Below are 135,758 nucleotides of genomic sequence, written 5' to 3' on the forward strand. Positions count from 1 at the left end.
TCGGGTATACCCCCCCGTATCGAATTTTTTCACCAAAAAATGATTTTTTTCGAAATTAAACTAAGTATACCAGCGTCTTATTTGGGTCACCTAGATTACGAAAACACCGGTTATAACGGGATCCGAGCAGAACTAAGGGAATGAAAGCACTTTGAAAATCCTGAAAAAGTCGTTTTCGACGTCCGTTTTTGAGGCCAAAAATGGGCATTAAAAATGCCGTATCTGGGCTATCGTAAAAGCTACGACTTTGCGGATAGTCTCGTTGTATTCAGAACGACGAAACTAAGACAAAAATGTTGGAATTTTCCCGATAGCTCCCATAGAAGCCGAGATATCGACCTTCAAAGTTTGGAATTTTCATTTTTCGGGTATACCCCCCCGTATCGAATTTTTTCACCAAAAATTGATTTTTTTCGAAATCAAACTAAGCATACCAGCGTCTTATTTGGGTCACCTAGATTACGAAAACACCGGGTTATAACAGGATCCGAGCAGAACTAAGGGAATGAGAGCACTTTGAAAATCCTGAAAAAGTTTCGGGTATACCCCTGTATCGAATTTTTTCACCAAAAATTGATTAGTTTCAAAATCAAACTAAGTATTCCAGCGTCTTATTTGGGTCACCTAGATTACGAAAACACCGGGTTATAACAGGATCCGAGCAGAACTAAGGGAATGAGAGCACTTTGAAAATCCTGAAAAAGTCGTTTTCGACGTCCGTTTTTGAGGCCAAAAATGGGCATCAAAAATGCCGTATCTCGGCTATCGTAAAAGCTACGACTTTGCGGATAGTCTCGTTGGATTCAGAACGACGAAACTAAGACAAAACCGTTGGAATTTTCCCGATAGCTCCCATAGAAGCCGAAATATCGACCTTCAAAGCTTGGAATTTTTCATTTTTCGGGTATACCCCCCCGTATCGAATTTTTTCACCAAAAATTGATTTTTTTCGAAATTAAACTAAGTATACCAGCGTCTTATTTGGGTCACCTAGATTACGAAAACACCGGGTTATAACGGGATCTGAGCAGAACTAAGGGAATGAAAGCACTTTGAAAATCCTAAAAAAGTCGTTTTTGACGTCCGTTTTTGAGGCCAAAAATGGGCATCAAAAATGCCGTATCTCGGCTATCGTAAAAGCTACGACTTTGCGGATAGTCTCGTTGGATTCAGAACGACGAAACTAAGACAAAACCGTTGGAATTTTCCCGATAGCTCCCATAGAAGCCGAAATATCGACCTTCAAAGTTTGGAATTTTTCATTTTTCGGGTATACCCCCCCGTATCGAATTTTTTCACCAAAAATTGATTTTTTTCGAAATTAAACTAAGTATACCAGCGTCTTATTTGGGTCACCTAGATTACGAAAACACCGGGTTATAACGGGATCCAAGCAGAACTAAGGAAATGAAAGCACTTTGAAAATCCTGAAAAAGTTTCGGGTATACCCCTGTATCGAATTTTTTCACCAAAAATTGATTTGTTTCAAAATCAAACTAAGTATACCAGCGTCTTATTTGGGTCACCTAGATTACGAAAACACCGGGTTATAACGGGATCCGAGCAGAACTAAGGGAATGAAAGCACTTTGAAAATCCTGAAAAAGTCGTTTTCGACGTCCGTTTTTGAGGCCAAAAATGGGCATCAAAAATGCCGTATCTCGGCTATCGTAAAAGCTACGACTTTGCGGATAGTCTCGTTGTATTCAGAACGACGAAACTAAGACAAAACCGTTGGAATTTTCCCGATAGCTCCCATAGAAGCCGAAATATCGGCCTTCAAAGTTTGGAATTTTTCATTTTTCGGGTATACCCCCCCGTATCGAATTTTTTCACCAAAAATTGATTTTTTTCGAAATCAAACTAAGCATACCAGCGTCTTATTTGGGTCACCTAGATTACGAAAACACCGGGTTATAACAGGATCCGAGCAGAACTAAGGGAATGAGAGCACTTTGAAAATCCTGAAAAAGTCGTTTTCGACGTCCGTTTTTGAGGCCAAAAATGGGCATCAAAAATGCCGTATCTCGGCTATCGTAAATACTACGACTTTGCGGATAGTCTCGTTGGATTCAGAACGACGAAACTAAGACAAAACCGTTGGAATTTTCCCGATAGCTCCCATAGAAGTCGAGATATCGACCTTCAAAGATTGGAATTTTTCATTTTTCGGGTATACCCCTCCGTATCGAATTTTTTCACCAAAAATTGATTTTTTTCGAAATCGAACTAAGCATACCAGCGTCTTATTTGGGTCACCTAGATTACGAAAACACCGGGTTATAACAGGATCCGAGCAGAACTAAGGGAATGAGAACACTTTGAAAATCCTGAAAAAGTTTCGGGTATACCCCTGTATCGAATTTTTTCACCAAAAATTGATTTGTTTCAAAATCAAACTAAGTATTCCAGCGTCTTATTTGGGTCACCTAGATTACGAAAACACCGGGTTATAACAGGATCCGAGCAGAACTAAGGGAATGAGAGCACTTTGAAAATCCTGAAAAAGTCGTTTTCGACGTCCGTTTTTGAGGCCAAAAATGGGCATCAAAAATGCCGTATCTCGGCTATCGTAAAAGCTACGACTTTGCGGATGGTCTCGTTAGATTCATGACGACAAAACTAAGACAAAACCGTTGGAATTTTCCCGATAGCTCCCATAGAAGCCGAGATATCGACCTTCAAAGTTTGGAATTTTTCATTTTTCGGGTATACCCCCCCGTATCGAATTTTTTCACCAAAAAATGATTTTTTTCGAAATTAAACTAAGTATACCAGCGTCTTATTTGGGTCACCTAGATTACGAAAACACCGGGTTATAACGGGATCCGAGCAGAACTAAGGGAATGAGAGCACTTTGAAAATCCTGAAAAAGTTTCAGGTATACCCCCGTATCGAATTTTTTCACCAAAAATTGATTTGTTTCAAAATCAAACTGAGTATTCCAGCGTCTTATTTGGGTCACCTAGATTACGAAAACACCGGGTTATAACAGGATCCGAGCAGAACTAAGGGAATGAGAGCACTTTGAAAATCCTGAAAAAGTCGTTTTCGACGTCCGTTTTTGAGGCCAAAAATGGGCATCAAAAATGCCGTATCTCGGCTATCGTAAAAGCTACGACTTTGCGGATAGTCTCGTTGGATTCAGAACGACGAAACTAAGACAAAACCGTTGGAATTTTCCCGATAGCTCCCATAGAAGCCGAGATATCGACCTTCAAAGTTTGGAATTTTTCATTTTTCGGGTATACCCCCCCGTATCGAATTTTTTCACCAAAAATTGATTTTTTTCGAAATCAAACTAAGTATACCAGCGTCTTATTTGGGTCACCTAGATTACGAAAACACCGGGTTCTCTCGTTGGATTCAGAACGACGAAACTAAGACAAAACCGTTGGAGTTTTCCCGATAGCTCCCATAGAAGCCGAGATATCGACTTTCAAAGTTTGGAATTTTTCATTATTATAATATTTAGGTATCATATTAAACTACTGCATTTGAAAAACTAATTGTTTCATATTTTTTCTTGTTTTCTTGAATTAAACTAGAAAAAGTGCAATGTAGTTTAATAATATACAATAAAACAATAATATATTAAATAAAACCTAAAATTTTCTATAAAATAAGCATACAGTAACAGCGAATAAAAAAAATATAATGGTTACGTACACAAATGCAGAAGAAAAAATATTACAATATATCTCAACAATCATTATAAAAATAAATCTATATAAAAACTATAGTATTTATATAACTGATCCTACCTGCGATTTTTCTTTTTCTTTTTCTAAAGTCATATAAAGCCAATGGCAACACAACTTTCTTCATCATCAGTAAGCATTTTCTGATCAAGACGTAAACTTCAACTAAAGATTGCGTAACTTAATTCTGCAATGTAGCGCAAATATCAATATTATGGCGCTATAATATTGATAGTCTAGGAGCCGCCTAACGATTAAGTTGCATCTGACGAAAGCGCGATTAGTGTGTACGATGGCAAAAAAAGTTTGGCATCTGTCATTACTGTCATGCGCATATGTCGTGTGCATTGTATCCCAAATTTAAATTGCGCCGTCGCAAATCGCTAAATTCCATAATCCACAGGTTGTTTTTTAGTTAGTCCGTGTTTATTTTTATTGAAGCTGGGACGGGATCTTGTCTGCGATATCCTGTTAGTGAATGTTTTCTTCAGTGGTGTGTTTCAATATTTATCTTAAATAATATTTCCGTAATAAAAGACATGGGTGTTGTGTTGCCCCCGTTGGAGTTTACCGAGTGTTTGAGTGATAGCCCCTATTTTAGGGAAAACTTACATAAACATGAACGAGAGCTGGAAAAGACTAACCAGCAGATAAAGAGGATTATTAAAGAAGTTAAAGACCTTTTGGCAGCCGAGAGACGTAAGAAAAATGTATTTTGTACTATGAAAGTAAAAATTGATGAATCTAAATGAGAATTAAAAAAAAGATTAGTCACTGAGTGAATTTTCAAAAATTAAAAAATAAAAAAACAAAATAATCTGGTTGTGTGTGATCTGGTCTTACTAAACACAACACACCCAGTAGAGTCCTACTGAGTTTTAAAGCACAAATTTATCAATATTAGGTATTTAGATTATGTTTTAGGTTTTCTTTGCCACTACATAATATATTTAATACATTAATCAAAGAAAATTATTTTATAGGGATCCCATGTTGGATTCTTGACTGTTAATATATAATAATAATTTATTTATTTATTTAATCACAGTATTAACAGCCAAAACCTACTTACAGATACCAACCTAAATACTAAGTAATATAAAGTATACTATTTTTTTTCCAAATATTTATAATTCACAATGGAGCATAGCTCTGTGTATGTATAAGGGTATCTATACTCTATTTCAGAAGTGTATAGAGCAATAAACTGGGGAATTCCGTTCTGTTTGGCTACATTTCGTGGTAGTTCATAGGCGCAGGTACTTATAATATTTATGAATTTAATTTTCATGGATTAAATGCCTTTATTTTGAAAGAGATTAAATACTAAATAAATACTTTTAATCCTTTTGTATAGGTACCTATCTTTTAACGCTTTGTAACATGCAAAAATGGGGTCAGGTAATATATACAGACTATAAATACTTTTAAATCATATTTTAAATGTTAGTAGTCACTGCTACGCTGTAGTGTAATCACAATATTATTATCCCAATATTTAAAAAATGGAGGTATTCAGTCCAACGAAAAGATGTACTAAAAATTCTACACTATCGCTGAGTGAAAAAGTTATTATTTTAAATGTACATGATTGCATAAAACATGATTACCCTAGTTTTACTGTGCAAGAAATTGTTGAAAAATGTTCTCGAATGAGTGGAATTGGAAAGTCCACCATTTTCAAATTGTTGTGGGAAAGAAAAGTAGCAGGTCAAGTGGAATCTCCCAAGCAAAAGCCAGGACGACCTACAAAAGTCCTTGATGAAAATGCTAAATGTATAATTTGAAGAAAAGTTCACTCTTTTTATTTTAAAAAGGAAATACCCACCCTAGACAAAATTTTAATGGAGCTTGGCCGAGATGACAGTATTCCGTTGATAAGTAGAAAACTTTTATGGAAAACTTTAAAAAATATGGATTTTGCCTTGGGAAAAGCATAACCGCAAAGCACTTTTACTGGAGAGCGACGAAATTGTTTGTTGGAGACGACAATACTTGAGAAGTATCAAGCGGTACCGCAGGGAGCAAAAGAAAGTTTTTTATCTTGATGAGACGTGGATTAACGAAGGTTATATAGTCCAAAAAATGTGGCAAGACAAAAATATAACCAGTGCTCACCAAGCTTTCATAGAAGGCCTGTCTACGGGTATTAAAGTACCTTCGGGAAAAGGAAAAAGACTTATAATCACCGCAATCAAGGCCTGCTAACCTTTGAGTCGACTCGCACAGGAGATTACCATGAAGACATGAACTCAGACGTTTTCGAGGACTATTTTGGTGAAATGATAAAATTTCTTCCGGCTAATTCGGTGGTGGTTATGGATAACGCAAGCTATCATTCACGGCGAATAGAGAAGACGCTAACTTCAAGTTGCAGAAAGCAAGAAATTATCGATTGGCTGACTGCAAAAGGTATTGCGTTTGAAGCAAATTTGATAAAAAAAGAACTGCTGGCAATAGCAAACTTACACAAAACTCGTTTCATGAAATACGCCGTGGAAGATATAGCCGAAAAATATAATATAACTGTACTGCACTTACCGCCATATCATTGGGAACTAAATCCTATAGAACTAATATGGGCGCAGGTAAAAGGATTTGTAGCAAGACAAAACACGACTTTTAAAATGAAAGATGTTAAGCTACTGTTTGATCAAGCCATTACGGAAGCGACACCAGAGAATTGGCGAAAAGCAGTCCAGCATGTAATTAAGCAAGAGGACAAAATGTGGGATCTTGACAACCTCATCGATCAGACAGTCGATCCTTTAATTATAATGTCAAGAGGTGATGACAGTTCGTCAGATGACGAAGAAGACTACAATCTATTATAATTTAAAATTGTTATACACTGTTCAAAAAGTGCCAGATCCAAAAGTGACATTTTTAACTGTTTTACTCTACATATTATGTTCAATAAATTTGTGAAAAAAATATATTATTCCATTTAAACAAAAGTAACTTTCTAAAATAAAATAGCATTTAAGTACATTAATTATAAGGTAAAAAACAAGTCCCAGTTGCACGCCTTTGGCGAACCGTTTTCAATGTTTATCAGTGGGTAACAATGGGCAAAACTCATAAATTGACCCAAAACCGGGTGGCACTACCTGCAATCAACGAAAAGAAAGAATTTTACATTGAAACTAATACCCAACTAAGGTAGTGGCATAAAATATTGGTGGATCACCAGGTACCACTTTTGCATACCTAATGAGGTTTTATTGCTCTACACACTTCTGAAATAGAGTATAATTACTTTAATATATATACAGTGGTGTCCAAAAAAAATAAGAGTGCCTGGTTCTAGTTGAATATTCCTAATAATATATTGTGCAACATAGAGAAAAAAGCTATAAGGATGTCATATTTGTACAACATATGCCATCAATGATAAAAAAAATAAATAAACATTATTCTTTGCCAGTTTAATTTTTATTTATAAATAAATATTTATTTCTTACAAGTTTTATGAAGGACAAAAAAATAGGAGTATTTTTCAAAAATGACCATAAAAAATTATAATTACAATGTACCGCGAAACAAACGACAGTATTAGATAAGCGAGTCGGTACTTTTTAAAATAACCTTTATTCTTGAGGATAGCTGCGGATCTTCATGGCATTGAATCAAATCAAATCAAATGATTTATTTCCATTAACATCATAACAATGTATAGGAATTGTCAATAAAAAACTACTCTTGGTCTGTTTTCAAACAAATCTCAAATTTAAGCAACACTATGAAACTATTGTAAACAAAGCATATAAGCTTCTTGGTTTTGTAATAAGAAATACAAAACATTTTAAAGAAATAAAATCAATAATAATTCTGTACAACTCACTGGTCAGACCGATCTTGGAGTATGCCTCAGTTATCTGGGCACCTAAAGCAATGGTGCATATTAATATGATTGATGTCTTATTTATTTACTACATAACTAACAACTTAAAATATAAGAACTGTTCTTTAATTAATCACCTATCATTTGCTGTTTCTAAAATCAATTTGAGAATAAGAAATAACAATATTTTCCAGTGTTCACCCTCAAGTTGTTCGCCATTTAATAGAATGATGCAAGAATGTAATAATTATATACAAAAATATGATATAGATCTCTTTAATATTAGTATTCGCCAAATTAAGACTGATTTTGTATCCTTATCTAATTAATCATTTACTTGTTAATCTGTTCTTTTTGTTTTTGATTTTTAATTGTAAGTAGGTGTATTTTGTTAAATGTTATTAGTTTTAGTGTAGGTTTAGTTTCATCATTATTATTGGTTTTCCTTTTTCTTTCTGCAAGCCAGTAAGCACTCCCACATATAATTACATTTCAAATGTGTTTGTAAGAGTATAAATAAATAAATAAACTATCTTAATAAAAATAGTATAAAATTACAAAGATATGAAAGGAAACAAATTTAACTTAATTTAGTCAATAAATCTACAGTTAAAGAACTCTGTCAATGAATAAAAAGGACAGTCAGCTAACATGGTCCTAAGAGCCCTCTTAAAAGTTGGAAAAGTCTTAGCTCTCTTTATTCTACATGGGAGATGATTAAAAATTTTGAGAGATGTAATTTCCGGACCATCCTGTACCTGCGACAACCGTGTAAAAGGGATGTATAATTTATCTGCATTTCGAGTTTCATAAAAATTAAGATCTCCAGATCTCATGTAGTTTGAAAGATTTTTATGTACTTGACATGCACACTCCAAGATATAAATGTTATAGTTGGGATTTTTTCTTTTTTAAAAGTACCACGGCAAGTTTCTCTGAAGGAAAGTCTAAACATCGTACATACAATGCCCTTTTGATTTATTAGCACTCTCCCAATACTGGAGGAATTACCCCAAGCTAATAAGGCATAGGATAGAGTGGAATGCACTGAGGCATAATAAAAGCTTTTAAGTGTATATGCATCCACATAGTCTTGAAGTTGCAAGATGGCATAATTGCTGCTGGACAATCTATTGCACACAGATTCCAACTGCGGATCCCATGATATATGTCTATCAATTACAATTCCCAAGAACTTGGTGGAGTGTTGTTGGATGAGGCTACTTGATGACTGCTCTCTAAGGAGTAAGCTCCAGTCCTGAATAGCTCGAATCAGAGTGAAAACAATAAAATTGGTTTTCAAACTATTCAAACAAAGACCATTTTTCTGGCACCACCCCGCAATATCAGCTATACACTTGGTGGCTTTTGAGTGGATAGACTGATAGTCAGTACCCGAGACAACTGCTGATGTATCGTCGGCAAAAAGTGTTATGTAGCTGTCATTAACCAGGAGAGGCAAGTCATTAATAAAAAATAAAAATAAAATGGGCCCAAGAACACTACCCTGTGGAACCCCAGTGATGACAGTTGCTCAATCAGATATGGTCACCTGACCACTAACTCTCAATCTAACAGCCTGGGTTCTACCTGTCAAATATGATTCAAGCCATTTATAAGCCGGACCTCTTATATCATAATGAAAAATCTTATTTTTAGTAGTAGTAGTAGTAGTAGTATTTTATTAATAATAATATACATACAATGCATTATTACAAGTCAAGTCACTTACTTACAAATAAGGATAAAAGATAAAATACAAATTAACAAGTTTTGCCCAAAAGCAGATAAAATATAACATCTAATCACAATATTTGCACTAAACTTAAAACACTTAACATACATTCTTATTAAGACAATATTAACATATAAGATTAAAATTAAAATTGGGATGAGAAGTACTCCTCAAATGAGTAGAATGCACCCCTCAAAAGATGCATTTTTATTTGTTTTTTAAACTGCGGAAGGCTAAGAGATTTAATGTTTGTTGGAAGACAATTATAAAATTTTGGTGCAAAGTATCTGGTTCCATTTCTTGATCTCTCAAGCCGGCTAAACTCAGGCACTAGCTCATTACAATTCCTAGTTTCATAATTATGAAAATGTAGGTGGGTTCTATAGTGATCCAGATTTTGGTGAACACGCAACAGGCACTGCATAATGTACACGGACGGCAAAGTAAATATTTTAAGCTTCCGAAAAGATTCCCTACAGTCATCTCGGTAACCCTGACCAGTCACAATACGAATACACTTTCTCTGCAGCCCAAATACTTTATCTATATGGCAGGAATGACCCCATGTCAGTATGGCATAAGTTAGCTGTGAGTGAAAACTACTATGATATGCTGTAAGTAAGACCTGCAAGGAAGTAATTCCCGCTAGATTTCTAAAGAGGAATAACAGACTGGACAGTTTACTAGACAGTTTGACTATATGTTGTTCCCAAGTCAATCCTGGATCAAGGTGAACACCAAGAAACTTAGCCTCACCTGAACAGCTTCCAAAAGCAGGATGCTCAGTCAATGTATTGTGCCGCAAAGTAAAATTAAGTGTTTGTGACTTTGAACTATTGAGAGAAAGAAGATTTGCCAAGAACCATTGAAAGAGGTTATTCTCGGGGGTCTGGAGATCTAAATTAATGATATTTAGATTTTTAATAGTAAAGCATGATTAATGGTATCAAATGCTCTAGTAAGATCAAAAAAGATACCAACAGATTTTAATTTCAATTCAAAATTATTCAATATATTTGTATAAAGAGATATTATAGCATCTGATGTAGAGAGTCCAGACCTGAATCCAAACTGATGACATGACAGTAAAGCAAAAGAATCTAAAAATGCAATAAGTCTTCTTTTAAAAGATTTTTCAAAGATCTTTAAGAATACAGAGAGGAGAGCAATAGGCCTATAGTTGCCCACTTCTGCGGTCTCCCCCTTTTTATGAAGAGGTATGACAACAGCTGATTTTAGCTCTTTAGGAAAATAGCCAAACTGAAATGATAAATTTAGAAGATAGGTATGTGGAGAGATAATATGCTCAGCACATGCTAGCAATAAGTAACAAGGTACCTCGTCTACACCGGATGACTTTTTCCTGGAGGAACATTTTATAATCTCAAGTGTTTCTCCTTCAGTGAGAGGGAATAGAAAAAGAGATTGGGATAAACTGTTGAAAGGCACATTCAAGGCATTCCCATGGGTGCCTGAAAATTATCTGTGATCTTTCGCACTGACTGTACAAAAAAATTATTAAATGTATTAGCAATATTGAGGTTCCACTAACTTTCATTCCATTATCAGTAACCAAATTAGGAACACACTTTGTTCCGTGATTTGAAAAGTTCGTGATTGAGTTAATAATTTCCCATGAGGCTCGAGTTATATTGTTAGAAGTAAGCAACTTTGTTGAATTATAGGCTTTTTTAGCATTTACGATATTTTCTCTATGTACCTTCAATCTCCTTCTATAGGATGTCAGTAACTCATGGTCATGAACGGTCTTTAGTTGAGAATGAAGTAGCCTCAATTGCTTGCCCTCATTAATTATCAATGGTGTTATCCACTGATGAGACTTTCTGTGATATGGCTTCGATTTGTTTACATAAGGAAAGCTCATATTAAATAAACTGGAAAATGTGTCAAAGAAGTAAGAAAATTTACTTTCAAAATCCAGAGTCTCAATAACTGACAGCCAATGCTCTTTGGCAACAAGTTGTTAAAATAGTGTATGTTTTCATCAGAAAAGGATCTAGAACTTATAAAAAATTTGCTTAGATCGTGACTGATTGGGTTTCCCAAGTCAAAACTCAGTATCTGAGCACAATGATCAGAAAACGCTACTTCAAAGGTTTCAGTTGAAAACAGTGCAGCGTTATAGTGAATATATTATCAATCAAGGTACAGGATGATCTCTGAGTTCTAGAAGGTTCAGAAAAAACTAGTTTAAGACCATATGAGCTAAATGCGTCCACAATATGTACTGCTTCTTTACATCTGGAAATAAAATCATAGTTAAAATCACCACATTAAAATATTAGGTTTATATAAAAGCTTTAACAATTTCTCAAAGTATTCAATAAAAGTTTTAAAATCAGAGCTAGGCAATCAATCAATCAACTTTTGGCATGTTTTAACTGGGATGGAATACCAAGCTTCCTGAACTTCCTTCGATAAATTTTCCTTATTTGTTGGTTTTTTACAAGCTAATCGGTTTTTCAACTTCTTCCAAAGGTTTTCAATAGGGTTAAGGTCAGGCAATTGTGATGGCCACTCCAGAACCGAAACCCTATTTTGTTTAACAATCCTTGCCGTATGTTTAGGGTCGTTATCTTGTTGATACACCCACCATATAGGCACGTTTTTTTCGGCATATGGTAGCATGACTCTATCCAAGATATCCAAATAAATTTCCCTTTTCATGGTTTCTTTAATTCAAAATATGGGACCTACTCCAATGAAGGAAAAACAGCCCCACAGTTTGATATTTCCACCTCTTTGTATAACTGTGCCTATTATGTGCCGATTATATTATTCATTCTTCCTTCTTCTAATGAATAATCTTCCATCTGAGCCGAATAAGTAGATTGTAGATTTGTCTCATCACTAAAAAGAATGTTGCACCAATTTCTTTGAAAATTCTTATTAAAATTATTCTTAATAAATGCCAGTCTTTATTTTATATTCATTCCTTTTGCTTAGAAATGGGACTTTTCTGGCTACTCGACCATATAATTGTTGGTCTTGTAAATGTCTTCTTATCGTCCTAGTGCTAATACTTAGGCTTAAGTTTCGTTTTATCGAGGTAGATGTGGAAAAAGGTTGTTTACTGACTACGCGTACAATAAACTTATCAGTCTTCCGTGTGGTTTTTCTTGGACGACCTCGATTTTCAGGAACATTTTCCATTTTATTTTGTCTTTTTAATTGCAAAATTAGATGCCTTTTTTCAATGGGGCTACATTGCTTTGCGCGACCTTCCTTTTCTAAGATAGTTATTATATAACTAACTTTTTTGTTAGTTATTATATTCACCTTCAATTCCCAAACATTAAGAATGAATATTAAGTTTTGTTTGGAAAGCTTTGTTGAAAATTTAAGATAAGAAAATATTGAATGATAACACTTTTGTTGCAATTTGTTTTGAGCAAATGGGTAATAGTCGCACTAGAAACTTCCCAAGGAGGCAATGTAAAATGAAGTAAATAGGAAACATATTTATGGAAAACATATTGATGCTTAAAAAAAAGCCAGCAATATAAATGATGAAAATCCGGTATTATATTCATACTAATAGTGCTGATGATTCAAGGTTATGACTTAAGTTGGTTTGTTAATCTTAATAAGGCACTTCCGTCCAGTCTCTCACATAATCTAAAATTATTAACAATTATGTTAATTTGGTTCCATCACGGTAAAATAGGTAGGCGCAGCTACTTAAACAAACTACATAAAAAATAGTTTTAACGAGAAAGTTTATGTACCTACTATGAGTCAGCAGAAACTATTATTATTATTATATTTAAATTTATGCTGTATGTCACAAATAGATTTTATTAGTTTGGTTACTAGAGCACAAACTATTAAACTCTCCATAAAACCTTTTCAATTTTCAAATACAGTCATTTTTAAAGTTTTCTTTGGCATGGCAATATTAAGAAATACAATATCCTTTTTTATTTAGGAGTTAAAAAGGGAAGTTTTGTAAGAATTGCGAATTACGTAAGTTCAATGCTTGGATTGAGTATTTTGGTTAACTAAAAATGGACTTGTTCGCACTGCATACCAATTGACCAAGAAAATGTTGACCACACCAAAAACGGCTTCGATGATACCGACGTCATAGCAGCCAATAAAAAGTACGTGTCAAAACACAATGGATAAATACTTATATATATAATAACATTCGAAATACATCACATTTTAAACTACTTTCTGCCTGTTATTGTTTTTAACGAGTCGTTCGACATAAATAGGGATATGCATGTACACGGATACACATTTAGGTCTGAAATGCGAATAGCATTGGAATATTATTTTTTAAGTAGTAGATCTCAAATGGTTAATTTGAATAACTTACAATCTGTTTTTGTAGAATTAAATTTGGGGTTCCTCAAGGATCAGTGCTGGGACCTCTGCTTTTTTTGATTCTACACTAATGACCTCGAGGACAGTGCTGATCTTATTCTCTTTGCCAACGATACAACTTTAATAAAAAAGGCATATTTAGATTTGGCTAATGTTAGCAATGCACCGGTTATCAATCTTGGGATAAAAATTGATTCCAAACTTTTATGGGATGCACATGTTGATTACATATGCCCTGGAATCGCATCTGTCGTTTTTGCACTTTGATGCAGAATGTGTCTCCTAAAGTTGCACTGTCTGCATATTTTGCATGTATCCATTCAAGAAACTCCTATGGGATTCTAGTTTGGGGGCATGCAACCAAAGTGAGACATATTTTCTCCCTTCAAAGAAAGGCCATTAGGGTCCTCGCCCTAAACCTGGACTATAGGGCGGAGTATAGAATGCATTTCTCAAGACTCAATATTTTAACTGTGCCCTGTTTATATATCTACTATTGTCAATATTAATAACTATGATACTTTTGAATATGTACATTCACATTTCACTATATAGAAATGACACCAATATTCATACAGAATTTCATAGAATTCATTGCATAAAAACGAGGGTATCTTTTTATGGCCCCTTGTTTTCTAATAAGTTACTTCAAGTGTTAAAAAAATATCTTGCCACTAAGAGTTTTTTTAGTATTGATGAATATATCAATAATAACTTTAGTGACCCTATCAATAATAACTTAAGTGACTGTGCACATTAGATTTAAGCTTGTGTAAGTATGCCTTTGCTTTTGGCCAATATGTAATTAACTGACTTGTGTAAGCTTTTATGTTATATTTTATAACATAAAATGTATAATTTATACCATAATTGGAGAATTTATACTTTTATACTAAAGTGTACCTACCTTGTGATCATATTTATGAACCTTTTATATTCTCTCATAAACGCGGAGTAAAAACTTTCCGGTGTTTCGATATCATGAATCTTATTAACAGAAATAGAGTGGTTTCTTTTTTACTATTGTTGAGATGTGTATGTGTTTATAAATATTTTTAACAACTACTTTACCGACAAACTTCTTACAGGCTGGTTCTTGAACAAAAAATAAGACAAAAATGTTATATGAATGTTTGTCCTAAACGTCTTACTTTCGGAACTGTAGGGAGTTTTTTTAAATAACTTTATGTAATAATGTATGTTTTAAATAACTTTAAATAACTTAATGAAGATATTTTTTTAAAAAATTTGCAGATGTTTTTTATGTATCAAGAGGGCATTTTTTGACGTACATGTAAGCGGTTTCTCGTATATATTTTTTAATCGGTTAGCATATGCTGATGACCTAAAGCTTTTCCATAGGATTGACTCTATAGCAGATTGTGGTCAACTGCAAGAGAACATCAATACTGTACACCATTGGTGCACTTTGAACCGGCTTAACCTTAATGTTTCTAAGTGTAATGTGGCCAGCTACTTTCAAATCAAAAGTCCAGTTGTCTTTAATTACTCAGTTAATGGAGAGTCTCTGGCAAGGTCTACCTGTTTTAAGGATCTTGGAGTCACCTTTGACCAAGAATTTTCTTTTATCCCTCACATTGAAGATACTGTTTCTAGAGCTACTCGCATGCTGGTCTTTATTATTAGAAATTGCAAACTATTTTCGAACACTGCCACTGCCAAAACTCTCTACTATGCATTTGTTGGATCCAGGCTGGACTACAGCTCCCTCATTTGGTCTCCCATTTACAACCAGCACATTCACCTATTAGAATCAGTCCAACGGCGATTCCTTAAATGTTTATGGTATTTAAGGATGATGGAGTCTATCCTCCAAGGGGTTTTGACCATAACCTGCTGCTCTCTAGATATACTGAACGGTCACTTGCGAAGAGGAGAGAAATGCATTCGGTGAAATTCTTGTTTAATTTACTTAACCATAAAATTGACTGCCCATCCCTTTTGCAAAGGATTTGCTTTCATATACCACGCCCAGGATCTAGACAGTGTCCAGCTTTTAACTTGGACACAGCCAGGTCCAACATTCTGTACCAGAGTCCTATTCACTTTATGTGTCAAAACTTTAACACTATTGCTGATTCTTGTGACATTCACCATGACAATTTGGCACTTATTTTGAGTCACCTGCGTATGGTCGGTGGGGGAGGCTAGGTTATTTAGTTTTTAGTTTGAATACATTTATTTACTCATTTTTTTTCTGCTCTTTTGATTTAAATTAATTCTTGATTCTTATCCTAATTTAGTGTTGATTTTTTATTATTTATTTTCTCAAACTCACTACTTTTTTTTATTATAGAGCAATTCTTTTATAGTTTAGTTGCATGAATCTAATACAGTTCATGCATTCGTACTTTATTATTAATAAAAAAATAGTACGCCGCTGCATTTTTCTGTATTAAATTTTATTTTTAAAGTCCCTGTTTAGTTTGAAGCAAATTTGTATTATTAGATATTTCTTAATTTTATGCATTGTTTTTGCGTAAATAAATAAAAAAAATTTTTTGAGAATGCTCACTTCAATATATGTTCTTTTAAAGTGATGTTTAAAATTTGAGCTTTTTAGGAACTCAAATGGCTGAGAAATAAACAATTTGATATCCCTGATTTTTAACAAAATAAATAATTTTTTTTCTGAAAAACCACTAAATATAGGTAACGTATGTAAATTTTTTATATTTTCCCAGATTTCTTATAAATTATTATACTTACAAATTTAATAACATTTACATAATAGTTTCAACCATAATAATGAAATTTTATTAATTTCCGAACCATTATATTTTTATTATCTAAAAACCTTTTTCTAAAAAAGAATAATATTAATATAATATATATCAAAGAAAATACACCATACTTACAAAACCTTTTTCATATTTTTCTTTATCAGCCAGCAAAATTAATAATTCATTTCTCCTACTCTTCTTTGGTTTAGCAGATGAAGAATTATTAACATTAGTAAATACATTAAAATTGATTGGCTGGACGATTTGTGGATGTAAAGAATCTAAACCAATATCTGGATCTGGATGAATACCAATATTTGGATGGATTTATTGACGCGCAGAAGTGAACGTTACTGTATTTAAAATTTTTGATTCGTCTGAATCTTCTAAATTTTCTATGGGTATACATTTTTTTGTTACTGTAAACTTACATATTTTTAATATGGTTTGGTGCACTGATGTTTTTAAAGCAGCCAGGCCAAATAACTTCTTTTATTTAAATATGTCAATAATCTGTTAATATACATATAAAATTTAAGGTTTTGGTAACAGCTTTATGGAGAGTAAGTAATTCATGTTGAGATATATGTTTTATATATTCACAAATTAATGCAGATTTATTTACATTATGAGTCTTCTCAACGTCTTCAAGTGTTTGACATAGGCATTTCAACAGGGAATCAACATTGTATCTAAAAATATATAGGGCCTTCCATTGATAATATTGATAAAATACAGGAAGGCTACTCATTTCTCATATCATCTTGCTTAACAATTTAAACCGACATTTTCTTGGGATAACGAACTATATTCTGGGTTCTGAAGTTCCGTGTTTGTTCTATAGTATGTTCAGATATCATTTTAAATAATAATTTATCATTCCAAGACCTCGTTATTTTTTCATCCGATTTTAAATAAAAAATTACAAGAAAAAAACAAAAATATGAGAGTCTTAGTGACGTAAGAAATATCCCGAAATTGTGATAACAGCTTATACTAGGAGCAAATGACAAGTAGAACCCTAAGGAAATGGACATTTCATTGGGATCAATATAGATTCTTTGTTAATAAACCAGTTTTATCAACGAAAAAATAAAACGACCCTTAATCAAGCAAGTCATTTAAGTACAGAGTAAAATTGATCGATTTCAATAAAAAGAGATATTTACAAAATGCAATTCTTTATTGCAATGCATATTTCAAGAGGAAACATGGTGTGCGTAATAATAAAAGATTGGTAAGCTGAAAAAACAAACGTAATTCTACTTGAACGGCCATCCCAATCCCCAGACTGTTAAATTATTAGGTTCCATACATATTTCCCACTGCCACTTAAAAATGCTTATTTAAAAATAGGAACCTCGACAAAAATAATTTTTTTAGCAAATAAATAGATATTCCTTTAATTCAGAATTAATGCACGAATTTGCAGAAATAAATGTAAAGGGTTCATATTTTTTTCATTCGATCTACCACTCCTACTACCAGGATAAATAAAAAATAAATGCTATGACTTAATCACATACTACTTTTTTCTAATCCTGAAACTTGGTTAAGTGAAGCGATTTAAATTACAAATTATGGCTGATGAATTTTTGTGATAGGAATTATGTTGAATTCAATTAGAATGGATGGTGTAGTTGAGTGCTGTGGTTATAATACAGATAATACAGTAGTAGCCTCATTATAGGTCCACGATTCATTAATCTCGTCTAATCAGTGCACATCAGATCTGGCCTCTATGATAGATTTATGAAATTTGATAATGTTGGATAATTTTTAATTAAAGTCTAAATAAGATTTACTAAAATAGTCCATGGTCTCTAAATTTTAATTTTATTTTGTATGATTTTAATAGTTTCATGATGTTTCAATGATGCTCAAAAACTCGGAATGCTTACTGCTACAATAATATTAGTTCTAGTTTTCAAACTCATAAATATAATTTTGTGATCTAGATAGATAAGTTATTATCATTAAATATTATATTAATATTAGACCTTTTGGTTCTTGTTAATAATTCTATACATTGATTTTACTCGCTTAAATAATAAATTAAGTTTAGGAACATTTAATTCCTTGCCTGTGTCTTAATTTCTGTTTTTAAATTTTAATTCTGTAGCACTTAGAATAAATTAAGTAACCTTACAAACTTTCGCCGATTCATTAGTTAGAGTTACATTTTCTACATATTCTTACTATTTTTTGATCAAATTATTCATGGAAAATAAAGTGTCTCATCAAAACCTCATTTGAGAAGTTAATATCTTCCATTTTAGACTTTTCAATTAAGCTGATTATAAAACACAATGTTAATATTTTAACTTAATACACTGGTGGCCAAAAGTAGATTGACAAATTCCATTTTTATAGATATATTTTATCTGAAGCAAAGGAAAAACCCGTTGAGCTTATTAGTGTTCAGAAATGTAAACAAAATAGTTTGAAGAAACAAATTCCATAGATTTTTATTGCTTGCACTTTCTCTCAATATTTTCTTTATCAAATTCCAATAATTTAGTTTGACTGCTAGGTGGCCAAAATTGGATTGACAAACAACATATTTATTCAGTCCCTGAGTTTTATGCCTTGGTTTCTGTTGATTTGACTTTCCTTACTATTAGTTTTGAAAATTATTCACAATGCCACGTGGTATAACTTTATCGATCGATATTAAGATGCAAATAATCGACGATTACCGGAAAGGGGTTAAACAGGCGGATATTGCTCGAAAATTTACTCTTTGGAGGGCAATAGTAAGTCAAATAATAAAAAAAATTAATCTCCGTGGAAGTGTTGTTCCTCTAAAAAAAACTGGCCGACCAAAGAAGACCACTAGTCGCGTTGACAAATTAATTTTGAAAAAAGCGAAACTTGACCCATTCGCAACTTCAAAAGAAATCAAGCTGGATTTGGAAGAAGAAGGTGTGGGTTCAGTTAGTTGTCGTACCATTAGAAGGAGACTTCAATATAGTGATTTAAAAACAAGACGCCCTGCAAAGAAACCACTACTAAGTTTAAGATTAAGTCGGATGCCAAAAGATACGTTAGGCGTCCTGTGAACCAAAAGTATGATCCCAAATATACGGTGTCCACAGTCAAGCACGGAGGTGGTTCCGCGATGGTGTGGGGGTGTTTTTCGGGCTATGGGATGGGGCCACTACACTTGATAGAAGGCACGATGGATCGTTTCATGTATAAAGACATACTGCAGGATGTTATGGTACCTTACGCTGATGAAGTTATGCCACTCAACCACTATTTTCAACATGATAACGATCCGAAACACGCATCCAAGGTCGTTAAGCAGTGGTTTACCCAAGAAAAAATTCATGTTATCAAATGGCCGTCACAGTCACCGGACCTAAATCCGGTGGTGGAAGTGAGAAGAAATAGAGGCTATATGCAACGCATTATTGAATAAAACTCTTTACATTTTCTATATACTTATTTTTATTTTAGTAAGCTTTGAATTTGTCAATTTAATTTTGGCCACTTGAAAATTGTTTAGTTTTTTAATTTTTTTTTATAAAATTGGGTATTATGAATAAATAGTTTAAATATAATTAAACATTATAAATAAGCTCCGTTGTATCATTTCGTAAACCGTGATATAAACAAATTTGAAAAATAAGTAGTTGTCAATCTACTTTTGGCCACCAGTGTATGTCACTGTCATTTATTAAACCAATCTGACATTTTCAAAGTGTGACAGATCAAATTCCATAACAAAAAATATATGTTATATTAAATTAAAGGTATTTTAACCATCCAATAGACTAGAAAGATATTAATTTAATTTTCGATGACCCTGTATAATGCTGATTAAATTAGGCTATGGGAAGTTAATGAAACATGCAAAATTTTCTTTTTTAATAAATTATATCTACCCTATTATACAAAATATTACACTATTTGTGTATTTAGAATATATTCTACAGGATTTTGCCTAGAATATTCAAACAGACAAGAAATAAATTAGTAAATATAATTGCTAATTAACAATGAAGTTCTCAAATCAAATAAGGCTAATTAATAAAGAATGCCGTACTATTAAAATACCGAAACATTCTGTTGAGGGTTTAGACTTTTTAAAAATTTTTCCACTATTACATTTTTTACGAAAACTAAATTACACAATTTTAATAGTGTGGCTACGTATGTATGTTTTTCTCAGTTTAGAACATTATCAGGTCTTAAATATATTTCACATTTAGGTGTTTTTAGTATAGGTAGAATTCTGCAAATAATCATAAAAACGAATTTTATTTAGGTCATTTTCAACAGAGTAAAATGGCAAACTAATTTACCTTTAATATAAAATCCTTATAAGTCTTTTATTTATTATGCAATACATAAATCTAATTAATTTTAAACATAAATGCAATTTTCAACCAACATATTTGCTAAATTTGTGAATAATCCATTTGAATTGTAGAATTTCTTACCAAAATCCTATTTAAAAGATTTTTACCTTCCCCAAATGCATAAGTAATCAAAAATCGCTGTTATACAATAGCTTTAACTTATTTTGCACTAAAAGTTCGAATAAAAAACCTAATTGAAAAAAAAAGTAAACCCGTTTGTTTGGACTTTTTAGTTTTTAATATTACGTCCTTATTTTTCTCTTTCAAATTTTTTTTATGGTATCGAATTAATGTGCCTTGCTTAAAAATTAAACTGCGTATTTATAAGTTAATAATTTCATTTTTAAAACATTTTTTTTGATACAATTTATTTAGTGTTCTCATTGGCAGACTTTAAATTTGAATTATTTACACATAAAAGCAGGCCGAATTTGATGCTGCCTGTTGTTAGGGCTGGAATCTCTACCACATTAGGGGTCGTTGACCCCCGGAAAAGATCGATAGAACAATAAGCCCTTCCAACATCTTGTGACTTTTTTTGTAAAGATTCTTTTCTGCTAATATTGTTAATATAAAAAAAGTTTTTTTTATATTGAAAATATTAATATACAAATTAATATTTTACATGTATTGTATAACTTTTAAATTTAGACATAGTGTATTTATATTTGTTACAATTATTACAATTCGAAAAGAGAATTTTTCACAAATACGATTTTATTGTTTCAGAACTTGGAGACGCCCAAAAATCGTTTGCCACTTGTCTCAGAACGTTCACGTTTGAGACTATAGGCGGCACCCAAACTGACGATGAGACCACTATATGCAACTCCCTAAAAACTTTCAGTGAATTAATATTGCAAGTGGAAGAGGAGCGTAAGAGAATGGTAGCTATACATTTTTGTGTCAATGAATTAGTTCAGTTTTCAATGTAGTTGTTGATAGTAAAATTATATTTGTTTTCATGCATTGCACAAAAGATTTGGGGATTAGATTTTCTTAAAAGTAAATTATGGTTTATCTACATAAGGTAATATATTCTAGCCATGATTAGGCATCTTTAGTTTATCTGATACAATATTTAGACCATTCGTTCAAGCCATAGGAAGGGGTAGTAGTTTTAAACCATAGTAATTTTTTCGGACAATATGCAATTTTTGATAAACGTTCGACCACTTTTATTACTTTTCAAAAAAAACTAGTATTTTTTTCGTCTTCAACCTAAAAATTATATTCCATATTTATTCTTAAGGCAGTTAGTATGACGCAAAATAAAATTCTATAAAGATATATTGGGCTATTATTGTGTTACAATAAATTAATTGGGTTTATTTATTTACCCTAAAAACTGCATTAACGAAGAACTAAATCATATTTAAAGAGATAAATTATTTTTCATAAAACGTCAATTAAAAGTTTTATATTCGTTTTCTCGATACGATGAACTCTTACCTGGTTAAATAGGTTGAACTGGCAACGTTGAAAGCTACTTTCTGTAATTTAAATGTGATAAGCATTGATGTCAAAATATCAAGGCTGTATTCTCTTTAAATGTTTCTATAAGAAGGCTTTAACTTTGTTGTTCGCCAAGTTAATATAACACGAAATTGATATTTTGTTATTACTCAGGCGTTTTTTAGCATGCAAAATGTGCAGGTCAATTTTTTACGAAAATAATATATCGTTAAATGTAACCAAATGAAATGTACTTTTTAGACTAAAATTTTACAGGGGAAAGATTTTACTTAAACATGTTGGAAAATGCGGTAGAACCACTGATCCTTGAGATTATTGAAAACAATCCTCATGAATTTGAGTTAGAAACAGTTTTTCAACAAGATGGGGCACCGCCTTACTTCTGCAGAAATGTTCGAGAATATTTGATTAATATACTTACCCTAATCTATCGATTGGTCGTCGAGTGGCCAGTCAGGTCGCCCGATCTTACACCTCTGGACTTTTTTTTAATGGGGCTACTTGCAACAAAAAGTCTATACGTCATCCAGCCAGAATCTATCTTCGATCTATATTCTATATTACGAACGATATACAGGGCGACAATTTAAAAATTACAATGCCTATATCGTCTTAAAATCGCTGAAAGGCATATCTACAATAGGAAGGGGGGAAACAAATTGATGTTCACCTTTTTCCTTCATCCTCAGCCACTCCAACCTCAATAAGTTTGCTTGTGATAGCTTAGCGTAAATCTTAAAATTATATTTTTCATTATTAGCTTATTAAATGTTTAAAAACTTCTAGCTTGAGTTTTTTTTTTAAAAATGAGTTTTCAAAAAATGTCGAAAATTGACAAAAAAATTTCTAAAAAAAGCGGTGTTTTAGATATCCGTACGTAAAGTATTTTTACTTGACGAGGCGAAACGTTGCTGTTATTAGAATTATTACATTTGATTTTTGTTTCGGTGTTATTCAATACATGGGAAGTTTTCTGGTCATTAAAAAACATTTATCTGCAAGAATGGTGTACAGCAAATGATTGTTATTTAAGATCAGTGTTTGTTAAGAACAAATAATCAGAGGCATCCGGAGAATAATATAAGTCACAAGTACATTCGCAAACTAGTGGCAAAATTTCAGGAAACTGGTACTAACACATATAAAAAAGGGATAAACTAGCATTACTGGACAAAGCAACGAAAATTCTACTTTATCGACTCGTCCTAAATTATATATATAAATTTAATCCCTATAAATTGCAAATCCTTCAAGAACTTAGTGACGATGACCACGATAGAAGAATTGAATTTTGTGAAAGTATAAGACAGCTAGAACTACTGCAGAACCTCAGTTCATCTTAAAAAATTTGGTTTAGTGATAAGCGCTCTTTCTATTTAAATGGAAACGTAAATAAGCAAAACTATTGTTAGTGAAATAAAGAGAATTATCGAATTATACCTTCAACAATACCTACACAAAGCTAAGGCTTTGGCTGGTATATTAGGATATGCAAGTATTGGTCCGTTATATCCAATTATCGATAATTCTCAAAATAGAAAATCATCATCATTTATCTTTAGAAGAAAATTGATTACATTTTCAATAGTTGGCGCACCTCCTCATTATGTAGTTCTTGTTAGGCAATACCTAGAAAATAATTATCTGAATCAATGGAGAAGACGAGGTCCTGTTGGCCTCTTAGATCGCCGGATCTATCACATCTGAAACTTAATATTTATATCGACTAAATATATGTTTTATAACTTCACCTGATTGTAAATTAAATATTATACACTATTTCACCTGTTAATTTCCAAATAAGTAACAGTATTTAAATTATACTTAAAAAAAGATGAGTTTCAACAATTAATGTTAAAAGTCGGCGACAAGAATCGGTATCTTTGCCAGTATTACTATAATAAGTTTTTTGCACAACTCAATAATTCGATCTCTTCTCTACATTATTCAATCCATAACAAAAAGACCCATAGTTTTAGATCTCGGCTGGTTGGCGGTCATTATTGGGCTGCATTGTATCATTATTAATTTACCTTTTTCGTAATTTTGTTTAATCAAACTTAAGACATAATTTGTCTTTTCTTATTGTCAAACTGAATAATAAATTCCAGGTTAGGGGACAGGTCCCACTTGTTACTACTATTTTTTAATTTGTTTGAATTATTTTACTTAATTAACCGTTTAAGTTAATTGGTATCGTTCTGGTTTTAACTTGTGACAACTCAAACTTGTTGTTGTAAGTTAATACATTGATTTCCACGTTACATAAAAAATTCCTTGAGTTCTTCATATGCACTTGACATTTGTTATCTGCATAGGTACTTACAAATTCTCTCCTTGTTACATTTTTCTCTTTTTTAATTATGTATACCGATTTAGTTATAGACCGAAGGTTTGATATTTCTTTGCACAAAATTAGAGCACAACTTAACATAATTTGCACTCTACCTTAATAGAAAGAGACTCGTCTTTAGCATCCTGTAATTTAACTTTGTGTTAAGAATATTTTGTTTATAATTTTTTTCACAAGTTTCTTCGTTGACAATTCAACAACTAATAACCGCATGATTCCTTATAAATATTATTTGTTGGTACATTATTCTCATCACTTATAACCACATAAACAGATAAACCACAAACGTTAACAGGTTAAGCAATGGTAATTATTTTAAGTCAAAAGCTTTAGCAATAGTTAGTTAGTAATAACTTTCCCTATTGTCATCTAAATCACTCTAAAACGGTGAATACTGCTAGTGAGAAATATATTTAGTCAGTCACAGAGTGCCTAACGAAAAGGTCGCACCTCTATTTGTGATTCTTCTGGTATTTTTAGGGAAAACGCTCGAAATTTGATTGCTTCCGATTGTAGATACTTCAGATATATGTTATTCTAAAGGCAAAAATAACATTTTTATTATATTAACTTTGTTATTCCTAAAACCGCTTCTAAAAAATTTGACATGACAACACCGCAGGCAAAAATTGATGTCATCTTGACAAACGGCTTTGTGTTTACATTCGGCATTTGCGAAGTTCAAGATTCAAGAATTCATAAACGGTAATATTTTTTATAATTTTAAGCATAATCTATTAATAATAAATATTTATCATGTAAATCTTTTTTGACGACGTCACTGGTAAAGGTTACTTGCGTCGGTGGAATCAACAATGCGATCGAGCGGCGTTGCCTTTTTCTCTAATATACGTGATCTATATTCATTTAAATTTGAATGTTGACTTCTTTATAGAGTATCTTATCATATTTTATGGAAAAAAAAATGCTTCATATTTTATTAAAGAGGAATAGTATTGTTTTGCGCCTGTCAAAATAAATGACAAATTTTTATGATATTATAAAGTGTTTTTTTTGCCATTTCTACATAAGCATTTGGCATCATTGCATCAGAGATGTTGCAAACAAACAAACTACCCATAGTACCCATTTATAAGATTATAAATATGCAATTTTATTGTTAATTTTAGGTGGATAATGCCAATTCGACTGTGCTAAAACCTCTCGAGGAGTTCCGAAAAAAATACATCGGAGGAGTAAAGAATGAAAAAAAGAAATTTGAGAAGCAAACCGCGAAATTTTGCCAAAATCAAGAGAGATATCTCAACAAAACGACGAAGAATCCCAATACATTGCAAGAGGTAAGCTTATTTCTTTCTAAAAATGAAGTTAAAATTTAATTTAAAATTAATTGAATAATAATTTAAGAAAATATCGCTACATGCAAAAATCCAATAGGATTATGATAAATCATTAAAAATGTATTAATCAAGAAAATGTTAAAAATTCACACCATTAATCTCATCAACAAGTAAAAAGAATTTTCTGTCTTCTTCGTATTGTTCATTTTCAACTATTACTGCTGTTGCTTGATGAATTACTTATTCTAATAATTCTCCATATATCTCATCTGCTAAATTCTCAGTTAAGGGAAAAGAAGCAACTAAATGTTGGTCATAACCACCTGCTCTAACATTTGGATTCTGAAGGTTGGGTATGTACCTCATAAGAAATTCTAGGATTACTATCAGGCCAATATCGGAACCATGTCATTTAAAGGAAAAGAGTATTTATCAGCAAAGCAATGTTAAATAAAATATTTGATTTATTAGTAATTTTGTGAATAAATAAATAATTTTGTGTGTAGAATCGCAATGATGATCGCGCTCTTATACTAGTCATGTTTTTTACGAAAAAATGTCATGAGCATTAAAAAAATCATTAAAGAACTACTTACTACATATAATTGAATCGTGAATTTCGAAAAGGACTTAATTCGGATTTTGATCAAATTTGACTTTTCCGCAAATTTTTCAGGTTCAATAGTAGGCAAACATTTTATGAAGTAAAAGGGCTCCTATCTGATTTTGTTCTTACAAATACGAACTCGTGGTTTTAAAACAAAATTTCGAAAAGGACTCATCTCGCTGAGATGGGTCCTTTTCGTAATGCGTTTAGTAAATGAAGCGAACCAAAAAGGGGATTTCTTATTTTTATAAGACGTGAATTTTGTTGGAGTATAGGCATCGTAAAGTTTGCTTGTTTTAGTCGCTTTACGACAGTTGCTTGGTGTACGTCAAGTTTGTCATTTGAATTAGTAAACAATCACATATTTTGGGTACTGTTTTGTTCAACGTTACTAGTTTTTTTCTAAACAATGAGTGAGTCTAGTAGTTCGGACGAGGCAGATACAGGAGTAGAGAAAAAGAAGCGAGGAGTAAGAAATAGTGAAATGTGTAAAAATGTAATTATCAAAAAAGCCAAAGTTAAGGGACTTGCGCACACAAACCACGTGGGTAAAAATAATCCTTGTAGGAAATCTGGGCCTAGTTGTAGGTAAGTGTATACCTATGTTCTATTACATAATTAAAAAATAATAGGAGATGTGGATAGAGGTAGATAAATAATGTTATTTATTTAGTAGGTAGATATTATATTTAATATATAATATAAAATGGATTTGTAAAAAAAATAGTTTTGAAGAAGTTTGATCTTTTCGATGATGCCAAAAAAGCAATATTGAATCGCATAAATGGTTTTAATACCAAAGATGAACAGGACATATTATATATTCAAGGATTGATGGAGGCGTTCCCTGTGAAGGATACTTCTAAACGTCAAGAATAAAAAATTAGTAAGCCAAAGAGTTACTCTTATAAGTATTTTATCGAAGCAGATGGAAATAGAAAAGAAGTATGTAAAGTCGCCTTTCTAAACTTGCATGGTGTTACCGACAAGAGAATAAAGAGAATTCGACTACTAAAATTGTAAATAAAAGCCCCCACGATATGCGAGGAAAATTTGCCGGTTCTAGAAGCAATGTTATGCCCGCAGAAACATGTGCTTTAATTTACAACTTTATCGAGTCAGTTCCTGTTAAAGAAATTTACTATTGAAATAACATTGTAAAAAATACTTATCATCTGTTTAGAATGTGACAATATTGCATGAGAGATTTTCGGCAAAATATCCAGAAAGCAAAGTAAATTATCAGTTTTTTTGAAATTATTTCAATGTAAATTTTGACTTGGCATTTGGTAGGCCACAAATTAATGTGTGCTCAAAATGTAAAGAAATTAGCGTTAAGCTGAAGAATCCCCATTTAAACGATAATCCCAAGAGGGTCGCCAGTGCGGAGCTAATCATACATAAGCGTCGGGCATCGAAGTTTTTTAATAAAGCCAAAGCTATTACAGAAAAATGTAACGAGAACGGCAGTACCATTTTCGGGTTGTCTTTCGATTATATGCAGAATCTACCACTGCCAGTACTTCCTGTCCAAGAAGTGTTCTATTACCGCCAACTTTGGGTATACGAATTCTGCGTACATAATATGAAAACGGGGCAGGCAACTTTGTATTCCTATCACGAGGGCCAAGCGTTGAAGGGACCAAAAGAAGTAGCTTCGTTTCTAAATGACTTTATATGTAAAAATATTCCTGAAAATATTACAGAATTACATTTATTCTGCGACGGATGTCCTGGGCAAAATAAAAATAATACCTTAATAAAATATCTTATCGCTTTGTCACTTACTCGCAATTTAAAAGTTTTTCTTTATTTTCCCCAAAGAGGTCATTCCTTTAATGGCTGTGATAGAGATTTTGCAAGCATAAAGCGTAAGATTGGAAGAGAAGATCGTTTACTTACTCACGAGCAGTATACGAATTTATATAATACTCAGTAGCACTAAAACAGACAATTTTTTTGTAAAAACGATAACTTATACCGATATCATTGATTTCAAGGCATGGTGCAAAGTACACTTTAAAGCAAAACCGTTATCAGAAAGATGCTATGGAAAAAAAGTTGCTAAAGAAAAGAAAGTATCTTTTCAAGTTTCAACTTTTTATGAATTTGACTTTAATCCAGAAAAGCCTGGAGAAGTTTTATGCCGCCCCTTCATTGACAGCGAAATTAATACTGAAACTTTTAGTTTTTCAAAAACTAAAGGTATTTGTGCTAATCTTCCTACTGTTGAAGACTTTCCATGCTACTCTAAATAACTTAAAAACAACTGACTTGAAAGAGTTGAGGCAGTATATACCTGCAGAATATGAAGACTTTTACGATAGTATTTTGAGCTGGCCGACTACTGACAGAAAAGCAGGAGCTGACATCAAACAAGACTTTTAGCAGAGTTACTTTTTATTTGTTATTATTTTCCAAATAAATTAACAAAAAAAAATTTTGATCTTTAAGGATTTTTTTTAGTTTTTTGTATCTTTCTTTAAAAAATAAAGTTGAAGTTTCTTTATTAATGTTCTTGTGATTATATAACCTCTCAAGTGGTGCTCAAATTTCGAAAACGGCTCATCTCGGAAAATTCTAAAGTCCATTTTCTTCATGTATACTTATTTGAAAAGAAACAAATTTGGCAAGGTTAAGATGTCAAACAAAGATTGTGAATATTAGGAAAAATCATATTTTCGTAGTTTAAATCTGTCAGAAACAATTCAGTTTTTAGCTTTTCCTGGAAAATTACGTTTTTGCGAGATAAGCCCTTTTCGAAAGTCACGATTCAATTAGATTTATATTAAAGTTTCTACATTAATTTCAGCCTAAAACAAAATCCACGTGTCTGTTTCATGATCGTTGCGCCACCCTGTATTTATGTGAATTAAATGAATATATATATATGAAACATAATCTCTATTGAAAGTCCAACACTGCTTATTATTACTGCTAAAATTAGACCAGAGTTTACTTTCGATGATGGTTTTATTTATCTTAGAAAGAGGTCTGTACTTTATTATCGTATCTGTGAAAAAAAGTATTTGAGATTTTTTTGCCAGTAAAGCGTCTTAACGTCTTGACGGTTTATTTTTTCTATAATTTATAAAAATAGATCAATCTAAATCGTATTTATCTGAAGTTCAGCTTGGAGTCTCGATTATCCTATGATTATGCATACGTACAATTAATTGTTCAGTACAATTTAATATTTTGGTATAACTCAGCTGGTTCAGATAATGTTATCTTAGCCCAAAAAAAATGTAATTAGGATTGAAAAATAACGAATCTCGTAGATCACACTTTCAAAGACTCAAAATATTGACAGTGCCATACTTGTACATTCTAAATGGAAAAACAAATTTAATGTCCTTTCAACAAAATACAGATTTTTATAGTGTTATGACAAGGCAATGTCAATAGTCTGAAAATTCCATCTCTCCCAACGTCATGTTTAAAAGATGTCCCTATATTAATTTCATCAATCGTATCGTATATTAATTTCATCAATCGTTTTCAATAAAGTATTTAAATCTAGACTTAAACAGTTCTTATGTGAAAATGCCCTTTATTTACTTGATAAATTTTACAACCACATAAAGCCGAGACTGTAAAATTAGGTGTATTAAGTCTATTTTTCTTTCGAATCTGTGTATATTTGTGTTACGCTTTTTGTTAATTTATGTTTGATTAACTTATATAATTAGGTCGTGTATTTATATTAAATACATTTTGTTATTAGGGGATAATTTTTGAGGCATTTGTTGTGTTATTTTCAACCCTGTAACCCCCAGCGCACCTGCGACCTAAAATTTTAAATGGCAACCCCTATTTCTTTTACCATTTTTATGTTCCTTAAAAAATTCTACATAAACTGCATTTATTTATTTTTTTCAAAATCGTGACTTAACCTCACAAATGAGTGAAATGTAATGTAATATCTAATTTTAAAATGGATTGCGTTTATCGGTTAAAAATACTTGTACCTACCAATACTATACATTTCAAATTGTTTTATTTATTTACATTTCGTCTTCGATATTGGCACTACAAAACATAAATCAATTTAACAAGATTCTCGCCTTGCTTATGTCTACTATCAAATGATAAGTAGGGACTTGTTCCTTATTTCCTGACTCCTAGTGTTCATTACTTATTTCACGTTCTTCTAGAATCCATGAAAGTTAATTTCATAAATAATAGTTTTCAATCATTAGTGTCGTCTCTTAAAATGGTTTATTCTATTGCTGAACGCGTAGTAATGATTTTCATTTATGGAGCTCAAAATCGTTGCTATCAAAAACGGCGGCCATATTCAACGAAAGGCATCTTGAAGGAAATGTTGGACACACGTACATCCGAGAGTTAAGTAGCTAAAGTTGAAGAAACAGGATCTGTTGGCAATAAGAAAAGGAATGAGGCCGCTCAGATTCAGGTTCTTGGTGAAGTTGCTAGGTCCCTTCGTAAAGTTGCAGATCAAACTAGTAGAAAAGTATTGAAGCTTCATAAATTTCTTTCATACAAACTCCTAATTACTCAAGAATTAGGGGATGATGACCCAGACCGACGTATTGAGTTTTGCCAAATTATGACGGACAAGATTAATATTCAGCCCCCGTTAATAAAGAATATCTGCTTCAGTGACTAAGGCACTTTTTCACAACAAACTTGTCGTTATTGGAGCTACTTCAATCCTCACATTGTCCCCTCTTCATCAATGGAGCTTTAAATGGTGAAATTTATTGATTGATTTATAAATGCTAGAATTATAGAACCTCTTATAGTTTATGAGGTGGAAAATCAAAGAGACGCCAATCAACATCTTGCTTTAGATGAAAATTTGTTGCACTTCTTACATTATACACGCCTAGTAAGCGAGTGCTTGGCTAATTATTACCCAGAGCAGTGGATTGGACCCATAGAATGGCCACCTAGGTCACCAGATCTGACACCGCTGGAGTTTTTCTTATGGGGTCACTTGAAATCCGTTGTTTTATTAATTTAATTAAAAAATAATTTAAAATCAACCAGATTCAATTCAACAATTACAACATAGAATTTTACAGGAATGAATTTCACCTGAACCTCTTTAAAACATCCGAGAACAGTTTGAATATCGGCTATACTTGTGCTTGGATTCTGAACAATTCATATATAAGTAGTAAAGGTTAGGGTTCCAGTATTCCATTATCATTATTATAATTTTTCAAGGAGTTGCATTATTTAAATATGCATTAAATACAATTCACTCATTTGTGAGGTCAGAATTTTGAAAAAAAAATTAAATGCAGTATATGTAGAATTTTATAAGAAACACGAAAATGGTAAAAGAAATAGAGGCTGCTATTTAAAATTTTAGGGGTAGGTGCACTGGGGGTCAGGGGCTTGAAAGTAACACGACAACACAAAAAGGCCTCAAACATTTTCCCTTTTGATACGTAAATTGACGTGTTTCGCCTAATTTTCATGCTATCATTGGTAGAGGAAATATTAAATGTTGTTCCTTTTGAAATTGTCACGCGGTATATCCGATATATTGTAACTTATTCTCATTTTTGATATTTGTTTCTAAAGGGCCTTTTTTAGCTGATATTTGCACTCTCATATACAATATATTTAAAAATACTATTTCTAAAAAAGAATATGAATTTATTATTATTTTTTAAATTTGCTATTTTATTGTAGATATTCATCGAATTACTTAACTTTAAAATGTATCGAAAACATTTAACGAACCCACAAAACACGAATCTCATGACATAAAAAACAAGGTTATATTGCACAGATATACTTTCTTCATCTGAGTCATAGTAGATATGGTGTCGACTACCTTTATTTTTCAATCCAGTGACTGCATTGAAATATTTGCGTAAAAAAATATAAAAGTATCAGTGATTATGTACTATAGGCTATCAATAAGTCCTATATATTTAGTGCGTCGCATAAGTAAGATCTGACACGTGGATTTTTTTTTTTATTTATTTTTGTGGTAGGTACTAATTTGACAAAATCCATTAATGGATTTGTATAAAAGGCAACCAAATATAGAAAATATGTATATGTGAAATTAAATAACTCACATTGACTGCAGGAGGGGATTTGCACAGGCTCCAATAGGTTTATGTATCATTCATTTAAAAATTCTCACCTTGTCCTAATTAATCTACCATAATATTTTATTTTTATTATTTGTTACCAAAGCTTTTAAGAAGTGGAAAAAAATACGTAAAAAATTTTATACCTCGTTCAAAGTGATCTTTAAACGAGGATAAATTGACGATTTATTGAAGTTAAATGAACTAAATTATTACGCAAGCCCGACTCGCAAACATTGCTCTAAAAAAATAATATTGAAGACGTAAGTATTTTACGAGTAAAAAAAAAAGTTTTCGTACCTTTATTTACATTTGTATTACCAATTCCATACCGAACTTGATAACGAGTTATCGGTACTTTAATTGTTCATTTAAATCCGCTCGCCTACACTCAATAATGTGCTTTGTGCGTCCTTTATCTTGATTGTAATACACTAGACTTGTAATAGAAAGAACATAAAACAATAGATATGAAATACATACCCTGGGCGCACAAAACATGGCTTTTCATACGGCGCTAATTACAAAATAGGAATTAGTAATATTTAAAAAATACCAATAGGTCGCTTAAATCACATTAAGCTTTAACTTTGAAAGCCATTTACAAATTTGGCATTATATATTTTTTAACAGACCAGGTTATACATCTTTTTTCTTTTCTAAAAAAAAAACTCTATTGATTTATTTTAATAAGCATGAGTTTAGTATTTTATTGACATTAGTAGGCGCTTTTACTATTCCCAGACAAAATATCATCGCATTTGGTGCACTGGAAGCGTAGTTATTGTGTTTGAAATTACAGAAAAAATTTTGTGTTAGGCACAAGATCTGTGACGATCAATAATTGAAGAGTGGTCGAGCTAAATGATCTAAGTGCCAATTTCACCCTAGGGCTTGCAAACGAAGTCCAAAGATGGGGCCACCTCTATGTCCGGCATCATATTCTTTGCTAATTGATCTAAGTTCCGGTATGCAGGTCGATATTCTTGGTTGGTTTGTCGTTAGATTCGATTGTTATATTGTCTGTGTATTTATATGTTTAAGTAATTACAATGAACTCTATTGCGTTTGGCGATAATACAAATACGAAATAAAGAAGAAAAAAACAGTGAAGCTAGATGGAGTGGAAAATCTTATGTTACACAAAAATCAAAGCTGCAAATACCTGGAAAAGCCGTTCCCAAAAATGAGGTTAGTATACGAGATTTTTAACGATATTTCGCTTGAAATTTTAGACCCAGGCCCAATAGTCAAATCTTTGTAGCCGATAGTTACATTACCCTGAGATTTTTTTAATTTCAGATCACCTGTAAATGTAAATTTAGCTGTAGGGATGTGATTGATATGAAAGTTAAGCTTTTCGATCTATACCATGGCCTTGAACTCAACGAGCAAGGCAGCTATCTCATGGGATTATTGCAAGTTTTACCAGTCAAAGTCGCCGCTATGGTACCTACGATGATTCAGCAGAAAGCAGACGACAATGTACCATAGCTTTTGCTGTTCCAGATGGGTAAGGTAACGTAAAAAGAGTATGTAAAAAAACGTTTTTGGAAATATTTGCTATCAATCCGCAAAAGATTACCACGCTTGTTAGGCGTAAAAAGGAGGGGCATACAACCTTCAAGGATAAACGAGGAGGTTGTAAAAAATTCAAGTACACTCTTCATGATAGACAGATGGTAAAAGACCACATCAACGGCTTTCCGAGGGACGAGAGCCACTACAGCCGTTCAAAAAGTAAAAAAGAATATCTCAGTCCGGACCTTAATGTCTATAAGCTATTCAACGCTTTTAAAATAAAACATCCTGGTTGCACTATAACATACAAATTCTATAGAAGAGTTTTTATAAAGGATTTTCCAAATCTTTCTTTTAGAAGACCTAGAGTTGATACGTGCAAGACTTGTGATTTACTTTTTTAAGAAGCAAGGACATAAACTTTAATGTATCAAGAAAAGCTAAAAACGAGCTGGAGTTGCATCATAGAAAAACAGATAAAGCTCTAAAGGTCATTCAAGAAGACAGTGCGAGTAGTACTCTTCCAGGTAGCGATACCTGTACCATTACCACGGATCTACAGAAAGTTTTTTTCCTACCAAAATTAACGCATGGTAGTATGTATTACAGCCGCCAGTTGTCATGCTACAATTTTGGAATACATGTGCAAGATACGTTAGATGGGATAATGTGCATCTGGACTGTCTGGCCGAGGTGGCAACCAAATGGCATCATGTCTTTTACAAGCCCTGAACACAGGTCAGCTTTCAACTTATAAGCGATGGAGTGACAACTGCGCAGGGCAATTAAAAAACCGAATGTTCATTTTCTTATACATTTTATTAGTAGCCAATGGACATTTTGACACCATCGACCATACATTTTTAGTTTCCGGCCATAGTTTTTCCTCTTCAGATAGAGATGTTGCCCTTATCGAGAAACAAGCAAAACGTTCTAAGCTTCAGACAGTAAACGATGTCAAAACGGCAATTGCGGCTGCTAGACCTTCCAGGCGAATGTACTTTTTTTGATTTTGATAAACTATCATCAAAACTTATAAATACAACTAAACTAGGCATTACACAAGCGTCGTGGTTACGTGTGACGAAAGAAGAACCCGGCATAGTATTGTACGAGAAAAATTTCAGTGACTTAATAGGATGGGAGAAGTGCCGTGTATTAAAAAAGGGTGTGACTGTGCAAAATTTAAAGTCGGTTGAGCTCTTAGCCTTGCCTGGTGTTGAGCGAATAAAGGAAAGTAAGAGAAAAGATCTTCGCGCAATGCTAAAGTACATTGATCAGGACAATAGGGCATTTATGGACCAGTATTTTAGATTTTTAATCATTTATTATTTTTGTGGACTTAGATCATTTCCGTTATTTCTTCACTTATTTTGCTTTACGAAGTTTCTTTGATGTCTTACCACAGAACATTTGTTTTAGTTTATCTGTGTTTATTAATAAAGCCAATTGTCCATAAAAAAAATTACATTTGTTTTATTTTCCTTATTTGTCAAGTTTTCTTTGATTTCTAGCAATTTTTAATTTTGGCACTTAGATCACTTAGCTCGACCACTCTTCAATTGCTCAGACATTCAACATTCGACAGATATCTTTAATGAGGTTAAGGCTAAAAACTCTTGTACAACATTTTTAATGGTGATAAAACATGTGTTTTTAGTATAATACATATATGATGGTTCAAATGAGATGTTTTCAATATTCAACCAAGCACCCAGCTTGGTTTTGGTTTTTTCATCCATTGCTTCCACCAGAGTAGAAGACACCGGACGACCAAATACCAAAAATGCACGTTAAATAAAAACAGTTTATCTACTAATTTACTCAAAATACGCCAATTTTTTTTTAGAATAATTCTCTCCTATAATTTAAAACCGCGACGAAAAGCAAAACAAAATAAAAGTGTAAAAATGATTTATTCTTCGTACGTGACTTGTAAGTATACTGTATTGTTTCGGTAGGATTTTAGGTCCTTTGGACACGGAAACAATGGAAATTAATTAGTAACACGATAGTTGATTAGTTTTAAAAAAACTAAGAATCTTTTTTTTAAATAGATCACGGCAAAACATCATTTTACTATGGAAACAAGTCGTTGACAAACTGTTTTTTCCCCGATATTTGCTCTACTTATCTCGATTACTGTAATTTATATATGTTCAAAAGTGATGAATTTTTAGCAAACAAACTCAATATATGTGAGTGTATTAAGTGGTTTACGGCTTTTATATTATCGGTAAATAACGATAGATTAACTGATAATTTAAATTTAATATCGATAATTTATTTTATTAAATCTACAAGAATATCATACATTTAACTGTATAACGAAATTGCAAGGTAAAATGCATCAAGGTCGACCATGTATTTCTATTGTTTTTTGTTGTTATGTCTGACTAATTATTTCCATCGAGGAACATTAATTGATATTTCATTTACGTGCGAGACCCTCTAATTAATCTCTTCAAATTACTAATCATAGTTTTGCAATACTCATTAAATACGTTACAACTGCTTATAGATCGCGTGTTCTTTTGATAACGGATAATTTACAGAAATATTAAAGATTATTCAACTAATGCTAGCTTTGTTAAACTTCACCAAAATTTGTTGTTTATATGTTGTTCCAAATATTGACGAAGGATAATCAATACTTTTTATACGACCAAATCGGTGCCATTTTTTTATTTCTATTTGTAATAAATTAAAAAAAAAAACCTTGACCCCCTTCGTGATATCTTCCATCGTTTTTTAGGTCAAAAAATTAAAATACCAAAACAAATATGTGTTTGTAGAATGAATGGTTTATATTTAAATCTTAAAACTCGAGTATTGTTTGTAAATGTAGCAACTATGAAATTTTTATAATTTTATTTTCTACTTTGCTTATTTCATATAATTTTTTGGTTAAATTAGTTTTCATGTAGTATTTATAGATAAATAATATGATAATATTTTAGTAATTGTGTTACAGTTTGGAGATTCCACATTTTTTTAGATTTTGTAAATATAGTAACAGCATCACGTGATACTCACATCAGTTTACATTTTCACAATAAGTCTGAATGGTAATTGCACTTTAAAATAATATCTAGTAAGTTATAAGTAATATTGATTAGAAATGGTTTAAATATCAACATAAAAAAATTGAGAATATCGAAGCTGCTTGCTTATATTATATTATATTTAACTAGCACTATCGGTTTTTATCATGTAATCTACATATATTTGGTTTCATTCTAGTCAATTATTAATTGTTTTCGAGTGACGTGGAGTAAGGCAAAATTATATTCATGGCAACGGATTCATCGAGAATATGGAATAAATCAAACTTCTTTTCGTTCAATTTGCAATATTTAAGGAGGGTTTGCGAAAATGGTTTAGTTGATGTATAATAGTCTTTTCAAACTGAATAGCTGCTGTGATTTTCCTTCTAATACGAGTATAAAAACTGTTAAAATTTTTTCAAGATAACATTTTTTCTAAGAGCACTATTAGAATTAAATAAATAGTTCGGAGTAATTTTTTTATATAATTTATTATAAAAAATTTGTATATTTTATACGTCCTGTTTCGTTAATTGAGTTTTTCTTCGTCTTTTTGGGATTTCTCCCTAAATATAGGGACTTAAAAAGAAATTTAAGCAGAATTTAAGTAAGCGTTTTTATAGGAATCAAATTACTCAAGTTTGCCGTAATTGAATCGATCTTTTCAATTTTTCGGTTTGGGACATCCCACTGGTCACCTCGAACTTGGAATCCCCTATTTATACTACGAGGGCGGGTCAATAAGTCCGTGACTTTTTGGATAAAAGACAGGTTTTTATATAAAAAGTTATTTTATTTTTCAACATAGTCTCCTTTGAGTTCTATACACTTAGTCCAACGTTTCTCCAATTTTTTTATCCCTTCGGAAAAATATGATTTGTTGAGGTCATCAAAATAGGCATTTGTTTGAGTGATGATTTCGTCGTTGGAGTCAAATCTCTTTCCGTCGAGCCATTTCTTTAAGTTTGGGAATAGGAAATAGTCACTGGGGGCTAAATCTGGAGAATAGGGCGGATGAGGAAGTAATTCGTAACCTAATTCATGGATTTTTGCCATGGAAACTGCACATGTGTGGACCCTTGCATTGTCCTGGTGGAAAAGAAGATCTTTTTTCTTTCAGTTCCTCATTGAATCTATCCAATAAGTTGGTATAATATTCTCCATTGATTGTTTTCCCCTTTTGAAGATAGTCAATGTGGATTATACCGCGTGCATCCCAAAAAACGGTCGCCATGACTTTATTGGCTGACAAACCCACCTTTGCCTTCTTGGGCGCCGATTCACCCCGAGAAATCCACTGTTTTGACTGCTGTTTGGTCTCCGGCGTGTTGTGGTGGATCCACGTTTCATCCACGGTGACGAAACGACGCAAAAATTCGTCCATATTGCGGTTGAATAACGCCAAACACTCCTAGGAAATTGTCACACGGTTGCGTTTGTGGTCGATTGTGAGCAAACGCGGCACCCATCTCGCGGAAAGCTTTCTCATACCCAAATGATCATTCAAAATTAAAACTACTGAACCATGTGAGATGCCTATGGCTTCCACAATCTCTTTCAGTTTCAATCTCCGATCGGCTAAAACCATATCGTGAATTTTTTCGATTGTTTTGGATGTAGAGACCTCGACTGGGTGTCCAGAACGTTCGGCATCTTCCGTGCTTGTACGGCCACATCGAAATTCAGTAAACCACTTCTTTACCATGGAAATGGATGGTGCAGAGTCCCCATAATATTTTTCAAGCTTAGCCTTGGTTTGAGTGATGGTTTTTTTCCGTAAAAAATAATGCTTAATGAGCACACGAAAGTCACTTTTTTCCATTTTCTTCTCAAAACGAGTGGTAGTCTGTTATCAACAGCTAACACAATATGTTTAATTTAGGGGCAATAATTTAAACCGAAATTAGCTACTGTGCATCAATCAGCCATAAAAATAATCGCTTGAAAAAGCTAATAATTTTTTTATTTTTCGTAAAACCACGGGTTACTCAATTATTGGCCACTTAACAGAAATAACTTTCTTTTATTTGTAGAACAATAACATCAACCGTTATATTATTTTGAATACTTTTATTCATTTGTACAAATATGTACAAAAATCGGTTTTAGGTAAAGTTCACGTGATTTTCTAGATCACTGATCTGTCTTGTGTATAATGTATTTCTCGCTCCTATAATAATGTTAATGCCAGGATGTTATTTTGTACGCTATTAGCTAAAATACACAATAGACTGAAAAGTGGGTGTATTCATCGCAATCTCAAATGTCAGGGTATCGGATGTCTAAGTACATGAAGAGGATTATTTAATTTTTGGTCGTTTTTAAACGCTTTAATATCTACTACGAAATTGTACATTTTAAATAGATAGTAGTAGTTTGATAATAGCAAATATGGTCCATCAATGCGTATATAAGGCAAAAAAGTTGACAATTTATTTAATACTATTATACAAGGTGTTTTTTAAATATTGAGACAAAATTCGGGAATATTTTTCTTGGTAGAGACTAAGCAATAAAGTGCCTATGCCCTAAACATCTCTTATCATGAATTATGGATTTTTGCTACTTTGTGTTATTTATTATTTGAGAGAAAGTTTTTCATTATTAAATTCCAATTTTCCAGTTTTGTAAAAAATTCAATAAAATAATTATAGAATTAATATTATTAATAATTTAGGAAATATAAGTTAATCAAATAATCAGACTATATTAGTTACTCCAATAGCGATTATCTAAGACGGTTTTATACATAAATTTAAAAGCTTTGTTAAAGGATATATTAAATGATCTTTTAATTGTTTTAGAGGAGGGAGATTCATTCCATATATGTCTCTAGAATGTTTATTTTTTAAATTACTTATAGCATCTCTAACTTGTATATACGTCACTTCACTAAAAGAAAAACCCCCCACAGGGACACCCGACAGGCAGGCCTGTTCCATAAATGATTCAGCAGTGTCCTCAGCTATACCTGAAAAAAATGTATTGAACTCGGATGCAGTAAGACCCACGGGCTGCTCACTATTCACCTTCTTTCTTTGGCCATTTACAATCTGCCAAGCAGCTTTCGTTCTATTATCAGCCTGTAGTATATATTGAGAGTTTGCCACCCTTTTTGCAGATATAATTTCTTCCCTATACCTTTTTCTAAAGATTTTGACCTGTTCTGCAAGTTCTAGACATTATTGCTATACAAGGAGTTTAAGAAATGCAAGGTTTCGCGCATTTGCTTTAAATGATCATTAAACCAAGAGACCTGACAATTTCCCACCACACTCTTCTTTTTTACTGAGAATGATGCATCCATTGCATTCACTAACAAACCAATAAAAAATGATGCTATTTCATTTACAGTATCAGGGGAGCATAGAAAACCCCAGTCAACGCTTTCCAAAATTTTGAACATGTTTTGGATACCCCTCTGTGTTATTGGTCTATGAAAAATTTGCTTTCTGTGAGTTGTTTTGATGTTTTATTAGTATGTATTCTAGTACAAACTGTCAGTTATTTTCGTAATAATTTAAGCAATTATGGTTTTAACGAATAAAGAAAAGCCAGATATGATTAAAAGTTATTATAAATGCCATTAAAATATCAAAGATGTATTTGCTGATGTATCCGGAGTGAGAGCAACGGGACCATACTTTATTTGAAACCTTGGATAAAAATCTTCTTAAGTTTGGTTCTTTAAATAAATCTAAAAGAAAGAAAACTTTCTTAATGAGGTATGGATTAGCGATTTATATGTACTTGCGCTACATAAAAAATACTTTGTAGGTAAATGTGAACTTAGAGAAATCTACACGGAATGTTTCCCAAAATATTATTGCTCTCGTACAAGTCGTTTAAAATTCATTTAGTTCAAAAACTGCATCGTGGCGATGCTGAAACACTGCTGTTTTTTTTTGTAACTGACCAGCACAAAAAGTTACTGATTACCCCAATTTTCTTGAGAATGTGATATGAACCGATTAAATTACATTTACAAACTGTGGCATTTTTAACAGAAATAATAAACCCATTTAGAGTCAAAATAATCCCCGACAATTTCGAGGAACTATTTTTTTCTTTCCAGTTTTTGAAGTCATTTTCATTGAAGTTTTATTCCTGGAATTTTCAAGTCATTTTCAAATAGTTTTTCTTTTAATTCGGGAATCTTTGAGATTTTTAACATTTTCCAGCTTTTCGAAATATTTTTATAATTTTCCAGGCAATTGGAATAGAATATCGTTTTATTCCGGTACTTTGATGTCATTTTTCGTGTCTTCCAAACATTTCAAATAATTTTTCTTTTAATAAGTTTTTGTTTTCGTTTCGTTCATTTTTTTTAATTCCCGAAATTTGTTTCATTGTTTTAATATTCCAAGCATTTGGAATAAAATCTCCTTTTGTTCTAGGATTTTAAGGGTCATTTTCCAGGTCTTCCCAAGTATTTCAAATTATTGTTCTTTTAATTTTTAAGGTTTTGGATAAGTTTTTCTTTTAAAATTTCAGATATATTAAAATTGTTAACATTTACTAGTTTTTCCGAGAATTCTGATATTATTCCAGATCTTTTGAATAAAATCTCAGTTGATTTTAGGAACTTGAGGTAATTTTCCATATTTTCAGTTTTTTTTGAGTAAATTAAAAAATGCCTTTTAGAAATCTGTGTAAACCTGACAACAGAGAATCGATGAATGTACTTGTAAACAAAACACTCCCCTTGCCCCTAAATACACGTTGAACTCAAACAAAGTTGTTTACTAATACTAGTCTGTCATCATTTGTTACAACTCAGCAACTTGTTAAACTTACACTGTATCGATCAAGGTTCAATATATATGTTTCCTTATTCTGAACGTCCTTAGAACGTTACTCGCATTTGTTAAATGCTTGTGCTCGAAAACCAAACCGTTAGGGATCCATGTTCATATAAACATTTCGTCTTTCATTGACCAAGGATTTGATGATTAAAGTCTATCTACATATTTAATACCCTGTATAGCGTTATTTAGGATCTAAAGACGAATTGGTACATCGAACTTAGACTAAAAAAAATTTATTTAAAATACATTGTTGTGAAACCGATCTTTGTTCACTACTACGTTTCAAATAGTCGAGAGTTTCCAATTCACAAGGTTACCTCACGCTTTCCTAGGCGTTACCTAGTATCATTTATTTCATTATGTAATGTTTGTTTTTTTTTTTGTTGATATACCAACAGTTTGAAGTCAGCTATGATAGATGGTGCTTCTGATCAATGAGAGCTGGTGTCTGTCTTTTCCTCACCCTATAACTTGTGAGTTTAAAAATTTTGTGAGTCCTGAATAAGATACTTCTTTCGATCAGCTACATGACAGATTAATGTTTGCTTTTGCCGTTCCTAAAAATAATAAAATATTAAAAATTTCTTCTGGTAATTTGTAGCAGCTGCCTTGCTACTTAACAGAGCTTAAGTAGAGCAGGTAAAGCTGTTTGTGTAGAAGGACTCTGTTGAAAAGTTTAAAAGAAATAAGCTCTGAATTATTGACAAGGAAACTCTTTTTCGAAAGAATATTAATGAGTCACTTTGATTTCACTTATTGGTTGTTCGCTCCTGTTCGTGATTCTTTGTGTTTTTTTTTTCATTTTTTTCTCTTTGGTATTCTGGTTATTCTGCCTGGAAGATCAGAAAGACGTATTGGCAGGTACCATCTTTGTACATAAAAACCAATGTCAAAAATACAACAATACTTTAAAATAACTAATAAATTAAATGAAGATATAATCAACAGACTCGCGTATCTAATGTACTAAGTCATTTTATAATGCCTGCATTTCTCTTTTATCAGCAAAAAAGGAGAAAGTGTACATAAAAGCCGTCGTCGCGTTCGAGTTGGTTTAATTGAATTGAGAAATATGTTTATTAATAATTCGTCTTATTACCGAGACCACTTTTGTTTTCCGTCAATATACAGGGTCATTCACGACATACGACACGGAATATCATGGCTAAACTATAGGGTAAAAATTTGAAAAAAATTGATTATCAGAGGCGTTCTGGAAGTATCTTTTAAAAATTATTTTCAATGCATACAGGGTGTTTCAAAGTGCAGAAACATATTAAAGTTGTGTTTTTTTTAATGGAACACCTTGCAATTAAAAACGCATAACTTTTAACTTCTTTTTACCCTGTAGTTTAGCTATAACATTCCGTGTCTACGTCGTGAATAACCCTGTATACATTTTTGTGGCTAAGGAAAAAAATCATAATTAATCTTATTGGGTATTCATAAGTATATACAAATGAATAATAAACTGCAGAAAAGTCTAATAAATAAATTTTATATTATACTATACATGAAAAGAAATAGAGTAAACGTTAGTTTGTTACCACAGTACTCGTACATGCATAATATTTGCAATGAAGAAGTTGCCTCCCGCCTTTGCCTTGACACCATCGCTAATCCCCAAAAAATTTCTGGACCAACGAAACAGTATGACGTCATTGTCTGTATCGACCCGTGACGTCATTAATTTCTGCATTTTGTTGAGCTATGTTGCCAAGAGACGTTTATTTTCTTCGCTTATAAATGAAAGCAAATATTTAGTTTGCTTTATTTATTTTCATAAAGAGGATGCCCGCTTTCGAGCATCGAGTTCACCAGCAGACATCAATCTTTGTATTGAGGTAAATGGTTAAAAAATTTTAACAGTTATTTAAATAATGCATAAAATAATAAGTATCGCATAATTACTATAAAATAAGAAACTGTTGGCAGAAGATGAATTTTAACAAAATAATAAAGAACGTGCACCAGTAGCACCGGACAAAAAAAAATATTCTTATTTGATTTATTATTTTATATACCTATATAATTTTAATGTAGTCATTTTCCATATTGGAGCGTTATTAAAAAAACAATCGTGGCTTAAAGTTACAAGAACCATTCACCCGCATTACGAGAACCCTCTTTTAAATACAGTTAGTATCCTATTTCTCTCTTTTTTATTAATTTAATATGTTTGATTACTTCAGAGTGGAAGAAGAATGCCCTAAAATAGAGATGAAAATGTATTTTCTATATAATATGTATATGTCTTATTATACTTAGTTTCCATATTTTTTTGATCGGGCGAAGATGTATTTGAACTCTAGTGGACGCTTTTCTGGGTTATACACATCCGTATGTGCTTAGAAAAAATAAAAATAATAATAGATTTAGTCAAGTGAATGGACAGACTGTGCTTATTTTATTTATTAATTTTAGGGAGAGATATACTTGTACAAATATAGTTTTAATATAACTGTTTATGAATTAAAAAATTTCTGCTTTAGAGGGCACAATTTGATTATAAGAAAGCCATTTATTATATTAAATAACCATAATTAAAAAGTAAATAGGTTTACTCTCATAGTAGTTAAGTTAATTAGATGAAAGATTAAAAGTTAGGACAATCCTTCATTAATTTGTTTTAGATTATATTACTTTTTGTTATACTTTTATTTTTGCAATATTGTAATATTTTTGTAAATTTGTGATATTTATATTTGATTCATTTTATTTTAGTATTAAAAAATATAATTTTATCAATTTTCAAATTTTGTTACAACAGTATTTACTAATAAACAAAAATAGAAACCATAAAGTTGATGGTATAATTAGACACATTATAGAAGAAAAATACTATTTCCAGGCGTTCCAAGCACAACTTAAAAAATGATACGATTATATATAAAATAGGTCGAAAAATCGAATTGTCATTTATATATCTTTATCTCAATTTAAGAATTAGAAGAGGAAGGGAATAAAATGATATTTTTCGGATATAATTAGACAAATTATTGGAGAAAAACAGAATTTCCAAAACTAGTCCTAAATAAGTTAAAAGTAAATCTGGCAACGTTTTTAAAATTGCGCAATCATCCCCTCGCCTTACCGCGTCCCTTAAGGTCCCGTTAATCCAGCCCCCCGTCCTACGCACAAATATTTCAAATGCCCTTTTGCCATTCTGTTGTTTTACCGACCTTTGGTTTCATTCATTCCAGCGAGCAACTGAAACAAACAATCAAGCTCCTTGAAATCAAGCTTGTGGTAGTAAAAGTTATCTTAGCTACTGTTACATATTTTTTATTTATTATAAAATCATGGTTTGGCGCCCTTTAAGTATTTTTTATGATCGGTAAGTTTTATTATTATTTATTGTGCAAATGAAACCTGCGGAGTGAAAAATTGTATAATTATTTAAGTGACACTTGTTCCTGGTTAATTTTTAGGTTACTGTTGATATATTTTTGATTGAATTATTAATAATTATATTTTTTTAAGGTATTAAAATATATATTTTTTTACAGGCTGATGCTTCGGTGGATATGGCAGAACGTCATTTTTATGCAGCCAGCATGGATTATGTGTATTTAATTCAAGAGGTGCATGAAAGGAAAAAGTTTGAGTTCGTGGAAAGCCTGTTGACTTTTGTTTATGCATATTTTACTTTCTATCATCAGGTAAGTTGTGGCTGTATTATTCGGCATTAGGTAAAGTTTAGTAGAATCACAGTAGAACCTAAAATACGAGATCCACTACGGTCGTATTTCTTCGTTTTCGTTAGTAATCTGCTGACCTAATTTCTTCTTAAAGTAAAATAAGGGCGCACAGAAACTGTCAAACAGTTTGACATTACATTAAGGGTTTATTACATAATTACTATTTTATTTATTTATTTATTTACTTAATAGTAATAACTAATAAATACTCTACCCGTTTTTAAGTTTTTTTTAATTTGAATTCAGAACTCATGAGAAACATCATCAAAAATTGTAATAGATGAACTACTTTCTACCAATTTTAATCACCACCATCGTCATCTCTATCTAATATAATGTTCCATGACATTTTCCAATACTATAGGGGTAATTTGATCGCATTCGTTAACTAAACGTTATTGCGAAGCTTCTGATGGTTCAGTTGGAGTAGGATAGATTTATGTATTTAAATGTTGCTATGAAAAGTTTAGATTAAAATTATTTAGATTAAAAGGTGTAAATAATAAACCTAGGCCTCTTTTATGCAATAATTCTGAAATTGTGCACACAGTCATTCGTTCGAAGCGAAGATCTTTTTATTGCTTTGCAAGATTGGTTATGACTTAGATGCAACAACAGGCTGCCTATAAAGCTGCTCGAGTAGATCTTATATATCGAAAGAATGAAGGGAAAGAGGATCTTATAATTAAATACGTGAAAGGTGTCCCTACCATAACGAAGGAAAAATTATATCAGAGAAATCAGGAAAACTAGAGAGTATCTTATTACTGGTTTATTATCAAAATGTGGGAGGGCCTCGTACTAAGCTAGAATCTTTAAAATTGGCCGTGAATAGTTCAACTTATGATATGATAGTATTAGTAGAGAGTAACTTAGGTAGTGCCTTTTTAGATAACGAATTGGAATGTGCTGATTACAATTTGTTTCGTGCTGACAGGTCTCGCTTAACTACTAGGAAATTAAGGCTAAAAATTCACATAACACAGGATAATGTTGAACAACCATTTATCTCATGTGACTATAAGGGTTTAGGATTCTTAATTGCTGGGCTATATATGCCACCACAAATACCATAATTATTTTATAGAATACATTGTGAATCAGTGGAGAACATGTTAAAAAAAAGCACATATCTTTGGTGACTATAATTTGCCAGAAGCTCATTGGAGTAAAGATGAATATGGCTTACAGGTTGAGTGTCCGGGAACGTCTAATGCAGTGTTATTAGCGCTTTGTTTTGGTTTTTTACAGCTATTTCAATGAAACAGTTTCACTAGTGAGAGAAACGTTTTTCTTGATCTTCTTTTTTCATGTACAAATTCAAACGACAGTAGTGCAAATGTCACTTTATTAGTGGATCCAATTTTGACTGACAGTATACATTATTATGGTTACGAATTCTCAGTAAATGTGTTATTTAAAAGAAAGGTCGGATAATCTTTCATTTTGTGATTTTTACTATACAACAAACTTAACAATTTTTTAGGTGGCGTTCGCTAGGAACAGGACCTCTCTTTTAGTGATATTGAGTCTAATCTGATTTTTTTTTTATGAGATATTGGGATTGGGAATTGCTGTCTTTGTCCCTCTTAAGAAGTTTTGTAGTAGCACAAGTGTTTTTCTGCATTGAGATACTTGTCTTCCAAAAAGAGAAAGTTGCATAAAAATATATTAGATCTGTGTTACATGTAGATTACCTTGAGTTTTGTAAGTTAAGATCTGAGTGTAAAAGAAAGAGAGTAGTTTGTTGGTCCCAATTTATGTTCAACGTTGATTGACAGTTTAAAAATGATCCTAAATATTTTTGAAACTATGTTCGAGATTTAAAATCTACTTCACTCTTTGTTTTACAATGAAGAATCTGCAGATGATGGACAATCCATTGTTTACTTGTTTAAAAGTTACTTTGAAACTGTCTATGTGAGGAGCAGTGATGGGAATTTTGGAATGATTGACAATGCATGAACAAGTAACCTTTCTCAAGATTTAAATTTTGCACCAATTTCGGTTCAGGACATTTTTAACGGGATTTGATGCTTACCTAATAGATATACTTTGGGTCTTGAGGGCATACCAAATGTGCTTCCCCAAAAGTGTATTTGCACAATTGTTAAGCCTCTTCACATTTTGTTCAATGTGTTATTGAAAACTTCTCCTGTAACTGAAATGGGAGTGAGGTCAGAAACTACAGAGGTATCTACATTGAGTCCTCTATTCCCAAACTCTTTGATAGCTTGGTAAGTGATCAATTGAGGTGGTTGTGCCTAAATTGAGTCAATATGCATCAGCATAGCTTTTTTTCTGATCGATCTACAGTCACCGATTTGTTCCTATATCAAAATAGGCTAATCAATGCCTTGGAGGATTTTAAACAGGTTTACTCAACTTTTACAGATTTTTCAAAGACATTCGATTGAGTTGATAATGGAGTTTTTTTGAATAGGTTGTTTGATTTGGGTTTTGGTGCTGCTACTCTTGATTGAATCGCTAGTTTTATTGTGGGTCATCAGCAAAGGGTGAAAATAGCTTCTTTTTTATCTGAAGCAATTTTTGTTGCCTCTGGGGTACCTCGTGTTCTTCAATTTTCTTAAATTTATTTTCAAATACTATCTTTAATTGCTTTCAGAACAGTTTTGCCTTGACTTTCGCTGATGATTTTAAAACTATGAAAACAATTCACTGTCAGGGGGATCAGACACTTTTGCAGGAAAGCTTGCTCATTGGTGTAAGGATAGTAAGCTTAGTCTGAATGTGTTGAAGTGCTGTTTTATTAGTTTTTCCAAGGAGGTCGGAAAACATACTGCTTCCTGTTTTATGGATGGGGAACACTTAAAATATGTAATCAAAGTATGAGATTTGGGAGTCATTTTTCAAGAGAACCTATCTTTCAATAAATATCTGACTGAAATTACAGTTAAATCATCAAAAATGCTTGGATTTGTTCTCAGGTATTGTAAGGATTTTTCATTGGATTCTATTAAGGGTATCTATGGCTTGCTGGTTTGTTCTAAACTAAAATACACCTCCATAGTTTGGTCACCTTGTCAGGCAGTACACAACTTATGCAAAACTTCAGGATCGGCTCCAACAACGCATAAATGTAAAAAAACAACGGAAGACATTTGCCGGATGTATTTTTTAAGAAATATACATTTTTGATAATGTAAAAATCAAATGGCTACTTTTTAACTTTCCATTTATATAGCAACTAAATATTTCTTCGATAATAAAATGACTTACGAATTATCTCCGTTTGACTGACTAAATTAGATAAATAAAAAATATAATTCTCCTACTCTTAGGGTCACGAAATAAAGAAAGACTTCGACCCATTTATGAAAGATCTCCAATCAAAAATTCAAAAGACTCGAGGCAATTTCGACGATTTTAGCGAAAAACTAAAAAAGCGGATGTCTGAGGTTCAAAAACAAGAAGGACCCTTGAGCACTTCCAAAGGTTGTAAGGAGGGTTATTTATTCTTACTGGAAAAAAGTAAATATTTTTTAGGGATTTAATCTTATATATGTTTTAAACAACCTATTTTTTAGAAGCCTTTGGGACCACTTGGACAAAGAACTATTGTAAATATGACAAGAATACTAAGGAATTTACAATGCTTCCTTATAATCAGCTTACCACTAAAACGGTACGTAAAATCTTGAATGTTTATTATTTATATAATGCTCTGTTATTCTATTAGCTTCCACAACCAGAAAAACTGGTTATTACCACCTGCATAAGGAGAAAATCTGAATCGATAGACAAGAGATTTTGTTTTGATATACAAGCAGACAGTAAGCCTGGAGTGGTTTATACGCTACAAGCTCTATCTGAGCAAGATCGGACTAGTTGGATGGATATTATGGATGGAAAGGAACCAGTAAGTATAATATTTTATTTAAATTATATAACTGTACATTTTAATGTTTGTAAGCGTTAATGTTTATACTACTTTAGACTTATACAGTACCCTCAAACAAAGTTACAAATACGATGGATGAAAACTATGTATTGGATGATGTGGGGATACAATTCGTAAAGAAATGTATTGAAGTATTAGAGAATAGAGGATTAGAAGAACAGGGAATTTATCGGTAAGCAATTTATAAAGCATTTTTTTAAAATATTTCAATAAATATAATTCTGAAAACTATATTTGATGTAGAAAGATTGCTATTCTTAGTTAGCTGGTTTCAAATATTGAAGCCGAATATTTGCAAAGAAAACTGTATTACATTAAATAATGCTTCAATTTCAACAAGTACTTTTGAGTATAAGAAATTTCTTTTGTCTACTTTTAATGCCCAATTTTTCCTGGATTTATTGTTGAGATATGTTACCACCCCACCCTTAATCAAACAACCTGTTATATTTGTGGCGTTTGTATTTGAATATTATTAATAAAGCCTTGACATAACCCAAAAAGTCAAAAATTGAAATAGTTATAAGCTACCCTCTTCCCTCCCTCCCTATGTTACTAATAAAATACCATTTGTACTGTTTTTGGGCTTATAGATTATTTCGTTTATTTTTAGGGTGGTTGGTGTTGCCTCAAAAGTTAATAAGTTGTTGGCAATGGGTTTGGATCGAAGAAAAAATGATAAATTAAATCTGGAAGATCCTCAAGAGTGGGAAACAAAAACCATAACAAGTGCACTGAAAACCTACTTAAGGAATCTTCCTGAGCCATTGATGTCCTATAAATATCATAATGATTTTATTAATGCAGTCAGTAAGTTATATATTATACATTATTTTTAATTTGGTAATGAATATTTCTTATTGAATAATTTTATTGAGCAACTAAATTAACTGTTTGTCCGACTTACTATTTAAACCAATAATTTTCATATCTTTCAGTTATTAATTAACAATCTAGTAAGTAATCAAGGCATTTGTTAAAGCTTTTAAAATGTCCTTAAACCATTGTTTCTTTAGGTGCATTACTGTATACTAATTTTAATTACTTTTTTTTAGAAAGGGATTCAAAGCAAAACAGGGTACATGAAGTTCATAAATTGTTATATAAAATCTCAAGAACTAATTTTGAAGTGTTAAAGATTTTAATAAAGCATTTAACCAAGTAAGTAAATTAATAGTTAACAAGATAATATTTTTTGCTTCTCTAAAGTCTTAGTATTTATTATTTACTTTTTTTTGAGACTTAATCTACAGATCGGTAGAAAATATAAACGAAACAGGGAATCATAACTGATTCGCTACTTTCTATATGATTACTGAAGAAAAGTAATTTAACCCTAGAAGTTTAAAATCTCTAGGATATAACCGTATAATTCTGAAACCTTAGTGAAAATAAAATAGGTTAAGCAGCTACAAAGATTCATCTTCTTATATTTAGCCACACCTTTAAAAAACGAATAATAAATAAATAAACTTCTTGATATCATATAATAGCAAAATTTAAACCTGTAATAAATTTAATATAAAAATTGTATTACTTGTAGCGTTGCAGAAAAAAGCGAAAAAAACCTCATGACTATCAGCAACCTAGGGGTATGCTTTGGACCAACTTTACTCCGTCCCGAAGAAGAAACCGTGGCCTCAATAATGGACCTAAAATTTTATAACATCGTAGTTGAAATCCTCATCGAAAACTACAATCGTCTCTTTTTTACGGAGCCATTGGTACCAAAATTCGGGCAGTTGCCGCCAAACAATCATTTGCCCACAGATTCGGGAGAAACGTATGCTGGGAATAAAGTTTATAGCGGGGGACAACCTGTGCGAGTTTCACCTAGCTACAGAAATCCTCCAGGCTATAATCCATCTGTACCATATAACATTGTAAGGATTATTTATTTTTTATTTTGATTCAAAATTTGTTTATAAGTTACTGGAGAGAAACTACTTTCCTAGTTTATGCAACGAATTCTTCACCCCATTATCTAAAGTGCCTATTTTTTTTAGAATTTATATAAAATTAATTTCTAGTATCTCTATGCTATGCTATAAGTTATTTCAAATACAGGGTTCCTTAAAGACATGCTAATATTTAGGCAGGTGATTCATTTTAGGAAAAAAATGTACTGTCTTAACTTTTAAGATGCACAGAATGGTTAAATTTAAAAAATTCATCTTTTTAATAATACCTGTGGTGTCCATGTGGGTTTTGCTTTCTCTTAAAATAAAAATAATTTTTATAATCCTCATTCCTCTTTATGGATCAAATTTATGGAAAAAAGCAATAATCAAACCTATTGCATAAAATTCAGAACCTTAAGAATACTAGGATTTAAAAGACCAATCAGTATATTGCCTGCAGTGTCCAAAGTGTTTGAAAAACATATTTATAACCAGATTTATAATTTTGTTGAAGCTTATTATTTAATTTCCGATTGCCAGTCAGAATTTAGAAAGAATTTTAGCACGTCAACATGCTTAGTTAAAATATTAAGTGACGTAAGAGTGAATGAAGAGCAAAATTAAGCGTAAAGTAAAGCTTTCGACACACTTAACCACGAAATGTTGTTGGCTAAACTAAGGTACAGTAATGGCGAAAAGTAGATAGACAAATGGTTTTTTAAAAAAATCAAAGGAAATAAAAATTCTATAATAAAGATATTTAAGTATTTTATGGGCAACATAAACATGTATAAAAATAATAAAACATTCTTTAGAAACATCACCTAATTTGGTAAATAATAAGAAATAACTAAATATACGCTGGACAAAAGTAGATAGACAAATTTAAAGAATAACCAATACTCTTTTTTTTCGAAGTATTTTTTTTTTAATTACAAAGTAAACCATCTACAATATTAGTATTTTGTAAAATACCCATTATTGTCTATTACAGCCTGACATCTGCGTCGCATTGTTTCAATAAGATTGTCTATGAGTTTAAAACCAATATTTTTTCATTTCTCTTGCAACCGTTCGAATAATTCACCTTTATTTGAATAGTTTGTATCCCTAATATCACGATCTACAATTTCCCATAAATTTTCGATGGGATTAAGATCGGGTGACTGGGATGGACATTTTAAAACTGGTGTTTTTTCTTCAAAAAATTGCTTCATAGTTTTGGAGAAATGCTTCAGGTCATTATCTTGCTGGAATTGGAATCTCAATGGTAAATTATCTTCGACATAGGGCAACATAACATCTCTGAGAATATCCCTGTACATAAACCTATATGTACATTATGCCCTCTATGCGATGTAACGGGCCCATTCCATAACCTGAGAAGCAACCCCAAACCATCACTGATCCACCTCCATGCTTAACTGTGGGTTTTGTGTACTTGGGATTCAAACGCTGGCCAGAAGGACGTCTAACACATTGAATTCCATCGGAATTAAACTTCGATTCGTCGCTCCAGCAAACACGTTTCCACTCATGCTTTGTCCAGTGTATATGCTGACGGGCTCCAATCGGGCTAAGCGATTCCTTTTTGAAAGCAATGGTTTTTTTGTTGGCCTACGTGCAAATAGATTCTCTTCTACCAACCTTCGTCTTACAGTCCTTCAGGACACATTACAAATCCCTAGAGCCTGTAATTCTATCTGAATTTGACGAGAAGTCATGAAAGGGTTATTCTGGCTAATTTGTTTTAATTTGCGTACAGCTCTAATGTCCATTTTTTTTGGTCGACCAGATTTATTTTTTGGCTCTAATGATCCTGTCCTTTCATATCTTTTGATAATTGCCTAAACAGCTTTTCTTTTAACATCAAATTTACAAGCAATATCAATTTGACGATCACCCGCGCGATATGTATTAATAATGCGTTGTCTTAAATCAAGAGAGAATCTAATTCCGCGTGGCATGTTGCACCCTGAGTTAAAGCTATATGCACCTATACTAATTTTATTTTATAAATATCTACACAAAAAAATAATTCCAAAATTGTTTTTGTCTATCTACTTTTGACCAGCTATATTTATATTATTGCTTTATCTGATAACAAGCAAAATATTTAACTGAAATTTATTGGTATCTTTTTATAGACCGCCTTACAAATAACAATAATTTAAAATCTAGGGCACCTGTGGGTAAATCTTTAAACAATTATATGAAAATAATACTTTGTCTATCTACTTTTGGCCACTACTGTATTTTGAAATCTCTGACTATGGTATTAACATCTTTAAAGAATATCTATATAATCGTGAAAGTTGTGTTATGACAGTCCAATCAAATCAAGGCGTACCTCAGGGTTCTATATTATCGCCCCTACTTTTTTCACTCTACGTGGCAAACATGTATAAAACTGTAAAACATTCTACATTACAGCAGTATGCTGACCACTCACAACTGAATATATTGTTTTCAGTTCGATTTAATGAATCTAGAAAACCACGCAAACACAAAAAATCACAACCCCAAATGTGTGAATGTTTTTTGATGTGTTCGAATAATAATTTATGGCAAAATTTGGAAAATCGTATAAATATTCATGTAAATAAAACTCCAGTTCCAATTGTCCTAGAGGCAAAAAATTTGGGTATCATACTTGACAATTCTCTCTCTTTTGAACCCCATGTAAAAAACGAAATTAAAAATTAAACAATTAAACATTTTGCTTTCTTTATAGTCTTAAATATTGGGCGTCACCCTCCTGGGTTCTTTTATCCTCTGTCGCTCTCCCGTTCTGGACTAATTTTCTTTACTATTATTATTATTATTATTCGTTTTCTTTTGATTTATTTTATATAAATTAATTATTTTTAAGGGTTATATCGTCTGTACCAACAGATTAACGGTTTTTATAATCGAGACTTAATCCTTTTTGTCAAAATTTTAATTAGATTTATAATTGTATTTTATAATTTTATATAGCGGGCAAATAAAGCATTTGAATTTGAATCTTTGAGCAACATGTTCTTTTGATTTTTCCTTGTCCGACACATGGTTTTTGTTTAAAAAAATTAAATTCGTTTTATTTTAGGATCAATTTTCTGAAAATCTGCTGCAAGAAATGTTTATGCAACGATACCTATATATTTGATAATTAATTTTTTTGTTTTGTTATAAAGAAAAAAAATAGTCTTTATCCTTAAATCATCAAATCAAATTTTTCAGACCGTCTCTTCTTATATAGACCAACAACCACTACCCATCAATTTGTATTCTTCTATACCCGAGCCAATATCGGATAGTATCATGTATGGCATGTCTAGAAGTGAGCATAGACCATCAAATCATCAGCGATTCAAGCAATATAATTCGTCCAGCATTAATTCACAATCAGAATCTAATATTCCACAAACTATTACCAGTCCGACCAATTTTAGGCAAAATCGATTAGGTAAGATACAAAAAAAATCTTACTTAAAATTTACTATTGTCTATCATAGGTGCTTTTTCTGGAGGAGACTCAAATGAAACGAGCAGTTCCAATGACTCATTATCTTCTACGTCGAGAGATGGCAATACTGTGATAAGCGGGATCCCAAAAAAACACGAAAGGGCCAATCTCTCGGTTGCTTATCCGAAGAGCTACAAGGCCCAAGGGAATGTGTAAGTTATTTATTTACTATTCGTAAAGTTTGTATGAGACACACTGTTTCGATTTATGAGCACCCTTAACACACTAATTTGTTCTGTTTCTTCTATATTTCTTGCATGCTCGACCCCTACTAACATAAACTAACAAAACTAGGACCCAAATATCCAAGAAGCCTGGCTTTATGACCGTATCTTCCAATGGCAGGTCTAGTCCAACTTTGACTAGAGTCCGGTATGTACAAATCTTTGATTGTTTTGGTTTTGTATCTTCTATTATCTTACGGTAAAGAGATTAGACGATTTCTTGCTTCTTTCGAGCGATCAATTAAGATCGGGGATGGAATATAAAATATTATATTAAATGTGGTTGGTTAGCCAGGTCAATCAAAAGACAAAAACTTTTTTGCCAGTTTTTGTTCAAATCGACTATCCAACGTGGTACAAAATAGGGTGCGATTTAAAAACTCTACCTTATCCGACAAAATGATATCCTAAGTTTAAAAAGCTTATATTTTAGTCATAATTTCTTACAATAATCAGGTTCCAAAAGATCGGCTAAATTTAAAGACTTAAAACACACGATAAACATAATATCGTGGGTATACTGCGAAAACTGACCAAGTCAAGCCATCATAGTTTGTAAATAAATCGATTTAAAGGTTTGCAGTTTTTTTCGGGATTTAGAGTTTATAGGTAAAGCAAAATATTCTTTCTTTTTTCTTTTTAATATTATAATATGGATTTCATAAATTAATTTAGTACTTAATATTGTTGTTACCTTTAGCAAATTTGAAAAAAATATTGACTTGGTCACTTTTGGATGTAGGAATTTCTCCATTTCGCAATGATGGTCAACAACAAATTAATTTCGTCTAGCAATAAAACACAAAAAAATGCTTTGTTTTAAATTTAGTGAAAAATATAAATTTAAGAACATTTAAAAGAAACATGTAATTCTTATTGAAGTAGAAAAATATAAAAAATAGAGCAATATTTAAAAAGAACTAGTTCGAATCAGAATCTGAAAACGCTGATGGCTCCGGAGCGACATCTTTTTTTCCACTATCTGATGGTATCGATTGGTACCATGGATGAAACTCGGAAGGAATTGCTCCCGTTCTACAAAGCTTTAAAAGGTCTTGCTTTTTGGCATTGGATATTGGAATTTCTTTGCTATATAGACGAGGTATTTCATTTATGATAACATCATTCGCTGTTCGTTTCATACGTCCTGTTACATTAAGTTTAATAAATTCCAAGTCGCTATAATTGTATTTAAATAGGACATACTGCGGCATATTTGTTTCATATCGCATGCACTTGATCTTCAACCAATTTACGCGATTACCGTTTTCATCTATAGTTCTATTCTTAAAAGTACGAGCAACTAGTGCCTTTAAGTCAAAGAAATCACTATACTTTAATTCATGAACGTTGTATGGTCCACTTGTTTTGTTTCGTCCACGATTGGAGCGAGCTAATCGAAAAATGTTACACCAATCATGCATGGTATATACTGGTATTTTTTTTTTGCATTCTCTATAGCACCGCGCACAAAAGTCTGCCTCCATGTATGAATGAACAGACTCTAAGAAATTATGTTGTATAACACTTAAGTTACTATTTTGTACAAAATGTACAATAAACATAAATAAGGCCGCAATAAACTGATTTCTATTTTGACCGCTGCAGGTATCAGAAAATAAACTTATTTCCGTAATATTTTGTGAAAAATTTTGTATGAATGTAAGCAGACATGTTCCTATTTCTAAACTACCTCGTTGGCCATTGATTTCGGTCCATGCATAACAGTAGGCTTTTTTTGTTATTGCTGCCTCATATATTGTGAAGTTATATGCACATAGTTTCCTGCTGTAATACATAAGTGAAACATCTGAAGACGGTATTTGGAAAACGCTTTGTAAATCAAATGTAACGCTTACAAAATTATCGTCGTTCAGAGCGCGTTCTTTATCTGAGTTTTTTGTTGCATTAGCTTCATCCCGCCTTTGAATGTGAGACTCATGATTTTCCTTTAAATCAGCTGATTTTGTAGCCTAGTAGTTGGTACCTAGTATTGTTATATCAGGCATTGATTTTTTTTAGGCTTGAAAAAGGATAAATTAAACTCTGTTCCGAATATCCGCCGGTAAGTTATTTGGGAGGCATACTCCTTTTGGGCATTTTTAGATTCTTCAGCGTACAAAGCGTACATTTTGGCTATTGATAAATTAGAATCTAAATACTTTCGTTTAGTTGTTGCTCTACAATAATGAGAGGCCATGGTTGGAAAACTTTGAATGTGAGCTTTTATTGCTTCAATGATTTCTGGTTTTGTCTTATTAGCTGATGTTCTTCGACCACGTTTGTCATCAGTAACAAATATGCCTGATTCATTTACCCCAGAAAAAGCTTTGTCTACTGGTCCATGACTAATACATAAAGTACGTAAAAAGAATGTTTTACAGACCCGAACTTTTGTGCCTTCCTTTAAAAAATAATAGAATCTGCTACTAGTTTTTTGAGCACCTGTTCCTGATCGAACTCTTCTACAAGCAGGTTCTTTACTTGTAACATAACAAAGAATAAAGTCTTTTTGTCTTTTGTAGTCAAGAGCCCAAAATTGTGAGCATAAATTGTTCCTCAACTCATCACTAAAATTTAAGGAGCATTTAAATTTACAGGAGTCGCAATTAATTAATCTAGGTTTCTTTGCTGGCTTCACTATGCCCTTTTTAGATTTATAAGGCAAACTTGACTTTTTTTTTTTTTTTTGGCAATATTCCTTTTCCACTGAGAAGGATCACTTTTCTTCCAGCGACAGCTACGTTTTGAAGCCGCAGGTGTGTCACTTTCCGAAGACGATTTTCCATTTGACATGTTTTCGTGGTCACTAGGTATGTAATTATCACTGCTGCCAGAAGAAACATCTAAATCGCTTTCAGATGTATTTTCCTTTACTGAGCATGTAGGTAGGACGTTTTGAAACTTTCTTGGCGTAGAGCTTAATGTTCCTAATTATAATGAAAATTTAAATTAAAAGGGAAATTTATTTCTTGAAAAAGATTTTACCTTCAACAACACTATTTACTATGGATGCAGGATCGTCATTGTAATTTTCATTTGTGGTTGCCACAGGTAAAACACATACTTTTTGTGTCTCTGAGATTAACGAAGCGGGTTCTGAAAACGAGAAAAATACTAATAAGAACCGCTATTTGATCACCATTATATTATTCTGCTCTTTAAAGAAAACAAAATCAGATAAACTTTAATCGAACATAACCTCAAACTCGTTTTCAGCAAATTAATTTAATTAAAATACTCTTACTTACCATTATTTTCCTGTGTATTAGCTTCAGCATTATCTAAACACAATTTCACTAAAAACTTGCCTCTGGAACTCATTTTAAAACAGACTAAGCTATTAATTTTTTCCTGCACGTGAATGACTACCGAATATAAACAAACAATGCTTACATGAAATAATGACCAAGTCGTAATAGTCAATTTTCTCTTAAAGATATTAACATTTCTAACTACATAGAAAAGTGAATAATTCAACTTGATCAGTTTTTCTTGAAAATAATTTGGTTGTCATGACTTGTACATTTTAATGTTATGCGTGTGGCATATCTAGTTTTTTAATTTAGACTTATTACCTTAAAATTGGTAAAAATTCGACTTGGTCACTTTTTGCAGTATACCCACGATATCTCTTCAAAATTTTCATGGTATGAAATACCATTTCTAATTTCTTAAATGTAGTTAAACTTTGATTAAAAAAAATAGCACTCAATAGCACAATTTAATAATACAACAGCTCATATATCGGAGCATGATAATAAACCATGACTAGGATTTTTTTTAATTATAAAAGAAATATTTTTAAACAATAATTATTAACCTAACATTTTTACGGTTCGAAAGTTCTGTTTAATTAAAAACTTATCTAACAATCATTGTCTGTCATTCCTGGAGATACGGTGGGTATTGTAGGCACCTTCCAAATATTTAAATGCACAATTTTCAGAAGTTTATCAAGCAATTTAAGAGTAACCCTCAGATTTAGATGGTTAAAAAAACTTTGGTTTAGCAACTCCTTTAGGCTACCAAAACTTTTCTGTGTCCTATTTTAAATTACTGAAACATGAACCTAATTCGACGTTTACTCTTAAAACATTAAAAGGAAGTTTCTAAAAAAACTAAAATGAATACAGTCGATAATAACATAGGTATAAACGAGTTATATATAGAAACATATAGATATTATACGCAGATATTTAAAAAGGAAGTGCCTTTAAATTGCTACAAACAATTCATACACCAAAAGCTTTTTTTCTTTCTGTTACAATAAACAAGTTTAAATGTGTACCTTTAAAAACAATAAATATCAGAAAAATTCTATACATATTACATTTAGTTTACTTATACAGGGTGTTGATAAAGTATTTAGACAAATTTTAACCATCGAAATGTTCATATGAACATGGGTCAGCAACGGCTTTGTTTTCAAGCTATAGCGTCTATTTGCACTAAAATAAATGATATATTTCCATCTACTTTCATATTGAGGCTCAGCAGCTTGTAAAACATGCAATATCGATCACAGGTTATACCAACTGTTCAATAAATACGTTTCATTATTCTTGATACCTATTTAGAACGTTACTTGCATTTCTTTATTAATAGTCCTTGTGCTCGAAAACAAAGCCGTTCATATGAACATTTCGTCTTCAAATTGACCAAGGATTCGATGGTTAAAGTTTGTCTACATATTTTATTAACACGCTGTATATTATAAATAGTAGATAGATTTTAAAAAGATGAACATAATTCTAATAGTTATACAGGGTGTCCCATTAGTGCGATAACGGACTTTCTTTATGGTCCTATGAGAATTTGATAATATTCTACAGGGTGTTCGCAATACTCTATTCAAAACAACCTGAAAAATGTAAACAACCATATTTTATTTTTTTCAAATGGAATGACCCATATTTTTTTATCTTAAAATGTTCACAATGTGATAAGTTTTCTTTTTTGTTAAGCATGTCCTATACCTATCTGTAATAGTTATCGAGTTTTTTACACTTTTTCCTAATTTCGCCCTTAAAATCCACAATAGTCGCGTTTTAATTTAAAAGAAGTTTGCTTAGTTGGCCATAGAAATAACAATTGCACAAAAATCAAGCAATTACTTTGACAGAAGATTTAGTGTTGTCAGTTTATCACTAAAGCGAAACATGTTTGCATTAAAAATGAATTTTTCGAAAGAGGATATGGTGAAAATGATTTACTGTTTCAACTGTTTGGACGCAATTGAGGTAATTTTACTGTTTATTGGCAAGCACGGTTAGATAATTCAAAAATCCACTGTTAACAGAATCACATGTTTTTATGTAGGTACCTACAGATTATGCAAGAATTATCTGATAAAGATTTTGCTAAAAGTTTAAAGACGTTTGAAAAAAACAATTTATTAAACCTCAAACTTTAAAAATAGTAAACGGAACGGATTGAAAAGCATTTTTAAATTTGGCATTTTATTAAATTACAACAAATTTAATGATACCAAAATGAACAGAAAAGAAATTTTGTTTAAAATTTACCAAATAATAAAATCCTAAAACTAATCGAAAAATCAACAAAAAATATTCCTTAAAAAAAAAAATTAAAATTGTGAACAATAACAACAACAAATGACTAAACCAAAAAGGTATGTACATTAAACTATAAATAATGTTCCACATGTCCACCCTGGTGTTGATCACACAAACGAATTCGTTTAACAAAAGAACTGCTTACTTTCTGTAACATTTCTCTAGTTACTTCTTGAAAAACATTCCGAATTCTTTGCTTCATGTTGTTTTTGGTGGTAACAGGCCTTTGATAAACCCGATTTTTCACAAACCCCCACGAGAAAAAATCGAGTTTTGTGAGGTCAGGAGATCTGGCCGGCCAAGCAACTGGTCCTCTCCTGCCAATCCATTTATTTCGAAAATGGTAATTTAGATGGGCCCTCCCAACACGGCTAAAATGAGGAGGCGCTCCATCTAATTGTAGCCACATTCGTCTTACTGTTTGTAACACTAAATCATCCAGCTCTTCTTTGAATTCATTTTGCAAAAAATGTAGAAAGTTCTGACCGTTCACTGCCCCATCAAAGAAATATGGTCCAAGAAGCTTTGTCGCAATGATACCAGCCCATACATTAAGTGACCGACCATCTATGTTGATGATCCAGTGGTATCACATGCCTTGGATTTACATCGTTGTAATAATGGAAGTTGTGTCGGTTTACAAATTAATTTTTATGGAATGTCGCTTCATCAGTGAACAACACAAAGTCAAAAAAGTCCTGTTGCAGTTGGATTTGATGCAAAGCCCAGCGGCAAAAGTTTCGGCGATTAGCAAAATCTTGATCGCTTAATTCTTGTACAAGCTGTACATGATATGGATGAAATTTATGTTTTCGGGTGATTCTGTTAACAGTGGATTTTTTAATGTCCAACTGCCTTTCAATTTGCCTACAAGAGACATGCGGATTTTCTAACTTTGCTTGCATAACAAGCATTTCATTTTGTGGATTTGCCCCTATTTTTTGTCTTTGTGACATTTCATAATTTAAATTTCCAGTTCTTTCAAATCTCTCCTTTAGTGTTTCAAATGCCAATCGGTTTGGATATCGTTCCGCATCCGGATATCTCTGTGCATAAACTCTGCTTGCCAGTAAACAATTTTTCTCACTTGCACCCAAACAGTAAATCATTTTCACCATATCCTCTTTCGAAAAATTCATTTTTAATGCAAAAATGTTTCGCTTTAGTGATAAACTGACAACACTAAATCTTCTGTCAAAGTAATTGCTTGATCTTTGTGCAATTATTTTTTCTTTTAAATTAAAACGCGACTATTGTGGATTTTAAGGGCGAAATTAGGAAAAAGTGTAAAAAACTCGATAACTATTACAGATAGGTATAGGACATGCTTAACAAAAAAGAAAGCTTATCACATTGTGAACATTTTAAGATAAAAAAATATAGGTCATTCCACTTGAAAAAAATAAGATATGGTTGTTTACATTTCTTGGTTTTGGATAGAGTATTGCGAACACCCTGTAGAATATTATTAAATTCTCATAGGACCATAAAGTAAGTGTAAGTATGCACTAACAACCTACAAAAGATTTGGCTTGTATGCTTGATAAAAGGTATGCAGAATTTTTAAAGCAATCCAAAAATGCAATAAAATATCGGGTGTTCCATTTAAATTAAAAAAGTTGTGTATCATATCACATTTATGAATCACCCTGTATATCCAAAAATATTTTTATGTTATGCACCTTAGACAGTAAAGTAACTTTGTATAAAAAAAAAATTTTTTCTTTCACTGTATAAGGAGCTATCGTCCGTTATCGCACTAATGGGACACCCTGTATATTCTATCTTCGATTTGTTCTTTCTTTGGTAGCAAGCAATCACTATTAGACTTATCAGTCTTTTCTTCTAAATCTGACCTGATTGAACGTTAATTTTATTAGTTAGACATTAGCAATATCTAATAATTAATTATTTGAGAAAAAACATGACTGACTACTTCAAAGCATTCATTTTTAAGTTATAAATTAAGATTTATTTGATAGAAAAAAATTGCAGAATGAAAAAGACAACTGCAAAATCTAGTCTAGATTAAACAGTTTAAAAAAGTGAAAGGTTATTCAAAACCTGTATGATTAGAAAAGGAATTTGATTTTCTGATGGTGATGTTTCTGATTTGGCATATCAGACTTATTAGAAAACATAATTATACAAGAAGTTTGGGAAGAATGATGATAATAAATAATTATTTGATTTATAAACCATAAAATAAACCATATAATCATTCTACGTAACTTTAAAGAATTTCATTTTGTGCCTTTAAAACAAGAGCTGCATTTAGAATTTAAATTTTAATACAATAAATTAAAATCATGTTAATTAGAATATAATAAAAATATAATTTTTTTTTATTTTTTTGACGTAAATATGTATTTAAGAGCAAATATTGATACAGGTTAATATATTTATTACTTGCAGCAAAGTTTGGTTTAAGGAAAATAAAACAACTCCTATATATTACGGTTGACCAAGTGCATTCAAATATGGGTTATAGGAAGTAATTTGAATTAAAAGACTTTACTACGTTGTGAAAAATGTAATTTGATAATTAAAGCAAATGTTTTTAATATGTACAAGTAAGTAGTGAAAACTGAAACACTTTTATGAGCCCAGAATGTTTGTTATCTGAGGGTCGAGTTTTTGGTTTGATTTATTAGAGATATAACTTCGATTGGAGAAAGTAGTATAGTTTAGGTGAAGTTACTTGGACAAGCATAAAAACTAAAAACGTTTAGCACGCGGCGTTTTCTTTATGAGGCATTGGCGTGCATATAATTTTTGTTTCTCCGGTTTAATATATATTTATAGTAAATATGTTATTTTACAACCAATAAAAACATTTACCAAGTCACGCAAAAGTCATGGTTAGATTTAATGACACAGATTTTTAGCAATTTTTTTTTAAATTATTACAAAAATTGTCAAAAAAATAAAATACCTAAAAAAAATACTCATTAATTTTAATGTCAATGCTATTTAACCTTGAATTTTTATCTTAAAAAACAGTACTGTAATTTTTTTTATCAAGCAGATATATTAATCTATTAACAACGTATATTGTATTTAAAAATTGTAATTCAGGTTTAAAATATATTCAGGTCGAAAATGACACATGTTAAGAAATTGATACTCTCTTAAAATTTGATCGGTAAAACGGTCATAAACTAACACATTACAAAATGCCTAAAAATATTTACCACAACTATTCGATTTATTATCACTAGTATCAAAAAGCCGCCAAAATTACATTTTTATTGTTCAAAAGCTCAGACGAAAGTAAATAAAACAAAAGATCAACGGTATATAGCAAATAGAATAACAACAAGAACCAGAGTATAATATAAACGCGAAACCGATTTTAGGGTGAGCCAAGTCTGCACCATGTTAATTAAAACACACTGACAAAATTTAAAATTGTTATAATTGTTACCATATACAGACCTATACCTACCTATATATGTATAGGTATATTATGGCACGCATCTTAAGAAATGGTTGATTCTTCGAAACTTTATTTCCACGTACAAAAGGGGTGTTCTAATAGCGCTTCAACAAGAAAGATAAATTTAAATACCTTTTATACAAATTTTGAAATGGCACATTTTTAGGCTTAAAAATGCGCAACTTTGCCCTAAATTTAACAATTTTCTTATCTCTTATATTTACCGAGATCTCAATAGTGAACTAGGAATTTCTAACACGCCGTATAATCGCACGGTCCGTCAGAGGAATAGGATATTTTTGATCATAAAATCATTAGTTTTTGCTTTAGGGAACATTTATTGGTAGACCAACATACACAAAGACATAGCATTTGATAATACTCGGATGGATTTTCAGTTGCGAAAAAGAATATCAGGCATATGGTGACCGTTTCCATCGACGCAGTTCTGAAGGCGTTCGCGGAAATTAGCCTCGACTTTTTGCAGCAAATCTCATTGATTTCACTAATTTCCTGGCAGATTAGATCTTTCAATTCATCTAATTTACGATGATTATTTTCATAAACTTGAGGTACCGAAGAGGCCATAAAACGTCACCGAATCTTGAAATTAAATGGTTGGCAAACAAAGGACGAAAAACAGCCATGGATTCCCTGGCGGTGTGTGCTGTGGCTCCATCTTGCTGAAACCACAAACGGTCTCGGTCAATATGTCTTCTTTTTAACTCGGGGATAAAGAAGGTGTTTACCATATTAACGTAACGTTGAGACGTTACTGAAACGGTAACCCCATTTTCTTCAAAAAAATGGGAATCTATCAAGCCGAATTTGAGTTCAATTGAAATGCTTTGAGTCAAGGCACCGAATGTAATCTGACGCACACCCCTCCCTTCTCTAATGACCAATCGCTACCTGTCCTAAAAACGTTCGCTCTTTGTGCCGCACCCTGTATAATATCTAGTAAAAAATGACGTTATAAATAATAGAACGCAATACAAGTTAATATTTTACTTATATTCGTTTATTTGAAGAAATACTGTAAACTAACAATAATAAAACGTATAAAATAATTGCATTTCTTATTTTTGAGCGCGCGACTCTGTTTCATATGCCCGGCCCGTCCTCAATTCAATCCCAGCAGCATCGAGAGAATCTCGTATCGTCGTCTGTTTCACGTTATCCTCGCCGAACTTGCCTATCTTTACCTGACAAATATTAATTGTTGAACGGGCCGGGGGCTGTGGAAAGACTCGAATCGACCGTAAAGATATACGGGAATCGATCACTAAATATCGTAACATATTTTGCAGTTTATTTTAATGCGTATATGTAGTATGTTGATTGTATTTTGTACATACTCAATTTTGGAGCTTGACCAAGTAACTTCACCTAAACTATACTCTCTCTGGACCAACAAAGAAGCACACTAAAAAAAAATCAAAAACAGGATTAAAAACTCAAATATATAATGAAAATGTTAACGAATATTTTAATGTTTTTTCCCTACTATATGAGAAAATGTAAGTGATCATTATTGTTAAATCTGCCTTTTTTTTTGTTCTAAAATCAACTTACTTTTGATATGCTATTTGGGGATACTTTCAAAATAGCACGACCATATTTCCTAGCTACTTTATATTGCCAAGTTCCTTTGATTTTCCTGAATTTTTCTTTACTTTTCTCTCGCTAAACTTGCAAAGAAGCACATTTCATAGACCGCAAATTTCTTTTTCGTCTTTGTGTCGAAAGTTTGTTTGTTATGTTTTAAGAATGCTTGGCTATATTTTTATGCTTAATAACGTTCTTGAAACGTCCAGGATTGGGTTTACTTCTTAACAGGTTAACTCTGGGAAATTAAAATTCCTAATCTAATTCGCTCGTGAGATCATTTTAAAAATGATTATACCAAATCATTCAAAAGCACGAACAAACATAACACAGACTACAATGATAATTGCAATTCTTTTAAGAACGGGTTTTAGCACAATACTAAAAATTATACAGAAAAAATCGCTCGAACCAAAGGTTTTAATATCTAATTTTTTTTTACCTCACTGGTTAAAATGTTTTTACTTATTATTTTATTTTAGGAGAGTCAGAACACTATATGCCTGCTTAGGGGAACATGATGGAGAGCTCTCTTTTGAACCCAATCAAATTATTACTAATGGTAAGATATGTTTAAGATAAGTACTAGCTTTAATTTTCCTATAAAATATGGTCTCGTACAAAAATTGATTATTTTTAAGAAGAATGGGTTGATCAGTGATATGGCTGAACTTTACCAAATTCACAAACAAGTAAACAAATTTATGTATGATAGCAAAGTCTACTAAAATTGATAGCAAGATATTATATTTGGGAGATATAATAATCGAATCTATCCATAATGCTTTATTGCTTGCCTAAGAAGGGTTTTAATAAAACGAAGAAACAATAATTTATTTTCTTGCTTCACAACATTTTTGATATATAAAAACTTATAATTTCTAATTTTACATATGAAGTATAAACTACCTGTCATTAATTTCCGTAATTATAACATTAATAAATTGGATGCATTAACCTTACCTCTAAGGCGGTGCATATATAATAATAATAATAAATGTCTTTATTCTTGTAAACATATATGTTTGACAAAAAAAGGCGAAGTTTAGCTTTACATAGCTACTCTTCTTAACCATTAACTAAGTCTAACATAGAGAAACATGATAAAAAAAAGCGAAAGATTAAAATTAAATTAAATCTAACATGCAACAACACTTATAAAATAAAATATTATTAAGCAGGTAAATAATATTTTTAACGTGACCGATATTCGTGAGTCACATATCTAAAACAACCAATTATAAGAAATACAACACACATAGCAGGTAGATAGAAGAAAGGATTTAATCGATTTCTTGAACTTCAATAGGCTCATATTCTAAGTTGTCATTTAGCGAGTTATAGATAGACGGAGCGATGTATGAGAAACTATTCTTAAAAAATGCGTGACGAAAACGAGGTATACTAAATCTATGACTGTATCTTAAGGCAACGTTGTGGGCATTATAGCGATATTCAAGTTTATCATAGAGATATTGGGGTGATGTGGAAAGAATTAGTCGGTATTTAAAATTGACTAGGCATATATCGTCGCCTTGCATACAAAGGGGCGTAACTCATAATTTGAATTTTTTTGGATTTCGCCCGGAGGTTGACAAATTTGGTGTTTTCTAGCTGCTCTCAAAAGGGCGTAACTCAATATAATTTATTGCCTGGGTTATGCAGGCAAACTGTTTAGGCGTATCTCATCAAGTCATTTTAAAACAGCATCTAAGATACGCCTTTTTGTCTTTTTGCCTTTTGTCTTTTTTATCTTTTTGCCTTTTTATCTTATATCTCTTCCACATGAATAAGTCCCTATTTTTATCGTTTTATGTTATAAACAGTTTAGTTTTTTTGTTACAGTTTTTTACTTTTGGTTTATTATGATATATTTTTTAAGTTAAAAAATTAACAAAAATGTTTACTTATTCTTATAAAGCTGATAGTGTTAAGGGCGTTAAGAAACCTACGTTTATTTTTTTGCGATAAGAATTTTTTTTAAGGCCAGGCCAGGATTTCCACTTTTCATTTCTTTGAAGTACTAGGTTAATTTGAAACTTAAATGTTTAATTTTTCGAATAAAAGTTTGATTACCATGGGTTGTTGTTATTTTGCAAAGGGCGTAACTTTTTTAAAACAATGCGATTGCAGCACACAAAAAGGCGTATCTCAATCTTTTTTTGATTTTTGGAAAAACTGGAAAACTTATCTAAAATTTCATAATAGCAAATTGTTCTAATCATAGATGCCCACATGAGCACAAAATTTAAGCCGCAAATTCCAAACCGTTTCTCACAGCGAGAGTTTCTCTTGAGCCAACATCTTAAAATGCTTTTCCTGTAAAATACAAATATTTCAGATACGTCCCTATGTATGCAAGGCGACGATATATGCAATTTATCAACTTTAAGCCATTCTAGCTTAACCAGTTTTTCAGAAACATGATCGTACTTTCTTATTCCGCAAACAAATCTACAATAAGTATTTTTAATTTTCTGCAATCTATTTTTAGAAAGTAAATCTAAAGAGGCATAATATACTAAATAGCAGTAATCAATGATGGGAAAGACAAGACATTCGCAGAGCTTTTTTCTTAACTTATGGTTAATTATGTGAATATTAAAATGGCATAGCATCTTTTAGTAACAAAAGAGACATGTTCACGGAAATTTAGGCTATTATCAACCATAAGCCCAAGATTTCTAGCACTGCTCACATATGGAAGCTTTTCAGAATTTATGTTTAGATTAGTAGTGCCCTCTATCATTTCTCGGTGCTTTGGATGACAAAAAGTTAAAGCTAAGCATTTTTTTGCATTAAGCACAAGGTTATTTCTCTTTGAATATTGATATATTTGTTCAAGATCTTTATTTATTCTATAAAAAGCCTCGGCAATGGATGAAAGGTCGAATGAATATCGCATTTGGGTATCATCAGCAAAACAATACATACTGCAATATATAATCCAACCAAAAATATCTGAAATGTATACCAAAAATAATAGCGGTCCAAGTATGGATCCTTGTGGCACTCCAGAAGTAATGCGCACCAAATCCGACACCATATCCCCAATCACGACTCTCTGATACCGGTCACTCAAATAATTAATAAAAAACTTAATGCAAGTCGGATCAAGGCCATAGTATTCGAGCTTGGCACGAAGCAAATCATGATCCAGAGTGTCGAAAGCCTTCGAAAAATCCAAAAGAATTAAGACTGTAGCTTTGTTTACATCGCGAGACCTATAAATATCGTATATTACATTTAATAATACGGACGTTGTACTATGTCCTTTTCGAAAGCCTTTTCGACTGCAGAGGACTTATATATATTTAATATTTTTGGAGGCATATTCATAAAGCTAAATGTATACTACCCTTTCTAGTATTTTGGAAATTGTAGGAAGTATACTAATGGGTCTTAAATCCGAATATGCTTCGGGATTATTGATCTTAGGTAAAGGAGTTATGCGAGATTTTCCACAATTTTGGAAAGTAACCAGTAACCATTTCAAATGGTTTTTCTTTTCGATTCTACCAGTCGATTTTTATGAAAAACAGCGAGATATCCCTGTAAAAAGATTTTGTATCCAATATCCCCTTCTTTCGCTTCAGATATGTAACATACCTAATAAAAATATCACTTTGTAAGGTTTGCCAAATTTATGGTTTAACTAGCTGATATAATTTGATTTGCTTCTTATTTTCAGTAAAAACATCTCAAGAACCGGGATGGCTTGAAGGAACGCTTAACGGAAAAACGGGTCTTATCCCGGAAAACTACGTCGAAATTCTCCCTTGACAACCTTCCAACTTGTCAAGACTATCCAACACACTACGGCACGGGCTTTATAGAGCTCTACATATCAGTAGTGCCGAGGCATCCTCAACGGAGTCCAGAGATAACAATCGAAGACTGAACATGCACAGACCAAGTTTAGATGGAGCGTTGGTTAAACAAGCAAGCTTTGAGAGAAAAAGTTCGACATAAAAGTACGATTTCTATTGGATTTATTGAGATTGAACTGGATCCGTGGGTTAGGGATGACCTAATTATTTCCAAAGCAATAAGAATATAAGTTTATCCTTATGTATATTAATCTATTAGCAGTGGCTAAAATATAAGAGCTATTTAGACTTGAAAGATAAAATCACACAGTTACCAATTTCAGTTCTCTTATAATCTTTTAAAGCCAGCGTAAAATATTATCCAAAATCGACGACATGCAAAAGTTCAAAAGAGCTGATTTTTGACTGTCCAATAAATAGTGTGGTGAATCAGGGCGGCTTGGATGTGGTTTAATACCCGATAATTTCTATATATTGTCCATTAATATTAATTATATCGTGTATTCAAGATGAACTATACAATTTTTTTGCCGGGTTATTTTTGATTCCTATATTGAAAATCGTCTTATTACACATTTTAGTATTTTACCTTCTCCATACGTTCATACTAAATCACTCGGTTTAATATAGTATTTATTAATTTTTGTTAAAAATTATGTTGGAAAATAATTTCGAGACCTAATACTAAATCACGGAAGACTTCAATAACTATTAAATAAAGATCAATCCTAAGACATATTTGTTTATATAAATCTTGTCAGTGAGTTCAAAATATAACTATATTAAATAAGAATTATAATAATTCAAGTATTAAACTAAAACAGAGAAGGTACATCTTATGTAGTAAGCATGTCAGTCAAGGTTGTTCACTACTTATAATTTATAAAAGTCGCGATTCTCTTCTTTACCGAGAAAATATTTCTGGCTAGATTGGTATACCTTAAGTATAATTTGATAAAAATTTGATTTAAAAAAAATATGGAAATTTGTGGCATTTAATGCTCACATATTCGGTTTCCAGGAACATACTATTTACTATATCAATACACCATTTATTTCACATCAGAAAAAACTCTTTTGCACTCACACATCAGAGCGTGGATATCTAAAACTAACTGAGCTTATTCTTTTAAAGATAGCAGTGTCTTGAATTACAGAACTTTGGTATCAATGTTTGTCAATAAGGACTTATAGACTAACTATTAGCAGATCGGCAATATAATTTCCACATAAAGTAATACTTTTTCATCCTGTTATTTTAGAGACTTATACGCTAATTTATGTTATAGTTTAGTTTATTTCATTAAAATTGATTAGTCCCAAAACCTTACTATACAGTGCATTCACAAATTCATTTAAAATTCATGATATTTTTTTCTTCTTTTATTTTTTGAACACATCGATTAGTATTATCACTTGTGGGTTTTTTGAAATAAAAAAATTCTCTACAGTGTGTACTAACTATGGCGTCAACAATAACTTTGTTAAATAGAACACCGTATATATAATCACCGTTTTACAATTCTATGATATTATCTGAATACTTTTTGTGCAGCAAACCATATGTCTAAAGTCAGTAGTTTGTCAAATATGACATAACAGACTAAAACATAAAAATGCATTCTAGATTTAGTGCAACTAATGTTTAATTAATTTGTTGTCCATTTGATTCAATGCGTCCTTTGCAATGGAAATTTTGCTTACAGGGTGTCTCAAGAAAAAACTATGACGCCAACATTTGAATGGCTCCGCCAAAAACTGGCGGAAAATGACAAAAACTTATTTTTTCAGAAATTCAAAAAGACACTGATTGTTCAATGAAATTAATTTCTAATTGACAATTTCTTATTATAAAAAAGGGTTTGTTATTGAGTGAAATCACCTATAAGAGAAAATATTGTTATACTATCATATCTTACTGAGATATTGACATTTTAAAAGTATTTTTTCGGGTACAACGTTGTAAGCGACGGCAACGTTGTTCTTTGAACAAGACGTATAATACTGAATTAAATGGGGCTGATTCAATAATGTAAGTTTTGAAATATGATCTTTAATAATAATGAATAATAATAATAATAAGAATAATAATACAAAAAACTTAAGTTTTCTTATTGTTCAACCGTAATATTTTCATAAAAAGGCACATATTCTGGCGGGATGTATTTGCACATATCCAAAAAGTGCTTTTTCTTTGCCGCTTTGATCGGGATTCTATCCTTGTATAAAGGTGGGAACCGATATCTATCCTTGTATACTGGGGGCATACTTCTCTTCCCTGGCCCCTTTACTTTTTTTGCTAATGAGTGCGAAGTCCATGTTTGAAGGACGTTGTGTGATTTCCTTCCACGCAATGTTATAGGATCATCCTTTGTAATTTGGTACCATACATGGCTAGTTACACTGAATTTATTTTTTTCCAGTGAATCTAACAAAATGTCGGTGTTTTTGAAGTCTGCTGTATCCATAACACAGACAGTAAAACGATTGGGTGGTCCCTTGTTTAGCTATGACTTCCACCCATTGGTGAGGAACATACACTGTTTTACCCTTTTTTGCTCGTTCAATTAGAGCAAAGTCCCTGTCACAGGGTAGAAAACTATGACCCGTCGTCATAAACTTTTGCTCAACGGTAGTGAAATATTCATTCAAGAGCAGGTGCTGCAAAACAGCTATAATCCGCCAGTTGTTGTTCTGACCTACAAATTTGTCAGACCAAAACTTACGAATTCTCACTTGGCCTGACTTCAACTTTGTAAAGTTAAGCTCAACATATTTTAAAATGCATGATGCTATTTCCGCAGCACCTCGCTTGGCAGTGGTCCCATCCCAGAAAAACATATAAGCCATGTTTCTCCCCTGGTCATGTATAGCCAAATTGTAGCACGATAGTTGCCTCTGGTAAAATACGTTACTATGCGTAAGGTTTGGGCAAAATAAAACTTGTTGTAGGTCTACACAAAGCACAACGTTTTCAGAGCTTAATATGGCACTCTCTTTATCTTCAGCAAGCGTCTTGTAAGCAGAGTCAGCCCTCATATGATGAAGTTTGCTTTGATTTTCAATTATTTTTTTTCTCTCTTCAGTGGCAGCTGCAATGAGCTGAATGTGCAGTTGATCACAATAAGTACAGGTATCGGACCTAGGCAGACCAAATCTTAGGTTGAACTCACTTTGAAAAGCATCACGGTACATGTGAAGTTTTGCAGTACTGTCGGTGTATTTAATGCAGAAAAGCTGCCACATTTTCATGATACTCAGGTCAGGATTCAAACATTCCTTTTTGCTCATATTTCTGGAGTAGTGGTTTTCTTGACGAGGAAAAGAAGAAATATGCTGTTTGATCTGTTCTTTTGTTTCATCAGGGATCCTAGTATGATTTCCATGCGCGCCTCTGCCATCGGTCAAGGGCGTGGTAAACTTTATTTTGTCAACGGAGGACAAAAATAAAAAGTGCCTTGCGGTGTTTCTCGACCTAACAAAAGCATTCGATACAGTGTCACACCAAATATTATTACAAACATTAGAAAAATATGGTATCAGAGGCAAAGTATTACAACTTTTACAGAGTTATCTATCAAACAGAATGCAATACACCAAGATAAAAAATAACCTTAGCGATCCTGATATCATTAAAATTGGAATACTGCAGGGCACTGTACTAGGACCCCTACTTTTCAATGTTTATATAAATGCAGTGAATGATATAAAAACTCCTGGCAAAGTAATATCCTATGCAGATGATACAGGAATTATATTTATTGGAGATACATGGCAAGAGGCAAAAGTGAAGTTTCAAGAAGGTCTATCATTAATCAAAAATTTTTTCGACACCTTTAAATTGTCACTAAATCCAAAAAAATCTAAATATATAGCATTTTCCATAAACAGTTCAAATAGACCAAACTTTCAAAATATTATAGTAAACAATATTAATGAACCAATTGCACAGGTAAACTCTATAAAATATTTGGGAGTCCATATAGACAAACATCTAAAATGGGATATACACATTGATTATTTAACAAAAAAGATAAAGGCACTCTTACATAAATTTTATTTATTAAGGGAAATTTTGTGCAGAAAACTCATTGTGTTGATCTATAAAGCTCTCGTGGAACCCCTATTAAGGTATGGGATATTGATTTGGGGTGGGGCATATGAAAACAGTCTAAAAAATCTTAAAACAATACAAAACTCAATAGTAATGATAATGTTAAAGAGACCTAGGTTATTTTCAACAAAGCAATTATATAATTCTGAAATACAAGATTTAAAGACTCTTTTTATAACAACCTGTTGCTCTTATGTTCATAAATTCTATGGTAAACAAAGTATAATAAACCATAGACACCAAACCCGAGCTAATAAACACCAGCAAATTGTACTACCTTATATGATTCGAGATTTTGGTCAACATTCGGCAGTATTTTTAGCTCCAACATTTTATAACCTTCTCCCAGAAAATGTCAAACAACAGAAATACTTCAAAAAGTTTAACGAGCATGCCCTAAGTTAGATATTAGGAAACAAAAGAAAATTTTGTTGATTGATCATATGTGCTTGTATCAATATTCTGCTTTTCACCAAACTTTTTATTTTCTTACTTGATAGCAATCACAACATAAATACATAAGGGAAAAAGAAAAAATCTCAGTATGGATATTTATTCAATTATTTATTTTGTTTCAAATATTATAGGTTTTAGGTACCAAAGACTAGAAAATTCTGTAAAATACTACATAATACCTTTGTAGGTAAAATGTATATGTGTATATAGTATATGAATCTTTTTTTTTCTCTTTTTCTCGTTTTTATTGTCTGGTTTTTTATTTTTGTTATGTAGTTTTGGGTAAACTTATTTAAAATGTTAAATATTGTGAACTAATTTATATAACGGCTAGTCTGCTAAGGGTAACAACATTGATATATTAGAATTTTTAAATTGTTTCTACCATAGCACATACAGATACTCTGGTATCTAGGTGCTTTATATTCTTAGAATTGTAATATTTTATATTGAAGTTGAATATTGAATATACTGAATTGAAATATATTGAATATTGAACGAGAATCTGTAGGCGTCGAGGTGTAACCTTCATTATCTGGCAAAGTGTCTTTTGGCATACGCGAAGGGTAGCATCTTTCTTTGGGACATAATATTGAACTGAACAATGTCTAGTAGAGATGTTTTCATTCACTCGACGGCGATTTATATCCCCTACCTTGATGCAAGAAGCAAGAAACCTTGTTTGTTAATTACAGTCCAGACTGTAGAAGTCCCTAAATAATTTTAGCATTTCTTCATGGGCAACCAATCCACACTTGTATTGACACTTGCATATTCTACCCTAAAACAGCAAAATAACTAACCTGTAAAACTGTAAAGCACATTAAAAATGTTGTGACTTACCTCTTCAGGTGGTAATTTTCCAGGCACTGGCCGCTTTCTTTTGGATATGTATGGATTTCCAGAATCCCTTGAACGCTTACGACACTTATCTTTCCACTCACTAACTTTAATTTTCCTCTTTTTACCATTATTTAAGCGCTTTTGATCACCAGGCGAAAAAACAACACTCTCCGCGCCGGACATTTTGTCGGTTGCAACATTGTTCCGAGCACGTCAACCTGTTTTCGAAGTCATTTAACGTGCTGCCATCTAAACCACATTCATATAAAACTGATACCAAAAACTGCCATGCGGTAGAAAATGTCGTTTACAACGTTATTTTCTGAAAATCTCAATATCGCAATTAATGTCGCTTACAACGTTGTTCGGCGGAGCCATTCATTTATTTTTTATGTCATTTCTTAGAAATTAAGTAGACCTTAATCTTTCCGAACAACCGTTTTCAATTCTAGAACCTACCATAAGAGGTTGACATATCTAGTAACGAGTTATGGTTTCAACAAGACGTTTTTCGCCAATTTCTTGATGCAATTTTTCCTAACAGATAGATTGGACGAAGAGGATCGATTGAGTGGCCACCAAGGCCACCAGATATAATCGCATTCGATTTTTTCTGATGGGGCTATTTAAAGTTTATGTTAATAAACCAAATAATGTTGATGATTTAAAGCAAAAAATTGGAAAAGAAATTAGACTAATCGATCCGCAAGTGATTGGAAATGTGCAATTGGTTGTTGAAGTAAATGGACAACAAATTGAACATCACTTGCAAGAAATATTGTTTAAAATTTGATTTTTAATGTTCAGAATATATCGTAGAATTGTAAAATGATATACAGAGTGTTACATTTTAAAAAATTAATCTTAACGCCATAGTTTCTACTTGAGGTACCCAGTATAGAAAGTTTTTTATTTCAAAAAACCCGCAAGTGACGATGCTAATCGACGTGTCCGAAAAATATTTTTATATATAATATTTTATTTATTTTATATAAATAGGCGTTGGTAAGCTATTCAGTAGATTTTTTACAAAAGCACCAAAGTAATCAAGTACTACAAGCACAAAATTGCACAAAGATAAAGTTCCCTTCATTAATAACCTATTTTTCTGTCGCCTTTCGGTGGCACCATTTTTAAAAAATATACCGCAAAATAGATTGACGCAAGTGTAATCATAGAAATTACGCGATATTTTTTTATTTCATTTTATTAATTTTTTATATATTATTTTATTTTAAAATGAAAAAAATCTTATTATATAAAGCTTTCTTCGTTTATGCTCATTGTTTTCTGGTTTCAAGACTTATAATATAAATATAATTCTTAGAACAGGTATATATTTACCCACGATTTATTGGAATGTACATTTTCATATATGATCAATTAGGTGTGTTAAAAAAAAACAAATCAATCCATAACACCAAGTTAATATCGTACTGTGTATATGTATTAAATAATTATACATATTTATATTTTACAGTTTCATTGTACATATTGTATAGTTGCTGTGTATAATAATTGGATTTTTTTTTGTAAATCAGATATAGAAATATGCTGTTATTGCTTATATTTAAGACGGACCTTCCCTACTTCTCTATAGAATATTAACATTATTTTAATAGTAATTTAATGGGGTCTAAAATAAATGCATAAGATGACCGAGCAATAACTGTATATGCATGTAAGACCACTTGTTAGTAGTATTAGTTTCAGAGTAATTTTTCTGTGATAAATCGCACTTTTATCCCAAATTACCATTCTTGAATTTATGACTATTATTCCACATATTTAACCTGAAATGCCATTTGTCATTTAAATTATTGTCAACCAGGCTGTTTTTAAGTTCGAAGAAACTAATAAAAAAGCTAATCTACATATAACAAATAATAATTAAAGTCGACCCTAATTAGTAGTTCATTATAATTCATTGTATAGTAAAAAAATGTGATTGTATAGTAAACGTTTTCTTTGGTTTTATTAAGCCACATTTGATATAATGTATCTGGTTAAATCAGTGGAATATTAATAAATAAATCAAATTAATTGCACTACGTGATCTTATGAATGATAATATCAATTATTAGTTTTAGCTGAGTGTCTGTATTAGAAGTTTAGCTTAATGTAAGGGACCACAGAATAAATCGAGGAAATTCACCTATTGGATGAATAGAAAATTCATTTTTCTGTATTCAGGTGGCTTGGTAATTCATTATATTTATATTTTCAATTGATTTTCGGAATAAAATCTTTCGTTACTTTTATTAATACCGTTAATATTGTTTTTTAGCTTATAGGTGTACTAAATTCGTGTTAATTCATTCTGTTCAGTAAGTAAAACCAGCAGTTATAGCAAAAAGTGATATATGCACTTTCTTATTCTATCAATGCTAGAATTGTCTGGTGGTACTAAGCTTATAATGTATATCACGAGTATATTATATAGTTTGCTCAAAAACTTGGCTGGCTCCTAATTCTCGCAGAAGTGAATTTTTAATAACTAACAATATTTTGGCTAAGCAAACTTAGGATGTAATGAAAATACGTTTTTTAACGTGATTTTGAAAAAAATACTTTCTGATGGTGATAAATTGACTCGCCATCTGTCCAAATTCATTATTAAACATTAATGGAGAACTTGTGACACCTTGTTATAATATTTTTTTATATATATTAATCAGGTGCTTTGTTTTTCAAAAATATTGGCTTTTATAATTTAATTATAATTTACTATAGAAATAATAACTATTTCTATATAATTATTGTTATTTCCATAAGAAATATTACTAATTCTACTTTAACCCTTTTTGACGGGCAGAAACTCTTGAACATTTTAATATTTGACTAACTTTTACTGCCTAATCTGTTTCATTACCATAACTAATGGGCTTAACCCCTTCAAACCTGATCAGTTAAACAAAAAAGAGTGTGTGCATAATTGTGCACAAGGGACTTGTACCACAATGTAATAATACCTTTGCAAAGTAAATAAATAGATATTCATATACTTGCATAAAATATTTATTGATGAAATTATACATTTTTATTTAAAAAAAAATGTGTAAAGAAAAATTTGACATTAGAATGGAATACATGTGGTATAAGCATAGTATAACAAAACATAATTTGAGAACTTTCTATGATACAATAAAAAGCAGCTTCTTTCTTTTTTTATGCAAATGTGCACATTACATTTTTCACAAAAAAAATTAGTCTTCTTATTGCAATTTGAGTACTTGCATCGTTTTCCTTCTTTGGCTCCATCAAGTTGAGGCATATGATCAACACTATCATACCGAATTGCAGAAATAGTTCTGGTTTCTTCATGTCCTAATCTTTGTTTTTTTCGCGGTATTGGTGGCTCTTTTATTACCTTGAACTGTCTTATTTGCCTTGATTAAACCTTCACCAAGCCGCATTTTGAATTCCAAAAGTGATAATTGTTCTTTTATTGGAATATTGAGGATCTTACAATCTTGTCGATATTCAAACCAACTGTTTACTGCAGGAAAATCCACTGCATGAAAAATCATTCTTAGGGTCCATTTTCTTGAACGAATATAAATTCTATACAAACTTATCATCTGATCCAGAAGATCAACACCGCCCATAGAATGATTATAAAGTATTACGATTTCTGGTCTTGGTACATATCCTACTTATCCCATCTAACAACAGTATCTTCATTCCCAACACCGACAAAATTTGAAACCAAAACTACATATACTACGATTGTCCATCCATTTTACCAAAACAACATCATTATCCTAACTCTTTAGTTGTTCGTAAGTGCCTCTTCCTTGCCTTTTCATATCTTTGTCGCTGCTCAATGGTGGGTTGCTAAATCGATTTACTCTAACGGTTCCCGCCGCTGATATTTTTTTTTTAATTGAGAACTTGAAGGGCAGCATAGGAAGAAAAATAGTTGTCGAAGTATAGTTTGTGCCCTTCATTTGTTATTCTTTCGGAAAGTTGAAGTACTATTGTGGCACCAAATCCAAACCTTTTCATTAAAGCGGCACTCAATCCTGTAGACCCGCCTTGGTATAAAATAAAGTCATAGGCCATTCCCGATTTTCCACATAGAACAAACGATTTTATTCCCCAGGGTGTAGGTTTGTGTTTTTATGTATTGAACAACAGAAAAATGTCCTCTAAAGGGAATAATCTGCTCGTCGATGCAAAGATTCTCTTCCAATTTCAATTCCAGACATCGTTTTCGAATACCTTTATATAAAGATCTTACCTTATAAAATGTATCTGTTGTATCTTTGGGAATGTCTAAGTTGTTTACACAATGTAAGTTAGAACGAAGTTGAAAAAAAACGATCTCTTGACATAGTTTCCCCAAAAATGTTGATACGCGTTGGTAAATTCAGCCATTTCTTGAAATTGAACATCGTCTATATATTTACCGAACTATTGTAATGGATCTTGAACCTCAGACTCAACAGACGTATTGATATCCGTTTCTTCTTTCCATACAAAGTCGGGGGGAAAAAAATCATCTTTAGTCCATTTTATAGATTCTTTCGACGTGACAATTTTGCTGAATTCGTACTGTTGTGATGTAGGGGGACCAGCAAAAATTGACAGAGGCAAGTCATCCTCGTCATCCCAGTGCAACTCCGGTATTTCCACTGTAGTGGGCCCTTCTTTGTCAGTACCCAGGCGAACGATATTTTGCGCACTGGGTTGAGATTCTTCAAATTTAGATAAATTATTACACTCCCATTCCTCCTCACTAAGTTCAATGTCGGAGGTTGATTCCAGAAGTGTAATAAAACTGCAGCATCTTTTTCATTTTCTGGGTCGTACATTTTCCCTAAAAAAATACACCCTGTATCTTCTAACGTCCAAATAAAATAAACACTAATAACATATAAAAAAAAATTATTTTATTATTTTTATGCCAAACATGTATATAAATCGAATAAGTATAAAAAATATAACGTCGAGATCGGGTGTGCATAATTATGCACAAACAAAAACAGATTATGTTATAAAGACATATTTTTATCAAAATACTCTAGAAACTAAATTTGTCTATCGCTGTGCTAAATATTTGTGCAAAAAACATTTTAGATTTCATTGATTATTATGGATTTATTTTTACTTACCACAGCTGATTTGATGAATGGCGGCTATTGCCAATAAATAAATGAAAATTCTGACACTCCTTCCATCTATCGTATCCCAAATCGATAAAACTTTAGAGAAAACTGTACAACTTGAGAGGGTGACATTTGAAATAACTGTGCATAATTATGCCCAGAGGGTCTTAAAGGGTTAATGTAATTTAGGAATTAGGTTTTCAAAACTACGAAATTGTAATTTTCCGTTAAGGTTCTCTTCCATTAGTTTAGACAGAATTATGGATTTAATTAAAATAATTTTTTTTATTTAGAAAACAAGAGCACCGGGTGCATCACAAGATCTTTCTTAAAATAAAAAAATTTACGCCTACATAGCATTTATCCTACAAATACTAATTATTAATTCTTTTAAAAATTACATCCTTTTATAATAAATTTATCTAACTGAAATATCTTTTTCTAGAGCAAAATTAAGGAGACAAGTTTAGAGCTATGAGTTAAAACGAACAGATTATACATATTAAATTTCCAAGATGTTGGAAATATATTATACATATTTATATTTAATTTGTGATATAATATACGCGTTTACCAGTGTCAAGGGCCGCATTCATTCCTTTATAAGAAAACCTGTATTATATTTTTTGGAAGCTTTTGTTTTTTACACCTAATCATTTTCTTTCTTCTATATGAAACCTGATAAACTTAAATCTCCCCCTTTTTTTAAAGGCAAATATAAAACAATATTAAGTATTTAATTTTACATTGGTCCGATGGTGGACAAAAGCCTCCAAATATACTTACCCTTAATATTATTATAGTGTTAACTGTCCATATACGATGTATTTTTAATTTATAAAATAATAATTTTAGTACATTATATGATACGTTATATTATTTGTTGCATTTTTTGTTTTCTATAGCATTTTAACTATTTATTGTTGTAATATTTTTTGATTAATAAATAAAATGGCGTTTATTAATTTTAATCATTGTTTTATTTGACTCTTAAATAGTACTGGTAACAAAAATATACATTTTCTTCTTATATACAAACATCAGTGTTACTTAATTAACTTGAAAAGTGCACAGGAGAAGATCATTCCTAAAATCTGCAAAAAAATTTTTTGTCAGAAATGAGAAGCTTAAATATATAAAGTATAAAATACATATCAGTGTAGGATAACCGCATATTTAGGAATGGTTTAACTACTGGTAAAATCTGAATAATAGAGATAAAAGTGGGTGTTCCAAGACTAAGGTAATGCTCTTTAATTTTATGGCATATTTTACTGTTGCCTATCAAGTCCGGTATTAACTAACCTAATTAACTGAATTTTCTAATTTACAAATCTTAAATTTGTGTCAAGTAAACCAAGCAAAATTTTTTATTGTGTTTTGTTTTTTTTTTATGTGTTCTACATAAGTATTATATAAATGAATAAATACTGAATTCGGAATGCCACGAATTAGTACATAACCAGTCCACCTTATCCTTTGAAGCACGTTAAATGTTTCTAGAAAAAATGGGAAGCGACCATCTGCACCAATCAAACCGCACCCATGGATTGTCTAAGCTATTCTGCTTAATGTTAAGAAATAAAAGAAAAAAAATTGTATTCAAAAAATGTATTTGTATTCCTGTGAGTTTTAGGACTAGTAGACGGAATTCAAATATTTTCCCTAATTTTTAAATTATAGTTGAAAACTTGACAAAATTTAATATACAAAGTGTGTTAAGTATTGCTGCACAAAGTTCTTATTATAGTTCCTTGATACTAATAGATAAAAAAATGTACCATTCTCATATATTTACATCTAATGTCTAATTCTTCATTTAGGCGGAAGGGAACTTTTTTTTTATTTGACGCTCCTAAGGGAAAAATGTGACTGACTGCCGATACTGCTGATAACAAGTTTATGAAATTAGCTTGTTTTAATCTACTAAAAGAAGTTCATTCACTTAGAAAATTATGCTAATCTACTTATCAATCAGAAGATTTTGAAATGTTTTAAAGCTGTAATGGATTGTCTAAAATAATTATTAATATGATTTATTTATGAGGATTCATGTTATGAGGTAAAAAATATTATTAAAGAGCCAAAAAATGATTTTAATACGAGATAAAAACTCACCAGCAAACTAGACAATACTACACCGGCTGTTCCAATGATGAGAGCGTGGTTTTTCACAAAATTTTTAGTAATAGTCAAACAACCGTCCAAGTGGATAGTAAATTTGTTTTTCTCCTCTATTTGCTGACACGCTAAAGGTTTACCATTGGGTGTCAGCCTACAACACGAATCCGGTATTCTGTCTTTCCAATCCTAAAAGTGAAAAGAGATTCTTAGTTTAATTGCTCTCAGGTCTACTTACATAGATTAAAGATTTAATTAGTATTTCACAGAAATATTAAATACTATTTACTTTTTTTAAAATATTCCAATACCATTTCACATACTAGACTAATTTTTCCTATTTTAAAAAAGATATAAGAGGAAGCCACTGCTGCTCATACAACAGCAACTTTGATCACATATTTTCTTTGTAAAAAAAATATTTTTTAAATTCATATACATTCATCTGTACGAAAAACGGAGCCTTTAACATTTTAAATATAATTTCTTTTTAAAAATGTTTGTGATGTAAATTATTAGAATAATTGAACATAACTTAGATTAACACATATAATAATGGTGAAGAAATAGTCCATACCTATAGTGGAGTCTTAGATCAAGGTAAAATGAAAATCCTTCAGTCTCCCTCCAGTTTTTTAAAATTCCCGACATGTTTTCAGCATACAGGTTCTTGTCCACAATGCAATGTAAACAAATAAAATTAAAAAATAATAAATAGAGGGTTTTTTGACATGGAGTCGAACCTTGATGCTGGTACCAATTTTAAACTTTTTATCCCCTGATGATGGACACTGCTGTGTCCGAAACATGTCGGGAATTTCTTAAAACTGAATTATGTTTAATAAATACGTGGAGGATTTTCATTTTACCTTATATAATAATGTTAATTTGTGTTGAAAATAGATATAACCTATTATAGAGCAAAAATAATAATTTCAAATAAAAAAAAATTAACTTATATTGATTATATTAAATATTAACTTTATAACATCATATCAAGGGAAAATCGTCATCATAAACAGAATAGGAAACGTAGAATGGATCACAGAAATAAACCTAAATAAAAACTTGAATGTGAAATGTGTGTGAGTTACAAGAATATTTATATTATAGTTTAAATTCAAATATTTAAAAAAAAGTGCCTAGGTATTCATAGACTATAAAGAATAAAAAACTCGACTTTTGTCATGAATTATTAAGAAATCTCTAATAATTATAAAATATTTAATTTCCATAAAAATGCTTTTTATTAAACCTTTACTCTAATGAAGTATATTAACAAAAACGCACAAAGAGTTCATTAACGGTAATATTGTTCACATCTAAAGCAAAATTTATTATTAACATGCCAATATAGTCAACAATGTGATTGAGTGGCGTTGCGATGTTGTTGTCGTTTTCTCTAATATATGTTAGCTACACTCATTTAACTCGGAATATTGACTTCTTTATAGAGTATCTAAATCCTGTCAAAATAAGTCACAAACTTTTATGATATTATAAATTGTTTTTTAGTTATTTCTACATAAGAATTTGTCATCATAGTTCCATCATAGCTCCACGGCAATGCTAATTCTAGCCTTTCAATGTTCTAAAGAAAAAAACTCTGCGAAAACACATAAGGCCCAAATGATTGCTTGCATTTTTTTGGGTATGCCGAAAATCAAGTGACGACTGTCTTCTTGAGGACTACATCCTCATTTCTCTAAAAGAGCCTATTTTGATTCATTTAAAATTAAAGGAGCAGGAATCCGACTTATTAGACGTTCTTGAGCATGAGTGTAAGTTCTTCGTTGGGAGCCAATTTTAAGTCGTCTAATGTAACCTTCGGTTTCGGCAAAACGGGTACAAACGGGTATTTGATATGGGATGATAAAGTTTACCTTAACGCTTATCCCTTTCGTCTTGAATCAAGGCAACTATAGTAACCGCTATTTCAGAACTAACAATGGAAATTTTTAGCTCAAATCATCGTAGCAAAAGTTTGTCAAATTTATTAAAAACAATACAAACCCATGGTCAACTATGCAATTTTATTTTAATACAGTGGTTTAAACCCAGTTTTTTTTAATTCAAATAAACAGATGATTCTTGTTAGAAATTAGTTAAAACATGTTGTTTTATTTAAAAGTTATTCAGAAAATAAAAATAGACATCACAAAATATTTTAAAAAAATGAAAAAGAAATTGAGGCGTGTTTTACAAAAACCGCACACGTCCAAAATCAATGAAATTAAGCTAGTGGCACCATCTAGTTTAAAAATATGATGTTTTTAATATCCTAAAATAAGATTCTACAAAAACGGCACAAGTACTAAGATAGAGCTAATTGAAAATTCGATAATTCTGCAAAAAACACACATGTCCATTGTTTTTCCACCAAATACAGCATTAGTCCGTGCGACAGGATAGGACGTGTGCTTTTTGTCGTAAAATCTCGCTGAAGCGCTCGAATTATTAGTCAGTTTGTTATTGTTTTGTCTATAAACCAGACGCCATTCTTACCCAGTTTAATAATATGACTGACAAAAATAATCAAGATTCTCATTTAACTGGTCTCATATCAATGAACCACATTATTAGAAGACGTCCCCGATCTGAAATAAATAAAAAAACTCACGGTGCTAGTTTTACTTACAAAATAAGGGTGGATGAATCTGAAATAAAAGTGTGTAAGAAAGCTTTTTTCAGCCTATATGGCATTAAAGATGCACGTTAAGGCGAATTCGAGACTCCCTTATGGCTACTGGAGCTTCTCCCAACGACAAAAGAGGAATACATTGAAATAGGCCAACAAAAACTCCAGATCACATTACAGGACTTATTAAAATCCATATAAAATCATTTTCCGCTAGACGCTCGCATTATTCACGTCGTAAAAATCCAAACTGTTCCTATTTACCAGAATCTCTTACGTTAAGGGATATGCATAGAATGTTCCTACAAAGTTATAATATAAACATAACATATAAAAGTTACTGGAAAGTATTTAAGACATATTTTAACATTAAATTTGGTTTTCCAAGATCTGACGCTTGTTCAGAATGTGACAAACTTGCTCAGCAACTAAACCGTACAGATCTTAGCATAGAAGAACGAAATAGATTAGAATTAGAAAAGGAGATACATACTTCGTAAAGCTGAAGCTTTTTTTGACCTAAAACGAACATTTAAAATCAAAGCAAAAGCTGGAGAACTAATGTGTATTAGTTTTGATTTTATGCAAAATTTGCCCCTTCCTCAGATACCATCTAACCCTGTTTTTTATAGCCGTCAACTTTGGTATAATGTTTTTGGTATACATGACCTTGGAACTGATAATGTTTGGATGTACACTTATCTTGAAAATGAAGCCAAAAAGGGTGCCAATGAAGTCACTTCGATGTTATTGCATTTCCTTAAAAACCACATCCATAACCGCAGTTTGGTTATTTTTAGTGACGGTTGCCCAGGGCAAAATAAAAATTACGTAATGGCTCATTTTTTGTACACCTTGGTCAATATTCTAAAAATCGTTGATTCAGTAGAATACATATTTCCAATAAGGGGTCATTCCTTTTTGCCAACCGATTCGGATTTTGCCCTGATAGAGAAAAAGAAAAGACGTCTGGAGAGAGCCGAGAGACCAGAGGATTGGGATAATATCATTTTAAATGCCAGAATGAAACCTAACCAATACGATTTTTTTGATATAAAAACTGTAACCTGCAGCTTTTTCCTAAAAACTCCAAAGCCAGCTATCAACATTAAAAATATTAGGATTATGAAAATAACTAACCACACATCTTTACTTTTTTTAAAGGATTCATACAGTGGCCTATTCAGAAGCAGTATTGTGGCTAAAGCAAATTTATCATGCAACATCCAACTGGAAAGGCTTTACAAGGAACCTCTTCCGTTTACTTCAAATAAAGCTGAGAATTTAAGATCACTGTTACCGTTACGACGTCTTGTAGCTAATAAAAACTACTATGAATGTATTCTGGATAATACTTACCCTGATAATATGGACATTAATGAAGAAGATGATAATAGTAGTGGATGTGAAGATTAATTTACTACAAACTATTAAACTAATCCTTGTTTAGAATTTATTTTATGTTTAAATTTAATAAATAAAACGTTTTTTCTTATTTAACTTTTTTTTCTTGCAAAAACAACTTATGTCCAACAGTTTTTTCAAATTTTTGACAAATATATTAGAATTATTTTTTTTAAACAAGAATTAAATATATTAGCTTAATATACGCTGTAATTAATAAAAAAAATATGAAGAAATGAATTTGTTTTAAAACGAAATGTTTTTTTCATTTCCTGAAAATTTTGGATTTTGGACATATGTGTTTTTTGTAAAACACGCCTCAATTGTATATAAAAGTGCTCCGTTTGTCGTGCAGGTGAGTGCATATAAGTACATAATATTATCATGCTCTGACGTATGCAAAATATACATGTTGGCGAATTAAAGACGTGCACATTGATTGACTGTGCACGCAGAACTGTTGAATTTTAAAACGCTATTATTTTTTTGTCTTCAAGATTGTCACAAATGCCACACTTAAGTGCAGGGACCTTCTATCTTTTTTAACTTTGTGGAGCCATAATCGAAAAAGTAAATGAAAATTAGTTTTTTTTGCGAAATATTCTTTTTTCATTACATGGGAAATACAACTTTTAAGTTGCTGCAAACCCAAGTTATTCCTGTCTCTATTCCCAAATCGTTCCTGATTTAGACCTAAAACTGGTCCATTTTCAACAAGACTTGTTTTTAATAAATACATTTCCTAACAAAAATTCTAATACCTTTATTAGAGTTAACATTTTATTTTTATTAAAATAACGCTTTAATTTTCATTATGGATTAATTAAGGATAATAAATATTTTCATATTACGATTCTAGGATAATAGTTATTAAAATATATATATAAAAAAGATTAGGTATTTAAGGTAAATAATAGGTATTATAAGGAAATTTGCAAAGTAGACATTACTTACATCGTATCCATTAACTCCACAACACTCCAATGTTTTTTGAGTGTTATCCCAAGCTGCAGTAATAACCGGATCACTCCTATAATCGCTTAAAGATCGGTCCATTCCAAGGCGGATAGTTTTCTCCACTTTTTCTCGAAATATGTATCCCAATATTCCCCCAATTAGCATCGTGACGAATATTAAGAAAAGAGACGTAAAATACTGAAAATGAAATTTTTAGTCTAACAAAAAATTATTGATATTGAAAGATTAATATATTTATATACATCTGAGAATACACTTAATACAAGACGAGCCAGATTCCGAGTACCACAATAAAACCATCTACCGATAATGTTCAAATTAGTCATGTGGTAATATAATACTATAGTTATAGAAAATTCCTAAAAGCTTAACGTGTGACTGAGCTAAAAAAGAAATACAATTTATGTTATTCACAACATCAGTCAATAAAGTATCAGTCGTTCTGCAACCCTCAAGAAAACTTTGATTTAGTTTTAACTAGTTTTAATCTCTTCTCGAAGATAGTGAGATAATAACTTTTAGTTAATAGTAAAACTGTTTTATGATTTGAGTGTCACACCAAAGGTTTCAACCGTAGGACTACTATTAATACATTAAAAGTCATTTATCTAAAATTTTGGAGCAAAACATTTCAATAAGAATTACTCGCCGACAATTTTTGATAAGAGAAAAAAGGAAGAAATAAATAAAGCTACTTAGAGGCTTGACCTGTGCCTGGGGAATAGTATTTTCATTTCTCTATTTAAGGTAAATAATATATTTCATTTTCACTTAATGGGAAAAACGCAATATTCAAAGTTAATACTTATGTCCTTGTAATTATAAGCGTAATTGTATATATATTTTTTTTATTTAAATCGAATATTTAAGTACCTACTTACAATAACTAACATACATCTGATTTCCTTAATGGATCCTAAACATCCTAGGCAAGAAATCAACACTACTAGGATTCCGGTGATCACTAAAACGTACGCTGATCCTGAATAAAGGTTCGTTCCTAGAAGTTCGTTTGCGAAAGACTTGTCCGCCAAGATCCAAATTCCTAGAGCAGATGCTATGATTCCACCCCCCTAAAATTATTTAATAAATTTTAATAAATAAATATAACGCGCAAACGGAGAATGTCGGTATTGTTAATATTTCAGACTTATTATTAAAGCCAGTTTGTTCACAATGTGCTCATTTCCGTTTTTAATAAAATCATTAAAATATAACAAGTCGGTTTTTGATCTTCTGAAATGTTACGACGGTATTGCATTAATGTTGTGTGATTATGGAATTAAGTATACAGGATGTCAGTTTGGCAATGCTTGGCTCTGAATATTATGCTAAAAAATTTATATTTGCTTATTTTTTAACTAAAAAATCAAAATTTGATAAACATTCTTCGGCGATATTAAAAAAGATGTATCTAAATAAATAGCACCTAATTTGGTTTTTGATTTATATTTAAAATCCATTAAAAAATAACTTACGGGGAAACTAGTGCTGAGCAAACACAAAAAACAACATTTTCATTCTTTTTCTTCGCTTTTCCTCCAGCCTGTATATATTTTGGCTATAAAATCAGTTGATAATAGTAACACTAGTCCGTAGAATAGTAGCAGTACTTACGAAGTTAAGGAAGGAACTCTTTTTTAAGAATTTGCATTCGGTTACTATCATCTTCATCTACTTAATTTTTTTATAAATGGTCCTGGTTTGTTTGATAATACAAATTATATGTTAAAATTTAATTTTTTTTCATAGAAAGTATGAGCTAACAGAAACAAACTTATGGCCAAATAGTTCATCAGTCAAAGAAGGGTTTATCATTATTTAACTGAATTTATTCTGTACAAAACATGTTTAACAATGTTTCGTAATAAGTCTCGCATATTACGTAGTTTGATGATCTAATAAAAGCCAAATAAACAGGTATAAGGCATTTATTTTGATGCACCTAAAAGTATGTTCTTATACAGTTTATTTAAACTTTATAATTTTGGAGGCATATTATGATTAAAATATTTAACATTATGCAAATTGTATATAATTGGGTTTTCAAAACATGTTATGCATTTGTGTGGGTCAAGGCTACCGATTATTATTGATGAAAAAATCAAATTGTATTTACAATCTAAAAATTGCATTGCAAACAATATAAATTATATGTCAGATGATAATACTTTAACAGAACACGGCACATAAAAAAATTACTGCACTTTTAAGAACACACTTTTCAGAAATTTTTTTTTTCGAATTCGAACTAACTATACCAGCGGATTCTTCTCATCAAGTAGATCACGAAAATACCGGGTTATAACAGGATTCGATCAGAAATAAGGGAATGAGAGCACTTTGAAAATTCGGAAATTGTCACTTTTTGACCTCGTTTTTGAGGCCAAAAAGTGTTTTGGCCTCAAAAACGAGGTCAGGAGTCCATTTTACTTTTATTAGTCATTACATTTAAATTGTTGTCAACATAAATGACAAAACTGACTTCTCTTTTCAACAACTACGCAAATTTAGAATTTCTGGCCAGATTGCCTATTTTTATTTTGCTACTGATAGCGATGATAGAAAAGATTCAAAGATGTTTAAAAAATTAAAAACAAAGTAAGCACTAACAATAATGACTAGTTTTTAGTAATGATTCTTTGAAATGTATTTCTTATCCTACTTTTATTTAATAATGAAATATATATTTTGCTTGCTGAATTTTATCTTAGGGAAAAACTTTCGTATGAAACGTTTCAAAAAATAAATATAATAATAATAATAATAATAGTTTATTCAAAATAATAATTAACAATATTACAAAATGTCTATAATAACGATCAAGAGAATAGTGAATAAATAATGATCACAGAAGTAGCGAGATTACTACTTGTACGTGAATATGAATTTAAAAGTTTTACAGAGTTAATCTTATCTAAAATTTAATGACTACGATATAATATTCAAAACATAGATCAAGATCGAGTATGTCCAATTCGGTAATCTTTAAGGTCTATATCGAGGTAGTATGTCATGTCCAGGTTTGTGTGATTTTATTTTCTTTCTTTTCAATTTTACATGGATTTGCTAAAGATTATGTTTAAAAGAAAAGCATATTTAATTTAAATATATGTTACATTTCAACAAAACGAAAACAACTTTGAAATATCCTTGAAAACGTTGTCAAGACGGTAAAAAAAATGTTCATTATTTCTTTTTTACCATAAGACCAAATAACTTATTTTTTCTAAAACGCACCCTTTTCCAGATGATGTCTAAAATGTGTAATACAGCTACTTTCAGTAAGTAGCTCCGTAATTTCATGGTCTAAATTACATAAAAATAGGTTTGGTCGATGTCAATATAAAACATAAAGCTATGCCTCTATTGAAGCCGTTTTTGGATTTAGGTCTTTAACATTACACAATTAATTTCTGAAAATGGGGTTCAAATTTAATTATTTTACCAGCCGATTTCTCAAATTCAAAAATAAAAATCGAAATTCTGATTCAACAGAAACATGAGAAATGTGTCTTTTTGTTTAATAACTTTTAAATTATACTTTTAGCACAAATCAGCATAAAGTTCTATGTCATTCTACATATGTGTTACGTAAAACTAAAAAAAAACTAATATTGTTAATTAATTGTTTGTTTCTACAATTTGCTTAAGAATGGCATTTCGTAATTGCACCTAGGTTTGTCAGCTTGCAAACAAAGTGTGAGACTTCAATTTAATGAGCTCTAAAATGTGCTTAATCGGTGCTTTAAAAAATGATAACTTTCTTTTAACAAAACGGCATGGCAGAAATACAGCATCAAATCCGATATCTAGAATAATGGTAACCCATGGTAAATCATTATTCCATAGACATAGATAAAGTCTAGAGATAATTAAAAAAAAAATTATTTGTTGTAACTGTTGTAACTCACTTAGTATAACACGGTACCCATAAAATAAGTTTTAAAGAAGTTGTCATTATAGTCCAATCAGCTGGTATTGAAATTTAATTTAAAGTTATAGAATTAGTTATTAAGATACACAAATGAGGGTGATAAAATCGCTCTCTATCGCAAGTAATGTTTAGTGAAAAGAATCTTAAGGAACTCTTCAACTGTGTTAACGTTTTGCAAACAAATGAACTTCTTTAAAGCCAGATAGATTAAAATCATTATTTTCTATTATATAACACTTTGAATGTGTTAACTTTGCAAACAAAAAGAGTTGTGAGAAGCCAGATTTAGTTGAAATAGATATTTTCTGCGATACAACTCTTGGACTGTGTTAACGCTTTGCAAAAACATAAATGAATTTGTTTAAAGCCATATTTGTTAAAACATGGCTTTATAAATCTTTCTACATTATGATTTTTAGACTGTGTTTGTTAAAATAGATATTTTCTCCACTATGACTCAACAAATTGAAATATATAGACTTTTATATAACTATTCGTCGACTATGTTAAACCTTTGCAAACAAGAAGAGTTACTCGAAGGCCACATATAGTTAAAATATACATCTTTTACGGCATGATTGTTGGACTGTGTTAATCCTTTTACAAATAAAGTGTGTGAAAGCTAAATTTCCTTGATATAGATATTTTCTATAATATGACTTTTCGACTATGTTAGCGCTTTGCAAACAAATACGGTATGTTAAACAAAAATTGACTATTGCATGACTATTTAAATTGGAACTATCGAATTTTCTCCATATATTTTTAGATCCAATATTTTCTCTTTATATAGGTATATCAATTTCTTTTGTATCGGGATTTGTCAAATATAAATTGTGTGAAATCAACTTTTTCGTCAGGATAATATGAATCTAAAATGTCTTTTGTTGTCTTAATTTCATGCATTTTTAGTTATGAATTATGTTTAAATAAGGTATGGTCGAATTTATATTTTTACATGACATGCCGATAAGTTATCAAAATATTTTTGATATTTTATATATTTTTTGGCACAAAAAATTTATAAAAGGTAATACCCAGACTAATCAGTCAGATTTAATTTTAGCGATAATGTCTAGACATGAACTCAACAAAACGCGTTTAACATTGAAACAAATTTTCTTCAAGTAGATAATTGAAAATTAGCGACTCCTATTTGACCATAAATTAAAAAAACACACTCGTATTTTGTTTAGATTTTGTTTCAAAAGTAATTTCATGTTTAGGTTATATTTTGAATAAATTGAATATTTTATTGTTTTTATGTAGATTGTATTGCTGATTAGTATTTCCTCCCAAATGAGCTCTCATAATTTTTTTTTTGCTGAATCAATATGACAAGAATAAGCATGAATAAAGAAGCGTGGTGAAATTGTATTTTTGACTAAAAATACGAACAAATAAATTTTTTATAATTATTTATATTGCTTAATATAGCTATTTATTATTTATATTTTTTCATTCAATTTTAATATGTTAATTTAGCTGCTGCTGGATTATAAAATTATTTATATAAGCGAAATTTTCTCAGACTTGGTTCAAAAATGTAACCATATCCAAGGTCGGTGTTGGGCAGACCCATATCTTTATTATCTATTGCAATTGTTATCCGGATTAGGAGTTCAGATAACTGGGTGACGATTATTCATATAAAAAACGATGATTTAAAAAAAAAGAGATTTTAATTAAATAGAGTTAAGCTCTTATTGAGAAAATACTGTTAATAAAACATTTTAATTTTTTTTAATTATTGAAATTTTTATTTAAAAATACCCATTTTAATTACTAATTTGTCTCTGATGTATTTCTCTGTAAATGCAAGTATTTAATATTAAAAAAAACTATTATTGCCACCGGGAGTAGCAAGCCTAAACATCATTTTAAACATACCCGGTACTAAATAAATGTCTATCTACTATGTTCCATTATACATAGGTGTCTAGAAAATACTAGATGATAAGTATAATTTAATTTAAAAATCCGCTACTTATTATTTAAGATATACGTGACTCTTCTAAATAACAAAATTACACTTACAAAAATTACCAAATTCACAAAAAACAAGCTGTATTTCATGAAATTCCCACATCCATCCATGTTAGAGGCACCCATATTAAATAAGGCTTCATAAACTAAACACTAAAAATATTTAATAAGCAAAAAATACAAGAATTTCGATGCAGTGCACTACAGTTTTACGATTCGACTCGAAACGTTCACTTTCCCTTTTCAATAAAAGGCCGCGTTCCGTTTGAGTTGCTTAGGATGACTAACATACAGTGTGTGCCTTTGTATAAATTCAATATAATATGGTAGAATTAGTATGGGGAGTCATGGACATTAAGAGTACCAACACAAATAGCTTCATGCTTTAGTTTGTAACATATGGTCAAATAATGAATACTTTTTAATATAAATTTAGATACTGATTGGGTTTATCAATTTAATAATTGAACATTGCTAAACGTTATAAAAATACTTGAATTTTTAAAGGGTAACTCTAGCGTGCTTTGTAATTGCTTCATTTTTTTTCAAGGATAATTAGGACACTAAGTTTATTAGAACATCTGTAATTTCCAGAGAAAAGTGCTTATTGACACACAGTAGAAGCAATTATTCCGTTAAACTAAATGTAATTTTATTTAAGTCGATAGGGTAGGATCACGTGCTATTTTTCTTTATTTTTGTTTTTTTTTACGAAAAAAAATTATTCATAATGTAATTTTTAATTCCGATGTTTCATGCCTCTCAATAATAATTACATAATACTAAATTTTAAAGAAACTTGATTTTATTTCCGGGACTTTACTCGTATAGAGGTATAGGAACATGATATATCATTATCATTTTCAAATTAAATTGAATGCTGTTATTATTCGATAATATACACGATTTCCAATAAAAAAAGGAGACGGTAAAATCACGAGTTGCTCACAAGTTGCGAAAGCAAATTTCTCCAAAAAAAAACCAATCAAAGGGATTTGAGTTGTTAGACCCAGAATTTGAAGATTTTACGAATGCAGATAGAGTAATAAAGAACAGTTAATTTAAGTTTTCTTGGTAGGTATAGAACAATATTAGGAAAACGCAATAAGAATAAAATAAAATTAGTAACATATATAAAAAGCAGAATTTTTAATAAAACAACGCCAACGCTACGTCGTAAACATTTAATTATAGGTAAGAAGCAATTGCGTACATTGACAATTTTTTTATATTCCGTTTTCCTTAAACGTCTAACCTACCATTGACTATGATGTATCCTGTATACATTACAGTATTACCGTTATAATATATCACAGTCAATGATACGAATTTTTTCACAATTTTTATTACAGGCATGATGAGAAATTGGGAATCATTGGCCAATAAAATAGTTTCCGGAGCTAATAACACATGTGCTTATAAAATTTTGTATGAAAGCGTATTTTTTTAAAAGCAACATGAGTTCATTGGCATATTTTCGCTATTTTACAAAATACAAAAATGACCGAATGTTGTTTTTCAAAGAATATATACGCTTGAATTCAAAATTATCTTAAAATTTTTAGTTTAGGCACGAGCGTAATTTAGGGAGAAAATTACTCAAATAACGATTAAAACAAATGGATATTAACAAATTTCTTATATAAACAAAAACATTGATAATAATTATTAAAAATATAATTATAATGTTGTTGTAAATTTGAATTAGTTGAAAAACTGTTTGGTTTCATCATATCATTCTTTTTATTCGATCTCGTTTCTTCAATAATAGGTTTTAGTTATTTTCTGTTTGAATGGCCCGTTTTTTTTTTTAATAAAGGGCGTTGTTAACGGTTACTAAATACATGGCAAATAAGATATACTTTATTAATAATTTATATTGCTTCTATCAATCAAAAATGTAAACTTGACGGGTGGTTTTCCATGAGGTTCTTTTCAATAGCGATCAAGCGAAACCAACGTATGTAACTAAATGGATGAGTTTGATTTTCATTCGAATCACGGTTCCTTCAGATAGCATAAACAAATAAACCTGATGAATAATATAAAACATTGCACTTATAAGCGTTTTAAGTAACTTTATTAAATCTTTTTAGCGTTAATTACCTACTCTTTATTCATGTACCTAAATGTAATATGAAATTTAAAAGTAGGTAGTGGAATCTACAATTTCACATATAGCCATTCCAGTATAGGTAACAGAAAATAAAATTGTTTACCTGCAAAGATGACCCAGAAGCCTTTAAGCCTTTAGCCAGCACAGCCAATTTCGCTTATTTTATTGTATTGCATGGTACCTATCCGTATCACGGTACTACAAACGATGAGAACTTAAGAGTTCCAGTAGTTTTTCATTTAGATGCAGTGCGGTCCTAATAAAGTGCTACAGTCTTTTTTTTTAATTCATAACGGCGCCGTTTGTTTTTTTTCCAAAATAGATATCCTTTATATATCAAAAGATGTTTTTTATTACTATAGGCAGAATATCTTTCGACATAAAAGAATATCGACTCAAAACTTCAAAGCAGAACATATTACATTTGCCCTGCAGGGAAAATGATTTAATTATATTTTATTAACCTAAATAAATTAATATTTTATACTTCATTTTAGGCATCATCGTTTATTCAAGACTAGTTCTCTCATCATTTGCCTAGTTAGAGATCAATTAACATTTATGATAAAAATGGTTCAGGTTAAAAACCTTAGGACATTGAATACACTCGAAGAAACGTTGGCTGTGTTGGATTGAGCGCAACATCTACACAGAGGGTAGACGGGATATTTTGTTGATAAAATGCTTAGAATTCTATGTTGCCAGGGATTACTCAACTTTAGCAGAAGAAAATAAAGTGATATAATAAATTGTTGTAATTAGCAGAAACTGAATTGCATATTCTTTATTATAAAGGAAAAGAAAGAGTGAAAATCGTTTAATAACCAAAACTATTTTGTAATTAATATTTTTAATTTGGATTGTTTAAAACATCAAATTTCCACACAGAACGGCAACGCTGTCAATTTCGCCCGGAAATATTCATTCTCTGGATAAAGGTGTTTGGTAACTGAGCTCGTTGCTTACGTTTGGATACTTTGGATGTGCGTTTTTTTAATTAATAATAAAACTAAAAACGTCTTTTTTGCTGAAAAATGATAAAGAAGTCTGGAAGTGGTTATATACATATATTATAGTTACTTTTTTCTATAATATACTAAAACTTTTTTCTATAATATATAATAAATATTTAAATGGATTTGAGATAGCGGTTGCAAAACTTTACAAACGAACGTTTTTTGGTGAAAATTATTGAGTGGTTAGATGTTAAAAAAATATAAAAATTCCCTGAGACAACGATCCGGCTCTAAAGGAAAATGATAAATTAAAACAATTTAAAAAAAAAGACGAGGTTAACGAGTGAACCAGGAAAAAGGTTAACTACTGACAACAAGACGTTGACAGACGTTGAAGATGCTAGTGCTCCCGTAGAAGACGTGTAGGACAAGTGACAAACTATTTAAAGCCCACATTGAACATCTTAGTTCCGGATACTTTTGTTTTAGTAAAGTACTTGGAAGGAAAACGTAATTAAAAACACACAACGTTTTACAATTTACGTTGTGTGTGCGGTTAAAGAAAAATTCTCTGATAGTAAACTTACTATTGCGATATTCAAATCACTGAATTCAGATCATAACATAATTTGTTTTGTAAAGAATGACATTTTTACTGTACTTCTCAACCCAATAATCAATAATGGAATGCATTTCAATATTCCACATAAGATATACTTGTTTGTGTTGTAATGTTCTGGTTTAATGCTTGTTGTAATGTTTTATGTACATACTCATCGAGTAAATAAATAACCATCAAAACTCCGGTTTATACTCACTTACACGTTTGTTTGTAAACGGGTATTTATATTAGGGAGGATGCAATATCAATTTTCATCATTAAATATGAGCGAATAATTTCGCCCCACATAACATAATTTAGTAACACAAAAATTGCTTAGTCCATTTACAAATGGAGCTACATTGATTGATTTGGGTATGTTACACACATTTAAAAGGATTTATTCAGGGCCTATCAAAGTCCTTTAATAAACATTTCAAAATTTCGTTTGTTTTTTTATAAATCAGAAATTAATTATGAAATTGATCAATGCCACCCCACTTTACGGTTATTCGGATATACGTTTAGTACTTTAATATAACATACATATAAGGTTTTGTTAAATAGTAATAAAATATAGTTTATAGAGGAATCATATTTCAGTTAATTCAACAAAATTTTTAGTAAAGCCCTTTTTAAAAAAAATAGCATACAATTGTTGTTTTAATACGTTACTTATTACAGTTTTTTCCATTTATTCTTATCTATAGATATATACCTGATGGAGTATTTATTACTTCCCTATAAGTAGAGATTACGTTTTTTGGCCAATTATTTTCAATATTAATTCATAATGATTTAACGCAATATCATATATAATTTTTTAATTTGACCTTATCATGTATGGAAAGCTGCAGGATAAAAGTTTAAAGCAATGGATTAAAAAAATTACAAACAGAACGCTAAAAAACGATAAACCTTGGATGGTAACCGACATTCATTATTTAAGAGGTGCTAATTAAAAAAAATACTACTCTGGTTTAACCAGCCTATCTTGATAATCAAATACAAAATAAATAAAATATTAAAACAAATTACTAAAATGTAATTTATAGTAATTTGTTTTAATATTTGATTAAGTTTATTATAAAGGCTTCATTAAATTAAGATGGCAATAATTTTTAAGAATGAAAATATACTTATACAGTACATTAGCAACATCGCCCCTATTATATCTAGGACTACGAAATATTATAAATTATACAACGAAACAAAAGATTTTATTTAAATAATTTTATGCCAGGAACACACTTTTTATTAACAACGTCAAGACTATAATTTGACTTGTGTTGACTGTCTTTTTTATTCTACTTCCGCGTCATCTTTCATCTTTAAAAGGATGAAAGGTGTCTTTGTCCTTCACCTCACTTACAATGAGGTTGAAACAAGAATAAAGAAGACAGTGATCCAAGTGAATCACCGTTAAGTATGGTACAAACTGGAGGCGACGAGATAGGAAAGAAAAAGAACTCCTGAGTTTTAGTGCACACTATAGTAGCGAATATTCTAATTGGTTGAATACCCATTCGTCCAAGACTATCTAACACACATACATTATTTTAGCCAATAATTTAAAGAGTACTAACAGTCAAAGCAAGGAAATATATAACTTTACAATCAGTATACTTGCTTGCAAGGGATTTAAAGTACAATAAAATTTCCTAAATAAACTGAACTACTAAAAACTAGCCACTACCGGTAAAAATAATAAACTAAACGTAAGAGGAACTTAAATGAAACATTACAAAAACAATGAAAATATTTGAAGTATTTACGTTTTCATAACAGTATTATTGCTTACACGTTTTATTGCTGAACAGAATGCTAAATATTAAAGTCTAATGTTCAACAAAAATTAGTTAATTAACTCTTGGCTAGGAGAGCTCCCAAACAAACCGTTACAAAAATTCTTGCTTATCCGGCTTCAATATTTAAAATTAATTAGTTTACTTAACTATTTAAGCTCTCTTTGAAAACGTGAAACGTTGTAGTATAGTATTGCGGTTAATAAGATAAAATGAGTAAAGTTTATTTAATCGACGTTCTGCTCAAGATAATTTATTTTTTAATAAGTTAAATAAAACAAGATTTATTTGATGTCATAATTAAAGGTTAAATTTTATTTATGATATACAGGGCTTTGTAACTTGGCTTTACGTTTTAAAATATATAAAGAAAAGTTATGAACAAAAGTTGTAAGCCATTTTCAAATCGTTAATTTGATCTATGTCCAAAACAATTGTATATCTATTTTGTTTGAGTAGTAATAAACAAATAATAATATTTGACATAAGAAACAACAGATTTTTTCTTTTAATATCAAATTTTAGGTCAGCTTTGATCCTTTTGTATCTCGTCGCACATATATATAACAAAGCCTAGTAATATTTTGATATATTTCAACTCTTTATATCATTTGAAATATTATATAGTTTGCTACTAGTCTTGCAAGATTAAAAGTGATAAAGAAAATAAAAATACTTTTAAAGAAAAAAAAATGAAGTGTTTGGGTCTATTAATATAAAAGTAATTTTCATAGACATAAATCAAAATATTTACTTTTATATCGTAAACGTTGCAGAGGATGCTCTTTTAGGTCTCTTTTTATATTTTCCTTATATATGTGGCAGACCGGCATGTTGATCTACAATGCTGTTATTTGATCCCTTGAATATGGTAGCACATTTAACGTAATTTGCCAAACGTTTGATTTAGTTCTGGATTTGGACTAGAATGATAAAGCAGCAAATGTGATGATTTTGTAATGGACAAGGATTCAATAAAATCTGAAGTTTTTATTAAAATGACTATATATATTTATATAGTCATTTTAATATCTATATATGTAGATTATTACTATCTATATATATAGATAATTTACCAGGATTATGTTACGTAAAGCTGCTTTCTTGAGTAACCTTATCGAATTTATTCTAAATTTTTTTCTCAGATAAAACTAAAATTTCAGTCAGATAATCTATTAGTTTTCGGTTGGATTAAGTTTTTTCTACATAAGTTGCAGATCTTTATTAACAACAGAGTCAATTATATTCAAAAAGATTCCCCCGAGGATTGGCGATTTCAACATTACGACTTTTTCAATTTTACGTCAAATCCCCGATTTTGGAGCATTTAGAAAAGAAAAGACCAATTTTGCTCACATTTGTTCTCCAAACATTCTTCTAAATATTTCCTATTTTAAAATATTCCTCTAATTGTTGGATATCCTGGCAGGCTATTATTTAGTAAAAAATATAGTCCTAATAGGGTAGACCCTTTAACTGAAGAAGACTTACGCTTCTTTTAAAAGGAATAAAGTACGTATTCGCTGATACGTACAATATATTTGCAAGAGTCTTCGTAAACTTAACTTATTTTATCACAAATTTGGTCGGCGAACAATTAACCAATTTTGCGCAGTTGTATGATACAAAATTTTATTGTTACGTCCCAAAGGCACAGGCTAACACAATTAGTAATAGAAAATATGCATATGCAGAAGCTACATCCAGTGTTAAAGGAACTGTATTTTTTAATTTTCCAAACTTCTTGGATTATTGCTGAAAAGTCGAATTCTCGATAATATAGAAAAAGGTGAGAAAGTCGAATTCTTATCTCAGAAACTATTAAGAAAATGATGCGATGATATATAAGAAGATGGGATAGTCGAATCTTATTTATATATCCCTATCTCAGTCTCAGAATTAGAAGCGTATGGGAATAAAGTGATATTTTTTACTAATTCATCGTCGGTCTGCTTGTCCAAACTAGATCCTAATCCTACTTTTTACGATTTATGGTTTGTTTACGAGCTAGTAGGGTAACACAAATTACATCTTTTTAAGAGATTAGGGTAGACTTTGCAGGCGCATTTCATGTAACGTCCTAAGGCTTATGTATGTAGATTTATTTGTATTACTTCCAAGACTATTGAACTAGAATTGTTTTTTTATTTTGATAGTAAGTCCTTTTTAGCAGCTTCGCGTAAATTTATATCAAAACAGGGAAGTTGTAATAAAATATACTAGGATTACGGAATCAATTTGGTTGGAGGAATTCTTACATCATGTTATGAAAGATGCCGTGGAAGTAGAAAAAGTTAAATGGTATTTCAATCCACCATCGCGGTTTCCAATTTCGTCGGGTTGTGGGAGGCAGAAGTTCGAAGTACGAAATCACATTTTTTAATGTGCATGTATTAAAAAAAATACACCCCTTTTGCATTAATAATCTAGCAAGTAAGTTGCCATTTTGAAATCTAGATTAGATACGCCAACTTATGAATGTACTTTTCAAATGGTGAAGTAATATTCTTTTCCAGGACAGTTAGTTAAATTTGGGAAATGATGGTCAAAAGACACAATTTTCAACACAATTTGAGCAATAATCTGATTGTGACAATTGTGTTTGAATTTCGTTTCGTAATTTATCAAAGGGTTATTCAAGGTACGAAGGTATACGAAGGGTTATAAAAATTGCTAACAAATTCAAAAAATTATTACCACAGTACTAAAAAGGTCAACAGGGGGTGTCAATTTTTTCGATTTTCTATGAATGCCCATAATTTTAAAAGTACATAAAATAGAATTTTTTTAATATTTTATTTGAATCTCTGAGCACCTAGTCTATTGCCGGTTTTTGGCTTATCCTTGATTTTTGGGACATCCTATATATATTTATAATATCATTAAACCCCGAGAATTTCTCTACCTTGTGCGGATTATACTCAAAATAATATTACGTCTATTAAATCTATTGAAGCATTGGTTATAGCGAGATTTCTGGAAATGTTGGTACCACGACTATCCTTAATAAGCCCCAACATTTCCAGCTCCACCCATTAATATACTGCCTAATACCAAATATACGAAAGCGAATCTTCTAAAATCTTATTTTTACAATATGTTTTAGATACATACAAGTCACAATCAAATTTTAATTTTGTAAAAATAAAATATTGGGCGCCATTGGGCTTACGCCAGTCAGTAAATTTACCAAAATATATTATATGTTATTACATATTTTAACAGTAATTAATAGTAAACTTTAACCTTTTGCTACTTGTCTATAAGTAAATATTATGAAGTATGAGCATCCATAAGGCGAATGTTAAATTCAAAACAATTTTGTTACGTTTCCTTCAACACTATTATTGTCCGATTTAGAAGTAGTAAAGTACTTACGGTTTCGAAATATTATAATACACTAATTTTTGCAATAAATATATATATTTATTAATTTGATTTAATTTTGTAATAATAATGGATAAGAAATAGGCGAAAAACGTCATCCAGTTTTTAATCTTGAAATAATTGAAGTTTAATTGTAAATACAAACTAAAACTTAGGTATTTGTCTCTAATTAAAACTTATAAGCTTTATATATAAACTCTATATATATAAACTTTTAAAATCTCAATGGAGTAAGTAACGCAATCTTATGATAATCCTCGTACGCTATAAATATCAATGCAAACTCTCATAGATCTTTGAGACCTTTTAGGCTTTCTCTAGCATGACTAATGGGACTCTTTAGTTTCTTTGATTAAACCTTTAAGTGTGTTTCAGAGTATCCAAAACCATTAAGTATAATAACCTCATTAAGTATAATAACCTCAAGGTGCTTAAGGTTTTGCTTTCAATAAATACTTACACTTTAGTAAAACTAGTAAATGTAGATATCTGCTTAAGTTGACATTTTTGACATGACTATTTTTCCAGTTTACCTATTTTCAACTTTAAATGATGAAAAGTAATTTCCCATAATTGATGATTGTGATATTGCTTGTATATCAGCTTAGGCTACTCCTTCTTTTTTTAACATTCTCCTCTATGATTAAAACAGGTTAAGATGACAAAACTGATTAAGTTTTTTTAACTTGTTTTTTCTAATACTTCTATACGACTGCCTATAGGACATAATTGGTTTTTCTGCGTGTATTAAAAATAACTTATCATATCCAGTGCAAATTTAATGTGCCATATAATTTTTCGGCGCGTTTATCTTTTTAGAAAAAAGGTAAATTTGACAGATATTTTTCAGGCTACATATTTTGGACTACCCTTTAAGTATTACAACTTCCTTTGACATACCTCAAATTAAAGTTATCAATGAAGAGTTTAGAGTATATTAAATCGAATAAAATAATTAAATAAGATGTCATAAAACTACTGTTTAAGAATGTGTCTTTTATTAATGTATATTGAGTAGAATTGAAAAAATAAATTATCGCTGCTAAATATCAAATCTACTAGAGCTGGATTCAAAAAATTTACACTTTTTCACGTCGACATTTACACTAATTTAAAATTTTCTAACCTCAGGTGTTCCTCAAGATGCTTATCTTGCTGTAATTCCTTCGCCATATTTTATAAATTATGTTACTTATCCTTCATCTCCATATTATAAGTTTGTAATATATGTATGCTGAAGATATGAAAATTTCTTATTAATACATCGAATTAATTCTTAAAGTTTCAGTTTAATATGAATGTTTTTCATCACTAGAATAATTTATATATAATGCAATAAAAGATATTATTCATGAAAACGCTATCATCAATATAGCTAAAATTTTCATAGCTTTTTCTGTGAAAACACAAAAAGTTCTTACAGATTTTTTTAAAATTTTATTTCGTCAATCCAGTCTATTTCAACGCTGATGTGTGAGAATTGAAAAGAGGCGGCCGAAGTACTGAGCTCTTAAGTAAAGAGCAAAATACATGTTTTCAGAAATGGACAAAAATAGAATTCTATTGAGCGGCATTGAAAACCATTTCATATAAGGTTATGATCATTTGTAACTTTCTCTCATTTGAGTGGTATATTTAGTTTTCTTGAGTTCCGAAAACTTAAAAAAAAAAGGCGCCTATTCTAGGTGTCTGACATCAGAAAACACATTTTTTAAAAAATCGCAAACCATAATAATTTAACATTATGCAACCGTTGTATAATCTATTCATTACTAAAATTATTTTTACAATTTAAAATTATTCATGCTTATAATTCTTTACAGGCTTATTTATTTTCAACATTTTATCTTTTCAAACAATTTTACTTTCTTCAAAATTAAATCACTTTCCTCTGCCCCCTCTGGAGTAAAACCTTCCACTAGAAGATCCTCCCCTTCCTTTGCTAAATGTTGGTTTTTCTTTTTGTTCATCTTTCGGTACTCCGAATGTAAAGCTGTATGAAAAGATCTTGCATCAGCTGAAATCCTAGTATATCTTCCTAAAAACATTCGATACAATTTCACTTCATATATAAACAGACATCTGCAAAATAATTTGTGCCGCTTCTGTAACTTACCCCAGACATTTTCATAATATTCAGCATATTAACGCCTTTCCTTAGAAAAACGTCTAAATTCTTAGAAGTTATTCCCGGTAGTTTCTGAACAAAATCATAAATGGTAGAATTATATTTTGCTTCAATCCTAGCGAGCACCTCATCTCCACCAACAGCCATGGCAAGAAAGTATGAAAATTTAAAAATATTTAAACTGATAATCTATAATACCGAGTCAGGATAAAGTATGTATAAAACATAAAGCCAAAGCTGCCAACATTATTTTTTTTATAAGTAAAATTACCTTTAATTCTTCAAACAGCTGAGCAGTTGCATAGGGACTTGGACTCCAGATAATTCTTAATTTTGGAAAATGCATCGTAAGCAAGATTAGTTTTTCCTGAATGTTAAATTTGTCGTCGTCTCGTGATATCATGTAATGACTCTAAAGGGAATATAGTAAATTTACCACCAAAAATTATAAAATGTATGTAAACAGAGGTTACAGGATGTAATTCACTGCATTAAATCGTATTTAGACTGATTTTGAGCCACTGAAGTCTCAGGATCTAAGATAACATTTTGTGGACGTCATTTTCTAGTCTCTTAAATTTTTCGACTAAATACGACCAGGCGTTTCCAAAATATTAACAAAAAACCATCTTAAACACATGCACTTAAACACGTACTGTATATGAAATTTTTGTCTTATTTCTAGCTAGACAGATGTAAATGGTAAAATATTAAATAATAATTTCGGGTCATCATGCTTCCTAAAATCACTTAACTATTTTATTTTAAGAAAAAGTTCTCGAAGCTATCAGTTTTGCGATTTTTACCAGAATTCTTCTCAAAATATATATAAAATATATTACTTACATTCCAACCAAATGGCTTATTTTGATCAAACTCTATCAAAAGCATCATCACCTTTGCATCTGGGTGCATTGTTGGTACAATCTACCGGAATTTAGAGAACTTATTAAATCTGATATGCTTTTTCTTTCCACGCAAATTTTTAGAGTTAAAACAATGGGGTTAAAATATGCAAAACTTACAGTTATTGTTACAGGCTCGATTTCGATTCCTCTCTTATGAATAGGCGACGGCCAATCACTCCTAAATTCTCTCATATCCACAATCACAAGTCTCTTGACGGATTCTTCTTGTTGACCTTACAGCATTACGTGAGGAGCATACTTAGAGCATTCAATCATATTTTTCCCACTCTTTGAGTGTTGTTCTGTTAATAACTTCAAAAGCTTATATTTAAGCAACTATAAGATCAAATTCATGTGCGGTTAAAATATATACAGGGTGAAAATTATGTGTAGTAGTTTCTTATTTATTAAATTAAAAAACACAGGGGAAATGTTACAAAATATTTCCATTGTTATCAAGGTAACAATAAAGTCTATTTTCAAACTCCTCACATAGATTTGTAAAACTAGAACTAACGTAAGTGAAATGCCGCATCTTTTTGAAAATGTAATGAATTTTTTCATATACATTATTTTGTTTTTCCCTCCCTATAACCTACAAAAAGTGGTTTTTCAGTTATAACCATTGTGAGTTTTCAAATTGTCGGCTTGTATATAAGTATAATAGTATAAAATACATCATTGCTGCGTCTTGAAAATATTTTAATCTTCTAATATAATTTCAGTCTCCTTTTTTTAACGTACAGACTGAAATGTGTATTAGTCTGACTGATCAAGTCTTTCTTAGCGGGTTTTCTTAAAACGCAACAATACAAACTTCTGGGTAACTTTTTAAAAACACTAACTTAATTTAAGTAAATGATTAAATAAAATATTATGGTTTAAATAGGTAAACATCATATAACAAACCATATGAACGATGGAGGATTCATGTGTTAATTTAACAATGCCACAATTTTCTCAAGAACTAAATAAGCCTTAATAAGAACTACGGAACAATACGCAAAAAAAACGAATAACAAAATGTTAATATCTCTTGTAATTTAGGCCTTTTGCAAATTAATTCCTATAATCTTTAAAAGGTATTGGGTTTACTGACCTACCCACTGATAAATATGCATATACCATAATAAATGATCGTCATATCTGAGAGATTATATAGATAGTGATAAACAATCATAAATACTACCTAAGATACATTTTTGAAGCCTGCAGGTATAAAATTCAATAATTTGTTTACATTAAGAGAAAAATACATCATTTTAAAAATATTGTCGTAATTATTTTAAAAGTAGCTTGGGTTATTTCTTTGATAACCTTTGTATAAAACCAGCGTGTTTGGCACGCTATACTTCAGTGTTTATAACAACTTGGTGGACATCAATATTGAATGCGAGTAAATTTCTAACGAATAAACGAATACATTAAACATTATGTGGGCACAATATCTGTCGATTCCAGAAGTAAATAATTTAGAAAGTGAACGTTTTATTAAAATATTCGGCAATATAGTGGAGCATTGTTTGGCAGCCGGAATTGGCATTTTAAAAAATAGGCCATTTGGAGATGTTGAAGATGTGGTTAAAGCAATATTTCAATATTTAGATGGGCTTAAATTAAGTGGTAAGTTTCATTTAAAATAATAATTTTAAAAATGTATTAGAATATAAATTATAAATACTAATATGTACACTAAGTCTATACTTCCTAGAATAGACCTCATTAGCTACTAAGCAACGTTACCAAAGTTCTACCGCCAATGCTAGATTATATGTTATATGTTAAGGAAATGTTTCTGGTATGTTTTTTTTTAAGTTAATTAATCATACATTCAGAAATCTTACCGTTATGCTATATAGGCGTGGTTTGCTATCTTAAATCTGAATTATACATTATTGCTATCATATCTGCAGAATAAATCTCTTCCCAATATTATAAATATACGAAAATGTGGTCTGTAAATAAGAATATATGTATATTTCAGAGCTTTATTAACATAAGCCAGTAAAGTCCTGAAATTCCCTAGAATAAATGTCAAACATTCAGTGAATGTTCCGAATGGAATTGTATTAGGAGCATGATTAAACTGTAGTAAAAAATAACCTAATTTTTAATAACGTAAAGGGTATAAGCATAGTAGGTTTTTCGTCTCTAGAATTAATTTTTAAATAACAAAATATTCTTAAACCTTTTCGACCTTATTACATAATGCATAAAGTAGTACATAAAGCGTTTTTGTGTAAATAGGAGTTCAATTTCCTACTCAAGAACTACTCTATAAGAACTTGTGCTTTTGATTATAACTTTATAATTAAAATTACTGTCATTAGTGATTCGACTTGCTAAAACTCACCGCTATAAAATAGAAGGAGAACAGTCAAAATTTAACACAAATTTATCATAAATTTTTCTATATAAAGCTCTATTCCGATTAATTTAATCCTAGTTTAATCATAAGGTTGACTTCAAAAAATAATTTAAATAATTCATACAATTACTTTAAAACATGTTTCTTTTGATATCTATATAATATTTGTTTATGAATTATAAAATGAATAAAACCAAGAAAACCTCATCATGATCAAACATCGAGAAAAAGTCCTATGAATTCGCAATATCCTGTCGCAAATTAATACATCAACATGCTTTTCTAAAATGCCTCAATGGCCTGGTAGATCTTTTGGTACTAATACATAGTTCCATGCACAAATAAAATTATTGTATTTAAAGTATTACGCCTGTTAATAAATATCTTCTTTGATATAATGTATTGCTGCTTTTTTTCTTTGTTCCAGTGAAGAAAAGCACAAAGTGAAATTAATATAGATGTCCGGTAAAATATATTCCACATAACTACCAATCTACTTATCAGTTTTTGCTATCTATGGAGGCTAGTTGTTCTCAATCTTATTAATAAAATTTCATTTGAACACAAAGTGTAAGAAATATTCTGGAAATGTGTTTTCCTTATGTAATAAAAAACATTGAACAAGTTAAAGGCACACATATAACTACAGTTTTGTTTTAATATTCAAATTTAAAAATAAACAGTTAATTCATCATCAATTATTGCAGGAAATATGAATCGGCCTCCAATATACTAAAACTTTCCAGGCTACAAAAAAAATATATATATAAGGTCATAAAACAAGTAAGATTGACTTAATTATGTTAGTGAATAAAAAAAGACAAAGATGTATGTACGGAGATGACCCCATTAGATAATCCCTCAGAAACAACCGTTCTTGTGACAATGAATCCGATTGGGTATTATCACTTGCAGAACAAGTAAAGTTCGATTTTACACATGGTAATTAAAAACTAAAAAATTATTTGCTTTGTTACAGTGATCTAAATGATCACAATATGAAATTATTATTTTACTCAATATGGTTTGACAGCAAGAATCAATACATAAAAAACGTTAAATTTTCTAAATCATTGAAAACTTCATCTATTTAAGTAAACTGCGAATAGATTTGAAGGCATTCTTTGCAATATATATCGTTAAGTCGTTAGCATTATTCATGATTTATGAATTAGGTCGAAAACCTGTTACTGTAAGTTGCAAAAGCGCATTGAGGTCTTTTTAAAAAAAAATATAATCAAGAAATCCATCCACGGTATTTAAAAAAAATTAACTAAGCGTTGTATATGTACATATATACAACGAATGGATCTAAGAAAAAATTGCATAAGACATGTTGAATTAATTTAAATAATATTCATAAATAAAAACCCTCAGAACGTTCTGGCCAAAAATGCATACAAAACTTTAAGAAAAAGAATTGACACACTGATTAAAAGAACAAAAATGTCAAAATAAAAAAATATAATTGGCAAATAATAAATTAAGCAACAAATGAACGTAAAAACAAAGCTGCAATAATATCAAAAATTTTAATCGAAGTTGACATATACGCAAGTACCTATATAGCTAAAAATATTTATATAAATGACAAATTAAATTTAAAATAAAGTTGCCAACTCAATATTTCTAAAGCCAGTTACAAAAAAAAACAATTAACTTAAAAATCAATGCAAGACTTGGTTTATGACAAAATTAAAACTAAAGTTATACTGAACTAAACAAAAATTAAATTTAAACTTATACAATATATCGCACATGTTTACAAATGTTTTTTTTTACATTTTTAAAAAAGCATTCAAGGAATTTGAACTATCACCCTATAGCCGGTAATATTGCGAAAGTCTCTGAAAAGGGTCAAAAAATTAGGACAATCAGGTCATTTAAAAAAAATATAAAATTAGGAGATTCAATTTAGTTTTTCTCTCAGTTATAGCCTATGTTATAGCCGCGACTAGCAGAACAGCAAATTATAATATTCAATTTGCTTACACTTAATACCTTTAAAACAAAATAAATTGTCTTTTAAATTAGCAATTAAAGTACACGATATAAAATACCTAGATCTACAAATCGATTGCAGTTTGCAATTAAACCTGTAAAAAGTTTAAACTACAATTTGTAGATTAAACTGAGAAGTCTAATCTACACATTTAAACCATTAAAAATATTAAAATAATTTCACAACTTTAAGATAATGCTCTAATATCTATTAAGCTCGGGTAGAGTTCTAATATGGGGTGGAGTATAAAGTACATTTATGAACTAAGAACTTTTTAAAAATCGTTCACAGTAAACCTATAAGGCTTTGCACAAAAGGTTATTTAAAGTCACTTTACTACTGGATTTTGATTCACTATAGGTATAATCAATCAGCTATTAAATACATACCCAAAAAGAATCTTAAAATTAACACTTTAAGTCTAAAAGCAACTTAAAAAGCCTATAAATACTACTTTCATAAAATTTATCGATTCTATTGGAATTAAATTGTAAAATTTATTACCACAATAAATAAAAAGTAATAAATTTAACAAAAAGGCTGTAATTTACTTCTGTGGTAACAAAAACACTTATAAAGCTATACAAACAGATTAATATGTCCTTTAATGCGTTTTTTAAAATGTAATTCTAAATTTCTTATTTTTATCAATGACTTGGCCTTTTTACGAATCAGTAAGCATCGTTTTGTTTGCTGACTTACTACCGAAGTTAACATCCTTCATATATTGATGACATGGACTTTCAGACCTCCGAAAACAACCTTCTTCAGTGGTTTTTGGCCAATAGTCTTTCCCTTAACACTTCAAAAACTCAAAGACTTAACTTTACCTTAAGACATAATACCAATTCTTTAAAATTGTGCAAAGGAGGCTAAATTTCTTGGTGTCTACCTCGATTTACTACTTCGGGATTAACATGAGAACAGCATTTCGTTAAGCTTTCAAAAACACTGTCCAGTCAGCTATTTTTATTTAGAACTTTGCAAACCCTCGTTACAGCTTACCATAGCAATTTTCACTCTCATCTAACTTATGCTATTTTGTCATGGAGCCATTCTTGCCATATAAACAAGGCGTTTGAGCGGCAGAGAAAATGCATTCATATCCTGACTGGACTGGTATCGTGAAGATTGCAGGCAATCATTTAAAAGGCTTAAAATCTTGACACTATACCATCTATTTACATTCTACAGTGCATGTCCATAAAAACTCATGAACACTTCCACAACTATCCAACTAGAAACTGTAGAGATCTTGTGCCAGGTTTTAACTGACTTGAAAGGTCCAGAAACGGAACCAAGTATTTAGCCACAAAGTCTTCTAATTGTATTCCAACAGGTATTAAAGCTCCTGACCTATTATATTTCAAAGGGCAAGTAAAAAACTACCTTTTAATTAATGCCTTCTATTCATTTGAGGAGTACTTTCAATCAAGTTTTAACTTTGTTTTGTAATGTCTGTACACATAAGTGCTCGTAATTGCAGTTTTATAATTTTTGAATGTAATAATTTTATACTTTTATTTTAGTTTTAGTACATATACCTTATAAAAATAAATTAGAAATTAAATGGTAACTACTATAAGAGGTGTTTTTTTTTTGAAGTATTATTTTTAATTTTGTTTGCTGGCATATAGCATTGGATAGTGTAGTTATAAGAAATTTTATTATCAATTATAATATTAAGGCTCAAAATCTAAAGGAATAAAGAAACCTTACGTGCGTTGTTATATTATACAAAACTATATTTTGAAAATAATTTAAGATATTATATTTACTTACAGAAAAAGAAAAAATTCTTCAATTATATCCGGATAGCGTAAGCAAACTGGCAGGTTTCAGCAACTCTATGCTCGAGTTCAATACACACCAAAAGATAGTCAACGCAGCTCCAACCAACATCCGTTTCGAAGACAAAAAAAGACTAAAACAGCTGAGCAAAAACTATAAGGAAAAATTTGGATTTCCATTTATCTTGTGTTCCAAAGATGAGAATATCGACAATATATGCGAAACAATCGAATCGAGGATGCTAAATGATAAAAACACCGAGATTGAAGTTGCTTTAGAAGAAGTGAAAAAAATCGCTAAGCTTAGGATTTATGAAATTATTAAATAAACTTTACAATTAATCAATTACACTCATAGAATGTAGCAGTTTCAAAAACTTGTAAAACTGTACTGACTAAAAATAAATCATGTTTGTTCTCATGTAAATTGGTAACAAATATCTGTATTTATGGGTGGTTTGGATGAAAAATTGACAACAATAATTGTGCGTCGAATAATTAAATTTGAAATTTCAAGTTAATTAAAACATACTTGCGAAAAAAATGTCAATATACTGTTTATTCAATTGTCACTACTGTTTATTCAATGTTAATATATTGTTTATTCATTTTCGAAAATACCAAAACCACACCATTTTTATTTAAAATAAAACTGTGCCTTTTTATTCACATTAATGGATTCATCATTTTATGTTGTTTTACATAATGCATTTTTTGCACATAATTTTAATGCCACTTGTAGAAAAATATTGTAATAATTATTTCTTGGTGGGTTGACTAAAAATAAAGAATATACTTGTAAATATTTTTTAAATAAGCTGTTATCTTTAATGTTCCTCATATACCTAAGACTGCTTTTTATATACTGTTTTTTGTATTCATTGTAAATAAATTCACATTATTATTTAAATATTATTATATTAATAATGATTTTCTTAAACTATATTATGTACAGATAATTTCAGGTATTATATTACAATTCTTATCACGTAAATAAATAAATCGTACTAAACCAAATACATGGTTTTATTGTAATTTAGACTAAATAAAGCACATACGCCATTGTTGTGCTGTTAGCAATAACATCTAACTAAAGTATATCATTGCATAGTTTTAGACCATAAGATATATAACTTATTATTCTCTAGTCAGTAGAAGATTTGGATAAAATCTTAGTCCTTCTATTGAATCGTCCCTACAAATCTTGCCAAATTTTTCTGATGTTAAAAGACGTTCTTTTGCTAACGTAACTGAAATTCCCAGCTTTTGAGACAGTTCTTCTGAGGATAGAGAACCGTTATCTTCAACCTAAAATAAATAATATATAAACAAAAAAGTAACTTGTTATCATGTAAAAGGAGAGAAATTGAATAGAACAAAATCATATGTACAAGGCTTCCCATCTTTGTATGTATTTTGAGGTTTCTCGCTTATGAAAAGAGACAGAGAGATGCTGTTTTCGTCACACCGTGCTACTTTTTAATGAAACTTAAAATACACTAATCAAATTTGCCAATAGATTTTGTGCTACAAGGTAATTTTAAAAAAATTTCATTTTCAGTCATCCCCTGTAATAACTGTTATTGTCAGATATATCAAAAACTGATGTGTGTAGATTTTTTTGTGTAGAATCCAGTGGCGTATTAAATCTCTTTTTGAGGTCAGAGTTATCCATCCAGCATTTTATCCCTATTTTCGCTGACTGCCTCTGGGGGTAGGAACGGATCTAGCAATTTCTCTATTTTACTAACTTCTATTATAACTATAGTATTAGATTTCATAACCGGGAATACACAAAGACTAAGTACAGATATGAATAGTAAAATTAAGTGACCCTTGTAACTCCTGGTAATAAACTATTTTTCTTTTTTACGTAACATAATGTATAGAATTGTATGAAATTCACATTGTGTGAAAGTACTACACTTACCAAAATAAATGTAGCTTCTGCAATGCTTTCACTGTCCAAGCTTTTAAGTTGTAAAACCATAACGCCTGAACTAAACTGGTACAACTTCAGGGGCATATTTAGTTCTTCCATTATTTTGCAGGCATTCAAAATATCTTCCGGAGATAACAATACCAGCCCTAGAAGGATATGTTTAAAAAATTATAGATCTAAACAAATTGTAAAAAAAATATAAAAATCTAGTTTATCTGACTAAGCAAAAGGAAGCTGACCAAGAGTAAATTTTATACTAGAGTCTTTGGTAATGTAATTTAAAAAAACTATTAATAATAAATGATAACAAACATATTAATAAATTCAGATTTTAATGTTAAATGAATTTAATTAAATATTGAAAATTTATTATAGGCGAAATATTTGTCAATGTCAGAATGAACATTAATTTACAAACATAAAATTTAAAAATGCATACCTCTTGCTCTATTTATCCTACAATATACGTCCGTCATTCCTATCATCCCACCCATTTCTTCAATATGAGTAACTAAAAAATCGCATATTTCCTTTGCTAGACCTTTATAATATTGACTATTTGATTTATATGAATCTCTTGTAACTGGATCATCTATACCCAAACTCAGAAGATATGATTTAAATCTTACTGTCTCATCTTCTGTTATATCCCCTTGTCTCTCCTAAAAATAAATTTAAATGCATGTATCCACAAATTTTAGTTTTCAAAAAAGAATGTACTTGGAATTTATGAAATGAAAAAATGCTTAATGTTTTAAAATTGTATATACAGAGAGGTTGCATATAAAGAAGTTACATTTAAATGAAAAATTAATCAAAATTCTAATAAAAAAAGTGATTAATGTTAAATAATAATAATAATAGATGGAAGTTGGCTTTCTAAAGTTAAAAGAATGAGATAAGTTTTTATTAAGCTGAAAATTATGGACACGTTGGCCTGAGACAGTAAAATCAATTTCCAGTGCAGGGTGATGCAAATCCTCCAAGACAAAAGGCACGTCACTACGCGAAACAGTACAGGTGAAGTTAGATAAAACAAGATTCAATAGTCTGTTATTATAGTTTAGGATGTGATTACTCTGAACAAGATTAAAAGTGTTAGCAAAATTATTCACAGCAATAGACTTTTGACACTATTATTACATTATGGGTTTAGCTTTGATATTAAAAGTGTAAACTGATCCAGAAATTGCTCGAAAATTACAGATGTGATAGATGGTGAGATGTATAAAACAATCATGTAAAATATCTGTAACCTAATAGTAAATTTACAGCCAACAACATCGATAGAGGGTGCATTACTGTTGCAAAAATCAGACAAACTAATTTTTTCAGACACAATGTTTTTAGAAACTCCACAGAGAATTCCGCTACCACGTGTAGCAATAACGGATTCAAATTTTCGGTCCGACCGGTAAACATCATAAGTCTTTGGAAATATTTCACCACTAGATATCTCTGGCCTCAACCATGTCTCGGTGATGCATATGGTGTGAAATTAATCTTGACATGATGATTAATGCAGTTGAAACTGTTTTGGTCTAAACAACTCGTGAATTTACAGATGATGTACTATTAAATATTGAGATGCAAACAGGTGATATAAGTACAGCAGAAAATCCTAACATGGAAGACATAAAAGATATAGAAGATGCAGAACTTATGAATGACATGAGCAGACTTAATATTAGAATTAAAGGTGATTATAATGCTTTATATATTGATCTTTTATGATATAAATCTTTTCTACAAATACAGATTATCAATATGGAGAAACTAGTTCGGAAAAGCACATTGTGTTGGTATTTTTTCCAAAAACAGAGTGACATTCAATGTTGACGGTTCTATGCAAAGGTTTAAGTAGCAGAAAAAAAAAATCCCAAATCAAGTAATAAATCTTCTTGCATTGTCAAAAAAAAACAAGGGACACTAAAGCCATATTTTAGCGAGTAAGCGTCTTACTGGGTTGCCTTACAATGTCTTACAATGTTTGTTAGCGGTCTCGGGAGACCGCTAACAAACGCTTAAAGCGCCTTATACGGTGACGTCATGACTTGATCGCTCGAATGAGATGTCTTAAAGACACTTAAAGCCGCTTAAAACCGCTTACTCGCTAAAATATGGCTTAAGTCTAGAAAGTAGGAGCAGCAATGAATCAAGTAATTTTGACTCAAATTTTGATGTTGAATTATTGAGTGATATACAAAAGGAGAGTTTTTCAGACCTTGAGCAGAATGATCCTCAGACATAAAAATAAAAAAACCAAAATACTGTCAATTGAATTACAGCAATAATATTGTGTCTACTACAAAATAGCTTGGTATATAGGCAGGATATTAAAAACAGGTGATAATAATGAAATTAAATTCTTAAAACAGGAACTCAATGAATATGTTTGGCCGGCAATTACTGGTATTCAAAATGTTGAAAATAAATATATTTTTTATGGACCTTTAAAATTACTAGGAAATTACCCTTTTAAACTTAAGAGGCAAGAAAAATTAAGCATACATTTAGCATATAAGAAGTTAAAAAAATTGTAATTGTAATTCATTTGTGATCAAAGTTATGCTATACAGGGTGTATCAAGGTTGCTAGTAGGTTTGGTGTATCTAGAAGACTGGAGGTAGGATTTGCTTAAAATATTATCACAGTGGTACCAGGTCTTATTTTATCACCCTAAAATTAACAGCCTTGCAATATTGCCACTTTTCATGAAAAATGGTAACACATTTCACTTTTTTAATAGAACACAACGGATATACTATTTTGTATCATTGAAGGAATGAAAATATTTTAACGTAATAGAACAAAATTTGTTATTATGATTACCAAATTTTAAAAAATCTTACAGCCTTGTGAAAATTAATTATAAAAAAACTTTACAGTCTAACCTTAAATTCTAACCTTTTAAAACATTTATATTAGGTAATAATTAATATGAATAATATATTTCACTTTATTTCAATCTAAAATACCCTTAAATTATCATGCAATCTTGTTACCTAAATTTAAAAAAATTAAAAAATCACATCTTTGATTGCTTTGGAGATATTTGCAGTAAATAGGCATCCTCGACACTATTAACAATAACTGGAACTGCTTGGCAGTCATCAAAATTTATGAAAATGTATTGGCAGTTACTGAAATTCATTGACAGTCTTTGGAATTCATTGGTATTCATGGACAGTTATTGGTATTCTTTGGGAGTCATTGGAATTCCAGAGAATAAACAAGGGTTTGGAATTACATGTACATTTTTTGACAGAGTGACACCTCTACTTTTTATCTTTAATCTATATCAACAAATAAAATGAGCTCATTTTTATTTGGAGCATTAAATGTTTCATGGTAAAGCATTAAATGTTTTCAAGATTCTATCTTTAATAGTAAGGAGGATACTTTGCAATTACGACCAAAATGTGAATGTAAATAATTATATGAAACCTACCTTAATTTTAGTGGAAATAACTCTTGATAATCTAACCATATCCTTTGCTAAACTCATCAATTTATCCAAATCCTGAAATGCTTCAGTAAGACTATCATCTGTAGCCTTCTGTTTTTCTTGTAATCCCCTTTCGATACCTACAATTCCACTTCTTAGTTTAATTTGGGGTCTACTATCTTTTTTATTATTTTCATCTGATTGAGAAATGACTACAAAACTCTCTCGCTTTAGTTGGACACATTTATTTAAAATACCTACTACATCATTACTATAGCCTTCTCTGAACGACAGTTTCACATAATTGTATGTGCTATAAGGGACAGGTTTTTCTGCATCTGGATCAGAATGCTCTGCTAAATACAAAAGGACTTTTCTAGATCTTCTGAAATTAAATGGACCAGGAGTTTCTTCTTCAATATAGACAATGATTTCATGAGTCAATCCGAGACAAGTTTGTCCTTTAGCAATGGCCCCTGGCGGGCCCCACAGTAATCTATGGGTGGTTATTATAAGTTCGCCTCCTTCAAAATGTGTTTTTACGTCTCCGTCGTATAAGCGGACATTATTTTCGCATGCCAGGGTATTTTCGTTCTCCATGAGTACTGGTGTGACATACTTAAACCTATCCATTTTAGCTCCTTCTTAAATATATAAAATATTTCTCAATGTGAAATATCGCCAAAAAAATAAACAAAATCACATTATTTTGACAGACATTGACAAGATTTTTCGCTACAAAGTAAAGGTGCTATTACATGCGATTTGCGACTGGCGCTGCATTTATGCAGCACATACTACGTATTAAACCTACAGCAAAAAATCGGCCGTTCTGATTCAACCGCGGCAAAACGGTTGTAACAGTACAGCGCGGTTCTCACCAGGCGATTTTACTTAACGATTTTTATCGATCAATAAAAATTGAATAAAAATATACTTGTAGACCGTGTATTCGATTTTAGTTGATCAATTTTAGTTGAACCGAAAAAGTTAAATCTGTTTAATAAACTTCCACTAGAAATAAGACATCTTATTTTTCAAAGTTTTATATAATTTTATTTTATTTTAAATTAGTTTCTCGTTTTTATTCATTTAATGTACAGCCTATTGGCTTTGTCTACAACTTCTATGTTTAACTCAAGGACAAGGGTGCCTTGGATTGGGATATTTTCTTTATTATGGCCACATTGTTGGACAGCTACGGTTTTTTGGGGTGAAACAATTATCCATTTTTCTTGTTCCAGCTTCTAGATTTTCAAAGACTTGACCTCGGTTTGAATGGCTCGACAATTTGAGGGATGTTTTGAATACAACATCATTTGTACTTCACATGGCGGATCCTCGGATACGCTCAGAAAACAGTTTTCTTTGCAGAGGTAGATTTCTGTAGCTACCTCTTGACATTTGGCATTGAACAGTACATATGAGTGTTCATTTAGGATAAGGTATTGACTTTGAGGGATAATTATTTGGTAAATGGAATTTAAGGGTACGGGCAAAGGGTAGAGGTGATATAGTACATAATTTTCAAGTTCAACTATAGGTACCTCTATTATAAAGAATATTTTGTTTTCCTTTGTATAACCCTTAATTTCGACAATTTTTTCGAATAGTAAAATGTTCTCTAAAGTTGCCGCAAATCAGTGGCGAAGCGTACGAGTAGACAAGGTAGACACTGTCTACCCAAAATTATACAGTTATTTGTCATTAATTTATCACGTAATTATTTAATGTAATTGTTGAATTAAAATTTAAAAAAAAATAACACAGAAGTGTATTGTAGTATATGTAATTGTAGTCGCTCTCCTTACTATTATTATATAGTATCTAAACGGCTATAATATCTATCTATCTATAATATCTAAGGCGCGCCCCGCCTGACGCTCAATTAAAATAAAAATGCAGGGCTGACACCCAATTAATGTATACGAGCCCCAGGAAGACACATCGATATTTGTCTTCCGAACTTTGAAGCATCTAATCGAACCATTTACGCATCAAGCAGGTGACAGAGGTCCAGCCGCATCAGTCTTCAGCCTATTACGTATGCAAAATTTACTTGCGGGAAAGACATTTGAGCTTTTGTCTATCGAAGTCGACCAGCTGTTTTATTATGCTCTTGAGGGTTATTGTTTATGGACACGCTTGATCTGGTCGGCCGCAATACATCTTCAGTTTTGTATTTTTTAATGATTAGTATTTTTATTTTTGGGTGTATAGAAAATATTTTTTTAGTGGATATTTTAGGGGTTATTTATGAACGATTGTTTGATATTGGCAATTGTATTTTAGTTGTGTTTTTATTTGTCTTTAATTAATTTTAAAATAATGGATATTATGGATTTATAAGTTATGGTTATACCTATGTTGTGTTTTTTTTTTGTAAGTAGTATTTATTTTTATCTATCTATCTTTTTATGCTAGTAGTAATTATTTTTTTCTTTTTTATATCACTATATATTTTTCTCTATGAGTTAATATTTCATGCGCTTTCATTCTCTATTTCATTAAAGTGAATAATATTGAATACACATTTTTTTCTAATTAACAATTTTTATTGTTTGTCTACCCGAAAGAAAAGTTCACGCTTCGCCACTGCCGCAAATGGTAACTTAGTTTTACTTAAGTTAGGGTCAATTAATTTTATTTCATTTAGAAGTTCTTTTGGGTCGATTATAGAGCTGTGAAATATATTTAATTTCGAGAATGTAATCGCTATTTCGATGTTATCCAAGATATCGTATATATTTTGATACGTATTTATCACTTGAGAGACAAGTATTTCACTTAAAAAGAAAGAGTATGTATTTGTATTATTCAAATTCATTTTTTTAACCACTAGTTTTTTTACACGATTTTCTAAAATACGTTGATTATGTGACAAATTTTTGCTTATGCTTTCGAAATGTTCGACAGATTTTTTAGATACGGTTATTTGCTCTTTTATAAACGTTTTTTGCGAATTTTGGTTATTAGAGATTTCCAAAATAGCTTTGTCATATTTTTCAGCATCTTCTTGTGCGAGATTACCAGTTATGGTAGAACCTAAACCGTTAATAAGTCCACGTTTGTTTCGGTTGTTAAATAAGGGATTTAGTTGTTCAATTTGTAAGTTTACTCTAGCACTTAACGAATTGACTAGATTATAGGAGTTTAAAAAGAAGTTATTGTCAAAGAATTTATGAATTGATTCTTTTAGTTTTATAAAAGTCTGTTCTCGGTATTTGGTTTCTTGGATTATGTCACTTACGTCAAAAATTTGTACAAAAGACCAATAGTCTGCTGTGTTTTGGGCATTGCCGAGTTTAAGTGGTAGTAGTCCAGGGTTCTAGTTGAGGTTATGAAATTGGGGAAGGGCTAGTTCTCTTCCAACGAAGGTGAGGATTAGTAAGGTTCTTGCCAAAATTTCCATTTGTCTCTTAGCCTAATTTCCTAAAGGAATCGATTTTTGTATTCCCAGGACCTAAACTATAGCTGTTCTCAATCCGGTGCTAAACAGGTGGTTGCTTCAATTGGATCGCTGCAGGTACTTCCGACGATTCTTGTTCTTTGAAGGTTTCTGCAGGTCTTCTTTTAGCTTCCAGGGATTGTAGCGGTCTTCAAACCGTAGAAACGGACCCAAATATGGCCATTTTTGTCCAGTATTGGAAAGACCGAACTACCGACTGCGCCAGTTAAAGGACAACAACCGGCATTTGCTTTTTTAAAAAACAAATTTATTGAGAACAGGGACTAACTAACTTACAACTAGCTTGATTGATAGATAATGACTACATCGATTACTATATTAATTGTTATTGCTCTTGTCTATTACATTATATTTATGGGTTCTAAAAATGATGACAATACAAACTAAGCTATTTCTAAATAAAGTATGCAGGGTCGGCATAAGGTGGCCGGTTGGGACCCGTAACTCGTATTCTCCTTCAATATATCTTTTTTTCCATGCATCATGGATCCATTTCCGTTTTTTTGCTTGGCTTGCTTCCGCTTCGTCCAAACATATAGCAATTATTGCTAATTCTTCATCGGTGAAACTTGCCATCTTTGCAACAGTTTGGTCACCGACACCGAATACATTCCGTGTGTGTACGAATAGTACAAAACGAATCAGTCAAAAAAGTTCTGTGACGTAACGGTACCGGTTCGGCGCCGGAACTGTGGCGTGACTAATGTGTTTGAATCGACCTTTAAAGTAAAGATGAAATGATACCGTTGGTGAAAATGTTACCAAGACGAGTCGGTGGTGCGACGCGATTAATGTCGCTTTTGCAAAACGCTGATGTAGAAGATGCTTAAAATAACCATCATTTTCATTGCATGAGAACTATTTGAGAAAATTTCACTTTCACTGCCTTATGTTGGTATTACAGGTCAAATTTTGTCTATTTTTGGATGTAAACAAAAACAAGGGGCGGAAACAGAATAATGAAAATAAAAATAAGAAAATTATTTCCACAATAAATCCGAATAAATCGGCCTTTGTGTGTGTGTGTGACGTTCATTGAGAACACGAACCCTGAAATAAATAAATGGTGAAATTTGCTGATGCGTTTCCGGATATTCTAAATATAAATTGGTAAATGAACAATAAAGCTTTGGCGCTTTTGGCACAGTTTTTCAGGAGCCACTATGAGACTACCAAGAGAAATTTTGGAGAAAATTTTCCTCTATTGTGATGGCATAACCCTATTGTATGCTCGAATATCTTGTGAAGAGTTAAGGGATATAGTTGATTATTTATCACAGGTAAATCATAGTTTATAATACCTACCTACATACATTACCTGTATAGGTATATTATTTAGTTGTTACTGGCAGACTTTTGTTATAGACTTTGTCAGTTCTCAGTGGCGTGCAAACAATGTAGGCAAAAAGGCATTGCCTACCCTATAATATTTGCAATACCTTGCAATATTTGTAAAATTAGAGAAATAAATTACAATATAATATTCACTTCTTCCTTTTATCAAAAATATCAAATATCATTTTCATCTGCATTATAAAGCAAACACAAACATTTCCAGGAATCCAAAATAGGGCAATCTTGCTTTTAAGTGCACTTGCTATTCCCCATGTAGGTGGCCTATCTGCGGGCTTCGTAAGGTGGACATTGTCTTGATATGAAAAATATATGGAGATGCGAAGGCAGCACCTATTATAGCGCTTATACGCGACAAGCGAACAAAATTAATTAAATAAGATTTTGTTCTAAAAAATTACCACGTGTAGTACAGACTCGATGGGCCTATAACTCCAGAACTGTAAATGTAATTTTTAGTGAGCTTTTTAATTTGAAAAACCTATTTAATGATATGCTTAAAAATCAATCAAACTGGGATGGGGAGAATCTTTCGGCAGCTAGAATGTATTTATTGACACTAGAAGATTTTCAATTCAATTATTTTTTGGAAATTTTCAATTAAATATTTGTTCAGACGGATGTACTATGATATAACAAAGACTGAACAAAAGGAGTGCTCATTTATTATATATGAGAGATAATACAGATGAAAACTATATAAAGTTTTCTCGCCTTAGGTCTGAATGCAAACGTATGTCTGATTTGTGCTTCCGACAATATGTTGAAGGGATAGATTCCGGCTTACAGAATGACCCTAAATCATTTTGGAAATATATCAATGATAAGAGGTCCAATTATACCCTTCCCAATACCCTCTTTTATGGTGACAAGCAAGCGTCCAGTGGTTTGGATATTGCAAACATGTTTAAAGAATTTTTCCAAACTGTTTATTCTCCTGGTATTGATAATAATCAGCTGCAAAATGGTCCCGCTAATGGTTTAAATTTAAACATTACTAAGATCTTAACATATGATATATTTGAAGGTATTAGCTCACTCCCTAACAAGATTACTGGAGGCCCAGATGGGATTCCGAATTTTCTCTTGAGGAAATGTGTATGTACTCTTGCCATTCCTTTATCTTTGTTATTTAATGCTTCCTTACAAACATCTACATTTCCAATTGCCTGGAGGGAAAGTTTTATTGTGCCATTGTTTAAAGCTAGCCATCGGGATGTCATAGATAATTATAGAAGTATTTGCATTCAATCTTCAATACCTAAAATTTTTTTGATAGCCTTATAGCTAATCAACTTTCTTGGTTATGCAAAGGCTTAATATCAGATTCACAGCATGGGTTTTGCAAGAATAAATCTACTGCCACTAACTTGATCTGTTACCAATCTGATCTTATGAGTAAATTAGAGGATCATAAACAAATTGATTCTATATACACCGATTTTAGTAAGGCGTTTGATCGTATTGATCATCAAATTCTTCTGTCAAAACTGATCTCTGTAGGGTTTCATGTTGATTTTGTGAGTTGGATTAAAAATTCTTTAACTGGCCGTATTCAAAGGGTCAGGGTAGGTGGACATCTTTCTGATCCTATCAGCGTAACATCAGGTCTCCCTCAGGGAGGGCATACATCACCCTTATTATTTAATTTATTTATTGATGATATAGTTAACTGTTTCCTGTATAGTCAGTGTTTGATGTTTGCAGACGACTTAAAATTTTGGAGGGTGGTTGGTGGTATTGTGGATCAAGAATTACTACAAGCAGATATGGATCGCTTAAATAATTGGTGTGAACAAAACAATCTTATCTTCATTTAAATATTAAGAAATGTTATGTTATTAGTTTCACTTGCAGGATCAACCAGTTTCAATCCAATTACTTCATTAATAATGAGCCACTGAATTATGTTGCATCTATTAGGGATTTGGGAGTTATTTTTGATGAGAAACTCACATTTATTGATCATATTAATTCAATTTCTGTAAAAGCATCAAAATTGCTAGGGTTTGTTATGAGAAACTGTTCATATTTCTCAGTCTCTTCATCAAGAAGGGTTTATTGCTCCCTAGTAAGAACTATATTGGAGTACTGCTCTGTAGTTTGGTCTCCATACCACCAGATTCATATCGATGCTTTAGAAAGAGTTCAACATAAATTCCTGAGATATTGTGCTCATAGAACTTTAACTGTTATTGAGAACCATGACTATTCTTATATTGAAAGTCAATTATCTATTCCGACACTGTCGCAACGCCGTAATATTTCTGCTGCTTGGTGCTAGTTTTATATATAAGATCGTTAATAGGCTTATTGATTGCCCTGATCTGTTGGGTCGGATACGATTTAATGTTCCTCATCACGGGTTGCGCCATAATGTAACCTTTAACATTCCATTCCACAGAACATCCTATGGAATTAATAATCCTATGGATAGGTATATGAATTTGTTAACATAAGTTCCTTAATGCATCTAAAGAGGTCACTTACTTCATAATTGTGCATAAAATTTTATATTTTCATTCTTGCATATAAATTATTAAGGTTGTTTCTAGTATATGTAGTATAGGTGTTTTTTACTTTGGTATTAATTTTTTAAGTAGGTTTAGATTATGACAGTTGTTTATGTAAATATTATTGCTTTGTAAAATTTACAGTTAATGGGGTTTTCCCGTATTATAAATAAATAAAAATAAATAAATAAATAAATATAGTACAGTCGAAACTATCTGATATTGGCTATTGTATTAAAAAAAATTAGAGTTTCAAAGCATTTTTGGAGAATTTCTTCATAGAATTCGAAAAAAATATATAGTAAATGTGTGAATGCTTATGGCGAACCTCGAAGAAAACAAAATATGGATGATGCTAAAACGCATTACAGGCGAATTTTCAGAGAAATAGTTGACAACATCAAAAGCGAAATTGGTGATCGCTACAGGGAAATTAGACTATTAGATTTTTTCTGTCTTTTGGATTCTGAATGTTTCGAAACTTTTAGAAATAAATTTCCAAATTTCCAAATTATTGGAAATAAATTTCCAATAATTAAAATAACATTTACTATTTTAAAAGCGTACTATTTTAAGCAAATAGTATCCCGGACATCCCGATTTGAGGAATCTACTATTCTATGTACAATTTCTTTTTCGGACACTCTATATATTGGACACCAACTATTTATTCAATACAGATGGTTATTTGCAAAACAGGTGGCAGAATATTTTTAATTCATATTTTACTGAGAACATGACGTAAAAAAATATAGAATATTATAGAACTATTCAACGAGACCCTATATCTGCATTTAAATAAATAAAATTATATTTATCACAGAAGACTCGCATCTGGGAATGGTGCTGCAATGAAGAAATACCATCTGAAGAACTGGTTGATTATTTTCCCACCTATCATAAGCTGGGTACAGAAAAATGGATGAAAATGTACATTCATTGGTATTCTTGGCACAGCAACAGTAACTGTTTCCTTGACCCAGTTCCTTGCCCTAATGAGTTCCAGCTTAAGAGGATTTCTTGTATTGCCGTCTCAAGTAAGTACCCATTGAATATTTTAAAAGATTTTTCTATAAAACATTTATGATTTTGAATACATTGATTGTCTTATAAATTGTTTTGCGGTTTTTTCAGGTTGAATTATTATTTTTGCAATTAATATTTAATTTTTTGAATTTTCGCTGAAAATCGACGCATGTCTAAGTCCCCGAGATTTATTTATCAACTCGACATACAGAGTAACAATTTGAAAACTTACAATGGCTATATCCGAGAAGCTAAAAAAATCGCAAAAAATATTTTTTTTAATGGGAAAGGGGAACCAAAATAATGTAATATATATCTAATTGTTACTTACCATTCACCCTCGGCTACCCCAATTTTATCACCTTATGATATTACCCATAGGACCTTATCTAAACGTTCTTAAAAAATGCTTTTCAATGTAACCCTTGAGAGCTACCTTCGATGTAGTAGTTTTTTAGTTTAATAGATAAAAAATTACTTAATTAAATTAAAATCGTACTTCTCATATTTGAAACTTATGAGGTTAGCATCCGATCGGTTATCACCAACCAAAATTGAGAATGCCGCATACATATGTTGGTTGCCACCGATCTGCTACTAGCTCGCAGTTTTTATGATCGTGGAGAATCTTAAAATTCTTCACGATATCTTAGACTGATACGCGGATGTCGGTCTGAGAATGGTAAAAATTTCAATTTTTTTGTCCGATGTATCCTTGTATTACCTGGGTAAATCATACATTATTCGAAACACGATTTTTTTTAGGTCATCATATTGCAATTGGTTCAGAAGATGGTAGAGTTAAACTATTTACCCGTAACTGGAACCCAGTGTTTGAACATAGAGTCGTAGCTGTAAAATTAACTAAAATATCGTTTATAGGATGTAAGTTCGCCAACGGTTGGTATTTTCAAATTTTTGGACAGTTTATTATTTCAGATAATGATTATAATGATGTAAACTTTCTTGACATCGGTTTATTGGTGGCGTTTCCCAAAGGACTAAGCATATTATCTTTTAATGGAGTTAGGAAATATCAGTATGATATTTTGGATATTATATCTCATAGGTAAGTCATTTAGTACTATACAGTATAAAAGGCAATAAGATCAATTTCCTTCCGCCTACTAAATATGTAATCAGTGGCGATTCGTGAACTTTTAATTTAGGGGACGCAAGTAAATGGTAATATGAATAAGCGATTAAAAAAGACTTTTTGGAGCATTGTCCTCTTAAAAATTCTGGTTTTGCACCAAGTAGAATTCATCTGTTTGAAACCTCGCATTATCAAGCAGAGTAAAACTGAATGTAGAAAAAAGAAAGTATTTAAAGAACAAAAGTGTGGAAGGAACAAAACCCTGATGTTATTTCAGATTCCTACATTTTTTTAAGCAGTATTATGTAGTATTATTTCACAATTGCAGTTTACCTTAGAGTAAAAAAAGGTACTCAATATGAAGGAATTATTCTGTAATTTTTAGCGTATTTGGAAACCATATCTGCATAGAAAAAATTGGAGGTCGAATGTCTATTGTAAAAATTACTAAGCAGTATGACTTCAAGGAAATTTGGTTTACTAGAGTCTACTCTCCTCATTGTATAACTGCTTATCAAATGTGGAACGGAAAGTGTACTTTCCTTATAAACGACAGTGTTATGAGTTTGAATTATAGCAAACCCACGCTGACTCCCATGGAGCAAATGGAAAAATTAATGGAAGTAAAGTTCGTCTCGACATTGATGTTAGACAGCAGAACGACCCAGATATTCAGGGATGATGTTATCATTAATATATGTAAGCCATTTTTTGTATATTATTTCATATTTTGAAAAAGTCATACAATCTTGCATCATACGATTTATATACATATGATTTATAGCTTAAATAAGAAGACAAGTTGATAAATATCTAGTGCAATTTTGAAGACAACATTTTTAAGGAATATTATAAGTTTTTATATCCTCAATATGCATCAAATCTATTGCATTGCCATCTATACATTGGCCGGAAATCTTAAAATTTAGGTTTTTATTGTTCATTAAAGTGAACAAATGTTCATTAATGAAAACTAGCGCGTGATATGGCAAAAGAATAGGTTAAATTCTTTTGTCATTAACTATTGTTAATTTGTTAATTCTATTTGCTAATTTATAACCTATTCTTTTGTCATTTTACTGTCCGTGCAAGCTTTTATTCTTTGAAACTGTATTGACTGGGGTTAAGGTTGTATCACACAGGTAGCTTATGCTTTCTTGGTGTGGATGCTGTATTTTTCCTCCAAAACCGGAGTGAATAGAGCTGAATACACAAATTGGTTGTTTGCTCCTGTTCGTGACCTCTTATGTATTTTTTTTTCACTTTTTCCTTTGGGTTTCTGGTTGCCCTGCCTTGAAGAAGCTAAAAAGCAGAAACACGTATCGGCATGTACCGTAATTTCCTTGTTCTGGTGCGTATCACGGAGTATCCTGTTAACCTACTCTTTTGCAATAATAATAATGATCTAGTTGAAGTGGATTTACTGACCGACAATAATAAAAGTCGAGATTTATCTAAATTGGTTAATGTTTCATCAAATACATTGGCCTCTTCAGGGCAAGTTTTGGACTCAGTCATTAAGTTAATACACAGACAAACATTTTGGCGTACGCGAAGATGACATATAATATTAATATTTATATTCTAAGCCAGTCTTCGAGATCTGTTAGATGTTAATGGTTAGCAAAATAGTATTTCTTTTTGAAAGTGTGAATCAACCAACTTCACTGCACTTTGTACCATTCAGTGCGATACACTCCCGTTATTGCTACCATCTGTACATACTGTGACCCTACTATATTATCTACCAGTCGTAATAAAAAAACTCTGAAGAAAAAAGTAAAATGTGTTGTTTAAAAAGAAAGTTAGCTCGGGGAGTTAAATGATAAGAGGATAAACTTTAATTGGGAATTTTTTTTGAAAGCAAATACTGTTGGTAATTCGCTAATGGTTGGCCGCCAAGATCGTCTGACTTGGCCCTGCTTGACTTTTATTTTTGGAGCCAATATAAACAAAACAAAATAGAAAAATTACAAGACAGTATTAGAACAACGATATCGTCAATCAGTAAGTGTTCTCAAAAGCAACAAATCGTGTGCTAAAAACAAAGAAAGTACGTAGAAAAGCCTGATGTTTTTAAAAATGTTGAGTAATTTATGATTTATTAAGATAATCGAATTATTAAATATAATGTTTGTACTAAAATAAAAAATAAAAATTCTTTGTTGTAAAACTAGGTTTGTTGCAAATTTTGTAAGTTGTTTAAATAAAAAATTATTGTGATGTAATAATATATGCGATCAACGTGTCGCTAACTGCCGATAGTATTTTTTGTTCAAAGATTTAGGTAGTGATTTTCTAGTTCAAGTAAAATATTAGTAAAAATACGTCTTTGTGTGGCAGTTTAAAGTCGACTTGGTATCTTCCTATGAAAATAATTGTGATTTTTTTATTCCTGCTGATAGATGAAATATTTTTTTTAGATAAAAATGCGGATAAATCAAAAAGACTTTTAGACATAGAGGATTATGTGGAAATCATTATTTTGGGAAAAGATAACCAATATAGTAAAAAAATATATAATATGTGGGATATATTCAGGTGTAGAATCACCTGTATTTATTTATACGGCAACAGTTTGCTCATTGGGACTGATATTGGAGTAGTAAGTAACCTTAATCTGTTTTATTAATTTAAAGCTAGAATCAATTCTACTTTCACAAATTTTAGGTATATTTCTATTCCTTAAGTAAGTGGAAAAATTTTGACATGAAGAATTACACCGAAAAACAAATAATCGGAAAACATCCGATAATATGTATTACCGCTATAGTAACCGGAAACGACCGTGATTTTTACATTTGTTCTCGATTCGCCATTCACAAAGTTGTCGGATGGACGCCTTGTTCATCTAAACCAAACATTTTTGCTGTTCCTTTTAAGTAATTTAATATTATACTTTTTTTTTAATTAAGTATAAGTTTGTTGTAGCTTTAGTATAAGTAGCACGATAGATAAACTATCAGACTGCTGGCCTATATAGCCATTTTATAATTAAATTATAATTTCATGTGATATGAAAGTATATATTTAGAAAAAAAAACTTTGCCCAAAGAGTCGTTTAAAATTAGTTTAAATTTTTTATAATTTATCGTTAATGGTAGTATTGTAACTAAAGATCATTTGATGATGATCATGTTTTCAAAAAAATCCTGAAATCAAATGACTAAACCTATTTAGTCATTTTGATGTTCAGTTAAACGTATTTTTAATTTTAAACATATATTTAAAATCTTAATTAAAATTATTTTTTAAATTAAAAAGCAACTTAAAAATATTATTTGTCTGAAAAAAGAAAAATTGTGTTAGGCTGTATTAGTTTATTTTGCATTGTATTTTCTATAAATAATTGTAATATGACTTTAATTTACATTTCTGAATAAGAAAGAATGTATATACTAAATAAGTTTGTCAACAATTAAAAAAGTAGCAATATAGGTTTTTTCACTTTCTGGGTGTATCTTTATTGCCCCTAACCTATGAAAAATATAGTTTAATTATCTCCCTTATTTTATCGCATTTTTGATTTTTGTGACAACACGGTTTACGGCCCTTGTTTTATACAAACCTCATACTGTCACATAAGTTAAAAGATCTTGATTGCGAGAGAGACATTACATCGTCTTTTGCTAAAGGATACTTAAGAATCGATGCCCATTCTATCTCTATAATAAAGTAATAAAAGAAGATATATATATTGTAGTGATCGACCGATATGATTTTTTTATTTTCAATTTCGTGTTTGTGACCCAATATCTTCAATATTGCGGAGGGTTGTTGGGTGGGGTCAGAAATAAATAAAACAGAAACCTGTTTACCTAAATGTCGATATTGTTGATTCTAGTTTGCCCACAGTAACACCTACTATTTAACCCATGTTAAAAATAACTCTACGCTCCTATTTTAATTATAACTTAAGAAACCTAGACTTAGTGTCCTGATGACTTAATATAAGTCGAAACGTCGACATTTAGGTAAACAGGTTTCTGTTTTATTTCTGACCCCACCCAACAACCCTCCGCAATAATGATTTTTTTAGCCGATAACGATATATATCGGCATATCGGCCTTTTTTTAATGAGCTTGGAAACGACAATTCGATTATTTTTTAGTAAAAAAGAGCAGGCTCCAACTTAAATTTAGCAATTTATTTCAGTTCTCTAGCATTTATAGTTACTTCACAATTAATTTTCAAAGTTCGAATAAATACGCCATGTTTAATTTTTTCCTTGTACCAGCGCGGCCGGGATGTTACGTCACAGGCGCCCAAGTGGACGCGACGACCGACGCCATGTCGACCGCGCACGCTGCTTTGTCAAAATAACGCCTGGGCACTAGGCTGTGGTTGGCTGGCTAGCGAGCGCTCTGTAATACACCGTCGCGTCGCGTCGGCGTCTATGACGTAGCGCGTAATTGGGACGGAATCTCGGGAGGTATAAAAAACCCCATACTAGCAGCCTTATAACTTTGCAAATACTTACCCTAACAACTTGAAATAAACGTCCTTGTTCTTATAAACTTATGTTGTATTTATTTTTGGGAAAATATATATATGTTTTTTTAAATTTTCCAAGCCCATTGATAACATCATTAATGTCTAAAATCTGAATATTCTGTAATATAATTATCTAGTTCTTTAACGTTCAATTTAAAATCATAAAAATAAAAACAAAAAATGCACTTTGGCAACACAGCAACAGGCGGTAATTTATGCGGCTCAGCTCAGTCGTTGGTAAATTCCCTTAATTTTTCGGTGAATCCCGTGTCCCGTGCGTTTAGCGCCGACGCCGTGCATTCAGTATTTACATTCTTAAAGCAGATCGTTTATTTCTTGGCGTAATTTAGTTATTCTTTAACAAAGACATATTATTAATTGCAGTTTGGTGAAGTGCAAACTAGCGAAATGGATGGAAAAAGTATTTATTGGAAATATTTTATCAAGAATAAATTATCCCCAGCAAATAAGAAATCCACCGCAAAATGTAAATTGTGTGACATAACCATTTCATTGGGGGGAGTGGGAAAATCGGCGAATACCTCAAACATGAAATGCCATTTAGAGAAAAAACACCCTCAAGAATATTATAAATTGAAAGGGACTGATTCAAGCTCAGGTTAGTACTAATTTTTTATTTTCCAGTTCAAGTTATAAAAATATTTACAAACACCTGCTTATTCAGAATTATATTAGAATTGAAATGAGGGGCAAACCACCCAGGAAATTTTTGCTAAAAATCTAGGGATTTATTGGGAATTTAAGGAATTTTAAGGGAATTTGCATAAAAAAATTATCCCCAGGGGCAAACCACCTAAAGATTTTTTGCTAAAAATGTGAAGAATTTAGTATATTGTTGGGAATTTGGGGAAATTAAAGAAATTTGTGTAGGAGAGGGAAAATTTTTCTTTTTCATCACTTTTAAATCGTTTTATTAACACCTACGATCTGATTTTATTTAAAAACAAATAATATTCCCGTTTATTTCAACGTTTTGATTTTTTGATCACCCTGAGTCTATTGTTTTTTTTTTTGAAACGGCTGGACCTTCTAGAAGTACTTCTACTTCTAACTCTAAGCTATTGCAAGTCTCACTGGCTGACTCTTTCAAGCAAATGCAAAAGTGGGACATCAATTCATCCAAAGCGAAGGAGTTTAACTACCTTATATCGTGGGCGTACAAGCAAAACCGTATAAGTCCATAAAAGTGAATTGTGAGAAAAATGGAAACAAAGATTTTAATTTGCCTGTAAAAGTTGTTTTTGAATATGTGATATTTTAAAGCTGTAGACATGATTTGTTAGCTTTTTTTTTAATGATAATTTATCAGTAAAACACCTATATCATCTAAGTTTTTTTTATTTTACGTTTTTTACATACAGGTTGGATTTTTTTTCTGATAAATTTATTTATTTTGTTGGACATAAGTGATTAATGGTAAATCATCGTCATCATCACTGTCTGATTCGACCAAGTGTTCTGGTGCATTTGTGGATGTTGGCAAAGAATTGTACCATCCATGGAGTTCGGCCGGAATTATATTGTTATGGCACAGTTTTAGAAGATCCTCTTTCTTCTTTTCAGTGATGGCAGTTGCTTGCTGTATAATGGTTTTAAGACCTTCGGAAAAGTTGGGGTTTTCCCCCTTCCAAAAACATTAATATACTTATAAGGGTCAGAATGCATGTATTTAAATTCAATTATGCCTGGCTTGTCTTTTGAGTAACGTAATGATTTGATTAGTAACCAATTGACTATGTTTCCTTCTGTATCTTTACTCTTATTTCGAAGTATTTTTACAGACAAAGCCTTTAGATCATAGAAGTCATTACATTTTAATTCTTGGACATTGTATGGTTGACTTTTTTTGTTTTTATTTCTGTTTGATCTGGCGAGTTTAAAAATATTAAGCCAATCTTGAATTGTGTAAACTGGTACATATTTCTTTGCATGTTCAATTGAGCTATGCATGGAGTCCTCCGTGTAGGAATGCCCACTTTCCATAAAATTATGTTGAATAACTTGAAGGTGCGTAACCTGCACTAAATAGAGCAGTAAAGCTGCAACATGTTGGTTGCGGTTCTGTCCTACACATGTATCGGACCAGAGTGACACCCGATTTACATCCAGAGGCAGGTGTGTTAAGTATTCAAACAAACAAGTGCCTATTTCTGAACTTCCTCGTTTTCCGTTAATCTCAGTCCAGCAATAACAGTTGGCATCATTTGGAGGGGCCGAGTTATAAATAGTAAGGTTGAAAACACATAGTTTTCTTGAGTAGTATATGGGGCTTACGTCGGAGCAGGGTATTTGAAGGACTGACTGCAAATCAAAAGTTGCTAAAATAAATGTCGGGTCGTTAAGAGCGCATATTTAGTCCTTTTCTTTGGCAGAGTAGCAATCCCTTTTACGACTTTCATGTCTTTCAAATTTTTCAATATCGGTCTGACTCTCATCACCTGTCTTATGTTTTTCACAAGTTTGACAAAGGTCTTTTTTAGGGTGAAAAAAGGATAAATTAAATTTGGAACCAAAATACCTTTTATACGTTATGAACGATACAGCTTCTTTTTTTTCTGTTTTACATTTTTCCTCAGAAAGGTTGTACATCTTAGCTATTGATAATTTGCTGTCCAAGTATTCCTTTTTAGTTGACTTTCGGGAATAATGGGATGGTACGGTCGGAAAACTTTGAATGTGCCTTTCTACATCGGCAAGAAGTTCTGGCCTGGTTTTGTTCTTGGGTACCGATTTGCCACGTCTGTCTTCACCGACATAGACGCCAGAAAAGCCTTTATAACAAAATGCATTTTTTACAACATCAGCACTTATATTAAGAGTTTTCAAAAAAAATGCCCGACAAACTCTTAGTTTGTTTTTATCTTTTGTAAAATAGATAAAAACAAACATAAAAACAAACATAAATAGCACTGTTTAGAATTACTTCTAGGAGCCTTATTTCCATTTCTCTGTCTTCTTCTCTCTGGAGAAGAGCTTGTGACATTTGCAGCAATAAAATCTTTTTGCCGTGTAAAATTATTCATTCTCCAATATGTTAAACACAAATTTTGCCTTTCCTCTTCTAAAAATTTTGTCTGACATTTAAAACGACACTTTTCACAGTTAATGGCTTGAGGTTTCTTGGCTGGCCGCTGTTTTTTGTTGTTAGTCACATAATCAAGTCCCTCGCTTCTTTTTTTCGCCACAGCTCTTTTCCACTTTTTAGGTTGACTTTCTTTCCATCTTTTAAGCTGTGTGTCATTTCCAAGCTCTACAAAAAAATTGAAGTAAGACAATTAAGACATTTTCTAATTTTTCTGTGACAACTAGAAATCTTACCGTCATTTGAATCATCTGTTTCATTAAAGTCTGGATCTAGGATCGAGTCATCACTATCTTCAATTAAGGCTAAATCGTCTTCATTGAAGGAATGCTGAGACTCGTGATCAACAGACGGATCTGATACATTTAAATTTCCCACCTCAGACCCTCTTTCAATTTCTATATTTTTATCTAAAATTTAGAAAAAAACTTAAGTCCGTTAAGCTACTAGTACCACAAACAGGAAGAAAAACTTAAGTCCATTTACCTACGAATACCACAAACAGAAAAAAAACTGATAACTTAAAGTCCCTACACAGTTTAAAACTAGCGAATAAAAATCTAATAAAAATGAAACAGATAATAATTTGCTGTAACTGTAAAATGCATTTTAACTCTAAATATCCAAAGTTCTATCTACTTACCTTTCGGTGTAGCATCGCGCTGTTCCCCAACCCTTTCATAAAACCTGGACACGTTAGAGCCTATTATTCTATTATAACTAATAGAGTTTTCATCACTACTACTTCTCTGGTTTAGTGTATTATTACACGCCATAAACACAAGTTTTTTCCCTCTGGAAGACATACTGACCAACCGCCACAAACAACAAAATAATGTAAACTGCCGGCAAATAAAATAACACAAGTACGCGTAAATATTTACTTAAATGGACTTACAGGTTTTTTCCTGTTTAAACTTGTCTCATGCTCCTAATAAAAATCGCTTATGCACATAACTGATTTTTTTCGTTCAAAATTAACATATTTTGGACTTAGGCAAATACATGTGGCCTAAATCTTTTAAAGTATGGGGAAAATGGACTTAAATGATTGTTGACTTGATAAGAAATCATCGCGCGGACTTAGTGGTACGAAAAACTCAAGTTCGTCGAAAAGTGGACTTAAAGGGATTTGCTTGTACGACCACGATATATTGTATCAGATGGTGGCTTTACTCGGTTACTGAAGACAGCAATTCCAAATTATCAAATTCCTTCTGACAAATACTTCAGAGAAAAAGTTGTACCAGATATTTACTCAAGATGTAAAGCATAAGTGACTCAAAAAATTTCAAATATGTTGGGAAAAGCATCTTTTACTACAGATATTTGGACGTGCAAATATACAATTTTTTGTCTCTCACAATCCATTTTTTTGAAAAAACATGTTTAAGTTTAAACCAGAGATCCCATTTTTCACTTGCCTGCAAGAAGTTTTCAGGATCTCATACAGGAGACGCCATAGCTGAAGCATTTCATTCTTTGTTCCAAGAATGGAATATAAAAAGGGAACATATTCACTTAGTATTAGCAGACAATGCTGCCAATATGAAGAATGGTTTTATTAAGGCAAAAGTAAATTATGAAGCATGCTTCATTCATTCTTTACAACTTGTAATACAGGATGCTATAGGAAGTCAACGTGCAGTCAGTGATTTAATAGCAAAATCAAGAAAAATCGTTTCGCATTTTAATCACTCTCAAACTGCTTGCGATAAACTAAGTAAACTTCAAGAACAACTAAACCTTCCTAAACACAAACTTTTCCAGGATGTACAAACACGTTGGAATTCCTCATTTTATCTACTCTCTCGCCTACTTGAACAAAAACGAGCGGTAAATTTATATATTTTGGATCATGGGACTCTTACAGACTTGACATTTTCCGAATGGGAATTAGTTGGAAGCGTTTTAAATTTGTTAAAGCCATTTGAAGACATTACAAAAATTACAAGTTCCTCAGACTGCTGCATATCTGAAGTCATTTCATTTGTTTCGACTATCACTGCCTATCTT

General features: G+C 31.2%; 5 protein-coding genes across 7 annotated transcripts; 3 read left to right on the plus strand and 2 right to left on the minus strand.

Annotated features, from left to right (window-relative positions):
- Positions 1-4,018: 4,018 nt before the first annotated feature.
- LOC126741724 (rho GTPase-activating protein Graf) lies at positions 4,019-81,143 on the plus strand. Of its 3 annotated transcripts, XR_007662304.1 has the most exons (17): positions 4,019-4,399; positions 21,473-21,630; positions 25,703-25,873; positions 45,446-45,598; positions 48,940-49,129; positions 49,186-49,283; positions 49,338-49,517; positions 49,595-49,731; positions 50,173-50,369; positions 50,615-50,720; positions 51,103-51,442; positions 54,683-54,908; positions 54,958-55,120; positions 55,263-55,340; positions 66,301-66,380; positions 69,510-75,052; positions 75,085-81,143. XR_007662304.1 is itself a non-coding variant. In XM_050448267.1 (16 exons), the coding sequence occupies exons 1-16, from the start codon at positions 4,240-4,242 to the stop codon at positions 69,599-69,601; spliced, it is 2,529 nt and encodes an 842-aa protein (XP_050304224.1). In that variant the 5' UTR covers positions 4,019-4,239; the 3' UTR covers positions 69,602-81,143. The 3 variants fall into 3 exon arrangements, 2 of the variants coding, with proteins under 2 accessions (XP_050304224.1, XP_050304226.1); XM_050448267.1 differs by having other exon boundaries at positions 69,510-81,143; XM_050448269.1 differs by lacking the exon at positions 55,263-55,340 and having other exon boundaries at positions 69,510-81,143.
- Positions 81,130-93,530, minus strand: LOC126741725 (CD151 antigen). The gene is made up of 5 exons (XM_050448270.1): positions 93,288-93,530; positions 88,195-88,386; positions 87,290-87,490; positions 82,291-82,482; positions 81,130-81,266 (listed from the first exon to the last, which is right to left on the minus strand). The coding sequence occupies exons 1-5, from the start codon at positions 93,360-93,362 to the stop codon at positions 81,219-81,221; spliced, it is 708 nt and encodes a 235-aa protein (XP_050304227.1). The 5' UTR covers positions 93,363-93,530; the 3' UTR covers positions 81,130-81,218.
- Positions 93,531-106,390: 12,860 nt separating this feature from the next.
- On the plus strand, positions 106,391-112,114 carry LOC126741307 (2-oxo-4-hydroxy-4-carboxy-5-ureidoimidazoline decarboxylase-like). The gene is made up of 2 exons (XM_050447700.1): positions 106,391-106,760; positions 111,292-112,114. The coding sequence occupies exons 1-2, from the start codon at positions 106,571-106,573 to the stop codon at positions 111,624-111,626; spliced, it is 525 nt and encodes a 174-aa protein (XP_050303657.1). The 5' UTR covers positions 106,391-106,570; the 3' UTR covers positions 111,627-112,114.
- An 81-nt stretch (positions 112,115-112,195) lies between these two features.
- Positions 112,196-117,399, minus strand: LOC126741306 (vacuolar protein-sorting-associated protein 36). The gene is made up of 4 exons (XM_050447699.1): positions 116,691-117,399; positions 113,679-113,901; positions 113,228-113,385; positions 112,196-112,605 (listed from the first exon to the last, which is right to left on the minus strand). Exons 1-4 carry the CDS (start codon positions 117,318-117,320, stop codon positions 112,435-112,437), a joined length of 1,182 nt encoding a protein of 393 aa, XP_050303656.1. The 5' UTR covers positions 117,321-117,399; the 3' UTR covers positions 112,196-112,434.
- A 3,631-nt stretch (positions 117,400-121,030) lies between these two features.
- On the plus strand, positions 121,031-129,467 carry LOC126741512 (uncharacterized). Its single transcript, XM_050447933.1, has 7 exons — positions 121,031-121,436; positions 124,846-125,059; positions 125,814-125,933; positions 125,988-126,117; positions 126,530-126,843; positions 128,568-128,749; positions 128,815-129,467. Exons 1-7 carry the CDS (start codon positions 121,320-121,322, stop codon positions 129,028-129,030), a joined length of 1,293 nt encoding a protein of 430 aa, XP_050303890.1. The 5' UTR covers positions 121,031-121,319; the 3' UTR covers positions 129,031-129,467.
- The last annotated feature ends 6,291 nt before the right edge of the window (positions 129,468-135,758 follow it).

The sequence above is a fragment of the Anthonomus grandis genome, chromosome 10 (assembly GCF_022605725.1).
Source record: "Anthonomus grandis grandis chromosome 10, icAntGran1.3, whole genome shotgun sequence".
In the NCBI taxonomy this organism is placed as follows: Eukaryota; Metazoa; Arthropoda; class Insecta; order Coleoptera; family Curculionidae; genus Anthonomus; species Anthonomus grandis.

Coding starts and splice junctions, on each gene's coding strand:
- LOC126741724 (XM_050448267.1), top strand. CDS start 4,240: ATGGGTGTTGTGTTGCCCCCGTTGGAGTTTACCGAGTGTTTGAGTGAT. Junction 55,341..66,300: donor CCAACTTTGACTAGAGTCCG/GTATGTACAAAT, acceptor ATTTTATTTTAG/GAGAGTCAGAACACTATATG. Junction 66,381..69,509: donor CAATCAAATTATTACTAATG/GTAAGATATGTT, acceptor TCTTATTTTCAG/TAAAAACATCTCAAGAACCG.
- LOC126741725 (XM_050448270.1), bottom strand. CDS start 93,362: ATGGGTGCCTCTAACATGGATGGATGTGGGAATTTCATGAAATACAGC. Junction 82,483..87,289: donor GTGGAGTTAATGGATACGAT/GTAAGTAATGTC, acceptor TTTCACTTTTAG/GATTGGAAAGACAGAATACC. Junction 81,267..82,290: donor TAGTATTGTCTAGTTTGCTG/GTGAGTTTTTAT, acceptor ATTTTTTTGCAG/ATTTTAGGAATGATCTTCTC.
- LOC126741307 (XM_050447700.1), top strand. CDS start 106,571: ATGTGGGCACAATATCTGTCGATTCCAGAAGTAAATAATTTAGAAAGT. Junction 106,761..111,291: donor AGATGGGCTTAAATTAAGTG/GTAAGTTTCATT, acceptor ATTTACTTACAG/AAAAAGAAAAAATTCTTCAA.
- LOC126741306 (XM_050447699.1), bottom strand. CDS start 117,320: ATGGATAGGTTTAAGTATGTCACACCAGTACTCATGGAGAACGAAAAT. Junction 113,386..113,678: donor TAGGATAAATAGAGCAAGAG/GTATGCATTTTT, acceptor ATATCCTTCTAG/GGCTGGTATTGTTATCTCCG. Junction 112,606..113,227: donor CAGAAGCTACATTTATTTTG/GTAAGTGTAGTA, acceptor TATTTATTTTAG/GTTGAAGATAACGGTTCTCT.
- LOC126741512 (XM_050447933.1), top strand. CDS start 121,320: ATGAGACTACCAAGAGAAATTTTGGAGAAAATTTTCCTCTATTGTGAT. Junction 125,934..125,987: donor TAAAATATCGTTTATAGGAT/GTAAGTTCGCCA, acceptor TTATTATTTCAG/ATAATGATTATAATGATGTA. Junction 126,844..128,567: donor TGATGTTATCATTAATATAT/GTAAGCCATTTT, acceptor TATTTTTTTTAG/ATAAAAATGCGGATAAATCA.